The 144,179-nt window shown below is 39.6% G+C and overlaps 4 protein-coding genes across 8 annotated transcripts in view; 2 read left to right on the forward strand and 2 right to left on the reverse strand.

Annotated features, from left to right (window-relative positions):
* Positions 1–6,939: 6,939 nt before the first annotated feature.
* On the reverse strand, positions 6,940–21,621 carry mfsd8l1 (major facilitator superfamily domain containing 8-like 1). 2 transcript variants are annotated; one of them, XM_051693479.1, is made up of 13 exons: positions 21,242–21,621; positions 16,402–16,587; positions 16,221–16,283; positions 16,027–16,146; positions 14,196–14,275; positions 13,780–14,101; positions 10,806–10,879; positions 10,481–10,694; positions 10,271–10,393; positions 10,011–10,141; positions 9,339–9,425; positions 8,525–8,558; positions 6,940–8,383 (listed from the first exon to the last, which is right to left on the reverse strand). In XM_051693479.1, exons 1-11 carry the CDS (start codon positions 21,315–21,317, stop codon positions 9,345–9,347), a joined length of 1,470 nt encoding a protein of 489 aa, XP_051549439.1. In that variant the 5' UTR covers positions 21,318–21,621; the 3' UTR covers positions 6,940–8,383; positions 8,525–8,558; positions 9,339–9,344. The 2 variants fall into 2 exon arrangements, with proteins under 2 accessions (XP_051549439.1, XP_051549438.1); XM_051693478.1 differs by having other exon boundaries at positions 6,940–8,420.
* A 1,206-nt stretch (positions 21,622–22,827) lies between these two features.
* polr2h (RNA polymerase II, I and III subunit H) lies at positions 22,828–29,133 on the reverse strand. Of its 2 annotated transcripts, none has more exons than XM_051693506.1 (6): positions 28,990–29,116; positions 27,744–27,866; positions 27,570–27,653; positions 27,396–27,489; positions 26,521–26,604; positions 22,828–23,831 (listed from the first exon to the last, which is right to left on the reverse strand). In XM_051693506.1, exons 2-6 carry the CDS (start codon positions 27,814–27,816, stop codon positions 23,714–23,716), a joined length of 453 nt encoding a protein of 150 aa, XP_051549466.1. In that variant the 5' UTR covers positions 27,817–27,866; positions 28,990–29,116; the 3' UTR covers positions 22,828–23,713. The 2 variants fall into 2 exon arrangements, with proteins under 2 accessions (XP_051549466.1, XP_051549467.1); XM_051693507.1 differs by having other exon boundaries at positions 22,830–23,831; positions 28,995–29,133.
* Positions 29,134–29,380: 247 nt separating this feature from the next.
* LOC127438135 (lisH domain-containing protein ARMC9-like) lies at positions 29,381–113,833 on the forward strand. Of its 3 annotated transcripts, none has more exons than XM_051693463.1 (25): positions 29,381–29,528; positions 31,247–31,357; positions 31,453–31,578; positions 32,242–32,412; positions 35,110–35,265; positions 35,443–35,535; positions 36,211–36,235; positions 39,482–39,639; positions 39,797–39,895; positions 49,994–50,028; positions 52,543–52,654; positions 53,413–53,505; positions 58,606–58,696; positions 60,085–60,208; positions 60,429–60,568; positions 62,507–62,583; positions 64,864–64,938; positions 65,467–65,557; positions 66,457–66,515; positions 67,721–67,819; positions 68,318–68,427; positions 89,595–89,731; positions 99,651–99,759; positions 102,295–102,476; positions 113,258–113,833. In XM_051693463.1, the coding sequence occupies exons 2-25, from the start codon at positions 31,283–31,285 to the stop codon at positions 113,278–113,280; spliced, it is 2,460 nt and encodes an 819-aa protein (XP_051549423.1). In that variant the 5' UTR covers positions 29,381–29,528; positions 31,247–31,282; the 3' UTR covers positions 113,281–113,833. The 3 variants fall into 3 exon arrangements, with proteins under 3 accessions (XP_051549423.1, XP_051549421.1, XP_051549422.1); XM_051693461.1 differs by having other exon boundaries at positions 29,387–29,528; positions 31,197–31,357; XM_051693462.1 differs by having other exon boundaries at positions 29,387–29,528; positions 31,264–31,357.
* A 28,764-nt stretch (positions 113,834–142,597) lies between these two features.
* b3gnt7 (UDP-GlcNAc:betaGal beta-1,3-N-acetylglucosaminyltransferase 7) overlaps positions 142,598–144,179 on the forward strand; it is a 6,757-nt gene continuing 5,175 nt past the window's right edge. Inside the window, exon 1 of the mRNA XM_051693482.1 lies at positions 142,598–142,769. Within this exon, the coding sequence (XP_051549442.1) occupies positions 142,654–142,769 (116 nt within the window). The 5' untranslated portion in view covers positions 142,598–142,653. The remainder of the gene's footprint in view (positions 142,770–144,179) is intronic.

Below are 144,179 nucleotides of genomic sequence, written 5' to 3' on the forward strand. Positions count from 1 at the left end.
GTCTATTGCATACTGTGGCAACTCAAAAACAAACACAAAGGCAATGTTAAGCTTCATTTAACAACCAAATAGCTTTCAGCTGTGTTTGATGTAATGGCAAGTGATTTTCTAGTACCAAATTATCAATTTAGCATGATTACTCAAGGATAAGGTGTTGGAGTGATGGCTGATGTCTAGATTTGATCAAAACTGACTTTTTTCAAATAGTGATGGTGCTGTTTTTTACATCAGTAATGTCCTGACTATACTCTGTGATCAGTTGAATGCCACTTTGGTGAATAAAAGTAACAATTTCCTTCCCAAACAGCAAAATCTGTACATTATTCCAAACTTTTGGCCACCAGTGTATATAACAAGATGTGGTGCTCCTCAAATATCAACCACTTAACTAGAAAAGGCAAGACAACACAAACTTTCATGTTGGCTTGACAAGCATTGCCTGAGAGTTAAAACAGCCTAGAAAATATTAAATTTTGAGGGTTATTTAGGCATTGTGAAGTTTAAAAACTCAACGATCTACACAGCATTAAGAGTTGGAAAAAATACAATGGATAAACAGACAGACAGACAGACAGATAGATAGATAATACATTTTTCTTACAGTGATATGTGTCTTTAAGAAGTTATAGATCCTTTTCATAACTTAACATGAATCTCACATGCATTATCATAGAGGACATTTGAAAGCAGACTGCATCCAAACATGCATGCCACCACAAGTCACACTGCTCACACAGTATATATTATTAATACATTTTTAGACAGTGACACTTACGTGATATACAGCTCTTAAAAGCATCCTCTAACACGGTTGTATAACCTTAATATTTAACAAAGCACAATTCTTTTCAGCAATTTTGCCTGCCTGAATGATGCTACTGAACAAAAACACACTTGACGGTTTTGCATAGTGCAGTGCTCTCTAGGCAATATATTTTTAAATATCTGAACAAAAGTGATGGTTTAGGTTATCGGGGACATGAGCACAAAACTAGCCGCCAACTCTTACTTTAGCTATGACATGTGACATTTTCTGAACTCCTGACCCCAATCGACAGTTCATCGTTCGGTCAGACTTGTCCTGCGGGCCAGGGGTTGGTCCAATAAAACATGACTGAAATACCCTGCCATTGCCAATATGCTATATTTTCATCCTTTCCAGCCCCCTCCCCAGTCTAGAATCAAGAGTTCAATGAAAGGCCACCAAATTTGCCCCCGCCCTCCAAAAAGCATCATTTGTTGACAAGGAACTTTATGGAGTGCACACTTCTTTGCCCTGCCTATCGTTTAGCGACTCCCAGTATGCAGACATGGGGCGGGGCTTTGACTTGAACCGTACAGAAACACAGTGTCCCCTGTTGTCTAAAGCTGGAGTTGAAGTGTATTTTTTTTTTTTTAAAGCATTACTTTATTTCCTTAACATATATTGTTCTATAATTAAGGTAAGATCACAGAACATCATAGTCTACTTAAAAAAATTATAATAATTTAGCCATCTTCTACAACAGCAATTTAGTCTAATTTTATACTAATGTATGAACACACCCTTATGGAATAAAAAACTGAAATCATGTTTTAAATGGTAACAGCATTAAGTTAATTACACTTCTTTTTAGATTTTAATCATACTGTATTTTACATTGATTTTAATCAGGGTTACCACACCTTTTCACCAATGAATTTCCAATGACTTTTCTAGGAAATTCTTAAGGGTTTTTTTTTTTTGAAAATCAGTTTATAGAGATTGCACCCACAAAGAGCAAACAATATTATACAGCTGAGCACATCTAGAACAAACTATATTCACAATAGAAATTATAATGAATTTTTCCAGGCCTGGAAATCACAAATTCCCCTGCTGTTTCCAGGATTTCCGTGACCTTTAATAATAACAGAACTTGGCTTTAAAGTCTTCTTAAGCGTTCGAACTATAAAATGCCATGTCAATGAATGTTAAAATGCATAATAATATATATATATATATATATATATATATATATATATATATATATATATATATATATATATATATATAAAAAACATTTTAGATTTGCAAGAGAACGCTAATCATGACATTAAAATCTCAATGATGAGTAACACTTTATAATATTAGTTTCTAGTTAATTGTTCATTTATAAATTATTGTTCCAACATTGTTAATGTATTAATAAGCTAAATAGCATGTTATTTGTTAATATTCACCATAGCAAACAAGTAATTATTGTTTAATAAGTTCATCCATAAGCAACCAGTTTAATAATAGTTTTTCATCCTTAGTAAACAACTTGTAAACCATACTCAACCCATATATTTCAATTTATGCAAATCAAATGTTTAAAATAACATTAAGAAGGCATAAATTCATAACAGATAGATAGATGGATAGATACGTAGATAGATACCTGTAGATATAGATAGATAGATACGCAGATAGATACCTATAGATAGATAGACAGACAATGATTAATTAATTATTAGTGAAGTTAAAATTTATATTTATATTCATACATTCATTAGAAACTAGGAACTATTGATCTGTGAAGTCATTAACAAACAAATGATGATTAATAAATCATTAGTTAATGTTCATTTAAAGTTAGAAACTTTAAATTAGAAATTAATATTAATTCACTAGAATCTTCCATATATATATATATATATATATTGTATATATTTATTACATGCATATTTGAATATACAGTAGTATATTCAAAATGTAAAATATACTGATACAGAAATGATGGTAACATTTTACAATAAGGTTCCATTCGTTAAAAGTCATTAACAACATTATAGTTAACATGAACTAACAATGAACAAAAAAATAATGTTAATTTCAACATATAGTAACTTTCAAAATCAAAAGTTGTATATGTAAAAATTTGTGAATGCATTATGAACTAACATAAACTAACAATGAATCATTTTATTTTTATTAACTAGCATTAACAAGGATTAAGAAATTCTGTAAAATATATTGTTCATGGTACTTCATATCACCTAATGTATAAACTAATGTTAATGAATGGAACCTTACTGTAAAGTGTAACCAAAATTATATTTACATTTACAAATGTAATAAATTGGACATAAATGTCTGCTTAATTAATGTGTTTGCTGTTTAATTATTACAAAGGTTATAATAAAGCACAGACTAACTGATAGCTACATTTATTTATTTATTTTTTTACGCGACCTAATCTCGTCTAAAGTGAAAACTATATACGCCTAATATGTAATATTTATTAATGATCCATTACTCCGAAAAGTTAACAATCACTAAATATAGGTCACTAAACAGTGATAAGCGAATAAGCAAATTTGACATTGGCCATGAAAATGCTCTATACATTTATTATTCAAATTATTATACTGACAATATTATTTGTAATGAAAACATTTGTATTTAGTTACAAAAATGCATAAATGGAAGCATTCTCACTGGTGGTCTCAGACTTTTAAACCACACTGTATTGATATAAAAATTTTATTTTATTAAACTTAATGTCATAAACCAAAATCTCATAATATATTAAAGGAACCAGAACCAGAGTGAGAAATTTCTTATTCTAAATTCTAAAATTGAATTACCCAACATTGTAAAGAGATAAAAAAATAAAAAATACAAAAAATACAAAAAATACATACATAAAATAATAATAATAATTAAAAAAAAAAGTGTTCATAATCTTTAAATGGAGACGTAACAGAGGTGAATCACTCCAGATGTACCCATCCTGCCAACATTTTTCCAAGAGACAATGTAAATCATCCAGGAAGTCACAAAGGACCCTAAAATACTGTTTATTGTCTCAGCTAAGGTCACAGTTTATTAAGAACGATTTATTGAGAGGGGTAAAAATAGGCTTCATGGGAGAGTAACATAACGGAAACCACTGCAAACCAAGAAGTACGTCAAATCCTGTCTTTCATTTGTCAAACGCACCTGAAAGATCCCTTATGGAAAGATGAGTCAAACTTGGAATTTTCCTGGCCAACACGGATCCCATGTCCGATGGAAATAAGAATACGGTTAAACAGATGTCTTGTTTTCCTACCATGTGTTAAAGCATATGGAAAATAATGCAGCAAGACTATCTAACAAAACATACAACATGCTATTCCCATGTTTTTTTGGACATAGTACTATGGTAATATCAAGGTAGTTTCTTGGAGTACCATGGTACCATACAACTCTGAATTAAATCACTTTTATGAGGTTTGGATAAATCTAATTTTGGACAAATCGTCCCACTAAAATTGAATGTTAAAGATTTTAAAACATCAAGAGTCACAATAAAATAAAGAAATCAGGAAGCAGTCGAGAAACTATAATTCAAGCATTTCAAAATCCAGTATTAAGTTGAATAAAGACTGACAAATGTATTAATATTTGCACAGCAACAAAAGAATCTGTAAATCAGACTTTGGTGTCACATATCAATATATGGCTGTCAAACACACTAAGTGCACATGTACAATTGCAATAAAAAAAAACTATGACACTTATTTGAAATATGTATTAATTATGAATGAATCAAGAAAATATTAAAGGACAAAACACTTCTGCTATAAAAATTAACAACATAGTAGTGAACAAACTATAATCAAAGTGTTTAATCAGTGTAAAACTATAATCACCTCAATATTGCATTGTAGTGTGACACAAGTTTTATATACAGCAACCAACTATTACTTGCATTTTACACTTTTACTAGAACAGACAAGAAAAATAAAAAGCTTTCAATACAATTATATTCAATTTGTCAGTCATTGTTGTGTCACACATGAATGGATGTTCGCTGTGCTCAACATTCACACATGCTGCATTATGTTTTATGTGGGTTAAGGGCCCCCTCTAGTGTAACGTAAATGCACTGTATCGCAGCCCATTATATAAATTTTTTTGCTAATTTAAATAAAAGCCTATTTTCAGCATTATGAAAATGGACAGATAAAAGATGAATTAAAACAGAAATAAATGTGATTTCCAGAAATGAACATACAGTAAATGTAAAGAAAACACATCATATGCAAGTTCCCACCAGAAATGTAATCATAGATTAGAGCCTCACAGAGTTTGGTTTAACAGTCTATTATTTGTGTTCACTATGGGTCTTTCTCATCTGTCATTTGTGTGCCGTGTGTGTCCCCATGACTAACTCCAGGTACTATTAACAACACACCGAACTTTGTCACATTATTGGATAGATTTGACTAAAGTTAGTTTGCAATGCAAAATAAACTTTAGAATAAAACCTTTTATTTATTGGTAACACTTTATAAAATGCTTCTATTCGTTAACATTAGTTAAAGGGATAGTTCACCCCAAAATGAAAATTCTGTCATCATTTACTCACCCTCATGCCATCCCAGATGTGTATGACTTTCTTTCTTCTGCTGAACACAAATGAAGATTTTTAAAAGAATATCTCAGCTCTGTAGGTCCATACAATGCAAGTGAATGGTGGCCGGAACGTTGAAGGTCCAAAAATCATATAAAGGGAGCATAAAAGTAATCCATATGACTCCAGTGGTTAAATCTATATATTCAGAAGTGATATGATAGGTGTGGATGAGAAACAGAACAACATTTAAGTCAATTTTTACTATAAATCTCCACTTTCACTTTCACATTCTTCTTTTTTTTTTTTTTTTTGGCGATTCACATTCTATGAGAATTTATAGTAAAAAAGGACTTAATATTGATCTATTTCTCACCTACACTTCAGAAGACAGATTAAACCACTGCAGTCATATGGATAACTTTTAAGCTGCCTTTATGTCCTTTTTGGAGCTTGCAAAGTTCTGGTTCATTGTATGGACCTAAAGATCTGAAATATTCTTAAAAAAATCTTCATTTGTGTTCTGCAGAAGAAAGAAAGTCATACATATCTGGGATGGCATGAGGGTGAGTAAATGAGAATTTTCATTTTGGGGTGAACTATCGCTTTAATGCATTAGGTAACATGAACTAAGACTAAACAAAAAAAAATTCAATCTTGATTAAATTATAAACTACATATGATTAAAAACAAGTAACTAATTATAAATATTTAATTCATTTATTAAACTGATTAATTTAAAATTAATAAATACAATTAATTAGTAAATATAGAAATATTTAATAAATAATGTATTTATAAATTAAATATATATATATATATAAAAAGCTGAATGCATAAAATGAACATATCAAACTTTTAATTTTAAAATGTATTAGTATATGTAGATATTAACATTTAGCAAGATTAAAGGATGTAAAAGTTATTTTTATTGTTTGCTCATGTAAGCTATTGTGTAAACTAATAGAAGCTTATTAATGCTTCTAATTAATGTTTATGAATAGAACCTCATTGTAAAGTGTTTCCTATTTATATGAAAATTATTTAGTTTGACTATCAGTAAAATCATATGTTCATCATAATTACATAATAATGGGTTATATAGAATGATAAAATAAAAAGAAATCTATCAAAATGTTTCATTTATTTAATTTAATTATTTCTTTCTACAACTTTCTAAAATACTGTCCATGATAGTTTTTATTTTTATTTTTTATTGTAGTATCCATTGAATCTTTGTATGTGTTTTGTTTGTTTTATGTGAAACCAAATAAAAATGGTATTCACAAAAAATAAATTAAAATTAAAATACTGTCTCTGCACTTTTCTGTTCAACCCAATTATACTGTGACATTTTCCCCTGTCTTTCTGACATCATATTTGCGGGATGGACTTAAAATCCATTTGACTCAAATGTTACTGTTAAAAAGAGGAAATATTCATCTTTGTTTTTTTTTTTTTTTTATCAAATAATATTAATATATGAAATAGTGTTTAATTATGTTTAGACTTACACTGGCGGCCAAAAGTTTGGAGTAATGTACAGATTTTGCTGTTTCGGAAGGAAATTGTTACCTTTATTCACCAAAGTGGCATTCAACTGATCACAAAGTATAGTCAAGACATTACTGATGTAAAAAACAGCACCATCACTATTTGAAAAAAGTCATTTTTGATCAAATCTAGACAGGCCCCATTTCCAGCAGCCATCACTCCAACACCTTATCCTTGAGTAATCATGCTAAATTGCTAATTTGGTACTAGAAAATCACATGCCATTATATCAAACACAGTTGAAAGCTATTTGGTTCCTAAAATGAAGCTTAACATTGTCTTTGAGTTTGTTTTTGAGTTGCCACAGTATACAATAGACTGGCATGTCTTAATGTCAATATTAGGTCAAAAATGGCAAGAAAAGAAACAGCTTTCTCTAGAAACTCAGTCAATCATTGTTTTGAGGAATGAAGGCTATACAATGCTTGAAACTGCCAAAAAACTGAAGATTTCATACAAAGGTGTACACTACAGTCTTCAAAGGCAAAGGACAACTGACTCTAACAAGGACAGAAAGAGATGTGGAAGGCCAGATGTACAACTAAACAAGAGGATAAGTACATCAGACTCTCTAGTTTGAGAAATAGACACCTCACATGTCCTCAGCTGACAGCTTCATTGAATTCTACCCGCTCAACACCAGTTTCATGTACAACAGTAAAGAGAAGGCTCAGGGCAAAATCTGTATATTATTAAAAACTTTTGGCCACCAGTGTATATTTGCCAATAGTTTAGCTCTGTTATGGAAAAAAAAAAAAAAAAAAAAACGTTTTTTTACAGAAATATTCTTTACACAACGAATAAGAATATATACTCTTTAGGGTTAGGCTTAAGGTTTGTAATGATAAATAATGTGTAGTTTGCAAGGTTATTCCCACATGTTTAGGATTGGTAGTCATAGTGTAAAGAATCTGCCATTGGGAAACCCATATTTGTTGACCACAAACAGTGGTTTCCCAATGTCTGTATGGTAACTACTGCCCTGGTATTTTGTGCCCGAGGTTGGAAAAGATGATCTGATGAAAGTTCATCAGTTAACTTTTCATGAAATTATTAAAAACAAGAAATTCCTGAAACTTGTCCTAAGAATGACCCATATGAAGTTCATTGTTTGAAATACGCATCAGTAATCATCTTCTGTTTTATTAATTAACTAATCAGCATAATAGAACACATTTATAGTTGACGAACTTAGCTTATTTTATTATTCTCTTAGTAACATATAAACATCATGGCACACATGAATGGAATTTTCCTCTCAATGTGGCTTATTATATCAGTAATCACTCATAAAATGTATGATCTACAGGAATTCCCACAGGAAATGTAGTAGAAATGTACATTTATTCAAATTGACCAGTCTTTTTTATGATCAAAGAAGACATTACCTTCTTTTTCGCTTTGTTTCCTTTTGTCGTTTAGGCAAGGTAGTCTAGCTGAATTACGCTTGATATTAAGTCTCCATTCAGTGTCACATGGTAAATCTGCAGTTCAAAATCACTGGTTGTAGTCTGGTGGAAGCTACATTAATAAACATCTATTATTGGCTAGACCCTAGACAGGCTCCAAAACATTTTATTGGAGTCAAACGATCCATTAAAACAGTGTGAGAGCTCCATTCTTACCACTGTCAATGGCACATTCTAGATCACATCAAACCTACAAAGAAAGAAAGAACAATGTTAAAGAATTAGCTGTTTGTTTTTTGTTTTCTCCATCTGGGGAGCACTAAATACACTCGACCACTTTATTAGGTACACCTACTTATTCATGCGATTATCTAATCAGCAATCGTGTGGCAGCAGTGCATAAAATCATGCATATGTGGGTCAGGAGCTTCAGTTAATGTTCACATCAACCATCAGAATGGGGAAAAATGTGATCTCAGCGATTTCGACTGTGGAATGATTGTTGATGCCAGACGGGCTGGTTGGAGTATTTCTGGAACTGCTGATCTCTTGGGATTTTCCCGCACAACAGTTTCTAGAGTTTACTCAGAATGGTGCCAAAACAAACAAAAAAACAAAAAAACACCCAGTGAGCGGCAGTTCTGTGGACGGAAATGCCTTGTTGGTGGAGTTTTGGGGAGCCTGTGCCCAATGCAGCTTCAGCTTTCTGTTCTTGGCATTTGAAATGTACCAAAAATAACGCTGAAGACCTCGTAAAAAAAAAGAAAAAACAACCCCTGGGTCATAATAGTGCCCGAAGTTGAAGAAACACCCGTACAATGAAGAGCCGTATTCCATTCTTAACATACCCCTGCTACTATCAACAGTTCCACTGAATAGACCAAGTATGTTCTAGCTACTTAAGATGAATGCTGAATGCACACATAGAATGAGTCAATAATGATCTTACTCACTGCCAATAATTTAAACATATTAAAGACAGAGAGGCTGCTATGATACAGCAGCAGGCCAAATCATATTAAGTGATTACCTCATGTCATTCCTCAGATTCCGAGCCTGTTGGATTGTCTATTGTAGCGGGTTCCACCAGACGCTCATAAGAGACCACCATCATGACCTGTCGATCATTCACAAGGAGTCATTGGGGAACCATGGAGCTATTAAAAATATTCAAATGTATTCTATAACAGCTGCTAAAGAATGTAATGATTTAAAATCATTTACAATCTTTGCAACACAGCACGGTGACTCATTTCACATGTTAAGTGGCCATTTACAAAGAAGTCTTTAAGGGACAGCAGGAATAAAATGGCCTTTATAATTCAAAAGGTCGAAACATACTCCACACAAGTACGTGAACGCAGATGCGTCTAGCTAAGCGAGCTTGATTTTGTGTAGGGCTGGGCGATATGGCTAAAATATCGGCTTTTTAAGGGAACTCTATTGCTCCCTTGAGTACTGAGGTTTGTTACTGCCATAGCAACACAAGAACGCACGTTAAGCATGTTTAACTGGACTCACATCTGCCAAGCATCTGCGTATTTCCATAAAGTAGTAGTGAAAAATCATCATGAACTAACTAAATAATGACACAAAAAAAACCTTGACTAACATTATGGACCAAAAATAAATAAATGCAAACAAACACTTATTTCATGTACAAATAGAGCATGCTCCAAACAAACACGTGTGCTATACTCACAGTAAGCAGTGCAAGTAGACCCATCATCACCCCCAGCATCACATACAGGTTAGAGGTCAACCCGCCCGCCCAGAGAGGCCCGAGAATGGTGGCCAGACCTCCAACAGAACGACGAATTCCCTGGCTGAATCCTGACAACATTGAATCATTATTTTCACATTTTTGTGATATACAGTATTCTGAGTTTAAATCTGCCAGCTTATGCGACATCAATATATCTAAATGTGTTTATTTCTTACAATTATGTTCTTAGCACTGACCTTGTGTCTTCTCCGATGTTATTTTTGAGAACAGAGACACCTGAGCGACCGCCACAAAAGGGAGGCCCAGGACCTGAAGGAAAACCCCAATGATGAACTCCGCCAGCTGCCATGCAAATCCACCTAAACCAACAAAAAGAACGAACATTTGTGAGTGGTTTTACAGCTTGCCACATGCTATAATTATAAATCCTTAGTATATGTCCATACCCTGTGGATTGGCCAGAAATATTAGGCACCAGACACATGAGGTATTGCAGAGGATGAGTCCAACGGCCAGCACTACTCGCTCCGCCACACGCTTGCTCAGCCAACGTACAAAGAAAAAACCAGCGATCACCTCCACACCACACACACAGTACATGATACTGTTCTCCAACTCACCAAAGTTAAAGAACTTCTGTGTTAGTGGAGTCACCATAGTCTGCATGGAGAATATTATAAAACAAAATATTACACTAAACGCTTATATATATATATATATATATATATACACTGTATATATGCTATACCTATTGTGTGTATGTGTGTTTACCTCCAGGGCAGTCTGATTAAACAGTGTGATGAACTGAGCTGCCAAAAGGACAACCACCTCCTCTCTGAGGAACTCTGAAATTAGAAAACAACTAGATTCTTACATTTTGTGGAAACAGACTCAGCTGGGGGAGCCAGTCCTCCTCTAGTATTACCATAAATTAGGGGTGGGCGATATAAGCAAAAATCTTTATTACGATATTTCATGAAAATTTTCGGTCGATAACGGTATACAACAACTAGAGCCCTATGAAATGTATTTTATTTTTTCACAAAATCTGTATTATTATTATTATTTATCAATTTATCAATTCCAATATGTGAGATATTGCTTAAATGTTATTAGTTTTTATATATTATTATTACTACAGTGAATATAACATTTTACTATATAGTAGTAGACTAAAATATTTCTGTCATATTTTTTCAATTCACTTATTTTTTGTGGAAAACTGAGTTAAGCCCTTTCAGTTTCAGTGTGTAGTTGATGGTAATTTCTCCTCGAGATAATAAGTCTGCTGTGTGGCTCAGTGTGATTATTAAACTACAAAAGCCTGCAATTTAATTAAATAAATATATAGTCTGCATGTGCTGCATGCTTTACAGTAAATGAGTGCTCTGCTCTGTCATCTACTACACACACAAACATACAGAGCACGCGTGATGCTCCTGATGAGGTGTTTTCAGTGTACGAACGGCTTTACACATTCATTCAGAAGAACGCAGCACACGCAGACTATGGGCTCTATTTTCGTGAGTGCGCAACTGTGCGCCAGGTCTTATCCAATTTTCGTGAGAACGTTAATTCTAGGTGCAATTTTTGTACAGGCGCAAAATGCAAGTGGGCGTGAGTAGGAGTTTTTGTGCTATCTGTGGGCGCATGTGCACAAACCGTGGGTGTATTGTATGTAAATGAAGTGCCGCAAATTTCAATTTGCTATTTTCCTGATAAATAGGTCACTGTGCTAAGACGTCTCAAAAGCACGTCTTATATCAGTGCAAAGTGTAAACTCAGTTCCTGCATTTGCAGTTTGGAGATTCCACATGAAGATGGTAATAAATTTCAGGTCCAAATTCTGAAAATATAGTGGAATGTCAAATTATGTCCATGACGATCACTATTGATCGAACTGTTATTGGTATTTTTCCACCTGCTGTCCTGGAGTGAATTTTAAGTCCCTGCAAAAGGGGCCTGTGGAAGAAGTTGGAGAGAGTAAAATGTTTTGATTTGGTATCATTTTTTTTTTTAACCACTTTGTTATTTCGATAATATTTTCATTTCGTTTGAAGTGTAATTTGAATTTAGAAATGTTTTTGGTTAAAAAAAAATTTGGTTTCAAAAAAAGAATTAAATTTTTCAAAATCAGTACAAGTGAAGTGCGTTCCGAAAAATAAAAACAAATGAACAATTTATTAATAATAAATAATAATTAAAATAATATTTTATTTGCTTAGCATTGTTTTTCCAAAACAAGCAAAAAGTTACGTTTCTCTCTTTTTAGTTGAACATAAGTGTTTGCTTTGAAGAAAACCCCTCCAACAAGCATTTGTTTTGGAATTAGCCTTTCATTCTAGCTATACTGGATATAAATGCACAGCTGATAATGGTGCATTTAATCATTCCAAAGGTAATTTACTCATTGAGATCACTTCTCCATGTTTGCAGCAGAACAGGCACAGGTAGGAAAGCTGACGGTGTCAGCAACAATGAATAAGTGGGGGTGGGGCTTAGTGGAGGGTCAGTAATGGTGCTTCAGTTTTCGCTCTTCGCCAGTTTCTTTCCAAATGTTGAGTAAATGCATAAAGCACATTCTCACTACTTGGCGACATTTTGCATAACTGCGATAGAAACAATACTCGAAAATTCATACCGATTGACATTTCTATCGCATATCCCTACCATAAATGTGCATATACCAAATATTATCTAGTCATGCAGTACGTAGATAATACTTAGATAACTGAGCACAACAGTTGAGTTCTGGAAAAAAAAAATCCCATTATTATTTATTTTATTATTTTTCGTATGGAATTGATCATTAAAAATATCTTATGAACCTTAAAAGACAGATCAACCATGAGCTCCAAGGTTGGTAATCAGTGATATTTGCTACTGTTGAAGCCACCAATCCGTGTTATTTCAACGTCATAAAAAAAAAATAATAATAAAAAAAAAGTGATTAATAGCAGAATTTGTGGTGAATAACTACACGGCAAACAAACTGCGGAAAAAGAGCTCTGCACTTCCAAGGCGCACTGCACATGACACAATCGAGTCGCACTCCTACACTCTTAAACTACTTAAAAATGTGTAAATATATGAATATTTTGCAATAACTTAAAATATATTGATTCTAAACTTATAATCAACTACTTTAAATCAATAGTTTTATATATTTCTGTGTTTTTCGTTTGTTTACATCATTCGCAATGCTTCATGGGATTGTAGTTCATTCGTTTTTTGTCTGATTTAAGAAAGTTTGTAATGTTGTGATTCACCTCAGAGTTGGTTGGTATGGTTCATGGCTTAGAACTCTTATGAGGGATTTTACAAAATCCATATGGAAAAAATTATAATAAAAAAATAAAAACTTCCTGAACCAGGAAGGCTGAAAACGTGGGCAGGCACTGTTGCACTCTATTGTCATGTATTCACTCATGGGTCTGGTCACGAGCATTCTCTAACTTATTTACATTTTATAGGGTTTGTCGACTTTAGGAATGCCCACAGAGCAATCGTGGACCGTCTGATGCATATTGCACACAAAACCAGCCACAGCTGGAATCGTCAGTTCCAATCTGAAATTAAATGTAGTTTGAGGTTCTCAGAAGCAACAAAAACTTAAATGTATATTTTACTTTGTTTTCTAAGTTACGTCTATGAAATAATCAGTTCTTATTACTTTAGTACAGACAGAAATTTAGATGCAAAGTCTACACTTCTTCGATGACTTCTACATCGTTTTTGCTCTTACCTCTGCTAGCACTGAAGTTCTTGAAGGGACTGGAGCTGATGTCTTCAGAAGGTGAGGGTGGAGAAGAAATGTGAGTCACGTCACCATTGGGCATTGAAGAAGCTCTGGAGTGGACACTGGTGACTGTACCATATGACCCAGTGAGTTCATGAGGCCCAACCAATGGTTTACCCTCTTCGTCCTCCTCTTCCTCTTCCTCTTCACGCTCCACCTCTACCTGTACCACCCTGTTCCTCTGATGTCTGTCATCTTGAGGAGTGATGTCCCAGTACATGAACATCACAGTGAACTGCAGGAGGATCCACAGCAGGCACATGAAGAGCTGAAATAAAATATAATACAATGTTAATGTGTAACGCATGTTCGCAAACGTCTGCTGATGCTTCAAACATCCTACTATAGCTCGAGAAGCTTACCCCTGGAGACGTGTATTTATTCGCCATGAAAGGTCCCAACTCAAAGTTACAGAGTCTGAGAAAGATATTAAATGCAGGACCTGGTAGACAATACATACAGTTCTGTTATCAGGGTCCAAAATGAACTTTGTCATAAATGCAAGACTGAATTGGTAACATTTACTATAAATATTTTATACCGGCCAAGAAAATGCATTTTTCGGAGCCCCTTAGAGGACAATAGTTTCAGGAATAGTTTTGCACTCCCTCGCAATAATTAGCGTTCCCTCGCAACAGTTTTGCATTCTCTCTCAATAAATTTTGCATTCTCTCTCAATATATTCATTTTGCGTTCCCTTGAAAATAGTTTTGTGTTCCCTTGCAAAAGCTTTGCATACCCTTGCAAAAGGTTTCTCGTTCCCTCGCATTAGTTTTGCATTCCCTTGCAGACATTTTGCATTACCCTTTCAATAAGTTATCCCTCATAATAAGTTTTACGTTCTCTTATAGTTTTACGTTCTCTCTTGACAATCTTTGCGATCCCTCGCAAAAAGTTTTGCATTCTCTCGCAATAAGGTTTGCGCTCCCTTGCAATAGCTTTGCATTCCTTAGCAATAGTTTGCGTCCCCTCGCAATAGTTTTGCATTTCCTCGCAATAAGTTTAGCGTTTCCTCGCAATAAGTTTTGCATTTGCTTGCAGTAGTTTGGCCGTTCCCTCACATTAAGTAAGCATTTCCTTGCAATAATTTTGTGTTCCCTTTCAATAATTTTTGTGTTTTCTCGCAATAAGTTATGTGTTCCCTCACAGTAGTTTGGCTGTTCTCTTGCGATAAGTTTTGTGCTCTCACAAAATGGTTTGCATTCCCTCGCAATAGTTTTGCATTCCCTCGCAACAGTTTTGCGTTACCTCGCAATAAGGTTTGCATTACCCTGAAATAGTTTTGCATTTCCTCGCAATAAGTTTAGTGTTTCCTCGCAATAAGTTTGGCATTCCCTCACAGTAGTTTGGCTGTTCTCTTGCGATATGTTTTGTGCTCTCTTGCAAAATGGTTTGCATTCCCTCGCAATAGTTTACATTTCCTCACAACAGTTTTTCGTTCCTTCGCAATATGGTTTGCGTTCCCTTAAGATAATTTTGCATTCCCTCGCAGTAGTTTGCATTCCCTCACAATAGTTTTGGTTCTCTCTCAATAAGTTTTGCGATCCCTCACAAAAAGATTTGCATTCTCCCTCAATTCTTTTGTATTCCCTCACAATAAGTTTTGCATTCTCTTTCAATATGTTTTGCGTTTCCTTGCAGTTGTTTGTGTTCCCTCGCAATAGTTTTGGATCTCTCTCAATAAGTTTTGTGATCCCTCACGATAAGTTTTGCGTTCCCTCTAAATAAGGTTTGCATTCCATTGCAATGCTTTTGCATTTCCTCTCATTTTCTTTGCATTCCCTCGCAATAAGTTTTGTGTTCCCTTGCAATCGTTTTGCTTTCCCTTGAAATTATTCCCTTGCGGATGTCTTCGATTTGGTTTGCTCACGTAAATAATAATAAAACAAATTTAAAAACGAGGATCGGAATATCATTCTTTGCGTACATTGTTATTTCAACCATGCATTATTTTGTCATTTCTAAGAAAGTTACCAAAAAAAAACTTGAGGGTAACCATTATAAACTCGTCAAAGCCAAATTTTACTTGCATTTGGCACATTATGAGTGTCAATTTTGAAATAAGATATTACAGTAATGTAAGTGTAAAACCATGACAATCGTCTAGGTTGTGATGATAAGGCTTGACAATTAAAGGCATTCTTGCTGACCACATGTTTACATGTATGTCCCTAATCATTTTATGGCACTGACCGATGAGCAGTCCTGCTTGACGGCAGGCCATAACAGCAGCAAAAACGGTGGAGCGATCTTCAGGCGCAGTATTTCTTGTCAAGAAGCCAAAGATAGATGAACCAGCTCCAGTACCAATGCCTAGAACAGTAAACCATTGTTAGCACACTAGAGCACCATAAACGTTTATGCCTTGCAGAAAGATTCAACCTTACCTGCAACCAGACGACTGCCGAGCAATAACCATTTTGAGTATCCCATAAAATACATGAAATTACCTATGGGGAGATGTGGGGACAGAAAAAGATATGAAGCTTAAACAACACGTTTTCCATTTCTTTTCACTAGCAGAAAACATAGAGATTTAGAACATTTCATCTTCAGGTTCCTGCTTACCAACAATCTCAAAGAGATTGGCAAACAGGATGATCTTTTTGGTGGTGCGCGTCCGATCTGACCAGTGGCCAAACAAAGGACCAGCGAGAAGACCGCTAAAGCTGAATGCTGATAGGCTGAGACCAAGGAAGTACGGTGCAGCATGTAGTGTTTGTAGATACCTCCATATTGTGGGCAAAATCACAGCTGAAAACAACAGAGTTATTTCAGTGATGGAATGGAAAAATATTCATATATGAAATGTTTGGTTATAAATATCTGCATATGAGGAAAATTATTTTAGAATAACTGAATTCAGTCTAATATATCATCTTCATATTTTTAATTAAAATTTTGTATCCTTTGATTGTTTTTTTATTTATGACTCTAACAGTCGTGTAACGTGTTATCACTAACCTCACAGGTATTTTAGATAATATCTTGATAACTGGATAGATTAGACAGAACGGGTCTACCAATTTGACTTAAATCTTCAGAAATCTCAAGAATCCCTTAAACAAAGAGCAATTCTGAGATGACCAACTGTGGGTGAAAATTACATTTAACAAATATTTTGTAAATCATGAAAAATGTCTGACTCAGTAACAATTTATTTACCATTATCAGCAACATCAGGCTGTACATGTGTGACAAATATATATTTTATAGTCTCTTTGTTATTAAGGTGTCACATAAACGGTTGATTTTTAAACCAGAAAATCTCAGTTTCAAGGAATTAATAGCCCAAAGCAGACCACATAACCCACAAGTCTCTTCAAGTCACTTACAAATGACTCCTTTAAATGTTAATTTTATTAGAGACTGCTATTACATGGTTTAGTCCTCCTGGATTTTGGAGATGTACATTGGTAATACCATGTTTTGATTAGTTTTTTGGACATGGAATCAGAATAACAACAAGGTTTTTTGGAACCTTGGTAATACCATAACCTTTGAACTTGAACCCAGAAATATTGTGATGTTGTTATTTTTCTTTTCTTTTCTTTACATGTTAACTTGGTAATACCATGGATTGATGGACATGTACCATGGTAATACCATGTTTTATTTTGTGGACATGGTATGGTACCATGGTAATACTATGTTTTGTTTTGTTTGTTTTTTTTTGTCCATGATGTAAGGTATTACCTATTTATTTATTATTTGTTTTTTGTATGATATCTTGATACTATTATTTTTTGGTTGATCTAACATGGTATTGCTTTTATTTATTGTTTTGTAATTATTTTTTACTTTTATCTTGATTATATCATGGATTTTTGGACATGTGCCATGGTAATACCAAGTTTTTGTTGTCATTTTGCCATTTGACATGGTACCTTCATAATAGCATAATACATTGTATTTTAAAGATAATTTTGTAAAAATACAAATGACTTTACAGATCTTTATTGTAAAGAGTTTAAACAATGTTTGCCATGCTTGTTCAATGAACCATAAACAATTAATGAACATGCACCTGTGGAACTGTCATTAAGGCACTAACAGCTTACAGACGGTAGGCAATTAAGGTGACTAAAGAGACCTTTCTACTGACTCTGAAAAACACCAAAAGAAAGATGCCCAGGGTCCCTGCTCATCTGCGTGAACGTGCCTTAGGCGTGCTGCATGGAGGCATGAGGACTGCAGATGAGGCCAGGGCAATAAATTGCAATGTCCGTACTGGGAGACGCCTAAGACAGCACTACAGGGAGACAGGAAGGACAGCTGATCGTCCTCGCAGTGGCAGACCATGTGCAACAACACCTGCACAGGATCGGTACATCCGAATATCACACCTGTGGGACAGGTACAGAATGGCAACAACAACTGCCCGAGTTACACCAGGAACGCACAGTCCCTCCATCAGTGCTCAGACTGTCTGCAATAGGCTGAGAGAGGCTGGACTGAGGGCTTGTAGGCCTGTTGTAAGTCAGGTCCTTACCAGACATCACCAGCAACAACGTCGCCTATGGGCACAAATCCACCTTTGCTGGACCTGACAGGACTTGCAAAAAGTGCTCTTCACTGACGAGTCGCAGTTTTGTCTAACCAGGGGTGATGGTCGGACTCGCATTTATCGTCGAAAGGAATGAGTGTTACACCGAGGCCTGTGCTCTGGAGCGGGATCGAGTTTGGAGGTGGAGGGTCCGTCATGGTCTGGGGTGGTGTGTCACAGCATCATCGGACTGAGCTTGTTGTCATTGCAGGCAATCTCAATGCTGTATGTTACAGGGAAGACTTCCTCCTCCCTCATGTGGTACCCTTCCTGCAGGCTCATCCTGGCATGACAATGCCACCAGCCATACTGCTCGTTCTGTGCGTGATTTCCTGCAAGACAGGAATGTCAGTGTTCTGCCATGGCCAGTGAAGAGCCCGGATCTCAATCCCATTGAGCACATCTGGGACCTGTTGGATCGGAGGGTGAGGACTAGGGCCATTCCCCCCAGAAATGTCCGGGAACTTGCAAGTACCTTGGTGGAAGAGTGGGGTAACATCTCACAGCAAGAACTGGCAAATATGGTGCAGTTCTTGAGGAGGAGATGCGCTGCAGTACTTAATGCAGCTGGTGGCCACACCAGATACTGATTGTTACTTTTGATTTTGACCTCCCCTTTGTTCAGGGAAACATTATTCCATTTCTGTTAGTCACATGTCCGTGAAACTTGTTCAGTTTATGTCTTAGTTGTTGAATCTTTTTATATTCATACAAATATTTACATATGTTAAGTTTGCTGAAAATAAAAGCAGTTGAAATTGAGAGGATGTTTCTTTTTTTTTTATGAGTTTATATATATATATATATATATATGCAGCTCTGAAAAAATTAAGAGACCACTGCAAAATTATCACTTTCTCTGGATTTACTATTTATAGGTATGTGTTTGAGTAAAATGAACATTTTTGTTTTATTCTATAAAGTACTGACAACACTAAATGCATTAAATTTTAAGCACATTTAGAAAGTTTATTTGCACATTCAGGATTTCTTATGTGGAATTTCAAAATACACAAAAATAGTTGGATGGAAAACCAGTGAGTGACACATGAATTCAGAAATCGTGAAGAATATCATGTAACATTCATTTACAGAGTTGTGTGTAATGAATTACTAAGTAATGAATTACTGTAATTTACTTTTTCACTGAAAAAAGTACTCTTAATTTTTCAGTAATTTAATTAGTTACTTCTGATGTAATTGTGTTAAATACTGTATAGACTATAGAACAATTCTATATTAAACAATAGTGAATTTAAAACCAAATGTATTGTCTAATGTTTAAATAAATGTTTTTATAATTTAACGCTGCAACCTTAAATTCTTTGACCAGTTCATGCATAATTTATTTGGTTTTATATGATTTATCTGAAAGAATTAAAAGAACAGTTTCATGTCTATCCTTGTATTTTTCATCTGGTCGAGGTTGATAAGGGTTTAAAATGTAATTAATAATAAGTAATGCAATTACCTTTCAGACAGAGTAATATAGTACAACAATCTAATTACACTGTAGAAGATGTAATTAGTATTTAGTAATTAATTACTTTTTTTTAGAGTAACTTACCCAACACTGATTATTTATATAGGTGGTTTTCCATCCAACTATTTTTAAGTGCACTTTGAAATTGACGCATAAGAAATCCTGAATGGAAATGCTTGATATGCGAATAAACTTTCTAAAATCGCTTAAAATTTAATGCGCTAGGAGGAGGTGGATTTTCTAGAGTTTTGCATTAGTTAAAATGCGCATTATGGCGATGGAAATGGTTTATTCGTAAAACGATGACGTGTTTTGACCATTCGTGCATGTGTTATGAGTGTGGGATAGCTTGATGTGACTAGCCCACCGAAAGGTCCGACCTTGGCACACAATTCTTTAAACATAGCTGTCATTTGGAAGTGTTTAACCCCACAGCTGGTCGATGAAGTGGGTCATCACAATCCGCCAGAACAGTTTTGAGAGCGTGCACTCCCAGGTATGTGGACACTGGCGGCGTGTGGGAATCACAGCTATTTCAACACACATTATATCAGATATTACGCTTATTCTGCGGTGTCTCGTGGATGCATTTAAAGGTGCAATATGTGAAACTGTTCATGTAATATTCACCTTTTTTTTGCCAATGTGTGAACGGCTTGTAACACAACTTAAAAAATTAGCCTTTCCCGGACTTACTAGGTTGCCTATTAAAGCCTGTAGAATAATTTTTATGCGAAGGGAGCGGGTCGCTTTCGCCGGGAAAATCCAAAGGATGTGACGTTTACGCGCGCTCCCGAGAGCCTTGCCTCAGACAGTAGCTTCTGTTCCGCTATTCAACAGCGACAACAACTAAAAGTATAAAAAGATGCTTGCTGGCTAGCGTTCCTAAGGAGTGTGTGCACGAGCGCGAGCACGAGCAACAGGTAGCTGGCTGCAGTTCACTTAACGGCCACAGGTGTCATTAATAACAAGGGTTTCTGAATCTTACATACTGCGCCTTTAAGGAAATGAGATCCTTGCTCCAATCTTGCAATTAAAACTGTACCCAAAGCAGGGAGAGATCTGCTCCCTCATGATAATGCGCATTACTGTTGATAGAAACGCGCAACAATTCGTATATTCTTAAATCGAATTTTTAGAAATGCGCTTAAAAAATGCATATGTCTACGACAGCGAACGGCGGATTTATAGTCAAACGAAGTCTGAATTCCAAATCGCAAACTATCTTTATATATATATATCTCACAATCATTCCCTAACCATAATGTTGTTCAAAGTACCGTGATTTTACCATCTGACACCATCATTACCTATGGTTACTTTTGGTAACACAACACACTATTAAGACAAAATTTTGTTACAGAGCAAACTCATCTTACCATACTCAATCCCACTCAGTAAGAAGATCAGTCCTATAGTGAAGAATGTCAGTCTTCTCTTGCGTCTGTAGTCCATTTTCACTCTCAACCCGATTTATAACTTATAACAGCGATTCTCACCCATTTCATCGCGTCCCGCTGCGTGTAATGCACAGGACACCGTCACCAATTACCGCAGCATTCTGCATACTAGAACACATCCACTCTGCCGAAAAACAAAGTACACTTTCAGCACTGATATTTCCGAATGATCAAAACACACGTCTGAATCGGCCAAATCGATTGTCTTTTATACAAATAAGCCTATTTTTCATAAATGCAAGCAAGCAGCTGATGACATGTCACGGTGCATTATTTGAACGCACTGATTTTGACAGCTACCGCAGTCAGGATGCACCTTTGGTCATCTCCGTGTGACGTCACTTCCGGTCGCTGCAATTGAAAGGCCATGAAATGACCAGGCACACTCAAAAGTCTCAGATTGATAGAAGCCTCAGAAAAAAATACTAGCAGATAAATCCAACAGAAATCCATGAAACAGTGCTGGGTAGATTACTTCTGAACTGTAAACTGGTACAGATTACAAAATACATGGCTACAATTGTAATCGGTAATGTAATGGCTTACATTTTTAAAGTAATCTAATCTGATTGCTTTTAGATTACTTCTGAACTCATTCTTATACATTTGAAAAGCTTGTACCATTTTGACATAATGTTGCTTAAATGTAAAGTAAAAAACTTAATACACTATAATACTAAATTTAATAAAATTTAGTAAAACTAAAACTATAATACACTATTATATTAATAGATCAAAATATAAGAATTGATATGATTTTTGTGTGTGTATGTGTGTATATATTTATATATATATAAAGTCTCAAATTTACTTCCATTGACTAATTGTAATCCATACAAGTAACTGTAATCTGATTATGAGTATTTCAAAATGTAATTTAATCTAAATACAAGTGCTACATTTTTTGGTATCTGATTATGTAATCCTGATTACATGTAATCTGTCACTACCCAGTACTGCCAATAAATCTGTTAGGCCATTTAATCGACTTTATAATTGTTTTTTAAGTGCTCTGTTTTCTTCATTTTTGTTTCATAGTCCATATTTTGTCATAGTTTCATATTTTATTAAATACAATTCATATATATATATATATATATATATATATATATATATATATATATATAACTTTCATATACATATATAAATATATTAAAAGATTGAAATGTATTATATAGTAATATATATGTATAATGTAATATATTTATAGCTCAATTATATTAATATCTTAAAATTGTAATATGTGTGTGTGTGTGTGTGTGTTATATATATATATATATATATATATATATATATATATATATATATATATATATACTGTATATAAAATGCAGCAAAATAGAAAAATTAGGATTTTTCATAATTTTGTGTTGTTACATATTACAAACAGCAGAAATCAAATATTAGAAAGGAAATAGACTTAAGCAGACACCTTCTGAAAAGTATTCATCTTGCATTTAGCACTTCTGTAACAAGTATGTGCACCTGCTTGCCCAGTTAACAGAAATCAAAGTTCCCCTTTGTGACATTTCTAAACTCTACTGACAGCTTTGTCTAAATTAAAGCTTATTTTCAGTTTTCAAATTATGACTTTTGAATAATTTGCATGATTTTGTATTGGCAATGATGTTGTGTACTTATTTGTGGCAGTATACAAATATATTGATTATAATAAACTATTAAGATCCCCCCCTCTAACCGCAAGCTTGTTCCACTGATAATTATTTTATCTTGTGATTTCCATTATGAGCCTCACACTGGCACTTTCATAAAGTTTAAATTTGATTTCCATCTGAGCTGGGATGTACTTCCACATATTGGCTCCATCCTAATATTAGAAGTACCCTGCAGTGGAGCAACAGACTTAGTGATACAGAAAAATGTATTTCAGCAGTTCTAACCAATTATGGTGAAGAACACAATTCTACATATTATGTCACAGCTATACAGAGTGCTGAAAACTGCCTCTAAAAGCTAATTACTAGTACTTAAGACCCCATAGAATAGAATTTTTTTTTACTGAGAAATGGTTTAAAAGAAAATAAACTTCCATAAAGGTAACATTACATGAATGCGATGTCATTAATGTGATTCCAGGAACAAATGTACATTTCTTGGTCAACATAGTGCACACGCACTAGAAGCAATGAAATAAACAGTTCAACAATTGAGCAGTCACATAAACACAATTTAAGCATATATTCCCAAATATTTTTAGATCATTTCCAGATGTTCTCAGCAATATCACTCTCTTGTTAAAGGAAAGCTGTGCTATTCTTATAAAAGAAATAATTGTCAACTGTTTCCTCAGTTCTCTGAAATAAGCGTCCGTAAAAGTTCCACAGGAGGGAAAACAATCAACACAGGTTTGGAGAGCAAGATATTGCTTCTTCAGAAAGCAAGTTTCTTCATTAATAGATAGACTCTGGAGTCAACTTCAAATCCATGCAAATTATTGGCATCCCCTTGAAGTCGCATTAGCAGGCCTCCATAAGACACGTATGCGGATCTGTGCAGAGATGCATTTTCATTAATATATTACATCATCAATGTGGCAACTTTGAAATAAATATGAGGAAACCCTACTGGGATTATAAAGTGCTATAAAAGCAATTAATAAATAGTGTCCTGTGGTGTGCAGTGTTGGGTAAATTACTTAAAGTAATCCACTACAAATTACTTCTCCAAAATTGCAATCAGATTGCACTACTCATTACCTCATGGAAAAGTAATCATATTACTGATTACTTTTCTTTTAACTTACCTTCTACTCTTTAGGTTATAGTTTTCACAGAAAAGTTATTTTTTTCCGCTTAACGATTTCTGCATAAATTGGTCATAAAATGCGATCTCATCTTCATCAACGTCACAAGTATAAACAAACACAATGTGCTTAAGCTAACAATACACAAACAATTATAATATTTCATGTCTTCATTGAAAACATCCCATTAAACATTCACAGTGCTGGGGAAAAAAGTAAGTGAACTGTCGATAACTGGTCGATCCTCCTCTGAAAGCAATAACCTCAACGTAGCAGAGGATTAGACCTGTACAACGTTCAGAAGGAATTTTGGACCATTCTTCATTACAGAACTGCTTCAGCTCAGCCATATTCTTAGGATGTCTGGTGTGAACGGCTCTCTTGAAGTCATTCCACAGCATCTCTGTTGGGTTAAGGTCTGAGCTCTGACTGAGTCACTCCAAAAGGTGGAATTTCTTTTTTTGAAGCCATTCTGTAGTGGATTTACTTCGATGTTTAGGGGCATTGTCTGCTGCATCACCCAACTTCTACTGAGCTTCAGCTGGCGCACAGCCACCCTGACATTATCCTGTAGGATATCTTGATAAACTTGAGAATTCATTTTTCCCTCGATGATGGCAAGTGGTCCAGGCCCCGAAGCAGCCCCAATTCATGATACTTCCTCCACAGTACTTCACTGTTGGGATGATGTTTTTATATTGGTATGCGGTGCCCTTTTTACGCCATACGTAGTGCTGAGTGTTCTTCCAAACAATTCAACCTTAGTTTCATCAGTCCACAAAACATTTTCCCATTAGTGTTGTGGAGTGTGAATGTGGCAAACTCCAAGCGCAAAGCAATGTTTTTGTTGGAAAGCAGCTGCTTCCTTCGTGGTGTCCTGCCATGGACACCATGACTATTTAATGTTTTCCATATAGTAGACTCATGAACAGGGATGTTAACTAGTTTCAATGATTCCTTCAAGTCTTTAGCTGTCACTGTAGGGTTCTTATTTTCCTCACTGAGCATTCTGCGGTGTCCCCTTTCAGTCATCTTGGCTGGGCAGCCACTTCTAGAGAGAGTAGCCACAGTACTAAATCATTTCCATTTATAGACAATTTTTCTAGGTGTTGACAGATGAATATCTAAGCTCTTCAAGATAACTTTGTAACCCTTTCCAGCTTTATTCGTAGGTCTTCTGACATCTGAGAGGCATGGTCCACGTCAGCAGATGCTTCTTGTGAATCGCAAACTCAAAATGTTTGAGTGCTTGTTATAAGTCAACACTGTGAATGTTTGAATGATGTATTCAATATGTACAAGAACAATATAATAATTTATGTGTTATTATTTAAAACAGATTGTTTCTGTTCATTATTGTAGCTTAGATGAAGATCAACCCAGATTTTAAGACAAATTTATATATAAATGCAATTCCAAATATAATATTATAAAAAGGTCATTCCAAAGGCTTCACATACTTTTTCTTGACACTGTAGATTACGGAAACTGATAATTTTGTAATCAGATTACACCCAACGCTGGCAGTGTGATATGCTATAATTTATCTAGAAACATTTTAAAAATCAACATTTTTCCTATTCTTAATGACTATAGATGCAGTTTTTATTACCTCACTACTTAAAAGACTAAATGGAATATTTGTACTTTAAAAAATGTATTTGTCACACCACGGGACCATTAAAAATAAAATAGTGAAGGCAAAAATGAAAATAAGGGCTGGCCAGTCATAAGACCTAAAACATACACTTACCTTTATATAAATATTTAAATATTACCTAAAAATCATTATGTTGATAAAGCCAAAATTCATGGGCATGTCAAAACCGGTCAAGAACATTTATTGGTCATATTTAACCTCAAATCGACGTGAACACTTCAGCACATTTTACCCCTAAAAAATTCTCAGTACCATAACACGCTCGGATGTTTTACTTTTACTATTCCCACTCATTACAGTAATGCAGTCATGTTTTTTTACTGCATTACAATAAAAGGTATGCTATTGTACATTGATTTTCTTAATTAAAATCAGCAGTTATGCAAATACTGCTATGACATATAAATACTTTACAATTTAAATAATTAATAATAACTCATTTTTAATAATTACTTTTTTTTCACATTGCTGTAATGAGAATATCAAAATGACAATCCTTTTTTGCATCGCGATAATGAGAACTGGGGACTAAAATGTGTTTAATTGTCCTGAAAATAATGTTATAAATGTAAAACAATTGAATGTCCCTAAAAATAAGTGATTTTTATTTTCTATATGCAAAATTTAATTTCTTATTTGTTCTTTAAATTTTAGAGTAAAATATGACCAGGACATTTTCTTAACAGGTTTTGTGAGAATCACCCTATAGGTCAACTACCCATTCTCTATAGATGGAAGAATAAAAGAAAAATAAATGAATAAAAGGGCACTCACAGTCGTGTGGCTGCTTCTGTTGAGGTCTCATCCCCTTCGATCCTATAAACCTTACCATACATGACATAATCAAACTGATCAGCCCTATTAAAAAAAAAAAAAAAAAAAAAAAAAAAAGACAACATCAAAAATTCTACAAATAACTAACAGATTCAAGGAATCAAATGAACTTTCAAAACACTTTAAAGATTTGTATTTTTTTTTTTTTACATTTAGCAAAATGTTTAAAAGGACTGTTTATATGTTAATTTGAAGATTGATTTATTTTTAATAAATGGATAATTCCTTCAAGATGTAAACATTATGTTAATATGATTTTAAGTGATAAAATCTCGGTTCAATGTCATTTTAGTGTGATGAAAGTAAAAATCGCAGTTACAGTAAGTTGCTTACAATGGAAGTGAATGGGGCCAGTCCATAAACGTTAATATACACACGTTTCGAAACTATAGCCACAAGATGTAACTATTATACATGCCAACACGATTTTAGTGCAATACAATCTATTACAGGGTTTACCGGCATTGCATTGACATGGCAACGTTGTAATATTGGATATAACTTTGCACAAAAATGGTTAGTAAGCAATTTTATCACACTAAAATCATGTTAACACATATAATGTTTACATCCTGTGGCTATACTTTTGAAACAACCTGTATTTTTACCATTATGGACTGGCCCCATTTACTTCTACTGTTGGTTCATTACTGGATTCGCAATTTTTGCTGTTTCTAAAAAACATACGAGGGATGAGTCATAATTATTTTTGTGGTAATTATGCCAAAAATGCTGTAAATTGAGCTTACCTTGTATTAAACACAGTGGCACTCCTATTCTTTCATATTCATTCATAAAAAGATGTTCCACATTACCTGGATGGTCTATCATCTTGAGGGTTGTATTCCCCATCATCTGGAGTTCCATCCTCATACAATGTGCTGGCTATCACCAATCTGAACTTGTCACCTAAGTGATGATGAAACATCAATACAAGACCAACAAAACCCATTGAGGATGTCGACCATAAGCAAACTGGAATGACTTACCAAGATCAACAGGATAAATCTGAATGTTAACATCAAGAATGAGGTCCATTTTGAAAGACTCACTTTCACAGTGAAGACGAGATACTAGCAACAAAAAGAGGGTTAGGGTCCTTTCATTGATCTTTATTATTGTTTAGTTCAATGATTCAAGTATGTAAAGTACCTCCTTCTCACCTCTGTCAAACTTTTTCCCATCTGGATCAATATCCTTCACGTCAAAGATATCCTCAAACAGAATTCCAGCCATTTCTGCAGTAACTGAGCAATAAACTCTGAAACTGGCGGTGTGTTAGTATGCTGCCAAAACAAAAACGAGAACAGTTAACACTTGTGCAACCTTCGAGACATTTTTGTCTTTTTCATTTTTGTTTTTTCGATCATTTTGACTGCGTTAATACCAACAGCATAAATTTTGCCAAAGGTGTGTATTTTTGGGAGGATTTTGATATTTCAACCTCAGTTCCTATAATGCATCTATAATACACTGTGTACACAAAATAGTTACACTCAGGACCTTCAGGACAAAAATGTCCCCATTGAAACCCATTAAAACTGCAATATTTGATCCCAGTGCCATTAAATCATGAATTCTATGATACTATGCTTTCATTCCAGAGCACTGCCTTCAAAATTTAATTTTTTGGATATTTTCCACCAGATGGCACAAAATTTCTCATGTTTAGTCTATGGAGCAAATACATGCTTTTTTCCTATTTTCTGTTTGCTGTATTATAGAGCACTGCAGGCCAATTGAATAAATGATGCAGCTACAATTGTGGGACTGTGTTGGTATGGATGTCAGAGTGTGTTTTGTATGTGTGTATTGAGAAATGTGTGTGTTTGTGTGTGTGTGTAAAAAAAAACAAACAAAACAAAAAAAACAGTGGCATTATGTAGGTTTTTTTTATTTATTTTTTATCTTACACTGCACAAAAAATAATAATGCATCAAAATCAATGTTGTTGCTAATCACTGACATATCCCATACTGTGATAATAATCAACCCTAAAAATATTAATAATAATAATAAAAATATATGGAAACTCATTCATTTTTTGTTTTCATAAAAAACAACAGTGGCATTATATAAACAAACTGGCATTTAAAGGGTTAAAATCCTGAAAATAAAAGAATATTTGGTAGTTATGATCTGGACTGATGTTGGTTAAAAAAAAATAACTCATTGAAAGTGGAAAATAATATTTATATATAATATTATTATGGCAGTTTTTTGACGTGGACATTTTTGTCCTCTAAGGACCTCTGGGTAACTTTTTTTTAATTGAAGTACAAGGGTTAATTATAGTTATGATCCGTCCATACTAGCTACATACAACCTACATACTAGTAACAACTACAGCAACTACTATCGTTGTTTGAAGCGACATTAAAACAACCAGTTTGATCAAAAGTCACATACTTTACCCAATTTATATCGTGTGCAAAATTGTTTCAGTTAAAATAAGCGAATTAAGGGACGTGGAAATAAACTAGATTCTCCTCATTCAACACAAATATGAATCATGCCGCCCGACAATGTGCTGTTTTTCCGACCACGTGATTTCCTATTAAATCCGGGTCATGCGAACAAAAATAAAATATATTAACAATGAGTCTGCGCATATTTCGAATAAATTATATAATATTTACGTTTAAATATACTTAAAGACGTAGTACATTTAAAAAGTGTTATTTAATGTTTAATATTATAATTCAAAACCAAACCGCAAAAGGACTACAATTTACCTCAAATAAAACTACAATGTTTTTACTACATAACCATCCGTCAACTGGCAGTTCCGGTGTGGTTGCTAGGAGAAAGCGTCTCCCTCATGGTTACGAGCAGAGTTAGCCAAACGGCTTCTGTTTATCCTACATCGTATATATTTCTGCACAATGGACATTAAAAGTACATCAGATATGTTCAGCGATTGTTTCACATGAAATTACTTTGCTGAGGTGAGTTTCATTATAATAATTCGACTACAAACTGATCAGAAAGCTAGCACGCTACCTTGCTTTCTTATTTATATACCTGTTTATGATGCGCTTTGTTATAAATAACGAAGACTGGGGCTAGTTGTCACACGGGAAATATTCGTTTGGCAAAAATGGTTTGATATTTATACTGGTTCATGAATTGTACCTTGTTTTATAATTTTTTTAAAAAATATATATATATTTTTTTACATTTTGCTGGGGAAAAAAATGAAATAAGTCACTGCAGACAAATGTTTGTTGATGTTTTTTTCTTTTTTTATATATGTATATGTTTTACACTGGCGGCCAAAAGTTTGGAATAATGTACAGATTTTGCTGTTTCGGAAGGAAATTGGTACTTTAATTCACTAAAGTGGCATTCACCTGATCACAAAGTATAGTCAGGACATTACTGATGTAAAAAACAGCACCATCACTATTTGAAAAAGTCATTTTTGATCAAACCTAGACATCAGCCTTCACTCCAACACCTTATCCTTGAGTAATCATGCTAAATTGATAATTTGGTACAAGAAAATCACTTGCCATTATATCAAACACAGTTGAAAGCTGTTTGGTTCATTAAATGAAGCTTAACATTGTCTTTGTGTTTGTTTTTGAGTTGCCACAGTATGTAAAAGACTGGCATGTCTTACGGTCAATATTAGGTCAAAAATGGCAAAATAGAAACAGCTTTCTCTAGAAACTCATCAGTCAATCATTGTTTTGAGGAATGAAGGCTATACAATGCTTGAAATTGCCAAAAAAACTGAAGATTTCATACAAAGGTGTACACTACAGTCTTCAAAGACAAAGCACAAGTGGCTCTAACAAGGACAGAAAGAGATGTGGAAGGCCAGATGTACAACTAAACCAGAGGATAAGTACATCAGTGTCTCTAGTTTGAGAAATAGACGCCTCACATGTCCTCAGCTGACAGCTTCATTGAATTCTACCCGCTTAACACCAGTTTCATGTACAACAGGAAAGAGAAGACTCAGGGGTGCAGGCCTTATGGGAAGAATTGCGAAGAAAAAGCCACTTTTGAAACAGAAAAACAAAAAGAAAAGGTTAGAGTGGGCAAAGAAACACAGACATTGGACAACAGATAATTGGAAAAGAGTGTTATGGATCTTAACCCCATTGAGCTTTTGTGGGATCAGCTAGACTGTACGGTGCGTGAAAAGTGCCTGACAAGACAGACACATCTATGGCAAGTGCTACAGGAAGTGTGGGGTGAAATGTCACCTGAGTATCTGGACAAACTGACAGCTAGAATGCCAAGGATCTGCAAAGCTGTTATTGATGCACGTGGAGGATTTTTTGAAGTAGTTTAATACGTTCTGAACATTTTTTTCAAATTGTAATTGTAATTTTTCACATTATTAATGTCCTGACTACACATTGTGATCAGTTGAATGCAACTTTGGTGAATAAAAGTACCAATTTATTTCCATAAGAGCAAAATCTGTACATCATTCCAAACTTTTGGCCGCCAGTATACATATGGCCTAGATCAGCATGCTTTTTTTTTTTTTTTTTTTTACTATTAAATGAAGTATTATTTAGTATTTAGTCATGACATTTTGTGCATTTATGATCTTGATATCATATATTAATGTTTTTTTTTTCTTCTCACAATCATAGTAAATCCATTCCTTATGTGCATATTATTTTGATGCAAATCATAATAATACGTCAATACTGTGGACAGGCAATTCTTTGTGGACTCAATGAACTCCAGAAAGTCTCAAAAGATGGGTGAGAATCTGGCAAGTGAAAGTGATCTGCTGTCAATGATCAGCGAGGTGAGCGTACAACACTTTTATTGGTGAATATGATATATATTTTTGATAATACTCTCACAAATGCAGGTTGATGATATCGATTTAAAACTTTATAGTATCTGAAGTTTGGTGAGTTTGAAGAGACATTGAAAGTCTTCAAGCAGGAAGTCAGACGCAAAGGAAAACCTGCCCTCAAAACTCCATCATCCTCACCCCGAGACTCCAAAAGCATCATCATTCACGTGAGAGTTTTCTGCTGTAATCATTCACAAATAACAGGAAGAGCAAACTTGTAGTGTGTGTGTGTGTGTGTGTGTGTGTGTGTGTAGGATTTAGAAAAAATATGTAATAAAAAAAAGGTATGATTTAAAGAAAAAAATAATATTTTATTATTCACTACCAGCTACTAGAGAAATTTGGTCCCACTTTATATTAGGTGTCTTTAACTACTATGTAATAACATTAAAATACAATGTACTTATTTTGTAACTACATATTGTTCCGCAAAATTCTCACAAGATTCACATTTGCTGCTACTGATGTTGAGGTACGGGTAGGTTTAGGGGTTGGGTTGGGTAGGGTTAATTAGGTCACGGTTAGGTTAGGGTTTATGTTTAGGGTTCAGGTTAACAGTGTAACTACAGATGTAATTACATTCAGGTATTTAAATGGTAGTACAATGCAACAACATGTATGTACATAATAAGTACATTGTAGTTAATGACACCTAATTTAAAGTGGGTCCAGAAATGTATGTATTTAGTTTCAATCAATCATTATGCTTACAATATCATTTGTAAAAATGATAAAAATGCAAAATAGAAACAAAAGATGCGGAGAAGCTTTTTCAATCGTAGTCTCAGACTTTTGGACCAAAATGACCCAATAACAAATGTTTTCTCTAGGATGATTTTGTCAGCTCATTTAATGATGGAGACTACAAGGTGTTCTTTGAGCTGTGGGCTAAACATTTTCCTCCAGAGATCCGAGATTTTGACCAAGTTGCCCAGAAACTTGAATTCCACCTACAGATTCATTTCACCATATATCCACTGAAGACACCTGTGGGAAATCGCGTAAGTGGATTTTATAACCGGAAAAGGTGATAAAATGACTTATAAAAAAAAAATACAAAAATAAAACATTCACACTCTCACTTTTTTTACATTCATTTTTTTAACATTGTCCAGCAGTATATGAACATGCATCACTGGAGATTTATGTCATTTTTTCTGAAAGTCATGAAAATTCTCTTTAATAGAATTCTATGATGGAAATTACTTTTTTAATGTTTTTGAAATAAATTGCTAATTTCATAGCTAACATTTTATGTATCCCAAATATGCACAATATATATATATATATATATATATATATATATATATATATATATATATATATATATATATATATATATATATATATATATTTGGGATACATAAAATCACAGCCCCTAATCACATCCTTCACAGTTTTAGCAATAAATGCGTTGAGTTAATATGTGTTATTAATAAACATTTTATACCCTTTCTTATATGCTGAAATTAGAACTTTCCTGACCCCTGACTTATAACAATCCTTTATATATCCTTTATCTTATTTATGTATATATTTTGGTTGGTTTATACGTATATTTTTTCTTCCTTCACCTGTACTTGTCTTTATGATTGTATTCATACATTGTTGATGTATCTTATTGAACATTTATATAGAAAAAAATCCATAGTTTTAGCACCATTTGTGGACTTTTCAGACAGTCATTTACCCACCATAGGCACATTTTCCAACTTATATCAATGTTAAATTAGCGATCTGGAATTATTTCACCGTGGCGCCATCTGACCAGCTTAAAGACGGGACGATCCCGTATTTTACGGGACGGGTGGCAACCCTAATATATATATATACACACATAATTTTTTGGCAAAATTAAAGCTTTATTGGAAATTACACCAAATACAAATATTCTGCTCACAAATTATATACATTGTTTTTTTTTTGTTTGTTTTTTTCAAACTTCACCTGTCTCATATTTCATTTCAAGAATATTTTATTTTGTTGACTTGGTTGAACAAGTACACTAACCTTTAAAAAAACTTAATTAAGGGCACAATTGTGTGGCGTGGTGGAAATAACGGCACAACTGTGGGAGTGTTGTAATTTTTGAAAAATTGATGGAAATGTTTTTCACACATTAAATATTGAAATGGTTTATTTTTATTTCATTCCTTATTTAGATTATTATAGTTTTAAACATGTGGCAATTTGTATTTTATAACTGATTTTCATGATTTAAAGGGATAGTTCACCTAAAAATTACAATTCTCTCATCATTTACTCACCCTCATGCCATCCCAGATGTGTATGATTTTTTTTCTTCTTCAGAACACAGATGAAGATTTTAAGAATACCTCAGCTCGGGGGTTTGGGTAGCTCAGCGAGTGTTGACGCTGGAGTTGCGAGTTCCAATCCAGGGCGTGCTGAGTGACTCCAGCCAGGTCCCCTAAGCAACCAAATTGGCCCGGTTGCTAAGGAGGTAGAGTCACATGGGGTAACCTCCTTATGGTCGCTATAATGTGGTTCTCACTTTCGGTGGGGCGCGTGGTGAGTTGTGCGTGGATGCCGCGGAGAATAGCGTGAAGCCCCACATGCTCTATGTCTCCGTGTTAATGCGCTTAACAAGCCACGTGATAAGATGCGCGGATTGACGGTCTCAGATGCGGAGGCAACTGAGATTCGTCCTCCTCCACCCGGATTGAGGCGAGTCACTACGCCACAGTGAGTACTTAGAGCGCATTGGGAATTGGGCATTCCAAATTGGGGAGAAAAAAAGAAAAAAGAATACCTCAGCTCTGTAGGTCCATACATTGCAAATGAATGGTGGCCGGAACGTTGGAGGTCCAAAAGCACATAAAGGCAGTATAAAAGTAATCCAAATGACTCCAGTGGTTAAATCCATATCTTCAGAAGTGATATGATAGGTGTTGGTGAGAAACAAATCAATATTTAAGTCCTTTTTTTACTATAAATTCTCCTCCCTACCCAGTAGGTGGCGATATGGACAAAGAATGTGAATTGCTAAAAACAAAAGAAGAAGAATGTGAAAGTAAAAGTGCAGATTTATAATTAAAAAAGGACTTAATTATTGATTTGTTTCTCACTCACACCTATCAGATCGCTTCAGAAGACATTGATTAAACCACTGGAGTCATATGGATTACTTTTATGCTGCCTTCATGTGCTTTTTGAAAGTTCTGGCCACCATTCTCTTGCATTGTGAGACCCTACAGAGCTGAAATATTTTTCTAAAAATCGTCGTTTGTGTTTGGCAGAAGAAAGAAAGTCAAACACATCTGGGATGGCATGAGAGTGAGTAAATGATGAGAGAATTTACATTTTTGGGTGAAATTATCCTTTAATATTGAAAGTCTGGGTCTGGGACAAATCTATAAATAAAACACATTTGAAAAGTACCCAAATAAATGACAAAGGACTGGTAATAAGTTTCCAAGTCAGTTTTAATGTGATCTTCATATAACAAAAATTAAAAAAGTCGAAATCTGTTTGTTTTAATAAAAATCCAGTGACATGAAATTGCCAGTAGTTCTGTTTAACCAACAGATGTCCCCACAAGATAAAATATTCAAGCCTCCAAACCTCTCGTTCAGTTAAATACATAAGCAAAAACAATATTAAGATGGCACTAGCCTTTTAGTTCAGTATTTTCAATTTTTAAACCTCAGTTTTAATTGTAAATTAATTATTTATTGCAGGATAAAGCAGAGTTTGACAACAGGATCCATCATTTCAAACATTACCTGGAGACCAGAGGAGCAGCATTGTGTCAGACCACAGAATTCCTGCCGTTTTATGCCCTGCCCTTTGTGCCCAATCCCATGCTGCATCCGTCATTCCAGGAGCTTTTCCAGGTACTTCCTTTGCCCCCTTTTTAAATCTAGACTAAACTGCCTCATTGTTTCCATTATAGCGCAGTTTATTGAAACATATTGTGATATAATTCTGTATGGTAAACCTCAAATAAACTGAGCACTAATTGCTCGATGGAAATAGCAGAAGATGTCTTCATGTATTGTCAATTATTGTAGAACTCCTGGATGCCAGAGTTGAGGGAAAGGCTTGAGAAGTTTCTTTCAACAACGCTAAAATCTTTGAACGCACCAAGGCTTCTGACATTATATGTATCCTTTCATCTCGTTCCAAGCCTGTATCATTTTCATTATAATTTCCCTGCTGAAAGATACCTCTTAAACCAGCCCAATATGGAATCAAGCTGGTTTCCAGTGCTCTGGCTGGTCTGTTTTGCTATTTTTGGCACATGTAAACTGGTCAGGCTGGTAGACTAGATGGTTAAGAGGGCAAAACCCTAACTACACTACTGAAAAACCTATTAAAAAATCCAGGAAATGCTATGTCTTGTCATTCCCCATGTTTTAAAATAGTTTTACGTAAAACCTTAAAGCAGTTGAATATTACATATTGGAATTTATGACATCAAACAATAGCGGCATTACAAAAAACTCAGCATATGTGCTTCCTTACTTTCCTATCGATGTCAAGACATTTCTCCAAATACAGGAAAGCCTGAGGATTATGATTATATAAGAGTTACAGATTGCATGGAACAAACAAATGGTTAAATTCTTTGTGCATTGTCAAGAAATGGACATGAACCAATGTTGTGTCAGAACAATGGTCAGCAGATTGTGAAAATGTGTTCTATAAATGTTGTATTTAATGAGCAAACTGGGACGTCTTTGCTTGATGTTGCTTGAGGGCCAGAACAAATAACTGACATTAATCCTCCGAGATGACAAATGATTCGTTCACATGGCTCCTTAACAACAGTTAACCAGAGAGAAGGCGGAAAAGGCAACAAAGGTAAAGTAGTCTGAAGTATCTCATAGAAAATTGACCGGCCATGAAACAGTATGTTCTATTATTTATTTATCTTTAAAATTTGCCTCTGATAATTTGAATAATTTGTATTTTTTAATGTGAAAACAGTGTAGGCCATTATGTTACATGCACCATCTCCTACCAGCTACTGCACCTGATAAAAATTTGTTCCTCATATTTTCATTTTGGTGGCTTTATGCAAGGAATATTCCACATATGTGCAACGCAAGCCCATTTGACATTTAATTACGTATATGCAGAATATGCATTATAGACATTTACACTTCTTTTCAATAAATGTTTTTTCAAAAAATAATATACAAAATTTTAACCAAGCACAAGTTGCTTATATTCAGCAAATACTATTTTTTAAATATCAGTAACAATATAATTATTACGGTCACTTTTACTTTATTAAAATAAGCTGTCATTTATCCCAACACAAGAGTCACTTTTCGAGCAAGTCCTCCACCATTTTAAATGGATCGATATAAACATTTGAAACCCCTTGTTTCACAAATAACCACTAGATGATGCCATAAACATGTGAAACTTACATACCATAGTTTGATTGGCACATCAGCTTGAACAGAGAGTGAAACTGGAGCTATCAAACGTTGTGTATCATATCTGATACACACGGCGTTATAGGGTTAATTTCAGCAGTGCAATTACTACTAGTGAAAATGCTAACTTTTGATATCAGTTAATTCTCTATCAAAAATTACGTAATTTCTCTTGGAAATACCCATTCTAGATATGAAAAATGGAATTTCATCTAGTAAAAAACATAATTTTTTATATCACTAGTAAAATTTCACAATGATCTGTCATTCACTCCTGTTCAAAATGCACTTACAAATATCTATTTACTGTAAAAAAATGTCTGTAATTTTAAAATGTAAAAATGCTACAGTAAAATACTGTTAATTGATAAACGTGTAGTTACCTTAACATATAAGGAAAACAATGATAAAATATTGAACCAGACAATAAATGTAGTTTGAAGGTAAAATATTATTTATTTTTTTATTTTTTTATGTAAAAAGTATGATTTACTATATAATAGAGCTGTTCAGCCGTGACATCAATTTGTAGGCGAACCCGGAAGTCTGATTCACCATGGGTTCCCTCTGGATTTTCCTATGGGTTTTTGTAATGGGGTTTTAGAACTTATGAGTTAAATAAGGTATGTGATAAACATTACTTGATGAAACGTGGACATTTTGTTCTACAACATAAATTGCACACTTTCATTCCTCAAATGTGAATTTTGAAACTGACAGTGTGTTTAATTTTTTAATTTTTTTTAAAGTATGTAATTCAATACAGCTTCAAAATTCACATTTGAGGTATGACTGTGTGTAATTTATGTTGTAGAACAAAACGTCCACATATCATCAAGTAATGTTTACCACAGACCTTATTTAACTCATAAGTTCTAAAACATAGGTAAATCCAGGGAACCCATGGCGAATTCTCTTCCGGGTTTTTTGACTATAAGCTGAACAACTCTATTAATGGTAAAAATCTATAATTATAATTTATTAATCACACATTTGCACATATACAGTGAAATTCTTTTTTTCACATATCCCAGCTAAGCTGGGGTCAGAGTGCAGGGTCAGCCATGATACGGTGCCCCTGGAGCAGATAGGGTCAAGGGCCTTGCTCAAGGGCCCAACAGTGGCATCTTGGCTGTGCTGGGGCTTGAACCCCCGACCTTCTGATCAGTAACCCAGAGCCTTAACCGCTGAGCCACCACTGCCCAAAAATTATATGTTATGTTTATAATCAGGCGTTCCCAGAAGTCCCTGCGTGACCCATAACATTTCATTATATTTTACTGGAATAGTTTTGTTTTAATAAATAGTTCCAGAAGGTTAGTATATAAAGTTTATATTATTTTAGAATATAAACAGAAGTGAACTGTAAATTATAAAGGCATAAAAATTACATAACGTAAAGCCTGAAATATGGTCACTGTACATAAATATTTTTACATACAATTTCTGGTAACCCCAGCTGCTGGTATTTTACCTTAAATCAAATTGTAAAATGTTTTATTTTTTTATTTTTTTACATTGATTAGATAAACATCAAAATACACAAATCTGCTATGTACGTCTTACCTGATACCAAGGAATGTTTGTTAATGGCCATTCCTGATATCAACAACTAAATTACAACTAGTAAAAATGTAGATTTGTGATATCTGTAATTTGGTTTTCACTAGTGACAATGTTAATTTCACATGTGTGTAATGTGATTGTAACAAGAAAGCCTTTTACTATATCTTTAATTATTCTTCATTTTATTGATATCTGAAATTAGCATTGCCTCTTGTAAAAAAACAAAAAAATCTAGATATAAATTATTTTATTTTATTTTGTAGTTGTAACTCAATTGTTGATATCAGAAAAGGACATTTGCACTAGTAATGATGTAATTATCTATATATATATATATAATTTTTACTAGTAAGGACATAGCTAATATGTGTATTTGGTATTTTAAGTAGTAAGAAATTAATTATAGATATCTGTAATTGCAATTTTAACAGGAGTGAAAGAATGACAGATAATTGTGAAATTCTACTAGTGAAAATGCTGTTACAGATATTTAAAAAATGGCTTTTACTATTTGTAAAAGCCATTTATTATAAAATAAAAAAAATTGTGCAAACATTTTAACATTGCTGTTTTCAAAAATGTGCATTTTTATTAGTAGTAATTCTACTGGTAGGAATTTATGTAGTTAACAAAAACATGATATATTTTAGCTTCTTCAAAGAATTCACTCTTTATTTAGATTCCAGCTCTGCACACTCCAGTCATTTTCTCAATCAACTCCTTGAGGTGCATCCTGAGATGCTTTTAAAAGAGAATTGAATGGATTTCCATGTATGGACACTTGTTGACTGCTTTTCCTCAGAGGCTTAGTCACCCAGAAATGAAGGTCATGAGAAACAAAACAAAGCAAAAAAATCAGTTTAGTGTGTTCAAACTTTTGACTGGTAGTGTACATTGGCAAATACACAAAATGCCAGTCGCTTGATACTCGCTAAAGTCACATATGAACATTAATTTTGGACCCTGATTGAACGTAAGGCCACAGCCATGCCTAAAATTAACTTTCCCTATCGTGACAATGTGGCTCTTTTGCATCGTGCAGCGAAGCTAACCATGTATTTGACTGCTTGTTTGTGTGTTTTTTTGGGTCACGTAGAGATGATTCAGCAAATGCAACTCCATCTGGCCGAGGCGGAAAGGAAATCTGCTAGCTACATGAGGAGATTCGCTAAAATGCAGGCCGACCATCACAACCTCATCGGAGTCACAGCCGAGCTGGTTGATTCACTGGAGGCTACAGTCCATGGAAAGATGGCAAGCAAACATCAACTCCTAAGTTACACCCCCAATCACTTAAGATATATTTTCCTCTGTGATCTGATAATTCATGCATCAGAGGGTTAAACACAGATTTTTGACACCTGACAACCTTCCTCCCAGTATACTCAAGGGAAAGTCACTGTTTTGGCAGATCTCCCCAGAGTACCTGCAGGGCATGTGTGTGCGGCTCTTCAACGGTCACATGAGACAAAGTGCTGCTCAGAGTATAGACTTCACCAGACCCGGCACTGTGAGTCACTGGACATGTCTTTGGTCTTTCTGCTCATACACATGGGGTTTCATTAAACCAGATGGGAATAGAATTCTTAAATATAAGTACTTAAAATATATAAATTCCCAGCCTTGTCTTAATCTCACAAAGTGGCAATACTTCTCTTAAAATGATTTGCATTTTAGGATGTGTTCACACTGCACCCATATCTGAATTTGTTTCTCAAATCCAGGCCCTGTTTCCTCATTACAATGGTGCTTTGGTCTTCAAGGAATAGTTTGACCAAACATGAAATTGTTTGTCATTATTTATTCACCCTCATGTTGTTCCAAACATATATGACATTCTTGCTATTGTGGAACACAGGAGGAATATTCTGGACACTCTTCTACATATAATGAACAAACTGAAATAAAGTTGTTGTTCACTGAAAATTGTTCCTTGCGCTGAAGCTCTTGCCTCCCAAATGACGTAGAAAAAAAACCTTGAAATCCGATCTTATCAATTAGACTTGAAACATTAATGAATATGAATGTGATTTGGATAAGATTTGCATACATGTCAAGCAAACAACTAATCAAGCAAAATCGAAAATCTTAAAGCCTTTGAAAAAAACACATTTTCATAATCTGTCCCTTTTAACATGTATTCATTGTAAATGTTCAGTTGCTATAGGATTATTTTAAATCAAATAAAAAAATATAATTCAAAAACGTCCTTTGAAGTTTTGATTTTGTTAATATTATTATATTTTTTTTTAAGACAGATAAATCTAAATGATGATGAAAGCCATAATATTAAATGTCATGGAACAAATATACTGAGTAATCCATTATTTTGTAGAGGGGGATCAAAATGTCAATTTTCACCTATATTTTGGAGCAAAACTACAAAAAAAAAAAAATGTCCTTAGAAAGGTGGCAGCAACATTATTTTATTTTTACATAGGTAGGTCTGTTACTAAGGTTATTAAGACATGCAGGTCTGTTACTAAAATCAGTTGACTTCAGCACCCCTTGTTGCTTTATACACCAGTCGTTCGAGTCCAGACATTGGAGAGAGAAAAAAAATGGCAGAGGCTATTTGCACTAAGTGATAGATGCTGTTTACACTTAGTGCAAATAGAGATAGATGCTATTTACACAAAGTGTAACCGAAAGCATCTTCTTTAAGTGCAAATAGTGTTATATGCTAGTGGTGGATACAATTTACACCCCTAATTAACCCTAAATAAGCTCAGATCAGCAGGTCTGCCGAGAAAAATATTATTATCAAAAATATTAATAACAGTCTTGACCAACACAAAATTAGTATTATTTTAAAGCTTAGAAGCTGTATTTTACAATGTATGTAGACATTATGACCAAAACTGAACAAGTGCTTTGAAATTTGCAGATAAATCAGAATAAAATTTTGATCATTTATTAATAATTTTGCACTGTACATATTATCGTAATTGGTAAAAACATCAAACTGATCAAATAGCCATGTGTCATATGCAGCCTATTTATTTTACTCACAGACAAAAATATAGCGAGTAATAGCTAAGTACAGTATATGTCTTTGACATACATGTTACATGTAGTCAGGTGTTGCTTATAAGCCATGTATTCACTTATAACTACACGAAAAATAAACTGAACTTAAAATAACACATTACTTAAAGGAGGGGATTCCCATTAAAATGAGCCCACACACAATGTAATCGGATGCATAGATCATTAGATATTCCATACAAAGCACAATGTGCACACAGCACATAATATGCTATCTGGCTAAAAACACATTAGCTTTCCTGCATCAGATGACTGCATTGGGAAAGATGTAGTACATTGTCCAGTGTCATGGAATGCTAAACCAATCGTATAAGGATTCAGATTGTTGCAACCAGAAGTGAAAGTCATTCAAATGTGGGCAGAGAGGATTGTTCACTCTAATTACTTATGGCCATCAAGAGATGGCACCAAGTGCATGACACAGTTTCAGTGAGGCTCAAATGACACAGAATGGAACTCTGTGTGCATGCTTTGGAGAGAGAGCATGCCTTTAGTCATTGTTGTATTTTCTATGTAATTAGTTCTTATGTACAATTATGTTTTATTATTTATAAAGGCAATAACATTTATAAACTTTTTTTTTTTATTTTTTTTTTTTTTTTTATTGATAGCATTTAATATTTTGGCTTTCATCATCATTTAAGTTTAACTTTAACCAAATAAATAAATAAATAAAAAAGGATCAAAATTGAAATTTTGAGCTGGTGACCGCAGGTTGAGTTGACCCTATATTAATGACCCTATAATGATTATTTAAATAAAAGCAAGCAAAATCTAACACGAACGTAACTACAGGATGATGACTTTGAAGAAGCTCAAAAGCAGTTCTGATTGGTTTAATTAATAATAGTTTTGATGACTTTTTTATTATTTGAAAATTTGAAAATTGTAGCTAATTATGAGTAGGTGTGTCCAGGCTTTTGCCTATAAAACCCAACAAGTCCACTGTGGACTGGCACAAACTGGTCCGCATACTGGCTGGATATTCTGACATTCCCTAAATTGTTCCAGTATTTACATGCTTTTGACACAAGTGTGTCCTCAATCATATCTTCTTGTGTGTTTGTGTGTGTCTGACCAACTGTTCATGAAGGGATATTACTCTATGAGTCCTTATGATGATGGATATCTAAGTTGCTGAATGTTTCATCGTCTTTCTGCCTGTATAACCACCAGCCCTGCCTGTCTTCTTCCTCTTTTACATTTGTCCCTTTGTATTATGTCTCAAAACCCTTTAGTTCATCTAGTTCCCATTAGATTGCCCTAGTTTCATGGGCGTCTCCTTGTTCGGTATAAGAGTGCTCCACTTTGTCTGACATTGAAGCTGAATCCCACCAGATGCACCTCTTACTGATTACTTTAAAAGACTACTTACAGTTCTTGTCTTGCTTGTTTCTAGTTCTTCTCTCTAGAGGGGACTATATACAACCAAATTCATGACTGCAATGCCTTAAAAATGAAGCAACAAAGGCATGTATAGCTTATTGTAATGTATTAAAGGGGTCAAAGCAAATTAACCTTGATCTTTTAAAATAAGAGTGTTATGAAAACATACTTTTTGTACTTGTTCAAGTATTTTTGTCTCGTTTTCCAGTAATAAATATGTAAATGTCCTTAAACAAGATACATTTACTTCAGAAGCAAAACTGCATGTTAAGGCTTTAATTTTTCAAAGAATATATTTATTTAGTTTATTTATTGTTTTTAGTTAAAGGGGTCATGAAATGCTCTTTTTTTATATATATAGTTTTATCTTCCCTGAGGTCCACTGATAAAGCTGTCCTAATTTAGTAATATATGATCATTTTCTACCCTGTCTCTAGCCCTCTAGTCTCTAGTCTGAAACACTCAGTTTTGGCCTAAGCGCCTCCTTAAAACTTTAACATAAACGCCCACATTTATGATTGGCTAACACCGTGCAGCCCCTCGAAATCAGCCATATTTGAAACTTAATCAGAAGAGTATGAACAAGCTCCACAACATTATAAAACTAAATTTCAGGGGTTACACATAACGCACATCCAACACATTGCATCCGAATATATTTAACTGTTCATCTCAAGCACAACTGTTAACACTCACACCCTGTCTACACCGGACGTGAGTGTCACGTTGCATCAAAAACATAAGAACCCATTATAATCAATAATGCTGTCTACTATGGAAGTGTCTGTTGCGGCGCTTCAAAGACATTTGTCTGTGCATGTTTAAATACAAAAATTATTGAAAATTGTCCAGATGGGTCCCCTTTGGTTTTCAGGAATAGTTATACCACTGTAGGCCTTGTTTGTCCTTCTCTCTCAGTTGATGAACTGAAGCACCAGTAGGCGGGGCCAGGGAGGCATTGATGTTTCTTCGCTGTTGTGGCAGTCATGAAATAATGTACCCCTAGTGACGTAGGGTAGTCGCGGTAGTAGAGAACGAGGCATTTATGCAGCTTTGTTTCAAGAAATGCTTTTATTGCATTGGGGATTAAGTTTTGAGTTCTGAAATATACAGTATGCTTTTATAGTAGAAAGACCTCTAATATGTCAAAATATCAAGGAAAATTTGATTCCTCATGACATGACCCCTTTAATTTTTCTTACCAAACAGGCTTTTTTTTTTTTTTTTTTGTATGCACAAATGTTACTAAAATGTATGAGATTTACACTTTAAAGAAGTGGAGGGGAAAAAAACTGTTGCATTTTGAGGATGCAGTGGGGTCATTTTTAAATCAAGTGGTAATAACACTGGACCCGCCTCTCTGAAATTCTGATTGGTCAGTCGATTCCTACATCAGAGTGTATTGCGGCAAAATGTTGATTACCACAAAAAAAAATTCCACTTGTCCCTCATCCTTAAAAAAAGCCAAAATCACAATTGCGGTAAGGCACCTACAATGGAAGTAAATGGGGCCAGTCCATAAACTGGCCAGTCCACACTATTTGAAAAGTATAACCACAACACGTAAACATTCTACATGTTAACATGATTTTAGTGTGATAAAAATAAGGGATTTACCTGTGTAACGGCATTTACCAGACTACAAGGTTTACTGGTGTTTCGTTGTTATGTCAAAAAGTTTTAATATTAATTATAACATTACACAGATATGGTTAGTGAGTGATTTTATCACACTATAATCATGTTAACACATATAATGTTATATCTTGTGTCTATACTTTTGAAATAGTGTGTATTTTACCTTTTAGGGGGACTGGGCCCATTCACCATTGTAAGTGCCTTACTGTAACAATGATGTTTTCTTTTTTTTTTCTTTTTTTGTTTTTTATAAACGAGGGACAAGTCAAGATTATTTGTTGTGGTAATCAACATTATTCCAAAAATGCCATTGATTAAGCTTAATTTGTATTCAACCTGGAACATTCTTTTAGCTTAAGTACATACATTTAGATGTTAAATTAAGCATTTGGTACAATGTTCTTATCGTGTACATACGTGTCATTACATTGTACTTTTATTTAAAGCGTAACCCTACCCATACCCCAATCTTAGTAGCAGCAAATGCAAATCGAGTTTGTTTCGCAGAACAAAATATATATGCAAAATGTGTATATTGAGTCAAATGCTTTTTATGCATAATGCGTAATTAGTACATATTAGTTTTGTTGCAAAAAAAAAAAACCTTGTCTAACATCTAACACCTAAGTGGACCAATAAAGCCCTGCCCATATGACCAAACCCTGGACTGCAACAGGATACACTTATTATGTGCAAACCTAAGTTATTGTGAAAGCCATATACACAGACGGACAGCAAATATCATAAGCAAACATTTATTTGCCAAACTTGAAATTGTTCACATACGTAACTTTGCCCTGTCGACAATTCTCAAACAAGTTTGAAGTTAAACCAGTGTAGTGTGAACATACATTCAGACAAGGATGTTTAAATATGACATCAAAAGATGCCCTCATTCAGCCATATCCTGCAAAAGAAGTCAACCAAAATAAAATCAACATGCCTCATTTTACACATAATACAATATCCTTCACCTGTTCTTACACAGTCCGTCTTGTCTCGAGGTTCTGTGTAACCCTCCCCACTGAAAAGCTTCTAATTGTATCATTGAGATGCCAGAATTTGCCGCAGTTATTGGCTCTGCAGGAAACTAGATCCCGCAGGTGCAATGCTATAATGACCGTAGGGAATTCCTCGCACTAACCCCCCTCCCACCCCACCCCCCCTGGAACTTTCCTGCTTTACAGACAGGTCATTTATTGCATGAAAATGTAAACATCGCCCCACAGTTTTGCATGTGCTCACAAGTGTCGTAGAATGCATGTTAGTGTATAACTGCAATAACAGCTCATGCAGTGGTTTGTTTGTATTAAGCTAGACATTTGTAGAATAACCATCTAACATTAAATCAACACACATGCATTTAGAAGTCAATGTATCAACTTACAGATCCAAGTCATACATCTGTAATGATTTTAGTCACGAGCAGGCCTAGACGGAATCTGCAGATTTAATTTTTTGTATTATCTGCGCTAATGTTGGGAAAAAAATCTGTGTAATTCTGCAAAATGGATTTAAAGGTACACTACGGAATTCTGGGCTCTCTATCGAAATCTGGTATTGATACATGCCAGTATGACGTAAACGAGCAAAGACAAATGACTGAAGAGTGAAATTTCTCGCCAAATCAAACCTGACAGCTCTGAATGTTAAATCATTATTGTAGGCTTACGTAGTAAATCGTGGGAAGATTTGGCAGGAAATGTCAGGCTTCCTTCATTCGTACATGCATATTTACATTATGCCCGTAAATATGCAAGGATGAATTATGAAAGCCTAAAATTTTTCCCTAAATGAAGCCCGACAGCTTTGAATGCGAAATCATTATATTAGGCTTATCATAGTGAATCGTTGAAAAATATTTTGGCAAGAATTTTTATGCTTACGTCATTCTCACATGCATATTTAAGCCATGTCCGTAAACATGCAGGGACGAATGATGGAAGCCTGAAATCTTCCACCAAATCAAACCCAACAGCTCTGAATGTAAAATCATTATTGTAAGTGTACCATACTGAATCTGGATTTGGCAGGAAATTTCAGGCTTCCGTCATTCATCCTCGACAAATAATGGAAGCCTGAAGATTCTCCGCTAATCAAACCCAACAGCTCTGAAATCATTATTGAAGGCTTACTGTAGTGAATTGGGGAAAGATTTGGTAGGAAATTGTATGCTTCTGTCATTCGAATACGCATATTTACGGCATGTCCATAAACACGCAAGGATGAATAATTGAATAACGAACTGAATCCTGAAATTTTACCCCAAATCAAACTCGATTGCTATGAATGTGAAATCATTGTTGTAGGCTTACCGTAGTGAATCGGGTTAAGATTTGGCAGCATATTTCAGAATTCCATTGTTCGTCCTGCATGTTTACACCATGTCCATAAACACGTGAGTACGAATAATTGAATAACGAACTTTCTAGAAAATCAAACCCGAGAGCTTTGAATGTGAAATCATTATTGTAGCTTTGCTGTAATGAATCGGGGTAAGATTTGATGAAAAATGTCTGCTTCTGTCATTTGTACATGCATATATACGGCATGTATGTAAACATGCAAGGACAATGACAGAATCCTGAAATTTCCCTCCAAATCAAACCTGACAGTTCTGAATATAAAATCATTATTGTGGGCTTACCGTAGTGCATCATGGTAAGATTTGGTGGAAAATATCAGGCTTTCATCACTCGTACATGCATATTTAGGCCATGTCCGTAAACACGCTAGGACGAATAATAGAAGCCTGAAATTGACCGGCAAATCAAACCCGACATCTCTGATTGTAAAATCATTATTGTAGGCTTACCATAGTGAATCATGGTAAGATTTGGTGGAAAATGTGAGGGTTTCATTATTCGTACATGCATATTTAGGCCATGTCCGTAAACACTCGTGGACGAATGACGGTAGCCTGAAATCTTCCACCAAATCAAACCCAACAGCTCTTAATGTAAAATATTATTGAAGGCGTACCATGCTGAATCTGGGTAAGATTTGGCAGGATATTTCTGGCTTCTGTCTTTCATCCTTGCATGTTTACGCCATGTCCGTAAACACGCGAGGATGAATAATGGAAGCCTGAAATTTCCTGGCAAATCAAACCTGACAGCCCTGAATGTAAAATCATTATTGTAAGCTTACCTTAGTGAATTGGGGTAAGATTTGGTGGAAAATTTCAGGCTTTCATCATTCATACATGTAGTATATATACCCCATATCCGTAAACACTCAAGGATGAATGACGGAAGCCTGAAATATCCAGCCAAATTAAACCTGACAGCTCTGAATGTAAAATCATTATTGTAGGCTTACCATAGTGAATCGGGGTAAGATTTGGTAGGATATTTCAGGCTTCTTTCATTCGTCCTTGCGTATTTGAGTCATGTCAGTAAATAAGCAATGACAAATAAATGAAGCCTAAAGTTTCTCGGCAAATCAACCCGACCGCTCTGAAATCATTATTGTAGGCTTACTGTAGTGAATCGGGGTAAGATCTGGTGGGAAATTGAATGCTTCCGTCATTCGTACATGCATATTTACTCCATTTCTGTAAACGTGCAAGTACAATGACAAAAGCCTTAAATTTCCAGCCAAATGAAACCCAACAGTTCTAAATGTAAAATTATTATTGTAGGCTTACCATAGTGAATCGGGGTAAGATTTGGCAGGATATTTCAGACTTCCGTTGTTCGTCCATGCATGTTTACACCTTGTCCGGAATCACGCAAGGATGTATAATAGAAGCCTGAAATGTTCTGGCAAGTCAAACCCAACAGCTCTGAATGTGAAATCATTATTGTAGGCTTGCTGTAGTGAATCGGGGAAAAGATTGGTTGGAAAGTTTCAGGCTTCCGTAATTCGTACACTATATTGCCAAAAGTATTCGCTCACCCATCCAAATAATTGAATTCAGGTGTTCCAATCACTTCCATGGCCACAGGTGTATAAAATGAAGCACCTAGGCATGCAGACTGCTTCTGCAAACATTTGTGAAAGAATGGGCCGCTCTCAGGAGCTCAGTGAATTCCAGCGTGGTACTGTGATAGGATGCCACCTGTGCAACAAGTCCAGTTGTGAAATTTCCTCGCTACTAAATATTCCACATTCAACTGTCAGTGGTATTATAACAAAGTGGAAGCGATTGGGAATAACAGCAACTCAGCCACGAAGTGGTAGGCCACGTAAAATGACAGAGCGGGGTCAGCGGATGCTGAGGCGCATAGTGCGCAGAGGTCGCCAAATTTCTGCAGAGTCAATCGCTACAGACCTCCAAAGTTCAAATGGCCTTCAGATTAGCTCAAGAACAGTGCATAGAGAGCTTCATGGAATGGGTTTCCATGGCCGAGCAGCTGCATTCAAGCCATACATCACCAAGTACAATGCAAAGCATCGGATGCAGTGGTGTAAAGCACGCCGCCACTGGACTCTAGAGCAGTGGAGACGCGTTCTCTGGAGTGACGAATCACGCTTCTCCATCTGGCAATCTGATGGACGAGTCTGGGTTTGCCGGTTGCCAGGAGAACGGTACTTGTCTGACTGCATTGTGCCAACTGTGAAGTTTGGTGGAGGGGGAATTATGGTGTGGGGTTGTTTTTCAGGAGCTGGGCTTGGCCCCTTAGTTCCAGTGAAAGGAACTCTGAATGCTTCAGCATACCAAGAGATTTTGGACAATTCCATGCTCCCAACTTTGTGGGAACAGTTTGGGGATGGCCCCTTCCTGTTCCAACATGACTGCGCACCAGTGCACAAAGCAAGGTCCATAAAGACATGGATGAGCGAGTTTGGTGTGGAAGAACTTGACTGGCCTGCACAGAGACCTGACCTCAACCCGATAGAGCACCTTTGGGATGAATTAGAGCGAAGACTGCGAGCCAGGCCTTCTCGTCCAACATCAGTGTCTGACCTCACAAATGCGCTTCTGGAAGAATGGTCAAAAATTCCCATAAACACACTCCTAAACCTTGTGGAAAACCTTCCCAGAAGAGTTGAAGCTGTTATAGCTGCAAAGGGTGGGCCGACGTCATATTAAACCCTATGGATTAAGAATGAGATGTCACTTAAGTTCATATGCGTCTAAAGGCAGATGAGCGAATACTTTTGGCAATATAGTGTACATGCATATTTACGCTATGTACATAAACATGCAAGAACGTATGATGGAAGTCTGAAATTTCCCCCCAAATCAAACTCTACAGCTTTGAATGTAAAATCATTATTGTAGGCTTACCATAGAGAATGGGGTAAGGCTAGAATGTGCTTTTGAACACTGTGTTTATGTACTAGCTCAATAATGGTGTTATATTCATTTCTAACAAAAAAATCAAATGGGAAATCCGTAGTGTACCTCTTAAACATGTTAAAACATATTCATTGGAGCTGAGAGTACTACACTCTTATTGATAGCTGGAAGCCTAATTAGATTAGCTGTAATATTTAATTAACAAACATGCACAGGGCGGGGGATGAGTAGAGATTTGTTAATGATGGATGTTCTGAACCTTTTTATGGTGTGTTTATTTCCTTTTAGGCATCCTCAATGCTGCGGGCATCGGTGGCACCTCAGTAAGTCCTTTAAAGCATTTTGGATTGTGTACCTTGTGTGACTGGTTTGCTTTATTTTGTGATAGTGGGATAGACCCCATGAAATGGCTTGATAGGTGCCGTTTTTTCTCTTGTTTTGACATTTACAACTCAAACAGGAAGACTGGGTCGGGACATATTGAAGTTTAATAATAATAATAATAATAATAATAATAATACGTTTGTTTTATATAGCACCTTTCTTGAACCCAAGGTCGCTTTACATGAGAGCAAATACATGAAATACAGCAAATGGACAGATAGTTCATTTAAGTTCATTTATAGGCAGTTTGATAATGTTTTTTAACATGGCATGAATTCATAGTAAATGAAGAATTGATATCTGTAATTAATTGGATTCACTTACTATTAAAGCAATTATTAGTTAATATATAGGTCGTAAGAGATTCTCTAATTGCTCAAACGCAACTTTAGCATGTTCCATCCTATTAAGCTTTATGAGCAGACTTGTTCTCATTATTGCCAATTAAAATGACTGTTTAATTCAGTTTCACCAGTGGACCTACTATAAATCTTTCATTAAATTTAATCAGATTCTAGAAGGAAAGTCCAACAATCCCACTCTGAAAACAGCCAGCACGTCAAAATGGTCACATGACAGTGATGAAATGGCAAAAAAAATAAAAAAAGAAATTGGAAAGAGCATGTAATGTTATATTATTGACTTTAAATTATATTTTGCCAATTCAGTGCCTATTAAACTTCATTGGTGAAAATTTACTTACTATGCTGCTGAAGTGTACAAGCGACATTGTTACGCCTAACATGTTACTTTTCTCAGCGCTGGGCCGGATGGAACAATAACAGTAGTTTGCGGTTACTGAATAGGGCATTTTATATAATAATTTTCCAGAGATTGCAGGGGCGGATTTGTATCTCAGGTACCAATCCTTGTAGTAAAATGATTCAAGCACAGTATTTAATGTACAAATGTCTGCAGTATTAAAAAAAAACATCCTAAGATTTGAATGCTGATCAACGAAGAATTCAGCTTTCAGGATTCAGGCCAGGAGGCGCACCCTTCAGGAAGACACATTTGTCTCTCATAGAAAATAAGATTTAGCCAAATCACCACTTTGATGACAAGTTTCAATGAGCAAAATTAGATATTCAGTACATCAACAACTTTTATTACTTCAAGGAAAATGCAAATATTTCAGTTTGCAAGGAATAAAAAATAGGACCTGATCAAATATTATTATTATTTGTATTTTTTTTATCCCCAATTTGGAATGCCCAATTCCCAATGCGCTCTAAGTCCTCGTGGTGGCGTAGTGACTCGCCTCAATCTGGGTGGTGGAGGACGAATCTCAGTTGCCTCCACATCTGAGACCGTTACCGCGGAGACGTAGCACGTGTGGAGGCTTCACGCTATTCTCTGCGGCATCCACGCACAACTCACCACGTGCCCCACCGAGAGCATACCACATTATAGCGACCACGAAAAGGTTACCCCATGTGACCCTACCATCCCTAGCAACCGGGCCAATTTCAGTCACTCAGCATGCCCTGGATTCGAACTTGCAACTCCAGGGTTGGTAGACAGCGTCTTTACTTGCTGAGCTATCCAGGCTCCCTAGTAAGTGCTTTATTATTTATTAAAACATTAATATACACATTAATTAGGCAGAAATGTATATCCAATTCATTACATATTTAATATCTTTATTAACTATGAATTTATGCTTTCTTAATGTTCTCAAACTCTTCTTTACCACTGATTTACATCAACTAAAATGCATCAGTTAGGTATGATTAACAAGTTGTTTACTAAGGATAAAAAAAAAAAAAAAACATTATCAAATTGCCAATATATTAACTTATTAAACAATAATATATAATTTGCTAAAGTGAAAAGAAACAAATAACATACTATTTATATGTAGCTTATTAATGTATTAATAATGTATGAACAATAATTTATAAATGATCAATTAACTATAAACTAATTCTTTACAAATACTTTATACCGTGTAGTTATTAAAAAGTGTTACCAAGGTTGTTTTAATAGCCAATAGCCTTTACCCAACAGCCGTAAACCATGATTTGTTACTTGCTATTACTGTTGTTAGAGGCAGGTGGTATTAAGGCTAGGGAAATTAATTTAATCGGACCAAAATCTGTACACACCTGTGTGAAAATATAATATAATCAATATTTTTGGCCCATTTTCCCAGAATAGAAAGACTGTAAATTTGACATGCATACAGTATACCTGCTAAAAGATCATTTTGTCAAATTTAAGGAGTATAATAGCATATAGATGACCTAATAACTAACAGACTAATGAACTAAAAGCCACAGAACTTGAAATGTTTATCTCCAGGAAGATAACTAGGAGCAGCACATGATCTGGTTCATCTTGTAAAGTCTGATAATTCCAAACTAATTTTGTAAATGAGATTAGACTGAAAGATTGATTGAATGCTTTGAAGGAGATCTCATGTGCTGATTCATCATGAAATCATTCCTCAGGAGACCCAAAGATGTGCCTTTGCTACCTCCTCTGGACTATGAAAAGCTGAAGAAGGACTTAGTGAATGGATCGGATAGACTAAAGGCTTTGTTGCTCCAGGCTTTACGCTGGGTAAATAAGAACAGAAATGATGTTCAAGTAAATTAAGTAAAGCTTAAAACATCAGCACAATTGGTGATATATTGAAATTTCACTTCTGATGTTCCAACTAACATTGCTTCTTATAAGATTTTACAGTCCCTTTCAAAAATGCACCATGGTAGTCATAGTGTCCACCAAAATGGCCTATCAACAACAGTTATTGATACTACAATAAAACAAATTGGTTTTAAACAGCACTGGCACTACTTCTGAGATGCCGTTCCAGCCTGATCTCATGATATTACATAGTTCATTACACATATCGCGGCAGTTCCAAAGTGAAATTACCACTCTGTGGCACTAAAAGCATGTTAAATGTTCTGCTGAACCGATGAGATTTTTAAGATCAATGCTCTATCGAGTTTTGAATCAACAAAACGACATCCGTACCCTTAAACCCTAAACCTAAGCTATAGTGTCATAAAATGCAAACGTGTGATGAAAAATGCAATTGCTGAGGCAACCACGTCAATTTGTGGTGCTTCTAGGACACTTTCGACTCACTTGTCGACTTGCGTGTTCTTCAGGAATCGTACCCTGATCCTTTGCATGGCAACGGCAACGCACAACGCGTCAGTTGAACAACCTTCAAACTGTGGGTGGAAACTGTGGTAACCATTGTAAAGTTTTGGAAGGGATATGACAACGATAATTTTATTTGGATGATTTACCACCACCAAATTGTTGAATACAACAATTGCATGTGGGTTTTCTTGTCTTGTCTGCAGAGGTTGACTCGATCTCTTCATGGTGAGCAAAGAGACACAGTACTTCAGGCTTTCCTTAGCAACGATCTTCTGGAGCGCTACAGTACCAGACAGGTGCATTATGAGCTCTTACAAACCCTGTTTCACATTTATGGAATAACCTGCAAATTTTGAATTGGGGCTGGACGATATTTTGAATATTTACAATGTATTTGTGATGTATATTCAGTATTGCGCTTTTTTCTTTAGACTAGTTTCGCAATTGTTTCTTGCCTCTCAACTCAGGAGTGTGTTTAAGACAATAATATTTCTGTTTTAAACACTTTAGTAGCAAAAGTGTCTACTTATACTACTAAGAATTGCTAGGTTTGATTCATTTCTGTGAATCAGTTCATAGACTCTGTTTCAGTGAATTGATTCAGCATCACTCGAAACTGCTCTCTTCGTGGGATGTTCCATATATATAAATTAGGAATGTCCATCGATTAAATTTTAAATCGTATTAATTACATGATATGCCAATTAATTGCAAATATCAGTATATGCCAAGAAAGTCCCCTAAATTGTATAATTACATGATTAAAATAATAATATTTAAAGAATTGTAAATATACAGTTGTGCTCAAAAGTTTGCATACCCTTGGAGAATTGGTCATATTTGTACCATTTTTAAAGAAAACACGAGTGAGCAGGCAAAACACATTTCTTTTATTTCTTATGGGATTCATACTGTAGGTTATAACAGAATGGCACAATCATAAAACAAAACATGACAACAAAGAAAAAAACGAGTCTGCATACCCTTAGTTCTTAATACTGTGTATTGCCCCCTTTAGCATCAATAACAGCGTGCATTCTTTTGTAATAGTTGTCTATGAGGCCCCAAATTCTTGCAGGTGGTATAGCTGCCCATTCGTCTTGGCAAAATGCCTCCAGGTCATGCAAAGTCTTTGGTCGTCTTGCATGAACCGCACGTTTGATATCTCCCCAGAGTGGCTCGATGATATTAAGGTCAGGAGACTGTGATGACCACTCCAGAACCTTCACCTTTTTCTGCTGTAACCACTGGAGGTTCAACTTGCCCTTGTGCTTAGGGTCATTGTCGTGCTGGAAAGTCCAAGAGCATCCCATGGGCAGCTTTCATGCAGAAGAATATAAATTGTCTGCCAGTATTTTCTGATAACATGCTGCATTCATCTTGCCATCAATTTTCACAAGATTCCCCGTGCCTTTAGAGCTCACACACCCCCAAAACATCAGTGAGCCACCACCATGCTTCACAGTGGGGATGGTATTCTTTTCACTATAGGCCTTGTTGACCCCTCTCCAAACATAGTGCTTATGTTTGTGACCATAAAGCTCTATTTTGGTCTTGTCACTCCAAATTACAGTGTGCCAGAAGCTGTGAGGCGTGTCAAGGTGTTGTCGGGCATACTGTAACCGGGCTTTTTTGTGGCATTGGCGCAGTAAAGGCTTCTTTCTGGCAACTCGACCATGCAGCACATTTTTGTTCAAGTATCGTCATATTGTGCTCCTTGAAACAACCACACCATCTTTTTACAGAGCAGCTTGTATTTCTCCTGAGGTTACCTGTAGGTTTTTCTTTGTATCCCAAACAATTCTTCTGGCAGTTGTGGCTGAAATCTTTCTTGGTCTACCTGACCTTGCCTTGGTATCAAGAGATCCCCGAATTTTCCACTTCTTAATAAGTGATTGAACAGTACTGACTGGCATTTTCAAGGCTTTGGATATCTTTTTATATCCTTTTCCATCTTTATTAAGTTCCATTACCTTGCTACGCAGGTCTTTTGACAGTTCTTTTCTGCTCCCCATGGCTCAGTATCTAGCCTGCTCAGTGCATCCACGTGAGAGATACAAACTCATTGACTATTTATACACGGACACTAATTGCAATTTTAAAAGCCACAGGTGTGGGAAATTAACCTTTAATTGCCATTTAAACCTGTGTGTGTCACCTTGTGTGTCTGTAACAAGGCCAAACATTCAAGGGTATGTAACCTTTTGATCAGGGCCATTTTGGTGATTTCGGTTATCATTATGATTTAAAAAAGAGCCAAACAACTGTTATAATAAATGGCTTCATATGATCACTGTCCTTAAATAAAAGACAGTTTTTTTTTGCATGATCAGTCATATTTTCAAAATCAATGCAAAATTTCACAATTTCTACCAGGGTATGCAAACTTTTGAGCACAACTTTATTATATAAATATAATAATTAGATAATTAAAATACATTGCATTTTTGTGACATGTGTAAAGCACTGATTAGGTAATACAAAAAGTGTCTTTAGAAGGCAATACATTATTGTTTATTTCCATATCATTCAACGTAAGCCTACAACGTTGGCTTACAGTCCACATCAGTCCATCAGTTGGACGCCTTTGGAGTGTCTCAATTAGGTTGTGTCGTGTTATAAACCCAGAATTTTTAGTATGCCGTTTCAAGTTAAACGTAGTTTGAAATTAAAAAAACATGTGTCAAGACCCCTGCATTTGGAGCTGTGTTTGAATGCAAAAACATGATCTCATTGCTGGAGTTGTGCTTACTGCCCCCTGCTGACTTAGACTTGTTAAAACATGAAGGTGAACATTCCTTATTACAGTCCTAGGGCATTATTTATTGCGTTATTCTTTTTTTTTTTATATATATATATAAATAATTGCACTGAAGGGGGGCCTGGGTAGCTCAGTGGTAAAATACGCTGGCTACCCTGGAGTTCGCTAGTTCGAATCCCAGGGCGTGCTGAGTGACTCCAGCCAGGTCTCCTAAGCAACCAAATTGGCCCGGTTGCTAGGGAGTGTAGAGTCACATGGGGTAATCTCCTCGTGGTCGCTATAATGTAGTTCGTTCTCGGTGGGGCACGTGGTGAGTTGATCGTGGTTGCCGCGGTGGGTGGCGTGAAGCCTACACACATTTTATGTCTCCGTGGCAACGCGCTCAACAAGCCACGTGATCAGATACACGGGTTGACGGTCTCAGACGCGGAGGCAACTGGGATTGGATCTCCGCCACCCGGACTGAGGCGACTCACTACGCGACCACGAGGACTTAGAGCGCAATGGGAATTGGGCATTTCAAATTGGGAGAAAAAGGGGAAAAATCAAAAAACAAAAAAACAAAAATCGCACTGAATACACGGTAAATTGACAGCCTTTGTGTTTGTATGAAAGTGTTAAAGGATAAGTTCACCCAAAAATGAAAATTCAGTCATTGTTTACTCACCACTGTTTTCTTATAACCCTATATAATGTTCTTTCTTTTTCTTAACACGAAGGGAGAAATTGTGAAAAAAAAAAAAAAAAAAAAAAAAATTTGCTCTGTGATGTCATACAATGGCAGTTTATGGTGACTAATTCTTCAAAAGAATGCAAAAGTATAATTCAGATGTCTAATAAATTATTCTATGAGACTCATGATTGTTATGAAAGCATACGAAAAGGTTTGGTGAGAAAAAAAACTGAAATCTAATGTATTATTTAGTGAAAATGTTCACTGACCGTTGATCTCCTGTGCAAGTTCATGATAGGGCACGAGAGCAACAGTTCATGCAGACCCCCTAGCAACAATGGGGCAAACAATGTTTGTTTATCTAAAAACAGGTCCTCCACAGCAATAGCGACAACAGAACATAACACAGCTGCACACAAAACAGAGAACAGAACTTACTAAACATGTCTGAAAAGTTTGTAGTCGAAGAACTGATGTATTTCTATGCCCATTTTTATTTTATTTAGTACTCGAAAATCAAACAGAAACATAGAGGAGGCTACAGGCAGCCACAATCACACCGTGTCCTAACCTGATGGCAAACGCCGAGTTTTTAACCAGTAGTGACGAACAACGGTACATTCTATCGATCACCTGTTTTCTATTTTCGGCAACATGCGGGTAACTCTGTCCACTGTAAACTGGCACCGGTCCAAAAACTTTCAAAAAAATAAGGCTGGGCATAGAAATGCATCAATTCTTCGACTATAAACCCTGCAGACATGTTTAGTAAGTTCTGTTCTCTGTTTTGTGTGCAGCTGTGTTCTGTTTTCGCTATTGCTGTGAAGGACCTGTTTTTAGATAAACAAACAAGTTTTCGCTTGAATGCCCCATTGTTGCTAGGGGGTCTGCATGAACTGTTGCTCTCATGCCTTGTTTTGAAGCTTGAAGAAGTAATCATTATAAACTGCCATTGTATGACATCACTGAACACAATTTTTTTTTTTTCACAATTATTCCCTTTGCGTTAAGAAAAAAGAAAGAATGTCATACAGAGTTATAACAACACAGGGGGGAGTAAACAATGACTGAATTTTCATCTCTTTTAGACAAGTTTTTATAGTGTCTCTGATTTAAACTTCAAAGCAAGAATGGCATTAGTGTTAGTAAATACAATTAAATTATGTGAATCAGTTCAAAGTCTCTGTTTCTGCGAATTTATTCAAAACTCAAATGCAATGATTCATTTGCGTCATCACAAAACAAATGCTCAGATGGCATTTCACGTGTACCAAAATTTAGAAAAAAATATATTTAGGTAAATAATGCTGTTTATTACTGTGTATTGTAATAATGGTCATTGAGTGGTTCCTTTAGTGAAAAACAGTGGAAAACATGCCTTGGTTATTTTTAAATAGATTTTTATTGTAGTTTACTTCTAACCTTTGACCCTTTTGAATCTAATTGCCTACAATTACTGATTGGTTGAAATGATGGTTCCTCTGATTAAAAAAACAAAACAAACAAACAAACAAAGAAAAACCCTATTAATCTATTTCAGAGCAAATACATACATATCAATATATTGAATATCGTCAAAGGCTGAAAAATATTAACATAATACATTGAGTCACCTGAGCTAATACAAAATTAGTTCCTGGTTTATATTTATCTCAGGTATTTCTAAGGAATCTGAATAATAAGTATCAGATTTCAGCATCCTGAGTCACCCTAGCATTCCCTTTCCATAATTACCAGTTTTGTGTAATTGTTTAGGGCACACATGTCAGATAATTACACATGTTGTATCTAACCACTCAGTCTTTGTTAAGTAAGAAAGACTATATTAGGTTTCCATCATCTAAGAATACACTTAGAACGCAGAATAAAACTTAAGTATTGTGAAATTGGACAACAACTATACTCGGAGGCACGAAAACCAGCCGAGTCATTTGATTCCAAACTGCTTTTTTTATTTAACAGAAAACTGTCCTTCATCTGATAAAATCCAAGAATGAGATTGTCAGACAGTATATGGCACGACTCATCAGCACCTTTGCCTCTTTGTGTGGCGGTAAGTAAAAATGCAAACAGAAAATAGGAACGCAAACACTGTGAGTATCCCTTTACTCTGGATCACATGTCTGTCTTTGTGTAACGGTGATATTAAATCTTAAATTATTGTATGCCTAAACATTTATGACGATTATGAGGGCAACCAACTAAAGCTAGGTGCACACTGCATGATTTTATGAGACACATTTCGGCAGTCTTTGATTGCTTAGTGTGACATGCTCACTGACTGCAAATTAATTGCCTTTGCAATGAATTTTAGCCTCTGGCGAAGTTCTGAAAGTGTCAGAAATTAGGGTTAGGTTAGGATTAGGGTCAAGGTTAAGTGTGTGACTGCTCCTACACCAGCCACCTAATGCAGAACCAATTGGAGCACAGTAATCGATGTCAGTGTTATCAATTGTGACCGATGTCTTAACTCCTGTCTGACATAATAGATTGCTGATGGCATACAGTCTGCCTTGGCATCTCACTAGTTTATATCATAAAATCTGACGAGCAACAATCGTAAAGACCAGAAAAAAAAATCATTGCTGCAGAGCAAGTATGGAGACTTGCTACTGCTAGAACATACACAGACATACTGAGCTAAACATGTGGACGTGCTGCTGCTGCTGCATAATTAGAAAAACACAAGACATGCTGCATTAATCATGTATGACATGCTGCTTAACAATTAGGCATAAATGCAATCCCCATGTAGCTGATCTAGACCGGTGGTGCTGGGGAGGAGGAGGGTTTCAGAGAAAACTCTTGCTGCAGTGAAGCTAGCTTACTTACAAACTAAGCCAACTTAAATGTTTGGCAAAGAGAGAGTACACAAGTTGATTGGTTACCCAACTAAACATCAAGGACCTGTCAGCTTGACATATCACATGCAAGGTGATTGGCTAACTGACAACAAGTTTAAAGAACGGCATTCAGAGTTTCATGCCTAAATTTAGTCATATAATCACATCTAATTTCATGATTTTCTTTTTTTCTTTTTTGTATTTAACACCTTAACACATTCGGTTCCTTTTTAAGCAAGTCCAAAAGGGAGAATTATGGTAATCTGGGACATTTTTTTTTTTTTTTTTTTTTTTACTTTCAAATTCTGCAATTTACTCGAATTGTCACTTCAGGCCAACAGTTGAGACCTCCACCACTTAAAACCACAGTTAGAATATAATGTTATACATAGATAATGTTAACATAGACTTAGCATAGACTAACATAAAGCTTAGGTGTCCCACAATACCCTAATTAACCCTATAATATGAGTTAATAGGAACACATTTGTGGTTTGGTGTCATTAAAGGGATGTTTGCACCTTACAGATTGAGCTAAAGGGGTACATCAGACAATAAAGGTTGAGAAAAACTGATATAACACATTCTTCTTGTATAGGGCGGATGTACCTGTCTCAGATCCCCTCTCTACTGAGGTTTCTGCTCGACTGTCTGAAGGCTGAAGAGAAAGAGTCTGTAACTCGAGAAAACGTACTGGCGGCACTGCAGAAACTCAGCCTCAGGTACGACATTTGGGCCTGACCCGCACCTAGTTCAAAAACATACTACAGTATTAATGTTGTTAATAAATCCTACAGACTGTAATAGTGGGTTTTTAAGTTGTTTGTCACATTTATTTTTAAGGTGTTCACACTGACAGTGATTTGCAGTGACAAAGCAACCAAAGTCATTAATTTCGAGACATGTAAAAATGCCAAAGATTACATTTTGTGTCTTGTCTAGACGAGCACAACAGTCTTCTATGATCAGAGATGGTCTGATTGGCTGGTTGGTCAAAGAGCTCCGCGACTCTGACTGTCTGTCTGACTACACGCTAGAATATGCCATCTCCCTTCTCATGAACCTCTGCCTGCGCACTCAAGGTAACAGCTACGTTACCACACTACATACTAACTATTTAATTATTAATACATATATCAAGGAAATACATTTTAAAGGTAGTAATTTTATTGTTTATCACCCTTTGTTTAATTATTTGCCCACCCTTTGCACTAAGCACATTCCATGAAAAAATATTGAAAGGAGATTCTTAGCCTTCAGAATATGTCCCACCTCAGGAAGTCAAATAAAAAATTATATGGGTTGTTTTATTTGTTTAATTTACACTGAGCCAAAACATTATGACCACTCACAGGTGAAGCGAATAACATTGATCATCTCCTAACAAGGCCACATGTCAAGGTCTGGGTAGATTAGATGGTAAGCAAACAGTCAGTTCTTGTTGTCAATGTGTTGAATGCAGGAGAAATGAGCAGGAGTAAAGACCTGAACGAATTTGACAAGGGCCAAATTGTTATGGCCAGACGACTGGCTCAGAGCATCTCTGAAATGCCAAGTACCTTCCGACAGCGGTCCGAGGAGGGACAAGCCACAAACTGGCAACGGGGTGTTGGGTGCCCAAGGTTCATCGATGCGTGAGGGCAACGAAGGTTATCCCGTCTGGTCCGAACCTACAGAAGGTCTACTGTGGCACAAGTCACAGAAAATTGTAATGATGATTACTGGAGGAATGTGTCACAACACACAGCGCATAACACCCTGCTGCGTATGTGGCTTGCGGAGCCGCAGACCGGTCAGAGTGCCCATGATGACCCCTGTCCACCATCAAAAGCATCTAATGCATCAGAACTGGACCTTGGAGCAGTGGAAGAAGGTCGCCAGGTCCGATGAGTCCTGTTTTCTATTGCATCATGTGGACGGCGGTGTACGTGTGCTCCGTTTACCTGGGGAAGTGATAGCACCAGGATGCACTGTGGGAAGATGACAAACCGGTGGAAGGAGTGTGATGCTCTAGGCAATGTTCTTCTGGGAAACCCTGGGTCCAGCTATTCATGTGGACGTCAGATTGACACATGCCACCTACCTAAACATCATTGCAGACCAGGTGCACCTCTTAATGGCAATGGTATTCCCTGATAGCAGTGGCCTCTTTCAGCAGGATAATGTGCCCTGCCACACTGCACACATTGTTCAGGAATGGTTTGAGGAACATAATGAAGAGTTCAAGGTGTTGCCCTGGCCTCCAAATATCCAAGCTCTCAATCCAATTGAGCATCTGTGGGATGTGCTGGACCAACAGGTCAGATCCATGGCGGCTCCACCTTGCAACTTACAGGACTTGAAGGATCTGCTGCTAATGTCTTAGTGCTAGATACCACAGGACACCTTCAGGGGTCTTGTTGAGTCCATGCCTTGGCGGGTTGGCGCTGTTTTGGTGGCACGTGGAGGACCAACAGCTTATTAGGCAGGTGGTAATAATGTTTTGGCTCATCTGTTTATATATATTTGTTTGTTTTTTGTAAGGTTTGTCGATATTGCAACCCTACTACAGTTTAAAACCATAACTAAACATTAAATAAACAATAAATAAGAATATATTAAATGATTAAATTAGTTACTAATTACCTTTTTTAAACTAATTATTAATTTATTTTAATTGGCAATTGAAATGTATTAAAGGTATCTACTACAATTATATTATATTATATTAATAGGTAACTTTGGTTGTAAGACAGGACAAAATCAAAATTTTTAGGTGGGTACAGACGTTTAATGTGTTTAAAACTAGCTGCTTTTCATGCTATGTTACATAATTATAATATTACGTAATATCGAATTGGCTAATAGCTCTCACTAATAATGGAAACCTGGGATTTGTGCCTCTAATGTTTAATTTAAAAAACAAAAACAAATAAAACATCTATTTATGGAAAGTGTCACTTATTGTCTAACAGTTTGATTAGCAAAGGTCTATACAGGAATGTAAGCAGTGTGATATTTATTTAATGTTGTCACTCCAGGTAAGAAAAAGTGCGCAGAAGAGGCCAAGCATGCCCTGAAAGTTCTAACGGAGCTCCTGGGACATGAGAACCAAGAGGTAAATCTACAATTACTCAACTGCTAAATGCAAACAAAGTGTGTTGTTTGAGTTAGCTTTCTTGTCTTTAGCCACCGCCTACCCGATTAGTGAATAGCCTGTGGTAGCGTCAGTAAGCTTACTCCTTATTACGTCAAGTGTATCTCTAATAAGAGGGCTTTTGTCAACTTTGGATTAAGCAGTTTACCTCACAAGTGTACCCTGAACATTTTTTTTTTTTTTTTTTTTGTGGGGGGTGAATTGCAGAATCAAATGTACACTAAGTTAACATTGTAGTTTTTGATCATGTATATTGGAACCTCTAAACTGAAACAAATTAAACATTAAAGGTGCAAGTATGGAATGTAAGATTCAGAAACTCTTGTTATTAATGACACCTGTGGCCATTAAGTGAACTGCAGCCAGCTTCCTGTTGCTCGTGATCGCGCACACACTCCGTGGGGATGTGAGAGAGCATCGACCAAAACAATGAAGTAACGTACAAAGAGGCTGAATGTGATTCACCAACATCATGCTGACAGATGAGGTAGCATAATTAAAATTACACAGTTATGATTGTTTTACTACAAACAGGGCTAAAACAAAGTGTGGATATAGGTCTGACTATGCGAGACTGTAGTTTGAAGTAAACACTTTTATTTGCATGATACATTGACTGCATTTATACAATAGCCTATGTCGGCGTTAGCTAGCTAGCCAGCTTTATCAATAGCTATTAGCTAAATTTGGTGGATGATGACAGTAGCTGTTTATAAAATAGGCTGTACATTATAAATATGTTGATACAATTCAGTATTGATGTGATTCCATCACAACTGTCATTTTGATATATCGATGCGTTACTGTTTTATAATAATAGATTGTATATATTTTCTGTATAACCAAGTTACATTACACTAATGAATGGAGCTTTTTGCATTATCTTGAACATTGTCTAGCATTCATTTCATGTATTATTGTAGTTTACTTTGCTGAATAATTACAGATTAACATTGAAATTAACCTGACTTTTTTTTTTTCCCTTTTTCACCCAATTTGGAATGCCCAATTCCCAGTGCGCTTTTAAGTCCTCGTGGTCACGTAGTGATTTGCCTCAATCCGGGTGGCGGAGGATGAATCCCTGTTGCCTCCGCGTCTGAGACCATCAACCCACACATCTTATCACGTGGATTGTTGAGCGCGTTGCCACGGAGACATAGCGCATGTGGAGGCTTCACGCCATCCACCGCAGCATCCACGCTCAACTCACCACGCGCCCCACGAAAACGAACCAAATTATAGCGACCACAAAGAGGTTACCCCATGTGACTCTACCCTTCCTAGCAACCGGGCCAATTTGGTTGCTTAGGAGACCTGGCTGGAGTCACTCAGCACGCCCTGGGATTCGAACTAGCGAACTAGCGAACTCCAGGGGTGGTAGCCAGCATCTTTTACCACTGAGCTACCCAGGCCCCCCTTAGCCTGACTTTTAGTATAAAGAGAAGATCGTTGAAATTATTTGAAATTTACGAAGCAAGGTAGCTTGCAATTCGTCAGCATTAGCAGGCAAGATCAAGTTAGCTAAAATTACACAGATCAATCCTTATGGCACTACATTTCACATGCTTTGCAGTTATGTAAGCTTACTTGTCCAATAAGAAGAATGCCAATTCAGTGTCGGTTTTGATCCCCAAAACCAAACGAAGGTCCCTCCAGGAATCAAATGCCCTGCCGATGTTCACTCTAGTTTTCGCTCGACCACGATCACGTTTCCGCTTAGCCAGACAGTATTCAGTAGATACATTTTTTTTTTTTTTTAGGAGTCAGTGTTGTGCTGGGAGCTGGATGTTTGCTGGATTCCATCTCTTAAGATAACGTAACCTAGTATTGCTGTTTGTTGTCGCTGTTGAATAGCGGAAGAGAAGCTACTGTCTGAGTCAAGGCTCTCGGGAGCGCGCATAAACATCTCATGGATTCCCAGCAAAAGCGATCTGCTCCCTTCGCATGAAAATCAGTCTACAGGCTTTAATAGGCAGCCTAGGAAGTCCGGGAAGGGCGGATTTTTTAAGTTGCGTTACAAGCCGTTCACACATTGGCAAAAAAAATAAATATTATTTACATATGTATAATTACATATTGCACCTTTAAAAAAGTTAAAAGTGTTATACTTTTGAAGTTGATTCAACACTAGCCATGGTCAAAAATAAACAGCACTCTATTTAAAAATATAGTAAGTCATATAAATCAGTTTTCAGCTTGTTTTTGTTCATATATTGTATATGTATATGTGTGTGAATATAGATCCGGTACTATGTAAATGGAGCTCTGTACAGCATCCTGTCTTTACCAGAGATACGAGAGGAGGCGAAACAGATGGTGCGTTTCATCACAGTTCATTCACATTTGCACAGTTTCACGATATTATTGCCTGGACTCCAGGTTTCAAACTATGCAAGGTTGTATTACTTAGCAAAAAGTTGGAACTGAATTGACCTTATCTTTAAAGGAAAAGTTCACCCAAAAAGTAACATTCTGTCATCATTTAATCAACATTATGTCATACCAAATTTGTATGACTTTCTTTCTTCGTAGAACTCTAAAGGTAGATTTTTAGAGAATATTTTGGCCACTTTTCCATATAGTTAAAGTGAATGTCAATAATGTCAAATGGTGGTGGTGCACCATTTTTTAACACCATAAGAATTTTGCAGTCCATTTCAGAGCTTCGGTATAAAGAAAAGTTTCCTTTTACTTTTGTGATGTTTTTTATTTATTTTATTTTATTCTTTAGAAGGATATTCTTTAGAAGTATCCATAGAAGAAAGAAAGTCCGGTTTGGAACAAACCATTGGTTACAGACAACAGATAGTGTGAGGTGATAAAAGTTTTTGTTGGTGTTTTCAGAGTATGGAGGAGATCTTGCGCTGTTACACTAAAGAAGAAAACCCTGAACTCAACAGGCAGATTGAGTTCATCATCAAACAGCTTAACTCAGGTATGACAAACCCAAAGATAATACATAACTACAGCATATTATTTGCACTGAAATAAACAATCAGCGTTAAATGAGAATTTGAGGGTTTTTGAAAACAATAAGAACATTATTGGATTGCTGCCTATTGCCCCCAGTGCATTTAATGCCTCATAAGGCACTTTTCATATGCAACTTTAACAGAAGAGTGTAATTTCTGCACCACTAGCCGTTAGTCATTACGACTGGCCTATTCATATCTGTCTCTGCATATTTAGGTGGGATAAGAGAAAGTATTTTAACACTTCACCTTTTAAAAACTTCTGAAAGTTTCCTTATTTTTTCCTTTATATACAACTTTCCAACCACAAACTAGGGGAGTTAATGATCATTGATGATCGATTCATTACCATTAATAATTTGTAGATGAAGCTTCATATAGTACTTTAGGTCTGCTGAGCTAAAATCTCAACAAGTGCATTTACATGCACACCAATACGCTGATAACGAACAAAAATCGGTTTAGTCAAAAAATCTGACAGTGTAAGAAAACCGCGTTTACATGAGACTTGAAGTCATCGGATTATTATTAGTTTTTGACAACAAAACGTAAAAAGTCATGCCCACAACACTTGCATTGGCATTTACATACTATACAATTAACTTATTTTGTGCAATTCTCACAAGATTCACATTTGCTGCTTCTAAGGTTGAGGTATGGTTAGGTTTAGGAGTATGGGTAGGGGTAGGGGTTTAGGCTAAGGGTTGGGTTAGGGTTTAGGGTAAGGGTCGGGGTAGGGTTAGGTTTAGGGTAAGTGTATGCATCAATGTAATCAATGAGGAAAAAATTTTAACCCCCCCCCCCCACCCCCCCCCATTAAGTAAATTTTTCTCCCCTTTCCATTTATGATTCTGCTCTTCAGCGGACGTTCCTGAACATGAAATCGAGTCAGATGATGAAGAGGATGATGATGATGATGAGGTATTTTACAAAGATTAAGTGAGGGTTAGAGATAGGATTATTGCTCAGCATAAGACAAATTCCTTAGACTTTTGATTTCACATTGTGTCTGTGTAAAAGGCTATAACTATGTGCATTTTAGCATTAGTTTTAAGTAGGATTGTAATGATAAAAAAATTATGTATTTGATACCAATAACAGTTGTCACGGATCCATCCATGTTGCAAATTAAATGTATGCAAATAATCTGAATATCGCAAAAGCAACTTGCAAAAAAAGCAGTGTTTCCATCCCATGTGTTTAAGAGAACAAAATCATCACTTCTGGGGAAATTGCCACGAATTGAAATGAAAATGGAAGTTGAAACCACTGTGGCTTTTTTATTACATGTTATGAATTACTTGCGGTGAAGAGCATGCGGACAAAATGCTTGAGTGAATTATGTATTCACATAGCTTGTTTTAAATTACACACCTATATTCCTGTATAAATTCAATAGGAATATACAATATTTGGTAATTGTGTTTCCATTGTAGTGTCTTCTTATCAAATAAAAAATAAAAAAAATCATCTTAAGTGAGTGTAGAAGTTTGTTATGCGCATTTTGGAGATTTTATTCACTTGGTGTTTTCATCCAGCAAAATATCCAAAAATATCCAAGAATTTGCATTAAAATAAGGGATTGAAACACAGCTAGTGAAATTCTCAATACCAATTTTGACACCACTGCAATAACTAATATGCTACTGAACTCACTAGAACAAAGGTAAACTGTTTGAGGTTTTTCAGGTATCTTACAGTAGTATTACTGTAAGTATTCAAACAAACATTCAGAAGTTGAAAAAAGCAACTAAAGGAATCAAATACAAAATAAGAAAAAATGACCTAAATTGTTGTTGAAGTTCTCAGTCCATGATTATTAGATATAATACACTAATATAGATATGATGCTGTCAGGGTCTGACTGAGAAATAGGCATGTTTCACTTGACTGTGTTAACATTAATATCTCATGCCTAGAAGTGCATTAGGTGTCATGACTACGAGGAGTGACTTGCAAGCGCTCTTCACAGAGTACGTGAAAGTACACATGTGAGCTATGAAAAATAAATGCTTTTCAGTAAGACAGTGCACATTTAAATCGGTACTCTGTACTACCGATACTGTAGAAAGACTGGTATCTTTATTTTTTATTTTTCTCACTGAAAACTTTTTTATGGTTAACAGGAGGACGTTATGGAAGCAGATCTGGATAAAGAGGAAGTTTTGCAGCCTCAGCCGAAAGAACTTACTGGGGAGTCTTTACTGACATCAGAGTATTTAGGGGTAAACCATCAATACCCATTTCTAACATAAAAACAGAAAGATGGACGTTAATACGAGGTGTACATGTGGTTTAAGGGGCCGTTCAAACTGAACGTGTTTTAGCACTAAAAAAAGCGAAATATAGTGTGACACATTTAACTGAACACAAGTGTCTCGTGGCACACTTCTTTTTAACCTGACATGGCTACTAAAAAATGTGGCACTCCTGAGCGTGATGCTACAAAAAACAACTGAAGTGGTGCAATGGTCAAAGATGTCCATCTTTCACAAATTTACATAGAAAAACAATAGAAAAAGACTGCAAACCGACACAAAAACCCGTTGGTGAGAAAGGCCCTTTAAGTCACTTTGGAAAAGCATCTGCTAAATGGCTAAATAGTTTGTAAATCAGTCCTTAAAACATCTTTGATAACTGCTTAGGCTTTAGTTTAGACATTGCTTGGACAAAAATGCTATTAGTTATTTGTTTGTAACAGTTATTTCTCTTTTGGTTTGTAGATTATGACCAACATGGTGAAGATGAAAAGAAGATCATGTCCTTCATCATCTCGCAGCATAGACGAACCCCTCCAGAGGCCCGTTACACCCAGTTCCCACAAAAACACCATGTAAGAACTTCATTCTAAATCAATAAACGTCAAACTAAAACTCCAATTTGAAGACACGCTGTTTTATAAGGAAGTTCACAAAATTTTAATGTTCAAAGTCTGGGAAATATTAACTACTCTGTGTGTATATATATATGTAAACGTTTCATAAACAAATGACCCTTGAACAATCAGTCATACAGAAGTGTTTATCTAGCATTCCTTTAAAGGAATGTTCAATACAACGTAAGCTCTATCGATTACCACAGAAAATAATTTAAACTCCTCTGTCACTTTGTAAAAACAAAGTAAAAAAAAAAGGTTTCTGTTTTTTGATGAGCCAAAATATTATGACCACTCACAGGTGAAGCGAATAACATTTATCATCTCCTAACAAGGCCACGTGTCAAGGTCTGGGCAGATTAGATGGTAAGCGAACAATCAGTTCTCGTAGTCAGCGTGTTGAATGCAGGAGAAATGGGCAGGAGTAAATACCTGAACAACTTTGACAAGGGCCAAATTGTTATGGCCAGATGAGTGGGTAAGAGCATCTCTGAAATAGCAAGGTTTGTGGGGTGCATCCGGTCAGCAGTGGTGCGTACATTCCGACAGTGGTCTGAGGAGGGACACACCACAAACCGGTGAAAGGGTGTTTGGTGCCCAAGGCTCATCGATGCACGAGGGCAACAAAGACTATCCTGTCTGGTCCGAACCGACAGAAGGTCTACTGTGGCACAAGTCACAGACTTTTCATATGGATGGTTACGGGAGGAATGTATCACAACACACAGTTCATCGCACCCTGCTGCGTATGGGGCTGCGTGGCCACAGACTGGTCAGAGTGCCCATGATGACCCCTGTCCACCATTAAAATTGCCTACAATGGGCACACGAGCGTCGAAACTGAACCTTGGAGCAGTGAAAGAAGGTAGTCTGGTCTGATGAATCCCGTTTTCTTTTACATCACATGGACAGTTGTGTACGTGTGCAGCATTTACCTGGGGAAGTGATGGCACCTGGTTGCACTATGGGAAGATGACAAGCCGGTGGGGTGAGTGTGATGCTCTGGACAATGTTCTGCTGGGAAACTGCCTGGTCCGGCGATTCATGTGGACATCAATTTGACGTGTGCCACCTACCTAAACATCATTGCAGACCAGGTACACCCCTTAATGGCAATGGTATTCTCTGATAGCAGTGGCCTCATTCAGCAGGATAATGTGCCCCGCCACACTGCACACATTGTTCGGGAATGGTTTGAGGAACACGATGAAGAGTTCAAGGTGTTGCCCTGGCCTCCAAATTCCCCAGATCTCAGTCTGACTAAGCATCTGTGGGATGTGCTGAACCAACAAGTCTGATCCATGGTGGCTCCATCTCGTAACTTACAGGGCTTGAAGGATCTGCTGCTTATTTATTAGTGTCAGATACCACAGGACACCTTCAGGGGTCTTGTAGAGTCCATGCCTCAGCGGGTTGGCGCTGTTTTGGCGGCACGCGGAGGACCAAGGCAGGTGGTCATAATGTTTTGGCTCATCGGTGTATATCCCAGTTTCGACTTTGTAAGATATTAAGTGTAAGAAGTCGCATTGCATATTATAAACGCACAGTTACATGTTATAAATTCGTAATTGCAAGATATTGCGACTTTATATTTCACAATTGCGACTTTGTATCTCACATTTGCAAGTTATTAGGTCAAAATTGCGAGAAATAATGTCAGTATTACCTTTCTCATTTTTGTATTCAATGGTGGGATCAATGTACCATAGTTATTTGAGCTGTAAAGTCTAAATCACCCTTTGAGCGGTGGGACTACTTTTCTAGGTGGATGAACTTGTAGGTATGATGCTGTTCGAGTTTTCTCCACGTAAACAATCCCTTTCTGGTATCCTTGCAAGTATCATACAGAAGTTAGTGGGTTTGCTGACTTTACATGGTCATGACAGGAGTTGAAAGATTGCATACAACTTTGCACAGACATGGATTGTAAGCAATTTTACCACACTATGTCATACTAACTCATGTAATGTCTATGCCTTGTGGCTATACGTTTGAAACAGTGTGTGCTTTAATTATTATTGTGGTGTTGTGCCCTGCTAGCTGTAGGCAGAGTAGGCAATTGCCTAGGGCCTCCAGATTTGGGAGGCCTCCAAATCCCACTTGCGGAAAACGTAACACCAGCCCTGCCTTAGACTTCCACTGTAAATACACTACTGTAAATTGTTGATTGTTTTTTTTTTTTAAATTGAGGGTTGGTACAATTCACAATGAACTGAAGTTAAACATTCCTTTAAATTAATTAGGTTAGGTTATGGGTTTATCAAAGCCAGACTTAAGAAAAGTAAGTCCACCTATGATTAGTTAATCTGGCATTTAACATTAGCGGTGGGTAGAAATATAGATTTTCCGATGCATCGCAATCTTCATTTGAACAATCTTGATATACACCGATCAGCCACAGCACTAAAACCACCTGCTAATATTGTGTAGGTCCCCCTCGTGCCACCAAAACAGCACCAACCCGCATCTCAGAATAGCATTCCGAGATACTATTCTTCTCACCACAATTGTACAGAGTGGTTAGTAGACTTTGTCAGTTCAAACCAGTCTGTCCATTCTCTGTTGACCTCTCTCATCAACAATGGTGTTTCCATCCACAGAACTGCCACTCACTGGATGTTTTTTGTTTTTAGCACCATTCGGAGTAAATTCTAGAGACTGTTTTGCATGAAAATCCCAGGAGATCAACAGTTACATTAATACTCAAACCAGTCCATCCTGCACCAACAATGTCCTGGTCCAAATCACTGAGATTATTATTAAAAAAAAAATCCATTCTGATGGTTGATGTGAACATTAACTGAAGCTCCTGACCAGTATCTGCATGATTTTATGCACTGCACTGCTGCCACACAGTTGGCTGATTAGATAATCACTTGGATTATTGTTGGTGCCAGACGGGCTGGTTTGAGTATTTCTGTAACTGCTGATCTCCTGGGATTTTCACGCACAACAGTCTTTAGAAAGTACAATATCCCCACGGCACATAATGTGCTATCTGGCTAAAAACACGTTCACTTTCCTGAATCAGATAACTTCCTCGGAAATGTAATACGTTGTCCATGCATCATGGAATGCTAAACCAATCGTATTAGGTCTCAGATCACTGCAACCAGAGGTGAAAGTCATCCAAATATGGGCAGAGAGGATCGTTCACTCTACATGACATGACACAGACTCAATGATGGCTCAGATGACACAGAATGGAGGAGATCTCCTTACTCATGCCTGCAGCCAGGCTTTGGAATGAGAGCATACTTAACCTTTAGTCATTGATGTATTTGCATGTGTAATTAGTTCTTATGTACAATTATTATGTTTTATTTGTTTGGAGAGGCTTTTGGACATTTGGAGATGTTTTTGACACTTGGATAAATTATATTTGTAATGCTGTAACTTTTGATTGCTTTGTTGTAGCAACACCAACTTTTACTTAGTTACAGGTGACATGATTAGGAACAACACAAATGCAGTTTTTCGGAGCTACCTTATTTGCACCCTGAGATACACTATATTGCCAAAAGTATTCGCTCATCTGCCTTTAGACACATATGAACTTAAGTGACATCCCATTCTTAATCCATAGGGTTTAATATGACGTCGGCCCACCCTTTGCAGCTATAACAGCTTCAACTCTCCTGGGAAGGCTTTCCACAAGGTTTAGGAGTGTGTTTATGGGAATTTTTGACCATTCTTCCAGAAGCGCATTTGTGAGGTCAGACACTGATGTTGGACGAGAAGGCCTGGCTCGCAGTCTTCACTCTAATTCATCCCAAAGGTGCTCTGTCGGGTTGAGGTCAGGACTCTGTGCAGGCCAGTCAAGTTCTTCCACACCAAACTCGCTCATCCATGTCTTTATGGACCTTGCTTTGTGCACTGGTGCGCAGTCATGTTGGAACAGGAAGGGGCCATCCCCAAACTGTTCCCACAAAGTTGGGAGCATGGAATTGTCCAAAATCTCTTGGTATGCTGAAGCATTCAGAGTTCCTTTCACTGGAACTAAGGGGCCAAGCCCAGCTCCTGAAAAACAACCCCACACCATAATCCCCCCTCCACCAAACTTCACAGTTGGCACATTGCAGTCAGACAAGTACTGTTCTCCTGGCAACCGCCAAACCCAGACTCGTCCATCAGATTGCCAGATGGAGAAGCGTGATTCGTCACTCCAGAGAACGCATCTCCACTGCTCTAGAGTCCAGTGGTGGCGTGCTTTACACCACTGCATCCGACGCTTTGCATTGCACTTTGTGATGTATGGCTTGGATGCAGCTGCTCGGCCATGGAAACCCATTCCATGAAGCTCTCTACGCACTGTTCTTGAGCTAATCTGAAGGCCACATGAACTTTGGAGGTCTGTAGCGATTGACTCTGCAGAAAGTTGGCGACCTCTGCGCACTATGCGCCTCAGCATCCGCTGACCCCGCTCTGTCATTTTACGTGGACTACCACTTCGTGGCTGAGTTGCTGTCATTCCCAATCGTTTCCACTTTGTTATAATACCACTGACAGTTGACTGTGGAATATTTAGTAGCAAGGAAATTTCACGACTGGACTTGTTGCACAGGTGGCATCCTATCACAGTACCACGCTGGAATTCACTGAGCTCCTGAGAGCGGCCCATTCTTTCACAAATGTTTGTAGAAGCAGTCTGCATGCCTAGGTGCTTCATTTTATACAGCTGTGGCCATGGAAGTGATTGGAACACCTGAATTCAATTATTTTGATGGGTGAGCGAATACTTTTGGCAATATAGTGTATATACTATCAAATCAGAAAAATAACAAAAAAGTTACCTTTTGGCTCAAGTTTGTTTGTGATTTTTTATTTTTTTTTTTTCATCAGTTTCTTAGGCTGGGAGTCTCATAATTTATCATAATCTATACATTAAAAAAATTGAAACATTTTCTTTCAAATTACACAAAACAATTGACCCTCGTTCTTTTTTTGTAGTTATAAGCCATTAATTTTGGGCACACCTCTGAAACGGAACACCTTTAAAAACACCCTCAGAGCTGAAAGGGTTAAAGTGCAATCCAACGTAAAAATGGTGTTCTAGTTTTCCTAGACCTGTTTGCTTCCTTGTGTTTTTAGTAACTGCAAATTAATTTTGTTAATGAGTAGTTGACATTAAATACTTGGGAAGCTGACATGCCCCATGGTGTGTTATGCTATATATACTATACTGTGTATACTTCATGAAATGCATTTGTCACACCACAGGACTATTTAAATTGATGGGAAAAATGTGATAAAGATATTCACTTTCCCTTTTGCATTGATATACATTTTAACCAAAAATCTTTGTTAATGAAAAAAAAGCCTCATGAACATGTAATGCATCATCTACCCACGTGATTGAATTGCAGTCATGTAGTCTTGTCATCTTAATTTGAGATGATTGTACACTTAACACAAAGCCTATCAGTGATACCCACAGCTAACATGTGAATTTGTCTAAATTCAACTTATCTTGTTGTCAATAGAGTAAAGAAGTCAATAGTTCTGCCCTCAAGGCAAACAGTGTGTTAATAGGCAAGCAGGAACTCAGAGCTCAGGATCTCCTCATTATTTCTACTGAGGTGTACTGGATCAGTGATGGAAACAATTGTGGTTGTCTTTGTCATTGTTTTGACCTTGACGTTTCCTGTGCAGTAAAGCCTGTGATATGCTTGAAATGTTATGAAAGGACAATATGACATTGTCACTTTGCCCTAGATTGGGCAAGATTTAAGAATTTATCCGAGCCTTTGGTTTATTAAAGCTGAAGTGTGTGGCACAGAACAGAATTGCAATGATAATAACTTTCCAAACAAGTTTCCCAAACACTCCCCCCATCTTCCATTGTTCAGAACTCGTATAAGGCTATGTGATATGAAAATTGGGGCTGTCAATCAGTTAACATTTTTAATTGAATTAATTACATAATATGCTGATTAAGTAAAGAAATGAATCACAATGAATCGCATCAAAGGCCCCCAAATGAAGATAATAATATTCATAATATTATGAATACATTTATATACTATATATACATATATACACACACACACAGATCAGCCACAACATTAAAACCACCTGCCTAATATTGCGTAGGTCGTAGGTCCCCCCAAAACAGTGCCAACCCGCATCTCAGAATAGCATTCTGAGATGCTATTCATCTCACCATAACTGTACAGAGCGGTTATCTGAGAAAACTTGTTTTCTTTGCACAATCCATCAAACAAAGCTGAGCTTCTTGAATTTTTGTGCCAGGAGTGGCATACAGTGCATCTGGAAAGTATTCACAGCGCTTCTTTTTTCACATTTTGTTATGTTACGGCCTTATTCCAAAATGGATTAAATTCATTATTTTCCTCAAAATTCTACAAACAATACCCCATAATGACAACGTGAAAGAAGTTTGTTTGAAATCTTTGCTAATTTATTAAAAATAAAAAAACGAAAAAAAAATCACATGTACATAAGTATTCACAGCCTTTGCTCAATACTTTGTGGAAGCACCTTTGGCACCAATTACAGCCTCAAGTCTTTTTGAGTATGATGCTGCAAGCTTGGCACACCTATTTTTGGGCAGTTTCTCCCATTCTTCTTTGCAGGACCTCACAAGCTCCATCAGGTTGGATGGGGAGTGTCGGTGCACAGCCATTTTCAGATCTCTCCAGAGATGTTCAATCGGGTTCAAGTCTGGGCTCTGGCTGGGCCACTCAAGGACATTCACAGAGTTGTCCCGTAGCCACTCCTTTGTTATCTTGGCTGTGTGCTTAGGGTCGTTGTCCTGTTGTAAGGTGAACCTTCACCCCAGTCTGAGGTCCAGAGCACTCTGGAGCAGGTTTTCATCAAGGATGTCTCTGTACATTACTGCATTCATCTTTCACTCGATCCTTACTAGTCTCCCAGTTCCTGCTGCTGAAAGACATCCCCACAGCATGATGCTGCCACCACCATGCTTCACTGTAGGGATGGTATTGGCCAGGTGATGAGCGTTGCCTGGTTTCCTCCAGACATGACGCTTGTCATTCAGGCCAAAGAGTTCAATCTTTGTTTCTCATGGTCTGAGAGTCCTTCAGGTGCCTTTTGGCAAACTCCAGGCGGGCTGTCATGTGCCTTTTATTGAGGAGTGGCTTCCGTCTGGCCACTCTACCATACAGGCCTGATTGGTGGAGTGCTGCAGAGATGGTTGTTCTTCTGGAAGGTTCTCCTCTCTCCACAGAGAAATGCTGGAGCTCTGTCAGAGTGACCATCGGGTTCTTGGTCACCTCCCTGACTAAGGCCCTTCTCCCCCGATCTCTCAGTTTGGCCGGGTGGCCAGCTCTAGGAAGAGTCCTGGTGGTTCCAAACATCTTCCATTTATGGATGATGGAGGCCACTGTGCTCATTGGGACCTTCAATGCAGCAGAAATTTTTCTGTACCCTTCCCCAGATCTGTGCCTCGATACAATCCTGTCTCAGAGGTCTACAGACAATTCCTTGGACTTCATGGCTTGGTTTGTGCTCTGACATGCACTGTTAACTGTGGGACCTTATATACAGGTGCATCTCAATAAATTAGAATGTCGTGGAAAAGTTCATTTATTTCAGTAATTCAACTCAAATTGTGAAACTTGTGTATTAAATAAATTCAGTGCACACAGACTGAAGTAGTTTAAGTCTTTGGTTCTTTTAATTGTGATGATTTTGGCTCACATTTAACAAAAACCCACCAATTCACTATCTCAAAAAATTAGAATACATCCTAAGACCAATAAAAAAAAACATTTTTAGTGAATTGTTGGCCTTCTGGAAAGTATGTTCATTTACTGTATATTGGTAGGGGCTCCTTTTGCTTTAATTACTGCCTCAATTCGGCGTGGCATGGAGGTGATCAGTTTGTGGCACTGCTGAGGTGGTATGGAAGCCCAGGTTTCTTTGACAGTGGCCTTCAGCTCATCTGCATTTTTTGGTCTCCTTCTTTCTCATTTTCCTCTTGACAATACCCCATAGATTCTCTATGGGGTTCAGGTCTGGTGAGTTTGCTGGCCAGTCAAGCACACCAACACCATGGTCATTTAACCAACTTTTGGTGCTTTTGGCAGTGTGGGCAGGTGCCAAATCCTGCTGGAAAATGAAATCAGCATCTTTAAAAAGCTGGTCAGCAGAAGGAAGCATGAAGTGCTCCAAAATTTCTTGGTAAACGGGTGCAGTGACTTTGGTTTTCAAAAAACACAATGGACCAACACCAGCAGATGACATTGCACCCCAAATCATCACAGACTGTGGAAACTTAACACTGGGCTTCAAGCAACTCGGGCTATGAGCTTCTCCACCCTTCCTCCAGACTCTAGGACCTTGGTTTCCAAATGAAATACAAAACTTGCTCTCATCTGAAAAGAGGACTTTGGACCACTGGGCAACAGTCCAGTTCTTCTTCTCCTTAGCCCAGGTAAGACGCCTCTGACATTGTCTGTGGTTCAGGAGTGGCTTAACAAGAGGAATACGACAACTGTAGCCAAATTCCTTGACATGTCTGTGTGTGGTGGCTCTTGATGCCTTGACCCCAGCCTCAGTCCATTCCTTGTGAATTTAACCCAAATTCTTGAATCAATTTTGCTGGACAATTATAAGGCTGCGGTTCTCTCGGTTGGTTGTCCATCTTTTTCTTCCACACTTTTTCCTTCCACTCAACTTTCTGTTAACATGCTTGGATACAGCACTCTGTGAACAGCCAGCTTCTTTGGCAATGAATGTTTGTGGCTTACCCTCCTTGTGAAGGGTGTCAATGATTGTCTTCTAGACAACTGTCAGATCAGCAGATTGTGTAGCCTAGTGAACCAAACTGAGAGACCATTTTGAAGGCTCAGGAAACCTTTGCAGGTGTTTTGAGTTGATTAGCTGATTGGCATGTCACCATACTCTAATTTTTTGAGTTAGTGAATTGGTGGGTTTTTGTTAAATGTGAGCCAAAATCATCACAATTAAAAGAACCAAAGACTTAAACTACTTCAGTCTGTGTGCATTGAATTTATTTAATACATGAGTTTCACAATTTGAGTTGAATTACTGAAATAAATGAACTTTTCCACGACATTCTAATTTATTGAGATGCACCTGTAGACAGGTGTGTGCCTTTCCAAATCATGTCCAATCAACTGAATTTACCACAGGTGGACTCCAATCAAGTTGTAGAAACATCTCAAGGATGATCAGTGGAAACAGGATGCACCTGAGCTCAGTTTTGAGTGTCATGGCAAAGGCTGTGTGAATACTTATGTACATGTGATTGTTTTCCATTTTTTATTTTTAATAAATTTGCAAAGATTTCAAACAAACTTCTTTCATGTTGTCATTATGGGGTATTGTTTGTAGAATTTTGAGGAAAATAATAAATTTAATCCATTTTGGAATAAGGCTGTAACATAACAAAATGTGGAAAAAGTGAAGCGCTGTGAATACTTTCTCGATGCACTGTAAAGTCACCCAGCAGCAATGTGAAATACTGGTAGAGAGCATGCCAAGACACATGAAAGCTGTGATTGAAAATTAGGGTTATTTAATCAAATATTGATTTCTGAACTCTTCTAAGTTAAAGCATTAGAATTGTGTTATTTAAAAATGAATATGAACTTGTTTTCTTTGCATTATTCGAGGGCTGAAAACACTGCATCTATCACACTATCTAATTTCTTCTCCTAGCAAGTACTGTTGCAATAGGGTGTATTTTATGTAAGCATATAGGTAACATTCGTAACAATTCTGAAACAGTAAACATACACAGTTTTAACAAAGCACAGCAGCCCCTTAGTACACTAAAGCAGATGGGGACAAAAGCATTGTCTTACAGTTTATTTGCTGAAACTTCACTTGGTGCAGAACAATCTGGAATAAAATGAAACAATGCAATTGTCTCCTCTATGCAGCCTGAACTTGTTTAGAATGTTGAATTTTTGTGACAACTGTGCTAAAAACAATCTAGATGTAGCTCAAAGAATGAATCAGAGCACAGGTTCTTTTTAACTTGTCATGGTGTTTAAAATGTGCCAGTCCTGCGAGACGCTTAAGAAAATGCGCGATGCAGTGCAAATGTCAAAGACATTCGTCCAGCATGTGTTTACATAGCAAAACAATGGGAAAATGGAACAGACGTGTGCAAAAACACGCTCGGTGTGAACGGCCCCTAACTCATCCGTTCACTGTTTTGGTTCATCGGTGTCTATGATTAAAAAAACTGTATATATTTATTTTGATGATATTCAAAATGTATCTCCATTTTTATGCATTTGGTTGGAACTTTTGCTAAGTAGATTTAAAATATTTACAGTAAAAAGTAAAATGCAGTTAAAAAATTATAAGGCTTGTCTTACACATGTTGTTGTTGTTTTAGCTAAATTAATTCAAGGAAGAATGATATTTAATATTTTTTATGTAGATACACCACTTTTAAAATTAATAGTTAAAAACAGTAATATTTCCCTACATATGTGTCTGACTAAAACAGTTTAATATGTTTAATATATCAGTTAGCATTTTTTAATTGATTTCGAACAAATCGTTGAACCGATTCATTGCAATGGACGCTTGAAAATGAAAATGCATCAAACTTCCCAAATCTACTGGCATTATTGCTTCTGAGGTTTGAATAAAAAAAAGCTTTCAAAATATCCCTCCCTGTCTTACTGCTTTCAGAAAAGAGCATATTAAAATCATTGCGATATTCACAAGTTGGTTTATTTTATACTGCCAACAAAATAATATCAAATGCATCACATATAATTGGTAAATCGGCCAATCCCAACTTCATATATAATTAGACACGAACTAAAGTGAGGAACAAAAATACAGACATTCAGTTGGCCACATTAATGAAACATGAGCTGAACTAATGGTCTTACGTTCAGGGGGAGGTTAGGGGTTTGATTGTTGCACTAATAGGGAATGTGGTCTTTATATATTTCTTTTCTCTTTTTTTTTCTTTTGTTTTTTTTTTTTTGACACACAATGTATTATTTCTAAAATGTCAAAACTTAAAATGTTAATATGAGTGGATTATCCCTCTCCATGTGGAATGTGAATGCGCTGGGGCACCCCATAAAAAGAAGGAAGGTTATTTCTTTTCAAGAAATGCATCTTTCTTTTTTTTTAGTGCTGGCTCAAGTAAGAGCAGGGGAGTCATTACATTGATAAATTAACATCTACAATTCAAATGTCTCAAACAGGTTAAAGATAAATTAGGAAGAGTCATTATTGTTTTAGCAGAAATTCAGGGGTAAAGGTTGATTTTGGCAACAAACGCTGATGATCAGAGCTTTTTTTATAGATCTTGAAGGGATGTTACAAGCTGCTGGCACCCCTCATGATATAATATTGGGAGGAGACTTTAATCTTTTGATGGACTCAGTCTTTGATCATAGTGAATCAAAAGTGTGTAAGATGCTTCACAAGATGTGTAAAAATCTTGGTCTTACAGATATTTGGAGACTTTTGAACCCATCTGGTAGGGACTATACATTTTATATACAATAGCAGTGGTGGCTCAGTGGTTAAGGCTCTGGGTTACTGATCAGAAGGTTGGGGGTTCAAGCCCCAGCACCGCCAAGATGCCACTGTTGGGCCCATAAGCAAGGCCCTATCTGTTCCAGGGGTGCCATATCATGGCTGACCCTGCACTCTGACCCCAGCTTGGCTGGGATATGTGAAAAAAAAAAGAATTTCACCGTATATGTGCAAATGTGTGATAAATAAAGAAAATTATTAAATTATAGATTTTTATATATATACATATCTAAGTCCCTTATTTCATCTGTTGTTGATTGTTCAATTGGAAACATCTTAGTCTCAGATCACACCCTGGTGAGTTTAGAGGTGTTGCCACATACAGAGAAAAATAAATCATATAGTTGGCACTTTAATGTATCCCTTTTGCAAAATCCTGATTTCCAACAAATGTTAAAGGCTGAAATCAATGTTTATATGGAGACCAACTGGTCCTCAGTATCCTTTGTGGGCATGGCTTGAGAGGCACTTAAGGGAGTTCTTAGGGGCCGGATCATACAGTATGCCTCATTCATCAAAATATTCCAAAGCACGAGAACTCTTGGAGTTGGAAGGGAATATTAAAAGTGCAGAGGCAGAGCTGAAGCGCCGAATATTGTCTGATGGCCTCAGAGAATTGACCCGATTGAAATACAGATATAATACTATTTTGTCGGGGAAGGTGGAGTTTCGGCTATTCTCTTGATTCTGAGATAACCTTGGAGGAGCTTAGCGAGGTAAATTAAGGATTTGCCTACAGGCAAGTCTCTGGGGCCAGATGGCTTTTCCATGGAATTTTTTAGATCTTATGCTACAGAACTGGCTCCACTTTTGTTAGAAATGTATACAGAATCATTAAAGAATGGAAAGCTTCTGCCAACCAGCACACAAGCCCGGATCAGTTCTTAAAAAAGACAAAGATCCAAGTGAGTGTAAGAGTTACCATCCAGTTTCCCTGATCCAGCTAGACATTAAAATATTGTGAAAAATTCTGGCTAACCGATTAAGTAAAGTTATATCTCTTATACATATAGATCAGGTGGGGTTTATTCGGGGTTGTAGCTCTTCTGATAACATTAGGCATTTCAACAATGTCATGTGGTCAGTGGCAAATGATCAGACTCCGGTCGCTGCCATCTCACTTGACACCGGAAAGGCGTTTGATATGGTAGAATGGGATTATTTTTTTAAGATTTTGGAAATATATGGGTTCGGGAAAACTTTTATTGGTTGGATTAAGTTCCTTTATAGACACCCGGTAGCGGCGGTACAAACGAATGGATGTATTTCAGATTATTTTACTGTGGATAGGGGCACCCGGCAGGGTTGCTGTCTTTCCCCATTATTGTTCTGTCTTGCCCTGGAACCATTAGCAGCAGCAACAAGAAGGGAAGGTGATTTTCCAAGGGTGGTGGCGGGAGGTATGGCGCATAAGCTTTTGCTTTACGCAGATGACATTTTGTTCCCTATCTGTCACTCACTTAAAGTTGTGTCGATGTAGTGACACTAGGGGTCACTCTTGGGAGCCCCAAACACCTCTGCTTTTTTTTAAAAAGGCCAATGAGAATTGGCAAGTGGAATTTGCATGCCACTCCCTCGGACATACGGGTATAAAAGGAGCTGGTATGCAACCACTCATTCAGATTTTCTCTTCAGAGCCGAGCGGTTCTATTCATTGAGCTGAGTTCATCCGCCGAGTTCATTCACCTCTCTCTGCTGAATCTTACGGCGCATTTCAGGGGCTTCTCCCCCTCTGCATCTGTGGTTTGCAGAGAATGCCCCTGGGTGCTTCGGCAACACATTTAAAAGAGTATATTCTAAAAGAGTATATTTTCTTTCTGAAAGAGCGGTACACACGGAACGTCTTTTTAAAGATGCCTTTCCGTTTGTGTGTTCCTGGTTGCGGTCTGTGGCATGGGGGCGTGGTCATGTGTCAGTCTGCGGGAGAGGGAGAGCGGTAAGGCTCGTCACCTGGCTCATAATTATCTCTAACACCTGTCTCTCATTATAGTGATGGCAGGGGGAGACTTAAAAGGCACACCAGAGCATCAGAGAGAGAGAGAGAGTGACCGATAAATCCAGAGACAGCCACAAACATTGTTTTTTTATTATTTAATCTGTATCGACGTTACCGTCGATTGTATGTGAAGCTGAAGATTAAAAGACTGACCTTGAATCTGCATCGCTGTCTCCTGACTCATCCATTTGCCCGAACTAAGAACTTGTTATACGGTCGTTATCTCTCTGCTTCCGACGGCCACGATCACTGTCTTACGTGTCTGGGCACTGCCCACGCAGAGACATCATTCGTGGATGGATCATGTCCTCATTGTGAGAACATGACCAAGGCAATGGTGCGGTCGCGGCTTGCTTTCTTGGCTCCCCACACCGGTCCTTCTACCTATGGGTTTTAGGCTGTGTCGGTTAGCACTGGGGGTGATTTAGGGACATCAATGGGACCACCTCCACCGGGTATCCCCCCACGGGCCTCCCATTCCCCAGCACACTCGCTTGCCCCGATCGGGCTCTCGCACGAGACCGGCGGCTCCTCTCAGCGCAAGTTCGACTTCTCGTTCAGAGCTCCGGAAGACAGTGAGTTATTGAGCACAGCGTCGGAGAGCAGGTTTGTCCAGTCTGATGCAGAGGCTTCAACGCAGCAGACTGATGCAGAAATGACAGACGTGCTTTCCCGGGCGGCCGTGAGCGTCATGCTAGAGTGGAACCCTCCACTCTCCCCTGAACCCTCGTGGCTCAACGATCGGTTTCTGGGCACAGGGCGCCACCCACGGCCAGGCCCTGCCCCATTCCTTTCTTCCCGGAAGTGCATGAGGAGCTGACAAGATCATGGGAGGCACCTTTTACTGCCCGGTCTTTCAGCTCCCCCGCTCTCGCTACCCTCGATGGCAGAGCGGCCAGGGGGTATTCAGTGATTTCCCCAGGTGGACAAGGCGCTCACGGTGCACTTATGTCCGCAGAGCGCCACCACCTGGCGTGGGCGCCCGAGACTCCCGTCCAGGGCCTGTAGGTTTACGTCGTCCCTGACGGCTAGAGCCTACGGTGCCGCTGGACAAGCCGCCTCCGCCCTGCACGCCATGGCTTTTCTGCAAGTACACCAAGCCAAGGCACTAAAAGAACTGCACGAGGTTAGTTCTGACCCAGGATTGATTCAGGAACTGCGCTCGGTGACTTTGGTGAATTTCCCAGGTTGGCCTGTTTGGCGACACTGTCGAGGACTTTCCCCAGCAGCTCTCGGCGGTGAAGAAGTAGATGGAGGTTTTACAACATATGCTGCCCCGGCGCGGCTTAAGACCCCACCCCCTGTCTGCTCATCGCCAAGGGCGTCCTCCTGCAGCAACAACACTGGCTCCGGCATGGAGCCTTCCGCCAGAAACAGATGGCATCCGTCGCTAAGAACCCGAGGAAGGCTTCAAAGCGCCCCCGAGATGGGTGACCCAGGGGCGAGGAGACTTCTCTGGGGCTGGTCAACAGACGGTGTTGGAGGGCCGGGAGGAGAATCTTTTGTCGCCGCATGCCCAGGAGGCTGCGGCACCTAAAAGCCTGACAAAAGGATGGTTCCCTCGTCTCCTAGGTCACATATCCGGTGCGCACGGCCACCGTCCACATTTTGGCAGGTATGGCGCCCCAGCGGCAGACCCCCAGCCCCTGTGCACCCAGCTCTGGCACAAACACGCCCACACGGGATTGGTTCCAGTGGACTACGGAGACGAAATTCCTCCTCCCCCCTCCTCGACCAATCTTATGGTGGGCAGCAGGAGCCAGGTAAGTGCTTCGATGTCCCTGGACTCAGCACGGCCACGGGGCTCGAGTCCATTCAACGTGGCACCTTGAGCTCCACCCTGCCACAAGGCCTCACCCGCTGGTACGTCCGACGTGATCATTCCCTTGGTACACCTTGCCCGGAGTTTTGGCGTTCGCCAGTTTTCAGTTCGCCAGGCGTCCGCCCAGGTTCAGCGGCATCCACTTCACCTCGGTGAAGGGTGAGAACGCCGCTACCTTGCGTGCGGAGATAGATAGTGGCGCAATAGAGCCTGTCCCTCCAGCCAAGATGAGGAAAGGGTTCTACAGCCCTTCATCATACCAAAGAAAGGCGATGGGTTGTGACCAATCCTGGACCTGCGAGTACTGAACCGGGCCTTGCACAGAGGTTCAAGATGCTGATGCAAAAACGTATTCTAGCGAGCGTCCGACATCTAGATTGGTTTGCAGCGGTAGACCTGAAGGATGTGTACTTCCAAGTCTCGGTCCTACCTCAACACCTACCTCCTGCGGTTTGCCTTTGAGGGCCAGGCGTACCAGTACAAGGTCCTCCCACAGCACACATCGTGTGACCATCACACCTCTTCAGCCCTTGGACCGATCTGGCATTTCTACAGGCAGGGGTTCCCCTAGAGCAGGTCTCCAGGTGTGTCGTAGTTACAACAGATGCCTCCAAGACGGGCTGGGGTGCCATATGCAACGGGCACACAGCCACCGGCTCTTGGCCTGCGGCTGCGTTGGCACATCAACCACCTAGAGTTGTTGGCAGTACTGCTTGCCTTGTGGAGGTTTCAGCCGTTGATCCAGGGCAAGCACGTGTTGGTCTGGACGGACAACACAGCAATGGTAGCTTACATCAACCGCCAAGGCGGTCTACACTCCCATTGCATGTCACAACTCGCCCGCTGTCTCCTACTCTGGAGTCAGCAGTGCCTAAAGTTGCTACAAGCCACTCATATCCCGGGTGACCTCAACACCGCAGCGGATGCGCTGTCATGTCAGGTTACCCTCAGGGGAGAGTGGAGACTCCACCCTCAGGTGGTCCAGCTGATTTAGAGTCGATTCGGTCGAGCACAGGTAGACCTGTTTTCTTCCCGGGAATCCTCCCACTGCCCGCTTTGGTATGCCCTGACCGAGGCACCTCTCGGTATAGACGCATTGGCACACAGCTGGCCCCCTTGACTACGCAAGTATGCGTTTCCCCCAGTGAGCCTACTTGCACAGACCCTGTGAAAGGTCAGGGAGGACGGGGAGCAAGTCATCACTAGGATAGGATGGGTGGGCCAGTAGCAACCTACTGGCCCACCCAGACATGGTTCTCGGATCTCACGCTCCTCGCGACAGCCCGAATTCCCCTGAGGAAGGACCTTCTTTCTCAGGGACGGGGCACCATCTGGCACCTATGACCAGACCTCTGGAATCTTCACGTCTGGCCCTTGGATGGGATGCGGAGGACTTAAGTGGCCTACCGCCCACGGTGGTAGACACAATCATTCTAGGGCTCCCTCTACGAGGCGCCTGTATGCCTTGAAGTGGTGTCTGTTCGCTAAGTGGTGTTCTTCCCGACGGGAAGACCCCCGGAGATGCGTAGTCGGATCGGTGCTTTCCTTCCTGCAGGAGAGGTTGGAGGGGCGGCTGTCCCCCTCCACCTTGAAGGTGTATGTAGCCGCTATTTCGGCTCATCACGATGCAGTAGATGGTAAGTACTTGGGGAAGCATGACTTGATCATCAGGTTTCTGAGAGGTGCTAGGAGGTTGAACCCCTCTAGACCGCGCCTTGTTCCCCATTGGACCTCTCTGTAGTCCTTCAGGGTCTACGGGGAGCTCCCTTTGAGCCCTTGGAGTCAGCTGAGCTTAAGGCACTCTCTTTCAAGACTGCCCTCCTGACTGTGCTCACTTCTATCAAGAGGGTAGGGGACCAGCAAGTGTTCTCTGTCAGCGAATCGAGCCTGGAGTTCGATCCGGGTTACTCTCACGTGAACCTGAGACCCCGACCGGGCTATGTGCACAAGGTTCCCACGACCCCTTTTAGGGATCAGGTGGTGAACCTGAAAGTGCTGCCCCAGGAGGAGGCAGACCCAGCCTTGGCATTGCTGTGTCCGGTGCGAGCTTTACGCATCTATTTGGATCGCACGCAGAGCTTTAGAAGCTCCAAGCAGCTCTTTGTCTGTTTTGGTAGACAGCGGAAAGGAAGCGCTGTCTCCAAACAGAGGACCGCCCACTGGGTCATTGACGCCATCGCTATGGCATATCAAGCTCAGGACGTGCCACCCCCTGCAGGGTTACGAGCCCACTCTGCCAGGAGTGTGGCAGCCTCCTGGGCCCTGGCCAGTGCCGCCTCTTTGGCAGACATCTGCAGAGCAGCGGGCTGGGCAACACCCAACACCTTTGTGAGGTTCTACAATCTCCAGGTTGAGTCGGTTTCGTCCTGTGTAGTGGCAGGCACAAGCAGGTAAGTTCCGGGACAGCTGACCGGGTGTACCGGTTGCGCATAGCAACTTTCCCCTCCCTTGAGGGGAAGACGTGCTCTCTTGACTCCCAGTAGTTTTCACAGACTGTGATCCCTGGATGACTTCCTCCTTAGCCCTGTGGCAGTTGAGTTTGCGGAGAAACTCGCTGCCGGCTCAGTAAGTGCGCTGGTAAGGCCCTGTGCTGAGGTAAGTGCTCTGCATGCGGTGATTCCCCATAGGTAACCCCATGTGTTATATCTTCCATAAAATCATTTCCCTCTTGGTAAACTACGTCTTCCTTGAGCAGAGGGCCCTCTGCTCCGGTCGCCATGCTTCTAGAAACTCCTCCCCCCTTGGGTAGGACCTACCATGCAACTCTCCACATCACATACTTCCGACAAGACTCGGTAAGACCATGTGATGTATTTCCACTTGAAGTAACCCCCCCCCCCTTTTCTCTGGGCAGGGTGTGGTCTCCACGGTGTCTTCCCCTTGGGAGTGACACTCCCCCCCCCCCCCCCGACTTAGACACTTGCAGATCCCAGTCCGTTAACAAAATTCCACTCTTTTTGGGGAGAAAAAAAAGGGAAAAAAGGCCTCGGCTGGGCTAGCCTGTCCCTATTTGTTGAGCAGTCGACTTGTTCCTGAAGGACCGTTCGACGCTTATAGCAGCGTTGGGGGAGGTTACGTGACAGCCCGATGCGCTGGCTATGAGGCACACAAAAGTCTGCCTGTCTCGCACCGCTAGTCCACGTAACACAGTTCAGCTAGTTGTGCCATTTTTATAGGGACCCCTAGTGTCACTACATCGACACAATGTCGAGTGAGTGACAGATAGGGAACATCATGGTTACTTTCGTAACCTCCATTCCCTGATGGAGGGAATGAGACGTTGTGACCCTCTTGCCACAACACTGAACTACCCGCTGAAATGTCCGGGACCTTGTCTCGGCTCCTCAGCACAAAACCTGAATGAGTGGTTGCATACCAGCTCCTTTTATACCCATATGTCCGGGGAAGTGGCATGCAAATTCTACTCGCCAATTCTCTTTTTTTTTCAAAAAAGCAGAGGTGTTTGGGGCTCCCAAGAGTGACCCCTAGTGTCACTACATCGACACAATGTCTCGTTCCCTCCATCAGGGAACGGAGGTTACGAAATTTGTCTCCAACCCTACTAGATCTATGCCTTGCCTCCACAGAATTATTCATTCCTTTTCTAAGTTCTCAGGATACAGAGTTAGTTGGTCTAAATCCTAAGCTTTGGCTCTGACAGCATACTGCCCAGTAACGGCTTTCCAGCCGGGTGCTTTCCAGTGGCCCAAACAGGGCATTAAGTATTTGGGCATTTTATTCCCAGCAAATTTGTCTGATTTAGTTACAAGTTAATTTTGACCCCTTAATTAAAAGGTTTTCGAGCTATATGGACAGGTGGGCTTCATTACATTTATCTATGATTGGGAAGGTTAATGTTATTAAAATGAATTTTATTCCAAAATGTAACTACATGTTACAATCTCTCCCTATATATGTCGCCCTCTCTTATTTCAAGCAATTTGATTGTATTGCGAAGTCCTTTATTTGGAATGGTAAACGTCCCAGATTACATTTTAATAAGTTACATAGGCCGATTGACAAAGGTGGGCTAGGCCTACCCAAGATTTTGTTTTATTATTATGCATTTGGTCTCAGATATTTGGCTCATTGGTCGCTTCCACCTGAGAGAGCCCCTCCCTTGTTTTGTATTGAACAGGAAGTTCTTGCCTCTATTTTGCCATTGCAAAGCTTTTCTATTAAAATAACCAGAGTAGTTAAGTCACACCCCATTATCTCGCATTTGCACGCGGTATGGACAAAAGTGTCCAGAGTGTTTAATTCTGACATTTATTTAAATGTTGCCTAGAGCATATGGCTGAACCCTAAATTACGTATTGAAAGGTCCCCTTTCTGCTGATCAGAGTGGATTGTAAGGGGGGTTACTACACTCGGTGACCTATATGAGAGTGGAGTGTTTAGATCTTTTGAAAATTTGGTTCAACACTTTGAGATTCCCAGATCTCAGTTCTATAGGTATTTACAGCCACGCCACCTGCTCTCTTAATATTTTTGGGAGTAGCTCACACCCACCTAAAGCAGCAGATACTCTGGGAGAGTTGATTACTGCTTTTGGAAAAGGTCATGAGGCATCAGTGAAATACTCCCTGTTAATTCAGAGTCTGGGGGATGGAGCTTTAACTTCTATCAACAGATTATGGGAGAAAGATTTAAACTTGGTATTGGAGGAGGAAGTGTGGGCTAGGATTCTAAAAAATGTCAAGTCTGCATCTAGAGATGCAAGGGTTTGCCTTATGCACTTTAAGATTTTACATAGATTCTACTGGACCCCCTGTAGATTATATAGGTTTGGTCTTAAAGACACACCCACCTGCTGGCCAATGATGCCAATCAGAAGATGGAGACACAATCCATGTTTTTTGGGGGTGTGCTAAGATTCAAGAATTTTGGTTGAAAGTTAAGTTGTAAGTGACATTTTGAGCACTCAAATTTTACTTTGTCCCAGACTCTATTTTGGGTGATGGGGCGGTCATAAATTTGGGGGATAATCACATAAAAAAGGTTAAGACCAGTCTCATGATCGGCAAGCATATGATTTTAAGGGGATGGAAGTCGGACAGAGCACCCTCTTTTTCGGAGTGGTGTGTGGAAATGGGGAGGGTGGCTGCTTTCGAGGAAGCGGTAAGTATAAGGCTAGGGTTTTGGGAGTTATTTGTTAAAAAATGGGGCAATTATTTAGATTTTGGGGGGGTCTCTCAGGGCGGGGATGTGAAGAGTGTAGTTTAGTTTAATTATGTATGTTTATTATATTTGTTATTTTTTTTTTTTTTTTTTTTTTTTTTTTTGGTTTGGTGGAGTGGTGGTGGCGTAGTGGACTAAAGCACTGAACTGGTAAGTAGAAGGTTGTTGGTTCAATCCCCACAGCCACCACCATTGTGTCCTTGAGCAAGGCACTTAACTCCAGGTTGCTCCAGGGGGACTGTCCCTGTAATAAGGGCACTGAAAGTCGCTTTGGATAAAAGCATCTGCCAAATGCATAAATGTAAATGTAAAATGTGTGTGTGTTATTATGTGTGACCACAGGGGTGTTCGTTGGGGGTCAGGGTGGGGTTGGTGAATGGGGAGGGATATTAGTGGGGTTTGAATGTGAAATGTTGATTCGTTGTATATGTGTTGGGTTTTTCTTTGTGGTGTATATACGAATCAATAAAAAAAAATAACAGTGGTTTTACAAGCAGTTTACTTCATTTGAAACAAATTTGTTTGCTCATGTTTCATGAACAAGGCCAAAATATTTTTTGTATCATAGATTTTTAAATGTGTGTATGTTTGTATATGCAGAGTTGGAGGAGACGGCGTCTACCCGCTCAGCAAACAGAGAAGTGAAGATAGCCTTGCCCACTCGCGTTTCAGTTCCCAACCACCTACCTGCACTGGCAGCCGTCCCAGCACTGCTGAATCCATGCACCAAACACTGGGTACATGCAGCATTGACAAATCTTTACATGTCTACTCTTGCAAGCCTTAAACTATGGGAGTCCAGGAATAGTTGTCACACTACTTTTACTCCAGTGAATATTCCTCCGGGTATTTGTAATACCTTAAAACCTTCCACTGCTATTGCCCACGAAAAAGATAATGTTCACTGAACTGACATTGATCTTTTGTGACAACTTTCCCCAGAACCGTTGTCACACTATATTGTGAACCAGCCATTAAAAAAATATTTAATGCATTTTCAGCCAAAATTAAACAAGATATTGTAATTTATAAATTATAAAGTTGACCTGACATTTATGAAAAACACTGTTGTCCTGAGAACACAGTTCTAACAATTAGTTAAATCATCTTTCATTACATAGTTGACTCTTTATCTGTAACTCTCAGTTTATACTAGTGTGATTTAACTATGTTCACTTGTTTACCCAACAGCTATTGCAAAAATATGATGATATTGGAATTTTAGTTTGGGGGATAAAAATCACATAAACTAGGGAACGCAAAACTTATGTGGGGGAATGCAAACTATTGCAAGGGAATGCAAAACTATTGTGAGGGAACGCAACACTATTGCAAGGGAACACAAAACTATTGCAAGGGAATGCAAAAATTATGTGAGGGAACACAAAACTTGTGTGAGGGAACGCAAAACGTATTACAAGGGAACACAAAACTTATGTGAGGGAATGCAAAACTTATGTGAGGAAAGGCAAACTATTACGAGGAAATGCAAAACATTTTGTGAAAGAACGCAAAACGTATTGCGAAGGAACGCAAAGCGTATTGCGAGGGAATGCAAAACTATTGCGAGGAAACACAAAACATGTGAGGAAATGCAAAACCATTGTGAGGGAATGGCAAACTATTGCCGGGACATGCAAAAAATATTGTGAGGAAATGCAAAACTATTACAAGAAAACGCAAAACTTATTGTGAGGGTGTGGAAACCTTATTGCGAGGGAATTCAAACCTCGTTGTGATGGAACACAAAACTTATTGCAAGGTATCGCAAACCATATTGCGAGGGAACGCAAAACTATTCAGAGGGAACACAAAACTTTTTATGAGGGAACGCAAAACGTTTGGTTACACTTTATTTTAATGTGTTCTTGTTACAGTGTAATTACACAAGTAATAACTGATTATTACTAATTAATAATATGTACTTACTAGAGGTTTAGGGTAAGGGTTTGGTTTAGGGTTAGTTCTTGTAATTATGCATAATTGACTGTTATTACTATAGTAAATACATGTATTATGTGTAACAAGGACACATTAAAATAAAGTGTTACCAAACATTTTGCAAGGGAATGCAAAACTATTTCGAGGGAATGCAAACCTTATTACAAGGGAATGCAAAACTTATTGCGAGTGAACACATACTTGTGAGGGAATGCAAAACTTATTGTGAGGGAACGCAAAATGTATTCTGAGGGAATGCAAAACTTATGTAAAGAAACGCAAAACTATTGTGAGAAAATGCTAAACTATTGCAAGAGAACAAAACCATTGCAAGGGAAAGCAAAACTATTGCGAGGGAACGCAACACTATTGCAAGGGGATGCAAAACGTATTGCAAGGTAATGCAAAACGTATTGCAAGGGAACGTAAAACTGTTGCGAGGGAACAAAAAACTTATGTGAGGGAATGCAAAACCATTGTGAGGCAATGGCAAACTATTGCGAGGACATGCAAAAAATATTGCAAAAAAACTGAAACCTTATTGTGAGGGAACTCAAACCTCATTGTGAGGGAACACAAAACTTATTGCGAGGTAACGCAAACCTTATTGCTAGGGAACGCATAACGTTTTATGAGGGAAAGCAAAATGTTTTGCTTTCCCTGCGAGGGAACTTAAAACTATTTAGAGGGAATGCAAACCTTATTGTGAGAAAATGCTAAACTTATTGCGAGTGAACATACTTGCAAGGGAAAGCAAAATGTATTGTGAGGGAACACAAAACGTATTGCGAGGGAACGCAGAACTGTTGCGAAGTAACAAAATATATTATGAGGGAACACAAAACTTATGTAAAGAAATGCAAAACTATTGTGAGGAAATGCTAAACTATTGTGAGAGAACAAAACCATTGCAAGGGAACGCAAAACTATTGCGAGGGGACGCAAAACGTATTGAGAGGTAATGCAAAACGTATTGCAAGGGAATGCAAAACTATTGCGAGGAAACCAAACTTATGTGAGTGAACGCAAAACTAATGTGAGGGAATGCAATGCGTAAGTGAGGAAAGGAAAACTATTGCGAGGGAACACAAAACTTATTGTGAAAGAACGCAAAATGTATTGCGAGGGAACGCAAAACTATTGCAAGGAAATGCACAACGAATGCGAGGGAACTAAAAACTTGTGAGGGAACACAAAACTTATTGCAAGGTAACGCAAACCTTATTGCGAGGGAACGCAAAACTTATTTAGAGATAACGCAAACCTTGTTGCGAGGGAACGCAAAAGGTATTATGAGGGAACACAAAAGGTTTTGCAAGGAAATGCAAAACTATTACAAGAAAACGGAAACCTTATTGCGTGGGAATGCAAACCTTGTTGTGAAGGAACACAAAACTTAGTGCGAGATAATGCAAACCTTATTGCTAGGGAACACAAAATGTTTTAAGAGGGAACTTAAAACTATTTCGAGGGAACACAAACCTTATTGTGAGAAAATTCTAAACTTATTGCGTGTGAACATACTTGCAAGGGAATGCAAAACGTATTGTGAGGGAACACAAAACTATTGCAATGGAATGCAAAACATATTGTGAGGGAACGCAAAACGAGGGAAATGCTAAACTATTGCGAGAGAACAAAACCATTGCGAAGGAACGCAAAACTATTGCGAGGGGATGCAAAACGTATTGCGTGGTAATGCAAAACATATTGCAAGGGAACGCAAATCTATTGCAAAGGAACGCAAAACTTATGTGAAAGAACGCAAAACTTATGTGAGGAAAGGCAAACTATTGCGAGGGAACACAAAACTTATTTTGAAAGAACACAAAACATATTGCGAGGGAACGCAAATCTTATTGTGAGGGGACACAAAACTATTGCGAGAGAACGCAGAACTGTTGTGAAGGAACACAACGTATTATGAAGGAACGCAAAACTTATGTGAGGGAATGCAAAACTTTATGTGAGGGAGCGGAAACCTCATTGTGATGGAACACAAAACTTATTGCAAGGTAACGCAAACCTTATTGCGAGGGAACGCAAAACTATTGCGAGGGAACAAAAAGTTTTACGTGGGAATGCAACACTTATTGGGAGGGAACACAAAACTATTTCGAGGGAATGCAAAACGTATTGCGAGGGAATGCAGAACTATTGCAAAGGAACTTAAAAGTATTATCAGGGAACACAAAACTTATGTAAAGAAATGCAAAACTATTGTGAGGAAATGCTAAACTATTGCGAGAGAACAAAACCATTGCGAGGGAATGCAAAACTATTGCGAGGGAACGCAAAACTATTGCGAGGTAACACAAAACGTATTGCAAGGGAACGCAAAACTATTGCGAGGGAGTGCAAAACTTGTGTGAGAGAATGCAAAACGTACGTGAGGGAATGCAAATTATTGCAAGGGAACGCAAATGTCATGGTTACTTTCGTAACCTCCGTTCCCTGATTGAGGGAACGAGACGTTGTGTCGATGTAGTGACACTAGGGGTCACTCTTGGGAGCCCCAAAAACCTCTGTTTTTTTAAAAAAAGGCCAATGAGAATTGGCGAGCGGAATTTGCATGCCACTCCCCCGGACATACGAGTATAAAAGGAGCTGGTATGCAACCAGTCATTCAGGTTTTGTGCTGAGGAGCCGAGACCAGGTCCTGGCCATTTCAACGGGTAGTTCAGCATTGTGGCAAGAGGGACACAACGTCTCGTTCCCTCCATCAGGGAACAGAAGTTACGAAAGTAACCATGATGTTCCCTATCTGTCACTCACTCGACATTGTGTTGGTATAGTGACACTAGGGGTCCCTATACAAAATGCCACAACTATCTGAACTGTGTTACATGAACTGGCGGTGTGTGACAGGCAGACCGCTATGTGCCTTGTAGCCAGCGCACCAGGCCATCACGTAACCTCCCTCAACGCTCTTATGAGCATCGAACGGTCCTACAGGAACAAGTCAACTGCCCAACAATAAGGACAGGCTAGCCCAGCCGAGGCCTCTTTTCCTCTTTTCTCCCCAAAAAGAGTGGAATTTGTTAACCAACTGGGAGCCATAAGTGTCTACGTCGGGGGGTGTCACTCCCAAGGGGAAGACACTGCAGAGACCACACCCCACCCAAGAAGGGGGTGGGGTACTTTGAGTGGAATATATCACATGGTCATGTGGAGAGGTCCCATGGTAGGTCCTACCCGATGGGGGAGGAGTTTCTACAGAGCATGGCGACCGGGGGCAGAGGGGCCTCTTCCCAAGGAAGATGCAGTTTACCGACAGGGAAACGATTTTGCGGAAGATATCACATGGGTTGCCAAGTGGAGCACCTACCTCAGTACAGGGTGTCATTAGCACACATACTGGGTCGGCAGCGGGTTTCTCCACAAACTCAACTGCCAGAGGGCTAAGGAGGAAAGTCATTCAGGGATCACAGTCTGTGAACATGACTGGGAGTCAAGAGCGCACGTCTTCGCCTCAAGGGAGGGGAAAGGTGCTATGCACAAGCGGTACACCTGGCCAGCTGTCCCGGAACTTACCTGCTCGTGCCTGCCAATACACGGGACAAGATCGGCTCAACCCGGAGATTGTAGAACCTCGCCACACTCCTGGTAGAGTGGGCTCATAACCCCACAGGGGCTGGCACGTCCTGAGGCTGATATGCCATTGGGATGGCATCAATGACCCAGTGGACATTCCTCTGTTTGGAGACAGCGCTTCCTTTCTGCTGTCCACCAAAGCAGACAAAGAGCTGCTCGGAGCTTCTAAAGCTCTGTGTGCAATCCAAATAGATGCATAAAGCTCGCATCGGACACAGCAACACCAAGGCTGGGTCTGCCTCCTCCTGGGGCAGCGCTTGCAGGTTCACCCCTCCAGCCTCTCCTGCAGGAAGGAAAGCACCGATTCAACTGCGCATCTCTGGGGGTCTTCGGGTCGGGAAGAACACCACTTAGCGAACAGACGCCACTTTAAGGCATACAGGCGCCTCGTAGAGGGGGCCCTAGCCTGAGTGATTGTGTCTACCACTGCGGTGGTAGGCCACTTAGGTCTTCCACATCCCGTCCAAGGGCCAGATGTGGTGGTTCCAGAGGTCTGGTCACGGCTGCCAGATGGTGCCCAATCCCTGAGAAAGAAGGTTCTTCCTCAGGGGAGTTCACTGGGGGGGCTGTTGCGAGGAATGAAAGATCCGAGAACCACGTCAGGGTGGGCCAGTAGGGTGCTACTAGGATGACTTGCTCCTCATCCTCCCTGACCTTGCACAGGGTCTGTGCAAGTAGGCTCACTGGGGGAAATGCGTATTTGCGTAGTCAAGGGGGCCAGCTGTGTGCCAGCACATCTATACCAAGGGGTGCCTCAGTCAGGGCGTACCAAAGCGGACAGTGGGAGGATTCCCGGGAAGCAAACAGGTCTACCTGTGCTCGACCGAATCGACTCCAAATCTGCTGGACCACCTGAGGGTGGAGTCTCCACACTCCCCTGAGGGTAACCTGACGTGACAGCGCATCCGCTGCAATCTTCACGAAGACGCGAGGGGACAAGGACAGGCAGAAGGGGAGGACTTGTACTGGAACGCCTGGCCTTTGAAGGCAAACCAAAGGGAGGGTCTGTGTCGAGGTAAGACCAAGACGTGGAAGTACACGTCCTTCAGGTCTACCGCCACGAACCAATCTTGATGCCGGACGCTCGCTAGGATGAGTTTTTGCGTCAGCATCTTGGACGGGAGTCTGTGCAAAGCCCGGTTCAGTATTCGCAGGTCCAGGATTGGTTGCAATCCACTGCCTTTCTTTGGTACGATGAAGTAAGGGCTGTAGAACCCTTTTTTCATCTCGGCTGGAGGGACAGGATCAATCGCGCCCTTGCGAAGAAGGGTAGCGATCTCCGCAAGCAAGGTAGAGGCATTCTTGCCCTTCACCGAGGTGAAGCGGACACCACTGAACCTGGGCAGGCGCCTGGAGAACTGAATTGCGTAGCCGAGTCAGACGATCCGGGTCAGCCATCGCGACGGGTTGGAAAGCACAAGCCACGCGCCCAAACTCTGGGTGAGGGGGACCAAGGGAATGATCACATTGGACGTACCAGTGGGTGGGGCCTCGTGGTGGGGCGGAGCTCGAGGTGACTGAGTCCAGGTACATCGAAGCACTTGCCTGGCTCCTGCCGCCCACCTTAAGATTGGCTGAGGAGGGGGGAGGAGGAATCTCGTCCCCGTAGTCCACTGGAACCAATCCCATGTGGGCGTGTTTGCCGCCGGAGCGCCATACCTGCAAAAATGGGATGGTGGATGGTGGTCATGACGACGGCCGTGCGCACCAGACATGTGACCCAGCAGACGAGGAAACCATTCTTTTGTCAGGCTTTTGGGTGCCTCAGCCTTCTGGGCATGCAGCGACAAAAGATTCTCCTCCCGGCCCTCCGCCAGGGGGATGGAGTGGTCTGTCGAACAGCTCCAGAGAAGCAGGTTTCCTCACCCCTGGGTCACCCGTCTCGGGGGCGCTTCGAAGCCTTCCTCGGGTTCTTAGCGGCTGGCCACAAGACGGGTAGCGTCTGCTTCCTGCGGAGGGCTCCATGCCGGAACCGGGCCACGGGGGTGGGCTGCGGCGGAGCCGGTGTTGTTGCTGCAGGAGGACGCCCTTGGCGGCGAGCAGACAAGGTGTGGGGTCTTAAGCCGCGCCGGGGCAGGATATGTTGTAAGGCCTCCGTCTGCTTCTTCACCGCCGAGAACTGCTGCAAAGTCCTCGACAGCGTCGCCAAACAGGCCAACCTGGGAAATGGGGGCATCAAGGAACCGTGCCTTGTCCACCTCTCCCATTTCGACCAAGTTGAGCCAAAGGTGGCACTCCTGGTCCACCAGGGTGGACATCACCTGCCTGAGAGACCGTGCCATGACCTTCGTCGCCCAGAGAGCGAGGTCGGTCGCCGAGTGCAGTTCCTGCATCAGTCCCAGGTCAGAACTACCCTCTTGCAGTTCTTTTAGCACCTTGGCTTCGTGTACTTGCAGGAGAGCCATGGCGTGCAGGGCGGAGGCTGGCTTGTCCAGCGGCACCGCAGGCCACAGTCGTCAGGAAAGACGTAAACCTAAAGGCCCTGGACGGGAGCTTTGGGCGCCCTCGCCAGGTGGCGGCGCTCTTCGGACACAAGTGCACCGCGATTTGGATCAACAAAAATCCCTTGGCCGCTCCACCATTGAAGGTAGTGAGAGCGGGGGAGCTGAAAGACTGGGACCAGGCAGTAAAAGGTGCCTCCCACAATCTTGTCAGCTCCTCATGCACTTCTGGAAAGAAAGGGGGCGGGGCATGGCCATGGGCGGTGTCCTGAGCCTAGTAACCAATCGTCGAGCCACAAGGGTTCAGGGGAGAGTGGAGGGTTCCACTCTAGCCCAATGCTCGCGGCCGCCCGGTAAAGCACGTCCGTCATTTCCGCGTCGGCCTGACACTGGGTGACCATTCCCGAAGGAGGAAGCCCAGCCGAAGACTCTGCGTCAGACTGGACGAGCCCGCTCTCCGATGCTGCGCTCGATAACTCATCGTCTTCCCGAGCTCCTAATGAGAAGTCGAACTCGCCCTGAGACGAGCCGGTGGTCTCGTCCAAGAGCCCGACCGGGGCAAGCGAGCGTGCTGGGGAATGGGAGGTCCGTGGGGGATACCCGGCAGAGGTGGTCCCATTGATGTCCCCAAATCGTCCCCAGTGCTAACTGACACGGCCTTAAACCCGTAGGTAGTAGGACTGGTGCGGGGAGCCACTGGGGTGGCTTGCTTTTGCAAGAAACAATATTGCCATGGTCATGTTCTCGCAGTGAGGACATGACTCATCCACGAACAATGTCTCCGTGTGGGCAGTGCCCAGAAACATAAGACAGCGATCGTTACCGTCAGAAGCAGAGAGATAACGACCGCAACCAGGAATAACACACAAACGGAAAGTCATCTTTAAAAAGACGTTCCGTGTGTGCCGCTCTTTTTGTGAATGAAAATATACTCTTTTAGAATATACTCTCTTATTTTCGCTCTGCCGAAGCACCCAGGGGCATTCTCTGCACTCCACGGGTGCAAAGGGGGAGAAGCCGCTGAAATGCGCCATAAAGTTTTGAGGTGCGTCTTTGGAGAGAATTGAATTCAGTGCACTGAATACAACCGCTAGGCTCCGAAGAGAAAATCTGAATGAGTGGTTGCATACCAGCTCCTTTTATACCCGTATGTCTGGGGGAGTGGCATGCAAATTCCACTCGCCAATTCTCATTGGCCTTTTTTCAAAAAAGCAGAGGTGTTTGGCAGAGGTGTTTGGGGCTCCCAAGAGTGACCCCTAGTGTCACTACATCAACACAACGTCGAGTGAGTGACAGATAGGGAACCTCGTTTTGAGGGAGCACAAAACATATTGCGAGGTAACGCAAACCTTATTGCGAGGAAATGCATAACTTATTGCGAGTGAACATACTTGCAAGTGAACGTAAAATGTATTGTGAGGGAATGCAAAACTTATTGTGAGGGAACACAAAACTATTGCTAGGGAGCACAGAACTATTGCGAAGGAACACAAAACGTATTATGAAGGAATGCAAAACTTATGTGAGGAAACGCAAAACTATTTTGAGGAAATGCTAAACTATTGCGAGAGAACAAACTATTGCGAGGGGATGCAAAACTTATTGTGAGGGAATGCAAAACTATTACGAGGAAATGCAAAATTAAGGAAACTTAAAACTGTTGTCAGGGAATGCAAACCTTATTTCGAGGGAATGCAAACCTATTGCTAGGGAACGTAAACCTTATTGCTAGAAGTCCTCTAAGGGGCTTTGTACATACAAAAACACTGCTAGAGAAAACATTATTTGTGTAAGTAGACTTCAGACTCAAAAGTGAGATACAGCTCTTGTGACAACTTCCCAATGTGTCAACTTTCCCAAGTCTCCCCTGTATCTACATTCCATTTTGTCTGATTTACTTTCTTTTTCATTTACCTCAAAAGTTGATTAAATAAACATTTTGTAACGTCATTTCACCCTTTTATTGTCCTGTTTGGCTGTTTTATAACTCAGGAGAATGACATCACAGTTCCATTTTTAATAAATCTTCAGTGTTTCTGTGAAATTATTTAATTTCCGTAGACTTTAGGCTGCTCTGTGTCTTCATCGATGCCCTCTTCCGTCTCAAATGCATGGGCTGATGAAATCACTTTGATGTGGTTTCAGTGCCTGCAGGCCAGGGTTAGTCTGTAAACACTACCATTTAAGCACGATATTATACAGTCTTCTGCCCTTTCTATACTCTCACTGAAACCAGAAGACTGATATGTATTGCTTTAAGTGCAAATTATTTACAGGAATAGGATACAAAATGAGGCTTGAAACTCTTAAAAAAAATAATGCCAAAAGGGTCGAAGAGGGTAATTAACCTTGAAAAAATGGTAACAAAAATATAATATGAACCATTTTATTTTATATAAGATTTGCACTCTATAGCAGTTTTATGGTGTCACCAAAAATCTAGGACATTTTTGGCACAGCTTCATCATTTGTTTCTCACTGGCAGTGACTTTTTTGTTACCAGCTTTTCTACTGAATTTCCGCATGATCGGCAACTATGTGGCACCACTCTCTTAGACTATTTCTCAACTCCTTGTTAAAGTGAATTGCTCACAATTTCCTCAGTGTGGAGTGTGTATGTTAATGATGTCAGTCGTGTGCGAGGTGCATATGTGACATCTGTTGTTCTTTCTCCGTTTAGAAACAGATTCGGAATGCTGGCGTTCCTCAGTGGAGTCAGGGCTTGCAGGGTCCCTGGAGAGACACTTCCCTCCGCCAGGCCAGGACGAAACCAACGGCCACTTGTACAGGTTGGTTTGCTTCCCATTCTGAGTCTTTGTTAAGCCAACATTGCCGTCTTGTGATATTCCACAACAGTGGGTTTCATCTACCACTTTCATATATGAAACTCATTAAATTGCAGTAAAATTGCTTGATTGCCATTTCTGGTAAATGTACCACATCTGCTATTTACACATGCAATGGCTTTCCGTCTCTTATCTGTTTTACTACCATTGACACATCAGCTTTTAGTCCTGTGTATACATTAGTTCCTGAAGGAGGATAGGTATTTTATCAATAGTAATGGAATCACTTACTGTTCATGTAAGCTGTTGACAAATGTATTAATCTGCTTGGATGAAAAGAAGCACTTTAGTTTCACTATCGGTCCAAAAACATAGCCTGGTCTGATGAATCTTAATTTCTGCTGAGATACACAAATGGTAAGCCCACTGCAGCCTCAGCTTTCTGTTCTTGGCTGTTGTAGCCCATCTGCCTCAAGGTTTGATGAGTTGTGCATTCTGAGATGCTATTCTGCTCACTGCAATTGTACAGAGTGGTTATCTGAGTTACCGTAGCCTTTCTGAAAGCTCGAACCAGTCTGGCCATCCTCCGTTGACCTCTCTCATCAACAAGGCATTTCCGTCCGCAGAACTGCCACTCACTGCCACTAACTGTCACTCACTGTGTTTTTTTGTGTGCTTTTGGCACCATTCTGAGTAAACTCTAGAGACTGTTGTGAGTGAAATTCCCAGGAGATCAGCAGTTACAGAAATACTCAAACCAGCCCGTCTGGGGGCCTGGGTAGCTCAGCGAGTATTGACGCTGACTACCACACCTGGAGTCGTGAGTTCGAATCCAGGGTGTGCTGTGACTCCAGCCATGTCTCCTAAGCAACCAAATTGGCCCGGTTGCTGGGGAGGGTAGAGTCACATGGGGTAACCTCCTCGTGGTCACAATTAGAGGTTCTCGCTCTCAATGGGGCATGTGGTAATTTGTGCGTGGATCGCGGAGAGTAGCATGAGCCTCCACATGTGGAGTCTCCACGGTGTCATGCACAACGAGCCATGTGATAAGATGCGTGGATTGACTGTCTCAGAAGCGGAGGCAACTGAGACTTATCCTCTGCCACCCGGATTGAGGTGAGTAACTGCACCACCACGAGGACCTACTAAGTAGTGGGAATTGGGCATTCCAATCGGGGAGAAAAGAGAATTTAAAAAAAATAAAAAGAACAGCCTGTCTGGCACCAACTATCATGCCACGGTCTAAATCACTGTGATCAAATTTTTTTTCCCATTCTGATGGTTGGGGATCCAGTGTTATCAATCGTGTAACTCGTCTGTGGAAGGCGAATTTGTGGGTTGGAGCGAGGCATCGAACCTTGAGTCAGTATTGTACTGGTCAGACTGTGACATGAGTTTCGAGCAGCTCCTTCCCTCTCAAATCCCTATCCAACCTGACAGACCTGACTCCTGGAGACCTATACAGTACATGCAATGGCCCTTTGAACATGCGTGCAGCACATTCTCTTGTATAAAGCAGTAAGTTTAGTTTAGTTTTGATCTGGCATAAAACTGTCTGGTCAACAACACGATTCAGTGTCATTACACCACTTAGACATTTTTGACTTAAAGCCCCAGAAAAAAATAACATAATAACTTTGAACTCAGTAATTGAAAACATGTTCATTACTTATGTGTATATATCATGTACAGTATGTCTCGCCCCTACGATGCTAGAGTGTTCTGTGTGGTTACTAGGTTGTTGCTTGCTGGCCCAAATCAAAAGAGCCCACCAAATCTTTATGATATTCTTTTCTCAAGATACATCTCGGGTCCCTCCATCAATGTAAGTATGGAAGTGAAGGCATTAACTTTGGCTGCCCTAAATAATACACATCCAATTCTGATTTGTTTTTGAAATAATTTATAATTTTTTTTTAAATAGTGTTGCTGTAAGCTCTATAGACATCATTTTGGTACAAACACCTTGTGAAATGCAAACTTTTAGATGCAAATGAGTCTGCTAGTCATTTTGACCAACGCTAAATAAAGGGAAATTGTAAATGTAAACTTGTGCAATGTCTTTTGTTCTCTTCTCTCTGTATCATCTGTATCATTGTAGCACAAATGTGAAGTACTCTATCAATGAGTCGGAAGTTGCAATGGGCCATTTTTAGAAAAACGTAAAATTAGGTAACAAACTCGATTTTTGGCTGTTTTGCATTTTCTATTGTTTTGATAAAGTATCAGCTTTCAAATTATGTCTACACCGCTATAAATGTTGTTTTTTATGCTCTTTAATGTTGTGTGTCAAATTGCTGTAGCTGCTGTTAGTATTGTGACTTTTGCAGCCCTAAATATTACATATCCAAGACACTGATCTATGTGTTTTTTGAAAAAGTATTTGTGCCCCATAGACCTCTCTCTGACATAACCATCTTGAGAAATGCAAACTTTTGGATTCAAATGAGTCCATTTGTCATCGTGAACAACTCAAAATCAGTAAAAATCTAATTGTAAATGTAAATTAACTTGTGTCATCTCATTTTCTTCCCACAGCGGGCAGACCATGGGCTTTACAAGCCGGTCAAAGATTCCTCGCACCCCTGACAGTGACGCAGGCAGCACTGGCAGGTCCCGTCTCTCCCTGCTCGCCCCCCAGTTCTCCAACAGTGAGCCGCAGCAGAGCATAGGCAGGCCTGGTTCGGGCGGGGGCTCGAGCGGAGTGCCCAGCCAACAGAGTGAGTATCAACATTCCCATCAAAACTGACACATAGAAAACATCGCTCAAACAATAGTTGTGTATTTATCTTATCTCTGGGATCAGACACTAATCCCACCCATGTTTAATGATCGTCACCCTAAATGTCAATGTGATGGGTCTGTGACGTTTTCTTACTGTATGATGTATGCATACAGTATATGTCTTCTGTTCATACGCCCTTGTTACATAAGTTTACTTGCATGTGCATCATATGTTGTGTGTGTCATCAGTGTAAGCTATTACTAGTATTCTAAAGCAATCAGGTCGCGGTGATTATGGTAATTTTTTTTTTTTTATCATGGTAAAAGTTTTGTTAGGGGCAACGCAAAACCACCTTAAAGAATATTCAGGGTTCGGGGGGCCTGGGTAGCTCAGTGAGTATTGATGCTGACTACCACCCCTGGAGTCGCAAGTTTGAATCCAGGGTGTGCTGAGTGACTCCAGCCAGGTCTCCTAAGCAACCAAATTGGCCCAGTTACTAGGGAGGGTAGTCACATGTGGTAAACTCCTCATGGTCGTGATTAGTGGTTCTCGCTCTAAATGGGCGCGTGGTAAGTTGTGCGTGGATCGCGGAGAATAGCATGAGCCTCCACATGCTGTGAGTCTCCGCGGTGTCGTGCACAGCGAGGCACATGATAAGATGCGTGGATTGACTGTCTCAGAAGCGGAAGCAACTGAGACTTGTCCTCTGCCACCTAGATTTTTTTTATCAAAAAGAATATTTAGGCTTCTATACAAGTTATGCTTAATCGACAGAATTTGTGGCATAATGTTGATTACCAAAAAACAAAAAAAACAAAAAAACATCGACTCGTCCCTCCCTTTCTTTTTTTAAAGGCAAAAATCAGGATTACAGTGAGAAACGTACAATGGAAGTGAATGTAGAATGTGCGGTCTCAGGTGTTCATTTATAGTAATTTTTCAACAGCTTCAAACGTGACTCTATTTGTTTTAAAAATTTGATTTTTTACAATGGTTTCGAACACGGTTCATCCAATCAGAATTTAAAATGTGAACTTTTAATAAGTAAGGAATAATGTACAGCCAGCCAGAGGATTTCTCGCACCCCTGACAGTGACGCAGGCAGCACTGGCAGGTCCCGTCTCCCCCTGCTCGCCCCCCAGTTCTCCAACAGTGAGCCGCAGCAGAGCATAGGCAGGCCTGGTTCGGGCGGGGGCTCGAGCGGGCGGCCCGGCCAACAGAGTGAGTATCAACATTCCCATCAAAACTGACACGTAGACCACATCGCTCAAACAATAGTTGTGTATTTATCTTATCTCTGGGATCAGACACTAATCCCACCCATGTTTAATGATCGTCCCCCTAATTGTCAATGTGATGGGTCTGTGACGTTTTCTTACTGTATGATGTATGCATACAGTATATGTCTTCTGGACATATGCCCTTGTTACATAAGTTTACTTGCATGTGCACCATATGTTGTGTGTGTCAACAGTGTAAGCTATTACTAGTATTCTAAATCAGGATTACAGTGAGGAACTTACAATGGAAGTGAATGTAGAATGTGCGGTCACAGGTGTTCATTTATAGTAATTTTACAACAGCTTCAAACGTGACTCAAGCTGGAACTATTTGTTTTAAAAATTGCCTTTATATATATATATATATATATATACACACACACTGTATATAAGGGCTATGAATCTAATTAACTAATTAATTGTACAGTTTTCTGTGAATAATCATGTTACATCAAACATTTAAAAAATATAATCATTAATATATTTAGTTTACACTTTGTCTCGAAGAAGAAACTGGTTAGTCATCATTTATTTTAATTATTTTAATATGTACATTATTTATTATTATTATTAGACACATTTTTACAGGTATAAATCTTTAATACAAGTATATGTTACATGCCACAAAAATCAATGGACATGATGTAATTAAAAGTTGTGCAAAACCTTGTGGTGTTTTAAAGGGGACTTTTTTAAGGATCAAATGGACAGATTCAATTAATATCAAGCTTTATTAGCAAGACAAGCTTAAGTGTACATTGACAATGCATTATTAGGCACTATACATACAGATATAAAACAAATTAAATGCTGAAGTTTAATTTGAAGTTTAAAATCTCAAAACTTGGGTGCCGTTCAATCTCTATAGCGCATACGCTGAGTCTCTCTCACACTGTTTCGCTTCTGACACTGGTTCAGATGACACTAAGAGTGTTTTCGGGTGATGTGAAGAGATAAGTCCGCTTGTCCGGATCTCACCCACACCTGGCTCACCACTTACAGGTGAAGTCCCATTCACCGTACAGTAAATCTGCTCTTGTGTTTATTATGCCTGGGACATGCGTTGCATGTAATGAATAAGCAACAAACATTAGTGAAGTTTCAGGAAGTAAAATAAAATGAATAATTTATTAATCACGTTTTTTTAATGCGTTAAACCGTCAACTATTAATCGCAGAAATGAACACGTTAAATTTCCGAGCCCTAATATATATATATATATATATATATATATATATATATATATATATATATATACAGGTGCATCTCAATAAATTAGAATGTCGTGGAAAAGTTCATTTATTTCAGTAATTCAACTCAAATTGTGAAACTCGTGTATTAAATAAATTCAATGCACACAGACTGAAGTAGTTTAAGTCTTTGGTTCTTTTAATTGTGATGATTTTGGCTCATATTTAACAAAAACCCACCAATTCAGTATCTCAAAAAATTAGAATATGGTGACATGCCAATCAGCTAATCAACTTAAAACACCTGCAAAGGTTTCCTGAGCCTTCAAAATGGTCTCTCAGTTTGGTTCACTAGGCTACACAATCTGCTGATCTGACAGTTGTCTAGAAGACAATCATTGACACCCTTCACAAGGAGGGTAAGCCACAAACATTCATTGCCAAAGAAGCTGGTTGTTCACAGAGTGCTGTATCCAAGCATGTTAACAGAATGTTGAGTGGAAGGGAAAAGTGTGGAAGAAAAAGATGCACACCAACCGAGAGAACCACAGCCTTATGATTGTCAAGCAAAATCGATTCAAGAATTTGGGTGAACTTCACAAGGAATGGACTGAGGCTGGGGTCAAGGCATCAAGAGCCACCACACACAGACGTGTCAAGGAATTTGGCTACAGTTGTCATATTCCTCTTGTTAAGCCACTCCTGAACCACAGACAATGTCAGAGGCGTCTTACCTGGGCTAAGGAGAAGAAGAACTGGACTGTTGCCCAGTAGTCCAAAGTCCTCTTTTCAGATGAGAGCAAGTTTTGTATTTCATTTGGAAACCAAGGTCCTAGAGTCTGGAGGAAGGGTGGAGAAGCTCATAGCCCAAGTTGCTTGAAGTCCAGTGTTAAGTTTCCACAGTCTGTGATGATTTGGGGTGCAATGTCATCTGCTGGTGTTGGTCCATTGTGTTTTTTGAAAACCAAAGTCACTGCACCCGTTTACCAAGAAATTTTGGATGCTCATGCTTCCTTCTGCTGACCAGCTTTTTAAAGATGCTGATTTCATTTTCCAGCAGGATTTGGCACCTGCCCACACTGCCAAAAGCACCAAAAGTTGGTTAAATGACCATGGTGTTGGTGTGCTTGACTGGCCAGCAAACTCACCAGACCTGAACCCCATAGAGAATCTATGGGGTATTGTCAAGAGGAAAATGAGAAAGAAGGAGACCAAAAAATGCAGATGAGCTGAAGGCCACTGTCAAAGAAACCTGGGCTTCCATACCACCTCAGCAGTGCCACAAACTGATCACCTCCATGCCACGCCGAATTGAGGCAGTAATTAAAGCAAAAGGAGCCCCTACCAATATACAGTAAATGAACATAATTTCCAGAAGGCCAACAATTCACTAAAAATGTTTTTTTTTTATTGGTCTTAGGATGTATTCTAATTTTTTGAGATAGTGAATTGGTGGGTTTTTGTTAAATGTGAGCCAAAATCATCACAATTAAAAGAACCAAAGACTTAAACTACTTCAGTCTGTGTGCATTGAATTTATTTAATACACGAGTTTCACAATTTGAGTTGAATTACTGAAATAAATGAACTTTTCCATGACATTCTAATTTATTGAGATGCACCTGTATATATATATATATATATATATATATATATATATATATATATATATATATATATATAACACACACACTCACAGAGCTCTTTTTTTAGGAACACTATGGTCCTAATAAAGTGCCCAAGTGATCTTCTGCTCTTGTAGCCCATCCGCCTCAAGGTTCAGTGCATTCTGAGATGCTATTCTGCTCACTACAAATGTACAGAATGGTTATCTGAGTTACTGTAGCCTTTCTTTCAGTTCGAACCAGTCTGGCCAATCTCCGTTGGCCTCTCTCATCAACAAGGCCTTTCCGTCTGCAGAACTGCCACTCAATTAATGTTTTTTTTTTTTTTTTGCACCATTCTCTTTACATTCTAGAGACTGTTGTTTGTGAAAATCCCAGGAGATCAGCAGTTACAGAAATACTCAAATCAGCCCATCTGGCACCAACAATCACAGTTTGCCACAGTTGCAATCACTGAGATCAAATTTTTTCTCCAATCTGATGGTTGATGTGAACATTAACTAGATAATCGCATGAATAACTTAGATAATCGCATGAATAATTAGGTGTACAGGTGTACCTAATAAAGTGGTCAGTAAGTGTGTATATATATATATATATATATATAGATGCAACTTATGGAAACAAAATTGTAGAAATTAATTAACTCTTATTTAACACAATATTTAACCAAAATTCACTCAGAAGTACTTAAAAAAAGGAATTGTACACTCACAAATTATTGACACAGTTATTGGGCACAGTTATCGCAATGCCCGATTACTTGTCCTACCCAGTACATCAAGTTATTCTGACTACTGATAACTGTACTCCCAGGCACATTTTTTAACATACTCGTCCTCGTTATTGTGTGTCTCTAGAACTTTCTGTAAATGGTAGCATTACTGAAGTGTTTTTCTCATGCCCACATACTGTAGTGCCACTCTGTCTGATGGCCAAATCCTTGACTGTGTTGTTAGCCATTGTTTGTGACTCATTCTGTTTTTTATGCACGTTTCTCCACGTACTTTACCCCATAAAAATCACATTTGAACAAAGAAAACAGAAGGATTAATGGAAATGTTGTACTTTAAGGTGGCTGGCGTTCCCAGAGTGTTTGATTTCAGGAAATGGAGAAAAAAGAGATTATTATAAATGCAAATACAGAGGTGTTGTTTGACTTGAGATAAGAACATTTGAATGTGTCTGTTTATTTACTCTTTCATTTGTTTGATTGTTCTTGTTTTTATTGGAACAGCTGTCAAGCAGTACGAACTACAGCTGCAGAACAGCTGAGGGTCTTTATGACGTCAAAGCCTGGCATGTCTTTGAGTATCAAAGGTGTCATTTGTATGCATTTTAGTTGTAGAACGTGTCTGTATAATTTTAAGTGAAGGGTACTTGGGTTATGACAGTTTATGTCTTTATTTTTTGTGTAAATAGTAGTGAAATTATTATTAGTTGTACATATTTTTCTATATAGTATCTCTATATTAAAGGTTTTGACATGCGACTGTTGTTCTATGCAATGAAAGACATTTAAGACATTACAATGACAACATTTGCAGTATTAAAGGTTTAGTGCATGTAAACATAACATATATTCATTCAGTCATTTATTTGATCACATATTACGCGTCTTTCATTTTCACACTATTCCTCTTTCCACGATTGCTTTTCAACTGTCTATATAATCAGGGATGGGTAGTATTTCAGATACATGTATTTGAAATACTATACATATTTGAAATACAAATACTATTTTGTACTTTGTGTTTGAAAGTCTTTGAAAAAAATCAAATGTAATTTGTATATAAATACATTTAAGTTTGGTATTTGTGTACTTTCAAAATACATAAAATACTTTTTGCCAGTCAACCTCTTTATTAGGCTGCTGATTTCCTGTATCAGCTCATTCAGGCATGCCCCCCAACCCCAACTTTCATGCATGCTAGCTGCGGATATCAGACAGAATGGCTCCATCTAGCATTGGGTGAGCGAATTTTCTGTGTTCCTGCAAGGAAATATGGAGTAAGACAAAGTGAGGATGTGATGGTCGAATCTACTTGTTGTAAAAAACCAATGCAACACTTGTCAACAGTGAGGAAATCAAAACTAGTCAGCAGCCAGCTAGCAAGCTAGTCTAAATACCGTTAGTGAGTTCACTAGCTATCGTTAGCTAGATCGCTAGCTAACAAGCTAAGATGGAACATCATTCAGATTTGCCTTCAGTTAACACGAAGGAATAAAAGAGCACTGGCAAGAGGGAAATTGCGTTAGCACCAGAACTGGACATTAGTGCTAGCTAGTCAGTCTTGCTAGCTAATCGGTTTTTGCTGCATTTCTCTAGCTCATTTTTCCAATGATTTTCAGGTGTTGGACGAAGCAGAGTGTAGTTGTTTATTCAAATTGAAAATGAAAGCGAAGTGTTTCAAGTTTTCATGCACTCACAATCAGTCTCAGCGAGCAGCGTGTCAGCATGCCCCCAGCCCTGGCTGGAGGAGAGAGGCACGCAAGGCTTGGCGGGCAACAAATCCTCATCAAATCTCCGCGCTCTACCCCATCCTCGCGCACCTCCCTCGCGTGTCCCTCTGCAGCTGCCGCGGGAGGAGAGGGGATCGGCTTCAGGCGTATATGGAAAACAGCACACGTTCCTGTCTGACAGAGGGATATATCACCCACAAGGTGGAAACATTTGCAGAACGGCGTCTTGAAAAAGACGTCGCTAAGCAAACGGATCTTTTATGTTCTTTATGTACTGCACACAATAAAACACAAACACAATGCAATAGCGTTACAGATGCGCAAGTGATAAAGAATGCTCAATTTATCCAAGCACAAGCAGTGAGGTAGAAATAATCCATTCACTGTAAAGTTGTGTAAACACACCTGATCCACATGTACACACACAAACAGACATACTGTATATGCACACATACACATGCTTGATGCAACACACAAGCAAACCTGTATATGCACACCAAAAAGAAACAACAAGCATTAAAATACACAATGGATTTCACTATCAGAGCTGTTTGCAAATGTGTTTTCAGTTCATTAGTATTCTTTTTCTGTCTTTCACACCCACACAAACACAGGGAAACAAGCTTACTGCAGGTTGTAGATAGCGGACACACACACACACCTGAAGATACTACTACAGCATATTTGAGATAAGAAAATTAAGTTGCATTTTTAGAAATGCATTGGATATCTTTAGCCAAGTTGCTGTCTTTGTCATGTTGTTGTAATTTTATTGTTTTCAGTCAATATTAAAGTACTAAAAGAGCTATTAGTCACGTTTGTAATTTTCGCTGGTTTGATTGATTTTAGAAAGTACCTTCAAAGTAAAGTAATTAGTAATCGTATTACTTTTCCCATGAAGTAATCAGTAAAGTAATCTTATTACAATTTTAGAGAAGTAATCAGTAGTGGATTACTTTTTGAAAGTAACTTACCCAACACTGGTGGTCTTATGTTCTCGTCAAGTGACCAATGAGCTTCTTTTACTGAAGAACTGGCAAGACGTCAAGCTAATGTGAATGTTTTCATCATATTCAAATACTGTCACCAAGCTTTTTTCTTGCACTAAAATGAGCCACAAAAGTATGTTTTTATTGAATGCATTTCTTTACTCACTGAAAGCTGCATGTGGACATACGTTCTATGACACGCCTTGATTGCATAAATAAACAATCACGCACTTTCGCAAGGAAAAGTTACTCCATCTTTACGATAACTTCTTTTGTATTGCAATTTGTGGCAGAAAAGACCCAGGAAGAGAGAGAGAGAGAGAGCTCAGTGACTGAGAACAGGTTCTTTTCAATGCAAAAATAACCACAATGTAAATTTTCCAGTTTAAAATATAACCTTGCGAAAGCCGACTGAAACTGCATTTGGATGAGAAGCTTCTTGCTCATTGGAGTCAACATGTATGTTTGTATGGCAATATCTAATATGTCATATCATGACAGACTATTAAACGAAAACCATTTCTGCTGCCCAGATCTTTGCACAACGTGTCTATAAATGTTTAAAACCTTTTACATTTAATACTTTTGTCTTATATTATTTTATATAAAGTAAACACAAGCTAATATAATACCTAAAGGTGATACTTCAATGAATGGCCAATTTTACATGTATTTTGTGTATTGTTAAGATACAAAACACTATATTTTATTTTGATATATTTTTTCCACACAGTATTTGGTATTTTATTTTGATACATTTAAACTGAGGTCATTTATATTTTTATTTTTAATACATTTTCATGTATTTGTGCCCATCACTGTATATCATTCATTAAACTTTTATCTAGTCTCTTTTAACATTTTATATTGACTCCATTGTGAGGTCAGTCCATCTAACTTGCTTTTCTCAGAAATAAGATGAAATTAGACTCGTCTTTATTGTCCATATTTTATTTGCCGGTGACTCCTTCCTGTTGATGCATTAGTGGAAAGTCAATTATCCTCTATAATGCACACATGGTCCACATTATGTTTACTTCCTGTTGTAAGCGGTCCATCATTTTATCTTACTAATCTTACTAAAGTGCATCCACAGTGCCAGTTTTGACCACAACCTGATCAATTTAAATATGAAATATGACCCTGGCATTTCTTTGTGTTTTCTATTTACCCTGGAGTCATGCTAAAGTCAAATGTGCTTGCATTTTTTCTTTCAAGGTCTTGGTGTTACAGACATAAGACACATATTGTGTATCTGGTACTTGAATGGCTCTCTGAAATATGAGGATGATTTATCCCTTCATTGGCCAGTATCGGGATTCTATGGGAAATTTGATCATCGTTTACAGTATTTGAGTGATTTTATGATAGTGGAGTACTTTTATTGCAATATGTACATGTACAATGGATTTCTTAGTCAATTTGTTCTCTCATACATACAAGACAGTAGACACATCTCAGTACAAGATGTCGAAGAGTAACAGCAATGAACAACAACAAAAGACAGCATAGCAATAGACAATGAACAATAAATAAGTTGTAGGATGTATGGCTTAAAGAAAAGTATATTAAAATATTAAATAGTATGCACTAGTGGCCAAAAGTTTGGAATAATATGCAGATTTTGCTCTTATGGAAGGAAATTGATACTTTTATTCACCAAAGTGGCATTCAACTGATCACAATGTATAGTCAGGACATTAATAACATTAATAATGAAAAAATGTTCAGAACTTCTTAAACTACTTCAAAGAGTTCTCATCAAAAAATCCTCCACATGCAGCAATGACAGCTTTGCAGATCCTTGGCATTCTAGCTGTCAGTTTGTCCAGATACTCAGGTGACATTTCACCCCACACTTCCTGTAGCACTTGCCATAGATGTGGCTGTCTTGTCGGGCACTTCTCACGCACCTTACAGTCTAGCTGATCCTACAACAGCTCAATGGGGTTAAGATCCATAACACTCTTTTCCAATTATCTGTTGTCCAATGTCTGTTTCTTTACCCACTCTAACCTTTTCTTTTTGTTTTTCTGTTTCAAAAGTGGCTTTTTCTTTGCAATACTTCCCATAAGGCCTGCACCCCTGAGTCTTCTCTTTACTGTTGTACATGAAACTGGTGTTGAGCGGGTAGAATTCAATGAAGCTGTCAGCTCAGGACATGTGAGGCGTCTATTTCTCAAACTAGAGACTACAAACACAAAGACAATGTTAAGCTTCTTTAAACAAACCAAATAGCTTTCAACTGTGTTTGATATAATGGCAAGTGATTTTCTAGTACCAAATTATGAATTTAGCATGATTACTCAAGGATAAGGTGTTGGAGTGATGGCTGATGTCTAGATTTGATCAAAAATGACTTTCTTCAAATAGTGATGGTGCTGTTTTTTACATCAGTAGTGTCCTGACTATACTTTGTGATCAGTTGAATGCAACTTTGATGAATTAAAGTACCAATTTCCTTCCGAAACAGCAAAATCTGTACATTATTCCAAACTTTTGGCCGCCAGTGTAAATCAATATTAAAATCAAAAGAAGCAAATTATAAATGTATATTTTGCACATAGAAAATTAAGCCTGTTTTAGGGCCATTAATATTTTTTACATTGTGACATTTTCATGACAGTTATGCAATTTATTCCTCAATTGTCATTACAGCAATGTGAAAAATATATATATATTATATAAATTAAGTATGTATACATCAAGGTAGCCCTCCTTTGATACTGGCTTTCATTTTCACTGATTGTACGTCAGCATTTTTTACTGCAATACAGCTGAAAAATAAAAATACTGAATTATGATAATGAGAATCATAATTCAAAACAATGGAAATAGTAAAAGTAAAATGTCCGGATGTGTTACAGTAATGAAAATTGGGAGATAAAATGTCCTTAAGTGTTCTGAAAATAATGTCACTAGGCAAAAATTCGTGATAGTATAATATAATATAATATAATATATATATATATATATATATATATATATATATATATATATATATATATATATATATATAGGACCAGGACATTTTCTTGACTGGTATTGTGAGAATCACCCATATACAATATGCTGTACTATATTGTAGGTGTAAACTTAATTCTTCTTTTCAACTTTGTTACAAATAAAATAGGTAAACTGTTAATAAAATAGGTTATTTAGCAAGTTAATATGTTCTCTACATGCTTGTTTTGATATTCAATCATTTGATAGTCTTTTCACCTTCCAGGCAGTCAGTCCCACAGGAAGTGAAAAGGGAACTTTTCATCAGAAGGGGTCTATCGCCAGAGGAGCATCTAACTTCCTGTAACAGCATCCAGCGTTCTTATCAGGATCAGGCCAACAGAGATGACTGTGAGGCTGGTGGAACAAGGCTCAGGATTGTGGCCCCCGAGGACTTTTCAACCCTGGCTGTAACACAACACGCTTTAGCAATAATCACAACAAGTACTTTCATTATGCCACAAGCCTCCAAACGCCTGGCGCTCTGCTTCTGCTTTGTTACTCTTGAATCTCCACCACCCTCACTCACAGCGAGCATATTTATTTCAAAACATAGACGAATGAAGCTTGTTTTCAGTGAAAGTAGATGTATAATGCTTATGAATTGTATTTGCACATGTGATGGGCATTTTAGTGTTTTTTTCAGCTTTTGTGGGTTTTACCTTCATATAGGAGTGTTTTAACATTTTAATAAACATATTTAACCATAATTGTTTGGCATGACGTGGTGTTAATTTGAAGTATTGTAGTTGTTGCTGTTTTAGGTTTCGTTTTGTGTTTTCAAATAGTTTCGTAGTTATGAATTGTGAATATTTTTGTACATTGCAATAAATGTTATATAAGAAAAGTAAATTTTTGTGTGAGGATATCATATAACCAGCCTACAATGATATAATATATATTTGAAAAGAAATCACAAGAACAAGATTATTATTTTAAAATAATTACATGTATACCTAAGGTATGTTGTGTGTAACTTTACCCTGCACTTCACTTTTCTCTAAAAGACAATTTTGGTTTCATTATATTTTTATCAGAACTGGCTATGGCAGATGAGAACACAGTGCCCTGCTGTGTGTCACGTCCTTCCGGCCTTAACATCTGCACATCTGAACGCACACAACACCCAACTGAGCTCAACAGTGTTGAAATCTCAAATGAACTAATTTACTGCTTGATACATGTCTGTAATGCTGGTGTTGTGTGTCCTTTAGTCCTTTTTCTTTATTTTGTTGCCTAATTACAAATATCTAGTCTCAAAAATCTCTTTCAAGTGCCAGCTTTACTGTTGGTAAATGGTTTGAATTGAGCAACATCAGTTTAATAATTAAAGAAAGCTGAGAAATTAGTGTCAGGCCTTTAAAGAAAGCTGAAAAATTAGTGTCAGGTCTTTGTTCAAATCACTAAACATAAGTATGAGCAGTTTTAGTGAGGATTGTCTCAGAAAACACCCTTAATTTTCTAAACCCACATATGGAGTGAAGTCAAGGCAAAAGTGCACCTTATTGTGTGGGTCTTTAGCAGAATCATCATGTTTTTAGAGTACTTTCGGCTTTGCATTGTTTACTGATTCACAAGTCATGGAAATAGAATCAGCGCACAATACAAGGAAACCAGCTGCACATGACATGAGTCACAATCCAGGTGGTCATTGAGTTGCCTAGCATGGCAGCATCCATATCTTTCAATGGTCATAGATTGAGACAGGAAGAGCAACAAGTGTCAAAAAACAAATTTACATCATTTACCCCTTTTATGAGCTTTGTTTCAAAACATATTGAGCTGTCTACTGCCTACTTAGGCAACATCTTAACTGAAATTGAACCTCATATCCAACATTTAGAAAGTTCAAAATTTTGAGTGGAAATATGTCACATGATTTTACTTGTCGGAAGTATGTCGTGGAGAAGTCCCATGGTAGGTCCTACCCAAGGAGGGAGGAGCTCTACAAACATGGTGACCGCGGGCAGAGGAACCTCTGCCCAAGAAAGACCACAGGGAAATTATTTAGTGGAAGATATATCACATGGGGAACCAGTGCATGTGCAGCACCTAGCCCAGTACAGGGCTTAGTTAGCACATGTACTGGGATGGCAGCGAGTTTCTCCGCAAACTCGTCTGCCACAGGGCTAAGGAGGAAAATCATCCAGGGATCACAACTTTGTGAACACGACTGGGAGTCAAAGCGCACGTCTTCACCTCAGGGGAGGGGAAAGGCACTATGCTCAAGTGGTACACCCGGCCAGCTGTCCTGGAACTTACCTGCTCGTACCTGAAAATACACGGGATGAGACCGGCTCAACCCGGAGATTGTAGAACCTCGCAAAGGTCTTGGGTGTTGCCCAGCCTGCTGCTCTGCAGATGTCTGCTAAAGAGGCACCAATGGTCAGGGCCCAGGAGGCCGCCACACTCCTAGTATAGTGGGCTCATAACCCCACGGGGGGCGGCATGTCCTGAGCATGATATGCCATCATGATGGCATCAATGACCCAGTGGCTGATCCTCTGCTTGGAGACAGCGTTCCCTTTCCGCTGACCGCCAAAGCAGACAAAGAGCTGCTCGGAGCTTCTAAAGCTCTGCATGCGATCCAAATAGATGCGTAAAGCACGCACCAGACACAGCAACGCCAAGGCTGGGTCTGCCTCCTCCTGGGGCAGTGCTTGCAGGTTCACCACCTGATCCCTAAACGGGGTCATGGGAACCTTGGGCACATAGCGTGGTCGGGGTCTCAGGATCACATGAGAGTAACCCGGACCGAAATCCAGGCACATTTCACTGACAGAGAACACCTGCAGGTCCCCTACTCTCTTGATGGAAGTGAGCGCAGTCAGGAGGGCAGTCTTCAAAGAGAGTGCCTTTAGCTAAACTGACTCCAGGGGCTCGAAGGGAGCTCCCCGTAGACCCCGAAGGACTACTGAGAGGTCCCACAAGGGGATGAGGTGTGGTCTGGGGGGATTCAACCTCCTAGCGCCTCTCAGGAACCTGATGATCAAGTCATGCTTCCCCAAATACTTACCATCTACTGCATCGTGATGTGCCAAAATGGCGGCTACATACACCTTCAAGGTGGAGGGGGACAGCTGCCCCTCCACCCTCTCCTGCAGGAAGGAAAGCACCGATCCGACTGCATATCTCTGGGGGTCTTTGCATCAGGAAGAACACCACTTAGCGAACAGACGCCACTTCAAGGCATACAGACGCCTCGTAGAGGGAGCCTTAGCCTGAGTGATCATGTCTACCACCACGAGTGGTAGGCCACTTAGGTCTTCCACATCCCATCCAAGGGCCAGACGTGGAGATTCCAGAGGTCTGGTCGCGGGTGCCAGATGGTACCCCGTCCCTGAGAAAGAAGGTCCTTCCTCAGGGGAATTTGCCAGGAGGGGTGCTGTCATGAGGAGCGTGAGGTCCGAGAACCACATCTGGGTGGGCCAGTAGGGTGCTACTAGGACTCTGTGCAAGTAGGCTCACTGGGGGAAATGCATATTTGCATAGTCCCGGGGGCCAGCTGTGTGCCAGCACGTCTATACCGAGGGGTACCTCGGTCAGGGCGTACCATAACGGGCAGTGGGAGGATTGAGAGGACCCCTGGTGGTCAGTGAGAGGACCACCTGGGGGTGGAGTCTCCACTCTCCCCTGAGCATAACCTGTTGTGACAGCGCGTCTGCTGCAGTGTTGAGGTCGCCCGGGATGTGAGTGGTTCGCAGCGACTTGAGGCGACTCCAGAGGAGGAGACAGCGGACAAGTTGTGACATGCAACGGGAGCGTAGGCTACCTTGGTGGTTGATGTAAACAACCGTCGCCATGTTGTCCATCCAGACCAACACATGCTTGCCCTGGATCAATTGCCGGAGCCTCCACAGGGCGAGCAGTACTGCCAACAACTCGAGGCAGTTGATGTGCCAACGTAGTCATGGATCAGTCCAAGAGTCAGCGGCTGCATGCCCATTGCATATGGTGCCCCAGCCCATCTTGGAAGCGTCCGTCATAACCACAACGCACCTGGACCCCTGCCCGTAGAAACGCTAGGTCGGTCCAAAGGCTGAAAAAGCGGCGACATATCGGCGTGACGACCACACGATGTGTCCCGTGGTGCCACGCCCATCTCGGGACTCGAGTCTGAAGCCAGTACTGAAGTGGTCTCATATGCATCAACCCGAGCAGTGTGGCCACCGCTGAGGATGCCATATGCCCCAGGAGCCTCTGAAAAAGTTTCAGTGGGACCACTGTTTTCCCTCTGAATGCCTTCAGACAGTTCAGCACCGACTGTGCGCACTCGTTCATGAGGTGTGCCATCATAGAGACTGAGTCCAACTCCAAACTGAGAAAAGAGATGCTCTGAACCGGGGAGAGCTTGCTGTTTACCCAGTTGACCCAAAGCCCCAGCCGGGTGAGGTGCGTGAGCACCAGGTCCCTGTGCACACACAACACATCCTGAGAGTGAGCTAGGTTTAGCCAGTCGTCGAGATAGTTGAGGATGCGGATGCCCACTTCCCTTAGCGGGGCAAGGGCTGCCTCTGCGACCTTCGTGAAGATGCGAGGGGACAAGGACAGGACAAAGGGGAGGATCTTGTACTGGTACGCCCGGCCCTCAAAAGCAAACCACAGGAAGGGTCTGTGTCGAGGTAAAACCGAGACTTGGAAGTACGCGTCCTTCAGGTCTACCACCGCAAACCAATCTTGATGCTGGACGCTCGCTAGAATGCGTTTTTGCATCAGCATCTTGAACGGGAGTCTGTGCAAAGCCCAGTTCAGTACTCGCAGGTCCAAGATTGGCCGCAACCCACCGCCATTCTTCGGTACAATGAATTAGGGGCTGTAAAACCCTTTCTTCATCTTGGCCAGAGGGACAGGCTCTATCGCACCCTTCTGCAGAAGGGTAGCGATCTCCGCACGCAGGGTAGCAATGCTCTCGCCCTTCACCAAAGTGAAGCGGACATTGAACCTGGGCGGGTGCCTGGCGAACTGAATCGCGTAGCCGAGTCGGATGGTACTGATCAACCACTGCGATTGTTTGGGGAGCGCATCTCCTGCATCAATCCCAGGTCAGAACTACCCTCGTGCAGTTCTCTTAGTGCCTTTGATTGGTGCACCACAACCACCTTATCCACCTGTTGAATCGCGAGTACCCCCTGGCAGCCCCATCGAGGTTAATGAGAGTGGAGGAGCTCAGAGACTGGGTCTGGGCAGTGAAAATGTGCCCACCACGACCTCGTGAGCTCCTCATGCACCTCTGGGAAGAAAGGGCCCAGGAACCAATTGTCAGGCTGCGAGGGTTCAGGGGGGGTGGAGGGTTCCACTCCAGCCCAACACACGCAGCCGCCCGGGCAAGCATGGCTGTCAGGCTGCGACTGGGCGACCGCACCCGAAGGTGGGATCCCAGTCGAGTCCTCAGCGTCAGGCTGGACAGCCCGCTCTCCGATGCTGCAATCGAGAGCTCATCAGCTTGTAAATTTGAATTTGAGAACTTTAACAGTAAATATTTGTACTTTTATCCATCCATCCATTTTCTGCTGCTTATTCAGGTACAGGTCTTGGTGGCAAGAGGAATAAGCAGGACAGTCCATTTGTCCTTTTCCCCGGCCACATCCTCCAGCTCTTCCTGGGGAATCCCAAAGTGTTCCCAGGCTAGCCGAGAGATATAATCTCTCCAGGGAGTTCTTGGACTGCCCCAGGATCACCTCCTAGTTGGACATGCCTGGAACACCTCCCTAGGAAGGCACCTAGGAGGAATCCTGACCAGATTCCCGAACCATCTCAGCTGGCTCCTTTCAATGCTCTACTCTGAGACTTTCCCAGATGTCTGAGCTTTGCACCCTATCCCTTAAGGTGACCCTAACCACACTGCGAAGAAAGCTTATTTTGGCCACTTGTTTCCGCAACCTTATTCTTTCAGTCACTACCTAAAGCTCATGACCATAGTTGAGGGTTGGAAGATAGATTGGAACACTGGTATATTGAAAGCTTCACCAGCAGGCTCAGCTCCCTCTTCACCACCACAGTTCGGTACAATGACTGGATTACTGCAACAGCTGCACAGTTCTGCCTATCGATCTCGTACTCCAAATTATCCTCAATTGTGAATAAGATCCAGAGATACTTAAACACTTCCACCTTGGGAAGCGGCTCACTCCCTACCCAGAGAGGACAATCCAGCTTTTTCCGACAGAGAACCATGGCCTCAGATTTAGAGATGCTGACTCTCATCCCGACCACATTTACATTTATTCATTTGGCAGATGCTTTTATCCAAAGCAACTCACAAAAGAGGAATAATACATCATAAGCTTGAGACAGTGGTACGAAAAGTGCTGCATTACAAAGTTTCACTAGCATCAGAATAGTGGTATCCAAGACAGATTAGAGTGCAACAAAAATATATATAATATTTTTATTTTTTATGAGATGTGTTTTAATCCTTTTTTGAAGACAGAGAATGAGTCTGCTTCATGGATGGAGTTGAGAAGGTCATTCCACCAACGTGGTACAGTGAAACCAAAAGTGCAGGAAAGTGTTTTGGTGCCTCTTTGTGTTGGTACAACAAGGCACTGCACATTAGCCAGTCGATGCCAAGAAATTATTTTAGGTATGTTGGAGCAGACCCAGTGACTTTTCTGAATGCCAGCATCAGAGCCTTGAATTTGATATGTGCATCAACCGGTAGCCAGTGAAGAGAGACAAGGAGTGGTGTAATATGCACTGTCTTTGGTTTATTTCATTTATTTTTTTTTCCCCAATTTGGAATGCCCAATTCCCAATGCACTCTTAAGTCCTCGTGGTGTAGTGACTCTCCTCAATCCGGGTGGCGGAGGACAAATCTCAGTTGCCTCCACGTCTGAGACCATCAATCCGTGCATCCATCTCATCTTACTGTTTTGGAAGGTGTTACTGTAGTTGATCCCAGCTGAACGTTGATGTTGTGTTCAACAGCAGGGTTGGCTGGAAAGACGAGGAGCTCAGTATTCGCTGGGTTAAGTTTCAGGTGGTGTTCCTTCATCTAGGCTGAGATGTCTGCCAAACATGCCAAGATTCGAGCAGTCACCATGGTGTTGTTGGGCTGGAAAAACAAGTAGAACAGTGTGTCATCGGCATAGCAATGGTAAGAGAACCCATGTGCCTGAATGATGGGTCCCAGTGATGTTGTGTATATAGAGAAGAGAAGTGGCCCAAGCACTGAGCCCTGAGGTACCCCAGTAAGTAGCTGATGTGACTTGGACACCTCAGCTCTCCAGGCTACCTTGAAGGACCTACCTGAGAGATAGGAATTAAACTAGTCAAGCACAGTTCCTGTGATGCCCAGAGTAGAGAGGGTGGAGAGTAGGATCTGGTGGTTGACTGTGTCAAAGGCTGCAGAAAGGTCCAGTAGAATCGGGACGGATTATTTGGTCTCAGCGACTCAGTGAAGCAGGGCAGTCTCGGTGGAATGTCCACTTTTGAAGCCTGACTGATTGTCATCCAGCAGCTTGTTCTGCGAGAGATAGGCAGAGATCTGACTGAAAACTGCCCTTTCAAGTGTTTTCGCCATGAATGGGATGAGAGAGACTGGTCTGTAGTGTTCTACTTGTGTGGGGTTAAGTGCAGGTTTTTTAAGCAGCGGGGTTACTCGAGTCTGCTTAAATGTAGTGGGGAAAATGCCTGTAAGCAAAGATGTGTTAATTATGTGTGTGAGTGCAGGTAGGATGGACGGAGAGATGGCTTGGAGAAGGTGGGAAGGAATGGGGTCAAGGCGACAAGTGGTGGGGTGGTTGGAGAGGAGGAGTTTAGAGACCTCAGTGTCAGTCAGAGAGAACATAGAGATAGAAGAGCTCCATACAGGAGGGGGGTGTTTGAAAGGGTGTGGTGCTGAGAATGTAATGATGATGGCTGTACCTTATTAGTAAAAAAATTTGGCGAAGACATCTGCTATCAGTGAGGTGGAGGGGAGGACAGAGAAGTGTGTTGAATGTTCTAAATAAGCTGCGAGTTTCTGTGGTGCTGTTGATCTTGTCCTGGTAGCAGAGACTGAAACTTACCCAGATCTGCTGGATCTTTAGATTTCTGCCATCTCCTCAGCCGCCCTGAGGTCAGTCCGATGTTCACAAAGAATGTCAGAGAGCCAGGGGCTGTGTGGTGTCATCCGTGCTGGCCTGGAGGAGAGAGGACAGATGCTGTCTAGACAGGTTGTTAAAGTAGAGCCTAGTGTGTCAGCGGTAGTGACACTTTAGAGCACTTCACACTCAGCCGCAAACCACCCCAGTACACACTGGAGGTCACAGCTTGACGATGCCATTAGGACAACATTGTCTGCAAATAGCAGATATGAAACCCTGAGGCTCCCAATCTGGACACAATCCGATCCTTGATATTCTGTCCATGAATTTCACAAACTGGATAGATGACGAGGGACAGCACCAACTGGGAGCAAGCTTGACTTGCAGCCGAGAATGCAGACAAAGCTCTTGCGCCATTATATATGGACGAGATGGCACACATAAGTGGCCCTAGTATCCCATACTCCCGTAGAACCCCCCACAATATACCCTGGGAGACCCGGTCATAAGCCTTCTCCAAGTCTACAAAACACATATAGACCTATGATCCTCGCCAGAGTAAAGAGCTGATCCACTGTTCCACTACTGGGATGTAATTCGCATTGCTTCTCCTCCAGCTGAGGTTTGACAGTTGGCTGGATTCTTCTTCCCAGTGCCCTGGCATATGCTTTCCCAATCCCGAAATGCCTCCTTCAGACACGTGGCTTCCTTCACCGCCGGTGTTCACCAATGGGTTCTTGGGTTGCTGCCACAACAGTCACCAATAACCTTCAAGGAACATCTCCAAGCTGCCGTGTCTTCAGTGGAAGCCTTAAACAGGGTCCACTTGGACTCCATGTCTCCAGCCTCCCTCGGGATGTGGGAAAAACTCCTCCAGAGGTGGAAGTTAAAGATCTTCTGGACAGGAAACTCCGCCAGACGTTCCAAGTTCACCCTCACAATCTGCTTAGGATCCAACTTACCACCAAGTGGTGATCAGTTGACAGCTCTGCTCTTCTCTTCACCCGAATGTCCAAAACATATGGCCAGAGGTCTGATGATACAAAAATAAACTCCATCATCAACCTTTGGCCTAAGGTGTTCTGATACCAAGTACACTTATGAACAACCTTATGTTCAAACGTGGGTTTTGTTATAGCCAATCCATGACTATCGCAGAAGTCCAAAAACAAAACACTGCTCAGGTTCAGATTGGGTGGGCCGATTCCTATTAATCACTCTCCTTCAGGTTTCGCCATCATCGCTAATATGGGCATTCTAGTCGCCCAGCAGCACTATGGAGTCCCCAGTTTGTACCTCTTCCAGGGTCCCTCTCAGTGTCTCCAAGAAGGCCAGATAGCAAAACCGAATAAAGGTGTGTGACGTCATTTCAGGCAAAATCTGGCCAAAAAGGTGTTTTTGGCAATAAAACACCTTACAGTCATTGGTCCACATTATTGGTGGGTGTGACCCGGTGCTCCACCTACTTTGACCCTAACATCTTTTTTTGATTAATTTCTTCACTTAGTTGAGATTTTTCAACATGAACACACTGGTGTGAAAAGTTGCCAAGCTGTATTTAAACTCTCCTACATCTGTAACATCGTTCACATAGAGACATTTTTAGTTTAAGTCTTCAAAAATCTATAAAATACAAATAACAAATGGTAACTGGTGCATATGGCCATGTAGCATGAATGCAGAATGTAAACATGACTAATGACGCATTATCTACTGCATATGTATCACTTTATATTATCATCAAGTGGTTAAAACAGCTTATTTTACTGATCTCTTTGGTTTCTATTCATAGAATAAGGCATGTAGTCATTGATAATACATTTTAATGTCAAATGATTTAAGGCTTTATGTGTTATCATTTGACAGGACAGCATGCGTCTCATATTTAAATGCTCCTCTAAATGCTGACCCCAGCAGCGTAGGCGGTGTCCGAATGTTCACAAACAGTATTCACCTTATGCACTAGAGAAACTAGCACGCAGCCATCATGAAAATGTTGTCTTTGATCTTCCAGTCTAGTGGTTCTATGTAGATAAAGTATAATTAGCTAGCAAAGTGGATTTACAGGTTGTAGAGTTGCCAAAAGATATCATGAGTATTTTAAAGTGTTCAGGGGATGTCATAACAACGGAAAGCAGATTGGGTAGATTTTAAAACACGAGTACTTCATACATAAATTCACAAGATACTACCTTCAAGCTGTGGACGTACTGATATGCCTCTGTGTTCATGAAACTCTAAGAGACAACACAAAGTCATTAAAAATATCTCTGTAAGACACCTCTGACCATCTTCTCATGTCATTCACCCATTGCGTTATAGTTCAGGTGAGCAGATTGTTTGAGTGCTATACCAGGAAGGGGTACTGTTATATTTATCCACACATGCACACACACAAGTGTACGTTTTATTTTATATTGTGTTTACAACTATTTTAATCTCATGTAAGCCTCTTAAAAATGTGGGGTGAAAAATGTATTTCCTTTCATTTCATTAACTTGCATGTAAAATAATGCAATCTGTCCTGTTTGAAATTTCATGTCAACTTGACATTTTAACACAAATTATTAGCAAGTTGAAAAATTAAAATTTAAAAATTAAGCAGAATTACACGTATAACAATAATATGCTTGTATCATTAAAAAGTGCAGTGTGTCATTGCTGTCTGAATGTGATCTGCCAGGTCCAATTTACCTCTGCGGGAGTGGTAAAAACGTACATTTACAGTGACAGAAAAAGCACCTCACTAGCATTTTCATGTAGTAAAGGGGTGCTGTAGACTCACACCATCTACTCTTGGTGAAAAATACTTTCTGTGCTCTCACACGTAATTCGACTCTTCTCAGTAGCTTCAATACAAACTGGAAGTTAGATGACAAAATTTGGAAGAGCGAAGCACTGAAAAGGGGCGGGGCTGAATAAGGATATATATATATATATATAGATATATAGATATAGATATATCTATCTATATATATATATATATATATATATATATATATATATATATATATATATATATATATCAATCACCCTATTCAGCCCCGCCCCTTTTCAGTGCTTCGCTCTTCCAAATTCCAAATATATATATACACACACACACTACCGGTCAAAAGTTTTGAAACACTTTCTCATTCTTTATTATAATTTTTTTTTTTTTCACATTTTAGAATAATAGTAAAGTCATCAAAACTATGGAATAACATAAATGGAACTATGGGAATTATGTTGTGACTAAATGAAATCCAAAATAAATCAAAACTGTGTTATATTTTAGCATCTTCAAAGTAGACACCCTTTGCCTAGAATTTGCAGACATGTACTCTTGACCCTATCACCCTGGGATGCTTTTTAAACAGTACTGAAGGAGTTCCCATCTATGTTGGGCACTTATTGGCTGCTTTTCTTTATTATTTGGTCCAAGCCATCAATTTCAAAAACTTTTTTTTTTTTAATAAATTTTAGTTTTATAATGAAATAAATTAATATGGTAGCACAATTATATTTTTGTCTACAAAACTAATTTCAAACATTTAAGCATACACCTTCAGATCAAAAGATTTTTAAGATCATGAGAAATATTTCAGTCAAGTGTTTCAAAACTTTTGACCAGTAGTGTATATATATATATATATATATATATATATATATATATATATAGATATAGATATAGATATAGATATATAATACTACATAGATATAATACTGTTGCTCGTCTGTTTTAACCTTGTTTCTAGCACTTAGCAGAGAATGAAGAACAACTTCGCCATGAGTGTATTGGAGCCTTAGGTAGGTAGTAGACAACAACACGGTTCACTATGTTTTGAAACAAAACTCATTAAATGTAAAAAATAATGCTCATCAAAAGGCAAGTGGTGATTTATTGTTATTTTCCAAAAAAATTTTTGTCTTTTCATTGAAATGTATCTTTTGAAGTACAGAAACAGGTTTGAGAGCACTAGTTTACTATTGTGGAGATTAGACCTTATGTGTGGTGTAACCATGGAAGGCCCTCAATGTCAATGGGCTCATGAACACTCCATCAGCTGTGTTTATCTTGAGACGGCGGTGAGCTTTACTGATAACAGACGATACCACGCTAGAGCCAACGCTCTCCCTCCCTTCATTCGTCCATCCCGAATTCCTTGTCTTTTCCAACACATATTCACACACTGAAGTCATGATTTTATAAGCAATATCCAGTCAAAAATGGCTGACTAAGTAGCTTGGGTCATTCCTGTGCATTTTAAACACTATAACTTTTAAAAAGGGAACATGTTTGTGTTTAATTTAAGAGTGAGGTGTGTGATTTTTACACCACTAGCATAAAACTAGATAGGTACATTCTCTGAAAAAAATGTGAGTGGTGCTTGCTGTAGCAAAATTCTTGACCACAATGTCCCGCCACTGGACAAAGGTCACTGCGCCAAGTCAAAGAATTTCTACAATGTTCTGCTGCTAAAAAATGGCTGGGTCATGTTGCTATATGGTTACTAGAGTGCTCTGAATGCTTGCTAGGGCATGGCTAGGCAGTTGCCAAGGTAATAGTTGAAGGCTGCTTGCTATCCCGAGTCAAAAGAGCTGAGCCTCAAATCTCTATGACATTCTGATGTAAGATTTCCCAGAAATCATACGCACAATCGCTTATAAAATTCATAGGCTACCAAGGCAGAACTAAAAAAAAAAAAAAGTCAGTTTGACACCTCGGTCATGGGTATACGACAAAAGGTGCAGGGTGAGTTAGATACCGAAATTTGTACGGAAGAAGTAGAATTGGTTTCGGGATTTTGGAAAATCCCTAAGCGAAGATCAAAACAACATAATAGTGGCACCTTGCATAAGCAAGCACTGTTAATAAGTATGTGAGATTGTTATAGACTGTTTTCAAATAAGCTAAAGTTCAACACAGTTTGTTAAGGTATATGTGATGGTCACATAAAAATCTTGGATGTATGACCCAAGGACAACTGGGTCACTATGATTTTATTTGCCTCTGGTCTGTGGTCCACAAAGGAAGAAGATAAGAACATATTTGGCTTTTGTGCTAATACAACATAGGATGCTTCCCCTGGTATTTCCTGAACAGTCTCTGTCTGACGCAAGCATAGCAGAAACACATAAACACACTAGCTCTGTTTCAAAACCTAGTGAGCTGCCTATTCAGGCATCATCATAGGTGTGATGCCAATGCAAAAGCCTTGTTCCAAAAGTTAGTCAGTAACATTATTGCAAAAAAGATGCTTCGTTTTACTGAAAAAAAAATAAAATAAAAATATGTAGCATCATATTTTTCCACCTTTTTCCTGAACGCAGAAGTGTTTAGCATAAAAAAAAAATAATAATAATTGCCAAACAAAAAAACATTTGTCTCCTTAGTGCCAATAAGTCGCTATGATCATGTTTTGACAGTGCCTCACCTGAGTAGGTTGATGGTTAGTTAGTTACATTGATATCATGAACTACTTTGAGTTGTCATTACAGCTAACAACTGCTCAAGTTGAACCTGAACTCATTTTTACTCCTACTAAAACTTGAAAAGGTTGTTGTTCTCCATCTGGATAGCTTGTTTCTGTAGTTTTTACATTACTTCTTATAGAGAACGGACCCAGAAAACAGTCCAGTGGCAATCAGAATCATTATGGTGCTGCCCAGTAGTTGATCAGGAAAACTGTGTATAATTTCCAGAGAAGGTAATTGTAACACTTCTCAGTGGAAAGGAGAAGTCAAGAAGCAAGATTTCCTGGTTCAGGTAGGAGTTTAATTATGCCCGTTAACGCTTACAGCTTCACAGTCCACAGCTTTACAATCAAACATTCACTTAAATATATCAAAAATACAATATCATGTGGCGTCGTGGCCTTTCTTGCGCCAGTCTCTCTCTCTGCGTCTACTGAAGGTGTGGCTCTTTTATGCCGCTCTCCCCGTGCTCACTGAAATTAGAGACTGGTGTTGGACATAATTTAGCTCGGGTGTAAGCGCCCTTACCGCTTTCTCTCTCTCCGGAGAGATGCTTGACCATGCCCCTGCTGCCACATATCCCCAACGCCCGACTCAGGCCGGGTAGGCATCCGGCCTGCCTACCACTCCCCCCCCCATTTCTGGAAAGGAAGTCGGCGACAGCCATCTGTGCCCCCGGTCTGTGGACCACCTTGAACTTAAACGGCTGAAGAGCCAGATACCAACGGGTGATCCGCGCGTTGGTATCTTTCATGCGGTGGAGCCACTGGAGCGGGGCGTGATCGGAACAGAGGGTGAAGGCCCGCCCCAACAGGTAGTATCGGAGAGTGAGGACCACCCACTTGATGGCGAGACACTCCTTTTCCACGGTGCTGTACTTAGTTTCCCTCAACAAGAGCTTAAGGCTAATATACAGCACCGGGCGTTCCTCCCCCTCCACCACCTGTGAGAGCACGGCCCCCAGCCCTCTGTCTGAAACATCTGTCTGTAAAACAAAAGGGAGAGAGATGTCAGGTGAATGTAAAAGCACCCCCCCGCAAAGTGTGGCTTTAACTTGCGTGAATGCCCGCTGGCACTGCTCCCTCCACTGGACCGGGTCTGGATCTCCCTTTTTAGTGAGATCAGTCAGCGGGCTGGTAACGTCCGAATAATTAGGCACGAACCTTCTATAATAGCCAGCCAGCCCCAGGAACTGTCTCACCCCCTTTTTGGTCTTGGGCCTCGGGCAGGTCGCAATTGCCACTGTCTTGTCAATTTGGGGATGCACCTGCCCGTGGCCCAAGTGGAACCCCAGATACCATACCTCCACCCGCCCAATCACGCGCTTCTTTGGGTTTGCTGTGAGTCCCGCTTGGCGCAGCAATCTCAGAACTGCCCTCAGATGTTGCATGTGCCACTGCCAATCATTGCTGTAAATGATGATGTCATCTAAATAGGCAGTAGCGTAAGCTGAATGCGGTCTGAGGATTCGGTCCATGAGACGCCGAAACGTAGCCGGGGCTCCAAACAAACCGAACGGAAGTGTCACAAACTGGCATAATCCAAACGGTATGGAGAAGGTGTTTTTTCACGGGAAATTGGTGTCAAGGGGACCCTTCATCAAATCCGATGTCGAATAAAATCGAGCAGTGCCCAACCGATCGAGTAACTCATCATCGCGAGGTATTGGATACCCATCAAATTTAGACACCACGTTGACTTTCCTATAATCCACACAGAACAGTACAGACCCATCGCTCTTAGGCACTAGAACAACTGGGTTGGACCAATCGCTGTGGGATTCTTCTATTACCCCCATATCGAGCATTGCATCCAATTCTTCCCGAATTATTTTCTTCTTGTGTTCGGGTAATTGGTAGGGGCGGCTACATACCACGACCCCCAGCTCGGTCTCGATGTGGTGGTGAATGAGGTTTGTACACCCCGGTAGAGGGGAGAACACATCCGCAAACTCCTGTTGCAACCTGGCAACCTCCGCGAGTTAACTCGGTGAAAGTTGGTCTCCGCAAGTGACCGGGGTGAACTGTTTATGTTTTTAACTCACCTCCGGTCCGAGCTCCGCCTTCTCGGGAACGACCATAGCCAACATCACAGGGACCGCCTCCCTCCACAATTTCAGGAGGTTGAGGTGGTATATTTGATGTGCGCCCCCTCTATCGGTTCATTTAACTTCATAATAGAGATCTCCCACTCATCGTGTGACCTCAAAGGGTCCTTGCCGAGTAAATTAGAGCTCGATGTGGGAAGTAATACGAGCACTTTATCTCCCGGTGCAAATTCCCTTAGCTGAGTTCCCCTGTCATACAGTCGGCGCTGTCGTTCTTGAGCTTGGAGCAAATTCTCCTGTGTTAGTTATCCCAAAATGTGGAGGTTTGCTCTAAGATCAAGAACGTATTGAATTTCATTCTTACTATTTGAAGGTCCCTCCTTCCAGGCTTCTCGCAATTCATCAAGCACACCACGTGGGCATCGCCCATACATCGCCCTCTCATACTGCGAATAACAGGGGGTTGAGCCATTTATCCCAATTTACAGCATCGTCGTGCCTGAACTTACGAATCATGTTTTTGAGGGTTTTATTAAATCGTTCCACCAGGCCATCCGTTTGAAGATGGTACACACTGGTGCTAATAGATTTAATGCTCAATAATTCGTACAGCTCGCGTAGTGTCCGTGACATAAACATTGTGCCCTGATTGGTGAGGATTTCTTTCGGAATCCCCACCCGGGAGATTATTTTGAAGAGTGCCTCCGCAACACTGTGTGCTGAGATGTTGCGAAGAGGCACTGCTTCCGGATTTCACGTTGCATAGTCCACTAGGACCAATACAACGCGATGTCCACATGCTGACCGTTCTAATGGCCCGACGAGGTCCATTCCAATTCTCTCAAAGGGGACCTCGATCAACGGAAGAGGGCACAATGGAGCTTTTGGGGTGGCCGGTGGGTTAACCAGCTAACATTCGCGGCATGCCGCACACCACCTGCAGACATCGCCGCCAATGCCCAGCCAATAGAAGCGGGCTATTAGACGGTTCAGTGTTTTCCTTTCTCCTAAGTGACCTGCCATGGGATTATAATGAGCCGCCTGGAATACCATTTCCCGACGGCTCCATGGTATCAAAAGTTGGGTTGTATCCTCTTTAGTCTGAGTGTCCTGTGTCACTCTATACAACCGCTCATTTATAATTGAAAAATAGGGGTATGAAATGGTGATGTCAGGCTGGAGTCATTGACCATCAATGACTCTCACTTGGTCGAGGGCGTGTCTCACTGCTCCAAAGGGAAATCCCCCTCAGGGAATTCCCTGAGAAGGGGAGGGGCTGCAGCCTCTCCCCCTCTCTCGTCATTATGACGTGAAGCTGTCGAGGATGGCCCCGGCTCCGCCTCCCCTGCCAGAGCATCACACATTGCACATCTCCCTAATTTCATACAGGACCCATCCGCACAAATTCCCTTTAATAAAACTCTAAAGTCAGGCCAATCAGTCCCCAAAATCAGCGGATGGGTGAGGCTGGAACTAACCGCGGCCTCCACTCTATGCTTTTTCCCCTGGAATTTAATCGTCAGGGTCACCACCGGATACTTGTGAACATCCCCGTGCACACATTTCACCCTTACCATTTTAGTTGTGCCCAAAGCCTCGGGTTGAACCAAGCATTGGTGGATAGTGGTTTGATTACACCCGGTGTCCACCAACGCTTGGTGAGTACCCCCCTTGACACTTACCGGTATCCAGTACGCTCCGGCCCGGTCAGGGGCAGCCTGTGGGAGGTCAGAGACCCACACCACCATCCCCAGCTCCATCAGAGGGCACTGATCCCGGAAGTGGTCCGGGTCCCCGCACCTCCAGCAGGCTGGCCCAGGCGCTACGCCCGCACTTGCGTCGGGAGAGCAGCGGGGCTTCGGAGTAGGGGAAGGTGTTGCCTCCCATGCCCGGGGAACTGGTCTCGGTGTCTGAAGTCCTCCTCGTCTGCGTGGGGCAGGAACGGACCCTGGGGAGAGAGCAGAACGAGAGGAGAGAGGGGAGGGGAATGAGACAGGGGGAAACACAGGGGGAGGGGAGAGAGAGTAGGAGGGCTCTTCCGCCCTCGAGATCGCTGCCATATGGTCCTCCGCAAGCTGGACGGCTTCCTCCAGCGATGCCGGGCCGTGGCACTGGACCCACTCCGCCGTCCCTTTTGGCAGTCGATGTATTAATTGCTTCAGTACCACCTGGTTGATGATCCCTTTGATGCCGCAGTCCCCCGCTAGCAACCATCTTCGGCAGGCATCGCGGAGCCATTGGGCAAAGGCAAACGGGCGGTCGGAGCTCTCCAGCTTCAGGCTCCGGAAGAGCTGACGACTCTATTCCGGACTCCGACCAACCCATTGTAGGATGGCTTTCTTTAAGTCTCCGTAAGCCAGGAGGCTCGTCTCCGGCAGTTGTTGAGCCACGAGCTGGGCTTCCCCGGACAATAGCAGAATAAGTCGGGCAGCCCACTGGCCGAGCGGCCAGCCCCAGATCTCGGCGGTGCATTCAAACAGGTAGAGGAACGCCTCGGGGTCGTCCGCCATCCCCATCTTCTGTAACGCAGGCGGGAGCAATGGCGTGTGGGTGTCCGGGGTCGCGGCTGGGTATGCCTCCTGGCTGAGGAGGCTCCGGATCGCCTGTCGGTCCTCTGCTTGATCGCGCAGGAGCTCCACAAACTGGCGATCTTGATCTTGCCGGAGCTCAAGCAGGGTTTGCTGGTGGGTCCGATGTAAGCCAGCGAGGGCTTGGAGGATCTCAGCCAACTGGGAGGACTCTACGGTGCAACTTCCATCCATCTTCAAACCTTTCCCGGGTTTCGGCACCAGTGTAACACTTCTCAGTGGAAAGGAGAAGTCAAGAAGCAAGATTTCCTGGTTCAGGTAGGAGTTTAATTATGCCCGTTAACGCTTACAGCTTCACAGTCCACAGCTTTACAATCAAACATTCACTTAAATATTTCAAATCTACAATATCATGTGGCATCGTGGCCTTTCTTGCGCCAGTCTCTCTCTCTGCGTCTACTGGTGGTGTGGCTCTTTTATGCCACTCTCCCCGTGCTCACTGAAATTAGAGACAGGTGTTAGACATAATTTAGCTCAGGTGTAAGCGCCCTTACCGCTTTCTCTCTCTGTGGAGAGATGCTTGACCATGCCCCCGCTGCCACAGTAATCCCAGAATGTGATGAGTTCAGTTAAAAAAATCCATCCAATATGGCAGACGAGACCAAAACCGAAAAATAATGATAAAAGTAGGTGAATCTAATTAAAATGGATTATTTTCCCACAATATTTGTGTAAGATATATTTGTATGCCCTTTAGAATATTACACTGTTAGCTTAGCAACATGCTAATGTCAAACTCTATTAGAATCAATAGAATGCATTTTCAGCCGTCTTGGTTCTGGAAGTATGTTTCCCATTAATTTTCTTCCATAGGGATTTCATTAAATCCTTCATTAAAGAGTTCAAAGCCATGAACCAAACCAACCAATTCCAAGGTGAAAACAAACTTTAATTTGAAGCCAAGAAGTATTTAAAAATGGGAGAAAAACACAAAGTTACAAGACTGTGTACTTAATGTGTAGGGAGACCGACTTGATTGCGTCAATCATAGTGCAACATGGTAGTAGACGGTCGCTGCTTGGTGCACTTTGTTTGCAGTGATTCTTTGATTGGTGGAGTAGTATAGTTTGGAATCAAGGGTAGTATAGTTCTTCAACAGGAATTACACTATTAAACATGGAGTTGAAATAACATGGACTGATGGCTTCAGCAGAAGCCTATAATATTAACAACCTCACGGTGTTCACAGTAGGTCTGTCTTTAAAGTTTAATAAGTTATCAATAATAATCAATTCCCCTATGGAAAAAATGAATATGATTTTTACTTCCGGATCCCCACCTCTGCATTCTATTAGAGTATTACGCTGTTAGCTTAGCAACATGCTAACGTCAAACTCTATTAGAATCAATTGTTAGCCAAATTTGAAAAGCACTATTTGTGTGTGTTTGGAGTTGCTGCCATGTAGAGGGTTCCAAATCATTCTCTTAAGCTGTTTTATTGCTGTTAGAATTCTGCCTTAAGGTCTTTGATTTCTCACCACGATTAAAATTTTGAATAGAAACAATGGATTCCTGTGAAGCCATTCACACCTGGAGTTTTTCTTTATGGTGAGTGTCATTTTTTTTTTTTTTTTTTTTTACATTTAGATTTTGTCACATTTAATTCGTAACATGCAGGGTTTTGAGCAAATGTATAATACAAGTAGATGTACATGGCAATAAGATACAATCAGTATTGTTTCAATTGATAACATGTTTTAACTCTTAATATTATTTTTTACACTTGATTCTTTTTAATCACCCCTCAGACTGTGTATACATGATAATACTGTCAGTCGTCCTGCAGGCGAATTGAAATAGTTTGTGAAAGTGTCTCAAATGTTTTCTTTCTCATTGAGCAAATCAACAACACACAAGTCATCACTACTGCAGATTGAAGAGAGATTTTGTTTTTTTTTACATTGGTCAATGAGGTTGTCACAAGGACAAGGCCTGCTGGAAATAAAATATGAGGTACAGCACAGCTGAGTATTCAGATGATTGTTACTCCATCAGTCCAAGTACAAAACAGCTCAGCTTGAGTCATAAAAACATGACCAGAAAACTCATCCCCTGCAGACATGTCTAACCTTGCCAGGAATTCAGTTCCAAAGTGCACAGCGCTCAATAAACTGGACAGTTTCCACGAGAGGGACACTGCCATCCTTCAACTAACTGGACATCTCCTGCTCTGTTCACTATACAACCTCTTTGGCACCTTCCACCAATATGGGTTCAAATGGTCAGTGAAAGGATTTACTTAACCTTCAGAAAGTGTTGACTGTCAACTTCAGGAGCTCAGACTATATGTTTATATATATAATTTCATACTATTTTCATAAGAGCTCAAAATCTAAGTGCAATTTTTAAACCTGGGCAACGAGCAACTGGGTGTTGGTGGGAGTGCTCGCGCTATCTGTGGGTGTATGCGCAAAAATATATGGGAGGTCATGTAAAAACAAATGGCACAAGTGCAAGTAATATAAATTAGGACATTGAAATTAGGACCTCTGACACTCTTTAAATACACGTGGAAAATGTGGCCCTTATCAAGACTAATTGGATGTAGACTCCATTAAATTATCGAGAATGTTAGTCTAATTAATGATATTGATCTACTGATACACAACATAATGGTTAGTATTAACTGTGGTTGTCAGAAACATAATTTTAAGTGCCATTTTAACTCTAGAGTTTGAACATGCACTTTGATGGCACCTGCTGGTAAATCCCCAAACTGCAAATGTGCAGACTGCGTTCTTTGCGCCAAGAAAAGACGTGGTTCTTAGATGTCTTAAGCGAAATTTTTTCTCACAAAAATAACAAATAAAGGCTTACACCATTTGTTTTTACATGACCTCTCATATACTTTTGCGAATACACCCACTGTTCATGCGCATCCACCCACAGATAGCGCGAGCACTCCCACCAACACCCAGTTGCGCGCTGCCCAGGTTTAAAAATTGCACTAAGATTTAGAGCTCTAATGAAAATAGTTTGAAAATAAAGCCCTTAATGTTTTTAAACTAGATATTTTCATGCTAAGTTAAATTTATAATATATAATAGTTTAGCAACGAAATGTAGCACATGGTCATAGCACATAAAGTTGCCTCTAAAAAGATAAAGTGCTCTGTTTTTGTATCCATTTTAAACTAACTACTTTTCATGCTGGGTTAATTTTGTGATAATAGTTTAGAAAACAAGACATAGCGCATGGTCATAGAGCGTAACGTTGTGCCTAATGCGGGTAAAACAGTAGAGACCTTAATGTTTATAACTAGCTACTTTTCATGCTAGGTTAATCTAATGCTAAATAATAGTTTATCAAACAAGATGTAGTGCACGGTCATAGGGCATAACGTTATGCCTAATGTGATTACGAATATAGAGCCCTTAATGTTTTTAAACTTGCTACTTTTCATGCTAGGATAATTTTATGATAAATAATAGTTCAGAAAATGAAACGTAGTGCATGGTCATAGCATGTAATATTGCACCTAACACAGGTACAAAAAAAGAGCCCTTTAGGTTTTTAAATTTGCTATTTTTCATGCTAGGTAAATAATAGTGTAATAATAATAATAATTAGTGTAAATAATAGTTTTGTTACGGTTGTCAGTCTGGGTTTTGGTCTGACAGGACCGTGGCATCATCATCCCATGTCTATCTTGTGTTTCGTTGTCTGTCTTTGTATGAGTGCACGGCTTCAGTTGTATTCCTTGCCATGCACTCTTCGGTCCGTTTTGTTTCATGTCAGGAGCACGGTGTCTAGATCCTGACTTCCTGTCGGGTTCGGTTTCGGTCTGTGTCGGGATCCGGACACTCGCGCTCCATGTCTGTCTGTTATTGACAAGGGTGCATTGCGCTTATGTCATCTTAGCAGCATGCACTTACGTCAATAGTTTGTCTGGCTCTCGCGAAGGCAGGTGCGCCTCGTGTCACACTCGTGTTGCGTTGCGTGCCCGGGTCGCGAGCTGTCTTCATGTTGTGCTGAGGTTCAGTCACTTCGGTCTAAGGCAGGGGTGTCAAACTCGGTTCCTGGAGGGCCACAGTCCAGTAGAGTTTAGCTCCAAGCCTAATTAAACACACCTGAAGCAGTTAATCAAAGTCTTCAGGAGTGCTTGAAGATTACAAGGAGGCATTCTGGAGTAGGGCTGGAACTAAACTCTGCAGGGCTGCGGCCCTCCAGGAACTGAGTTTGACACCCCTGGTCTAAGGTGTCGGGTGTGTGTGTGGCCGAACTCTCGCACAGGTGTCCTGTCTTGTTTTTGTCGCCTGTTGCGTGCATTGCGTGCCGTTTGCCTCCTGATGTACGCTCAGTTTTCGTTTAAGTGTGAGAATGCATGGCATCGCTTTGTTTGCCATTGCTACGCATTCTCGTCTTGTTTATTGGTTGGCATGGGCGTATATTGCCTTATTGTCTTGGCGATGTGCGCTCATGCCATTCGGGTGTTTTGTGGTCTTGTAAGTGCACGTGACTTTGTTTTGTTTCGGTATCACCACATGTCTCTCTGTCTTAGGTCATACCACGCCTCCTTGTTTGCTTATTATTAGTTCATTTGCCTCACCTGTCCCCTGTTAACTCGTTTGATTTCTCTACCTATTTTAGTCCCCTTGTGTTTGCTGTCCAGTGCCAGTTTGTCTTGTTTCCAGTCTTGTGTGTCTTGTGTTTGCAGTCTGTCTTGCTTCCAGTCCCAGTCCTGTTCGGTCCGGTCGGTCCTGATTCCCTGTTACTCTCTGCCCCAGCCCTGGATTATAATAAATTTACGTTTTCCCCTACAGGGTAGTTTGTGTTTGTTTTTCCCCCTTGTGGGAGTTTTATGTTGGCTTTTGTGTTTTATTTTTGTATTAAATAAACCTTTATTTTTCACTCTACGTTTGGGTCCTGAGCCTCTCTATTCCTGACAAGTTTAGCAAACAATTCGTAGTGCACAGTCATAGTACATAACGCTGTGCCTAATGCATGCACTAAAATAGAGACCTTAATGTTTTTAAATTAGCTACTTTTCATGCAAGGTTAAATTTATAATAAATAATAGTTTAGTAAACAAGACATAGCAGATGGTCATAGCACGTATTGTTGCCTTTAATATGGGTATGAAAATAGAGACCTTAATGTTTTTAAACTAACTACTTTTCATGCTAGGTTAATTTTGTGATAATAGTTTATCAAACAAGATGTAGCTTGCGGTATTAGGGCATATCGTTGAGCCTAACACAAGTACGAAAATAAAGCCTTTAATGTTTTTATACTTGCTACTCTCATGCTAGGTTATTTTATGAAAAATAATAGTTTAGAAAATGAAACGTAGCGCATGGTCATAGCGCAAGGTCATAGCACATAACGTTGGCTTCACAGTAATGTTAAATTTTCAACTCATCATTTTCACATGCAAATGAGCTTGAGATTTGCTGCAAATGTTTGCCGCAAAGCTCATTTGTATGTAAAAATAATCAATGGCGAATGTGCGGCAAGTTTGCGGCGAATTTGCCATGAACTCTTGATTTTTCTAAGGGAAGGGATTTGTACCTTTATTGCTTTAAAAAAAGTCATGAGACACTAAAGTGTGCCATATTTATGGCAGATGCCCTTTGGTATATATTGGAAGTTGCAAAAACAAGATCAGCCTTGTTGGTCATTAACAATAAATACCTTCGACAGTTTCCATTGGACTTCCACATTCCCAAGGGGCCACAGTTCAGATTGCAGGACTTAATCTGTATTGTGCACACACATACACAAACACGTCCATACTGAAGAGCTGATGGCAAAGGAGGTGTTGTTTTTGGGGACAGAAACAGAGGGAATTTTGGTCCAAATATGTTCAACTTTAAGGCCAGAGGTGGGAGGACAGGAAAAATCCCCCCGAACCACAGGATGCATATGGACAGACCATGGCAGCCACAATACAGGATATGGAGGGAGAACGAAAGGAAGAGAGGTTTGTGGTTTTTTTTATTTTTATTTTTTTATCAAACCCCCTTCCAGCATTAAGATAAAGCACTGTCAGCCATGTGGAAATTATAGATGATATAAACAATTTTTTGGCATTTTTTAAGGAAAATGTGCGAGGTGCTTGCCCATGCAAAACTCATTGCCACAATGTTCCAGCATTGCTTGCAGTTGATTTAGGGTGTTACAAGTATGTTGCAGTGCGGGTGGTTTCAAGGGTGTTTTGAGTTGTATTTAGCATATTGCTATGCAGTTGCTACTTTGTTCTGGGTGATTGTTAGGTTGTTGAATGGTTTTCTAGCACATTGTTCTGTTTTTTCTAGGGTATTGATGGTGGTTGTCAGGACATTGCTATGCAGTTACTAAGGTGTTTTGAATGGTTTTAAGCACATTGCTATGCACATTGCTATTTTCTGGGTGGTTGCTAGGTACTTGCTTACTGGACCACAGTCTGTGGGATTTTTTTAGTCCATTTTATTCTCCACCAGGCATAAATCTGATAACATTTTACATTAACACTCCTTTTGTTTAACGTTTATAAAAGGGCTTATTAGTTACTAAGACAAATGCATTATAAATCATTGATATTTAGTTATAACAACATACACTATATTGCCAAAAGTATTTGCTCATCTGCCTTTAGACGCATATGAACTTAAGTGACATCCCATTCTTAATCCATAGGGTTTAATATGACGTTGGCCCACCCTTTGCAGCTATAACAGCTTCAACTCTTCTGGGAAGGCTTTCCACAAGGTTTAGGAGTGTGTTTATGGGAATTTTTGACCATTCTTCCAGAAGCGCATTTGTGAGGTCAGACACTGATGTTGGACGAGAAGGCCTGGCTCGCAGTCTTCGCTCTAATTCATCCCAAAGGTGCTATATCGGGTTGAGGTCAGGACTCTGTGCAGGCCAGTCAAGTTCTTCCACACCAAACTCGCTCATCCATGTCTTTATGGACCTTGCTTTGTGCACTGGTGCGCAGTCATGTTGGAACAGGAAGGGGCCATCCCCAAACTGTTCCCACAAAGTTGGGAGCATGGAATTGTCCAAAATCTCTTGGTATGCTGAAGCATTCAGAGTTCCTTTCACTGGAACTAAGGGGCCAAGCCCAGCTCCTGAAAAACAACCCCACACCATAATCCCCCCTCCACCAAACTTCACAGTTGGCACAATGCAGTCAGACAAGTACCGTTCTCCTGGCAACCGCCAAACCCAGACTCGTCCATCAGACTGCCAGATGGAGAAGCGTGATTCGTCACTCCTGAGAATGCGTCTCCACTGCTCTAGAGTCCAGTGGCGGCGTGCTTTACACCACTGCATGCGACGCTTTGCATTGCACTTGGTGATGTATGGCTTGGATGCAGCTGCTCGGCCATGGAAACCCATTCCACGAAGCTCTCTACGCACTGTTCTTGAGCTAATCTGAAGGCCACATGAACTTTGGAGGTCTGTAGCGATTGACTCTGCAGAAAGTTGGCGACCTCTATGCACTATGCGCCTCAGCATCCGCTGACCCCTCTCTGTCATTTTACATGGCCTACCACTTCGTGGCTGAGTTGCTGTCATTCCCAATCGCTTCCACTTTGTTATAATACCACTGACAGTTGACTGTGGAATATTTAGTAGCGAGGAAATTTCACGACTGGACTTGTTGCACAGGTGGCATCCTATCACAGTACCATGCTGGAATTCATTGAGCTCCTGAGAGCGGCCCATTCTTTTACAAATGTTTGTAGAAGCAGTCTGCATGCCTAGGTGCTTCATTTTATACACCTGTGGCCATGGAAGTGATTGGAACACCTGAATTCAATTATTTGGATGGGTGAGTGAATACTTTTGGCAATATAGTGTACATTAAAAAGGATGACTGTCATGCAATACTTGGCAAATAGTGAGCATTTAAACTTACATGTTATAAATGCTTAATAAATACACTTATTAATACTTATAGAAATCAAAAGCATAAAGTGCACTAATTCTTGATTTATATCACAACGCAGCAAAAATAGACTATTATAGTGAGATTAAAAGAAGGTATTATTTCTTATTGTTACAGTGAGCTTTGTATTTGTATTTACAATTGTAGTAATGTTTTCACAGTCCTCTGCAAAAACACTTTTCATGCTTATTCACCTATATAATATAATAAAGCCTGATGAGCATTAAACCATACTGAACTTTACTGTAGGTACATAAGTTTTTAATGTTGTCAACTCATTAAAAAAAGGCTTCATGTATGTCCACTTTAAGTTAAGGTTCATTTTCATAGGTTACTAATGTTGAATAAGTTTTATTAAGTATTTAGATCATGTGAGGCAAAATGGCTCACTATTTGGCAAGGATTGTATGAGAGCCACCCTTTTTATTGCGTATTAATGATTTATATCGCATTTGTAAATGCTTATTGGTCATCAGTTAACCCCTTTATAAGTTCTTAAGAAAGGGAAAATTCATGTAAAGTGTTACCAAAAATCTACTGTATGTCTGGTAGCTTAGAAAAGTTATAGCACACTTCTTCTCAATAAGCTACATGATTTGAGGTTTCATTCATGTCTATTAAACAAATGTAGCTTATACAAGCTAGTTTCAAAATTTGGCTTGTTTGGGATGATTAGAGTGTTACTGGGCCCCTTTAATGCTGAAATCACACATTAGTTCATAAAATCAGTCGTGAAATTTCATAAACACTCACTTGTGTTATTTACCATGGTAAAGATAGTTTGCGGTTTGAAATTCAGACTATGATTGATTCTAAACCCGCTATGCACACTCATAGACATGTAAATAATTTTGCATGTAATTCTTCATGTTTTGTGAATTCAGATGACATCATCCTCCGCTCTGCAATCAGTCGTTTAAATTTTAGGACTCTTAATTTTCTAATGCAATTAGCTCCAAAAGTTGAACACCTAGAGGACTGAAACCACTCTCATATTGACCAGTCTGATTTGTGAATTTTTTCACAGCAGTTTGTTTTCCTGTCAACCCTTTTTAAGTCCATGAGTCGGGACGGTGACAAATAAGCGTTCTTCACTTTTCACTTTCACATTTCCAGCAAACACGCAGTCTGGGTTCATGTAAATGTACTTGTTTTAGATAGAGCCTGATTTGTGAAAACTTTCACAATCACATTTGATCACGTTTGATTGTGTCTTACTGCTCTACCCCCATTGCCTTTAGTAATAATAGGAAATCAGCTTATAATTCTGAAAACTGACCATCTTCACAGGTCACAGTTCAAAAGGTGAATTTTTTCACAGATCAGTTTTTGTCCCTTAGCCCTTGTTTGAGTGCTTGAATCAACAGTTTACCTAAAAAATCAGTGTTATAGGATTTGAGAGGTCACATTCTTGAAACATAATAATTATGATGGAAAAACGCTAGTTTCACACAAACTGGATTTTGATGGCTTTTTTGTTGACAAATAAAATTTTGATATGGATGATATGTCAACTAGCTAATCATTTTGTTCAACCCTTGTGCGGTGTTCGGGTCATTTTTGACCCATTTTGATTTCGTTTTTTAAGAAATATTGTATCCTTCATCTCGGTGGGCCAAGGCTTGGTTACTTTTTCCTACATTTGCCATCTGAGCACACAGATAAATTGGACTGTGTTCAAAGAGTTTAGGCCACGTGACAAAAAAGTAACACTTGTGGTGTTCCATGTCATTTTTGACCCACCATAGGAAATGAATGGGAAAGACTAAAACACAAAGCAATTACAACACTAAGCCTATAAACTGTTGACTCAAGGATTCAAAAAAGGGTTAAATGACAAAAACTGATCTGTGAAAATAATTCACAGATCAGGATGGTCTATTTAAGCCTAGTGTGACCCGTCTAGTTGGTCGTTATGTAGAATTCTAAGAAGTTTATTGGTTTTATGGCTTAGTTTATGAATGATTCAAAATGCCAATATGCATGAAACCATCAAACTGAGTCAAATCAATCCAGTTTTGTGTGAAACTAGTGTTTTTCTATAATAATTATCATGTGTTTCAAGAATGTACCTCTCAAAGCCTATAACACTGATTTTTTTTAGGTAAACTGTTGACTCCAGACCTCAAAAAATGGTTAAGAGACTAAAACTGATCTATGAAATAATTCACAAATCATCATGGTCTTTTTGAGCCGACTGTGACCTGTGAAGATGGTCAGTTTTCAGAATTATAAGCTGATTTCCTATTATTACTAAAGGCAATGGGGGTAGAGCAGTAAGACACAATCAAACGTGATCAAATGTGATTGTCAACGTTTTCACAAATCAGGCTCTATCTAAAACAAGTACATTTACATGAACCCAGAATGCGTGTTTGCTGGAAATGTGAAAGTGAAGAGTGAAAACTGAAGAGTGCTTATTTGTCACCGTCCTGACTCATGGACTTAAAAAGGGTTGACAGGAAAAACAAACTACTGTGAAAAAATTCACAAATCAGACTGGTCAATATAAGAGTGGTTTCAGTCTTCTAGGCAGGGCCGTAGCCAGTGGGGTGAAATGTGGTAACAATTCTAGGGGCCCAAAGGTCCAGGGGGCCCACAATAAATTCCAAACTGTATTATTTTAATAGGTAAGGGGCCCAGAGCAATGTATAGTCAGGGGGCCCAGAATTTCTTGCTATGGCCCTGTTTTTAGGTGTTCAACTTTTGGAGCTATTTGCATTAGAAAATGAAGAGTCGTAAAATTTAAACGACTGATTGCAGAGCGGAGGTTGATGTCATCTGAATTCACAAATCATGAAGAATAACATGCAACATTATTTACACGTCTACAACAGTGCATAGCGGGTTTATAATCAGTCATAATCTGAATTTCAAACCGCAAACTATCTTTAGTTTGTGTGTTATTAAGCTTATTCTAAAGCTTATTCTAAATCTAAAACTGAATTAAATGAGAGTTCATTGAAGTGAAAAGTTCCACAACACTAATACTACATCAAATGACACTATTACTTTTTACGCAAGTGTTACGTCTTTCCCTGATTAATCACAAATGTTGACATTTCCTTTCAGGGAGATGAAGCATTCTTACGCCCGAGAGGGCAGAGTTTATTTCTGGGAGCAAAAGGTATTCTGTTTCATGTTGCATGTGACGCAGGACCTTTTGTTATTTGATTGACAGTCCATAAATCCTGACTTAAGTGCATATTAAAGATGGTTTAAATGTTTACTTCTGCTCTAGACTGCTGGAAGGAAATATGAACTATTTTAGATTAGATAAGACGATGAAGAGCCACTTTGCTAAGTAATGCTAACTTTTAGAGATACTTGTGATCCATGTGAATAATAGCATAAATAAAAAATGACATTTATCATCTTAAACAAACATGCATGAAACAGAAAGCTTAAAGTTTCCACAACATTCAGCGCAGATGCAAATGTCCTGCTGGATTCGGATGTGACAATATGCGTCTTATGGGCGGGGCCATGTCTCCTCTCATTTGCATATACGTCACTCACGCTTTAAATGACTCGCGCAGCAGCTGGATTCTTCAGTGATGTCGATCTTTCACATCCTCCTATAAAGTCTTCTTCTAAGTATCGGCTTTAACCTAACTAGTTTCATCAATGTCTATTCCCAACGATCACACACTGGAGTCCCTGATGAGAGACCATTCATCCATCGCAAGAGAAGCAAACCTGTTTAAAATGAATAAAACTCAGACAAGACTAAGTCTCAAAATGTGAGTATAGCTCAAGTTGTATTTTCGTGTTTGTTTTCACTTTAGATCTCAATCTTTGTTAATGATCTGGCCTGGTCTTTTATACCAGCCTACTTTTATATTATAAAATAAAACCCAAAAACTTAAGCTTGATGACTGTTTACAATATTACAGAATTGAATATATTTACATCTGTGTATGGCAATATTCAAGTACATTGTACTTAAATAGTCATTCAGAAATGACACCTGTCATATTCATATTCATATTCATAATCGAATATTCAAAGTCGACTTAAAATATTATTTAGGCTAATTTGATGCTGTACTTTTATAGCCATAGGCTATTAATAAATCAAATAGAAAATATTAAAATAATTTAATTTGTGTGTAAAATGTGATGTTATGTTTCAGTTTGATATTCAAAATCCTAAACAAATAATAATAATTTGATTTCCGATCAATTTTCGATTTTGAATATTCAAGAAAATAATTTTCACTCCTTACATTCTGCATTGTGTTTCATCTGTTAAAATTTGAATGTAATATTAGTCATTTAAAAATGACATCCCTTTGAATAGCAATGGTAATTGCAGAATAATTTATTAGGCTTTACCTTAAACATTATGTCATATATAAGAGAGAATATCTGACAAAAGCAAACTGGAAACAAAGGCTTCCACTATATGCCGCCAGTTTTATTATGCAGAGCATTTTGTTAGTATTTCTGGTTAATACTGATACTGATATAATGTGAGATAAAAATACAATATAACCTCTGTTGCAGTCTTGCACACAGACTTTTAGTGTAATCCAACTAAAAGAGTTAGCAATACAGACATTTATATACTGTAAGTATCTGTAATGATGAATAAAACAAATGGCCACATGTGATTGTGTGCTTTGGAAAATGGATTCTAACCATGTTTGAAGATATGGACGGCAGAGAGACATTAGACAGAGACAAAGGGGAAGAGAAGAGAAAATGAAGGGACAGAGGAATAGTTGTACCTGATGAGACAATATTTGCTCTACATTATTCTGGTTGACTGTTCATCAGCATGGTACAGCAATGCCTAGCAACAAGTTCAGCTAAATCTGAATCATTTTACGGTTACTGGACATCTATCATTACAAAAAAAGGTAGCTACAGTAACTACAGCAACAGAAACTTACTGTAGACAAATAGGTAATATACAGGGCTTTGATACTACATAGGGGTGTAACGATCCATCAATCTGGATCAATATATCGATCAAGTAACCAATGATGCGTTGTCATCGATGCAACCCATAAACATCAATGTATATTTTTTTAAGATGCACCTTTATTTTGACACTTTAATGCCAGCCATGTCCGTATGCATCACTTGTATGTGACTTTATTTTTTATATTATTTACTTTTCTGTATTATAATTTTTCTGTATTAAAA

This window comes from Myxocyprinus asiaticus, chromosome 49 (assembly GCF_019703515.2).
Source record: "Myxocyprinus asiaticus isolate MX2 ecotype Aquarium Trade chromosome 49, UBuf_Myxa_2, whole genome shotgun sequence".
NCBI classification, from domain to species: domain Eukaryota; kingdom Metazoa; phylum Chordata; class Actinopteri; order Cypriniformes; family Catostomidae; genus Myxocyprinus; species Myxocyprinus asiaticus.

Coding starts and splice junctions, on each gene's coding strand:
- LOC127438135 (XM_051693463.1), top strand. CDS start 31,283: ATGAACTCCAGAAAGTCTCAAAAGATGGGTGAGAATCTGGCAAGTGAA. Junction 39,640..39,796: donor CTACAGTCCATGGAAAGATG/GCAAGCAAACAT, acceptor CTGTTTTGGCAG/ATCTCCCCAGAGTACCTGCA. Junction 60,569..62,506: donor CCTCTGCCTGCGCACTCAAG/GTAACAGCTACG, acceptor TTGTCACTCCAG/GTAAGAAAAAGTGCGCAGAA.
- polr2h (XM_051693506.1), bottom strand. CDS start 27,816: ATGGCTGGAATTCTGTTTGAGGATATCTTTGACGTGAAGGATATTGAT. Junction 27,654..27,743: donor TGGGAAAAAGTTTGACAGAG/GTGAGAAGGAGG, acceptor TTTTGTTGCTAG/TATCTCGTCTTCACTGTGAA. Junction 23,832..26,520: donor ACAGAAGCAGCCACACGACT/GTGAGTGCCCTT, acceptor ATCTCTGCACAG/ATCCGCATACGTGTCTTATG.
- mfsd8l1 (XM_051693479.1), bottom strand. CDS start 21,317: ATGGACTACAGACGCAAGAGAAGACTGACATTCTTCACTATAGGACTG. Junction 10,695..10,805: donor TTAATCAGACTGCCCTGGAG/GTAAACACACAT, acceptor TTCTCCATGCAG/ACTATGGTGACTCCACTAAC. Junction 10,142..10,270: donor AACATCGGAGAAGACACAAG/GTCAGTGCTAAG, acceptor CAATGTTGTCAG/GATTCAGCCAGGGAATTCGT.